Raw genomic sequence first — 144,179 nt, 5'->3', positions numbered from 1 at the left:
TTAACTCAAAGGAATTAATGATATCATATGATGGTAACACACACATGGCGAGGTCATTGGACAAAGCAGTCGGATAAGGTGTTTTCAATCATGGTACTTCTTGTGCACTGACTCCATAATTAAGTAAATTGTAAATTATTAAAATGATGCTTTTAGACATAACTGCAATTGCTCGAGCCTAATTGTATACGTATGATTGGTCCCTCGGTTAGCTTAACAAAAGCTCGATCGAACTACATTTGAATTAGAAGAAAATTCTACGACATAGGAAATAATTTAATTGAGTCGATTTATTCGATGTGAAATTAAATTAGGCGGTCGTGTGAATTATTAAATTAGAGAATTTGATTAAAAAATTTTCTTGAAAATTTAATTTGGAAAATCTTAGTGATTTTTTAGAAAATTAATTTTGATCAAGTAAAATTAAATTAATCAAATTAATTAAAATAAATATGATATTTTTAGAAATTAAAGTTTAAGTTAGACAATTGTCCCGATAGATAATTGAACTTGAAAATTGGATTCGTGATCAAAAATTGAACCCGAGAACCCAAACTCGAGACCCAAACCCCAAAACTAGTTAAATCAACCCTATGTATGAAACTGGGTCTAGTCCAACCGATGGCTGGATCAGATCGACTGGGCCGTCACTGGCCCGGACTGAACTAGTAGCAGTCGCACCAGCCAAGCCTATTCGGGAAAAACAACGGCAATTCAGGGTGTTAGGGAATTCATGCTGACAATAGCACCAATGAGCACAGCAGTTACGACGGTGGCGATTCGGTGGCTGACAAATGGTCGGCAGCAGTGATTCGACAGCCAACGAATGGTTGATGGTGGCAGTTTTTCGATGGTAGAACAATGGAAAAATTAAACTCCTAGTGGGACTCTATCGGGTAACTTGATTTCAAATTAAATTTTTCGAAGATAATATCGTTGTAATGAATTTAATTTAATATTTATCTAGATATTAATATGAGATGTTAAATTAAATTAAATATTTATTTAGATAATCTTTTATTAATTTAATATCAATGTGATTAATTCTAATCCTAGTTGAGCTCTCTCTAAACTCTTCCTATATAAAGAGGACATTGGTCATTATTCATATACACTTGAATTTAATAAAAGTTGTAGAGAAAAAAGTTCTCTAAAAAAATTATTTTAGAAAATTGCTAGAGATATTTTTTTATTTACAATTTGACCCCAGAAGTTTAGAGAAATTATAAAATTTTCCCACTAGTAATTTTGTGAAAAATTTTCTGATTCGGAACAAGCCCATACTCGGCAGACATGAGCTTGAGGATAGCGGAGAAAACTACTTGGTTGAAGCGTTCATCCTAGACGAATCATAAAGGTACGATTTTAATTAAGTATTTATTCTTTAAATATCACAACCAAGTTCTTGTTTTGGAAAAAAAATAAACTCTAGTTTTTCCTTAAACCTATTTCCCGCTAAGTTTTCCAAAATCAATTTTCCAACACATCATTGTTAGGAGTCATTAAATGGCTATTGTGTGTTAACATGTGGTGATTGATATATATAATTGTTTAAAACCATAACTCGATAATAGTGGAGCTAGTAGAGGAAAAGCAAAAAATATGGAATAGTCCCTAAAGAATCTATCAGTTTTGTGTTTTGAAAAGGTGAGTTCATATGGAACTTACTACCTTTCTTTGTGTTATATGTATGCTTGTGTTTATTTCATTATAATTATGCTTGAACATAATTTAATATGTTGGTGGTAATTGGCATACATGGCTATTAAATGAGATGAAATTTGAAATAAAATGAGATAAGTGACTGCTATATGATAGTACAGTGTATAGGGTATAAAATGCAAATGCGAATGATTACAAGGTATGAATATGCAAAAATGAATATTGATACCCATGTGAACTTAGTAGAATGTTAGGATACAATTGGCATACCAATGGATTCATATGTGCACTTGTGTACGGGATAGTTAATGATATGAAGATTATGACAGGTTATTTTTGGGATCTAGTATTTGTTGCGAATCATCGACTATTTATTATCTCTACGGAGACCTTGATGTGGTGGACAAATGTAATTGAAAATGTTTAAACATTTGATGCCTGCAAGATTTGCACTTTGGTGCCTTGGTGTGGTGTAGTTTAAACTTATATGAACTATCTTGGTGTGGTGTAGTTCACCCGTGTATCCGTGTTCGTTTTACTAGGTTTGCATTAGGCGAAACATTGAAATTCAATTATGAAATAAGGAAATGAAATTAATTGAATTTGGTAAGCTATTCTGATATTTGAATTAGATTGAAATGGTATGAACTTGTGAATTGATGATAGTATATGAAATTGTGATGATCTTGCATGAAATGGAAAGAATAGGTGGTGTTTTGGATATGTCAAAATGTCTAACTCATTTGTATGCACTTAGTTCTCGTTTAGTCATGAAAATGGTTGATTTGGTTATTATAGAAAATGTAAAATAACTCTTTTAGTTCTCGTTATTTACAGTTTTGTGTCAATTTAATCCTTACTCTTTAAAAGTATATAAACTATTACAAAAATTATATGTTTTAAAAGCTAAATATTTTTTTGTATTCTCAATAAAAATATAAAAGAATGTGAAAAAAAACTCTTTAAATTTTAAAAAATAAAAATAATTTTAATATATATGAAAAATATAAAATTTTTCAAAAATTAAAAAAATTGTGTTATTTCCTAAGACCTATCCATATGTCGAGCTATTGCCCGGGTCCAAAAAAATTTTCAAGTCCAAGCCTATTTCGGCTCAACCCAACCAAAAAACCTATTTCATTGTTCAAAAATAATAAAATATTAAAAATATATTTTTATTAACATTTTATGTATTTTATAATTTAATTTTAAAAATATTTTTATTATTTAATTAAATTCAGGCCAACTGGCTGGGACATAAAAATCTTGTCCAAGCTTAACCCAAGTTGAGCCGATTCAAAGTTTCTATCATATTTAAAATTTATTTCATACTAATATTTTATATACTTTATAATTAAATTTACATAAAAATTTATATATAATTAATTTGGTTGAAAATAATAAAAAATACTGTTCAAATTTGATTTAATATGGACCAAATGAATAGCTCAAAGTTTGGAGAGACTTTATTACCATTCATGGAGTAAATTAATAGACCTATCAATGGGTTGAGTAGCCAACTATTAGTGTGCTTGACAATAATTAACAATTATATGTGTTTGACGATCAAATTGATAAAATTTATAAATGTGGAGGGTTGAATTTAGTGAATTATTTAGAATTAGGATCAAATTGATAGAATGTGTAAATATTAAGGACTAAATGCATTATTATACTAGTTAGAAAAAGGTCACATCATACTTCCATTAACCATTTAACTAATAGTGACCAAAATAGAAATGATTTAAAACATGAGTGATCAAAATAGAAATGATCTAAAATGTTAGTGATTAAATTAAAAATTTCATAGTTGAGTGACCAAAACAGAAACATGCTAATAGTTGAGTGATTAATTCTAGAATTTATCCTAAAATTTAAGTCTACTTACAAACAAAAATCTTTCCTTTTTCTTAATAGTGAAACAACAGATGTTATGCTTTAAATTTATAATTATTGTTTATTTATTTACTCTAATGATTTATTTATTAGTATATTAATTTTATTTATGATTATAAATTATAATTACGGTTGGTGATGCAATTGATATATATATATATATATATATATTAATATCATATAAATACTTATTTTTAAAAAATCATATAATTACTTATTACTTATAAATAGTAATAAATAATTATAGTTATTATAATTATTATAATTTTATGGAATTTGAGACTAAAAATATTAAATAAATTAAACTTGTTAAAAGAAATAAATTCTATAATAATAAAGATAATTTCATAAAATATGCTTCTAAATAATTTTAGATTGATTTATTTGAACCAAACAAAATAATCTTGAACCAATCATACCTAACCGTATTAAATACTTTTATTTTATGATATAATTATTATTATATATATATATATATGATATCTATATTATCCAATAAACTAAACATGAAAGAAAGTGAATTCCTCAAAGAATTCACATCTTTGTTTAATTTATGGAGTAAATAACAAAGCTTGTAGTGAATTTTAAGAAGTTTATAGTTGGCGTAATAAAGAGATACAACATCCTTTTTATAAATTCATTCTCCTGTTGTTGGTACAAATAATAGTCTTCGGGAAACGGAAATTCAAACTCCAGATATATTGCGTACCTTTTTTTCATTTTTCTTTCTTGGCTTTGCCTATCACTAGTAGGTTTAATTTCAGTACAATAAAAGAAACATCTCCTCGAACAAAAACTGAGGATTAACAAATTCACATACATGTAAAGTACAACTCATCCCTTTCTTCCCCCACCCTTCTTTTATGAAACGTAATGACTCAGTGAATAATAAATTAATTCCACTCAAACAAAATGAATATCTTACAGGTTCAACAGGTGATCTTCGACCTCCTCTTTCCAAGCAAAGCTGCCTTCTTCAATACATAGAAAGAAACAAGATGATGAAACCAACAAAAATCATGGCAAAATATACCTCAGCCCTCAATAGCATTCTCCACAGAGGGTGGTCGTCGCTGTTGTGTCTGAGACTGAGACTCGGGCTGCTGTACTTCGGCCTCAGCTTGCACCTGTGCCAATTTTTGCTGCTCAACAAACCTGTTCATGCGCTCTAACAACTGAGCAGCCTTGCGCTTGCCCCTATCTGTACCATTTTGTGCCAAGTCCACCAAAGGACCCATCACTCCTAGTTCCTGGGCCTCTGCTAAATGTTGTTGATCTCCGGAACAAAGGTGAACCAAAACCGCAGCTCCATTCTCTCTGTTCCTTGGAGATCCATTTCCAATAACACCTACCAAAACCGGCACTGCCTCTGCTGCTCCAATGGCAGACTTCCCTTCAGGATGGCTTGCAAGTATTGCTAGTATGGCCAATGCCTCATCCACCATTCCACCACCCGGTTCTGTCAACAAACGCATTAATATAGGCACAACACCAGCCCTCACTGCTTTTCCCTTGTTCCCTTGGTAAATGCACAAGTTGAAGAGTGCTGTTGCTGCATCCTTTTTGCCCCTTTGTGTTCCTTCACTTAGCAGTACCACTAATGGAGGGATTGCTCCCGAGGCACCAATTGTCACCTTATTTTCATCCACTACTGAAAGGCTGAAAAGAGTGGCTGCTGCATTCTCTCTAGCTTCCATGCTCCCCTTCTTAAGCACCTGGACTATACCAGGAACTGCTCCAGAGGATATGATACTTCCTTTGTTATCTTCACAAATAGAAAGGTTAAGAAGTGCTGTAACAGCATGTTCTTGGATGCGTGAATCAGGTGTTGAAAGAAGGCTCACAAGGAGAGGTATGGCCCCAGCTTCAGCAATGGCCACACGGTTATCTGCATTGCGTTTGGCAAGAAGACGGATTTCACCTGCAGCCATTCTCTGGTCTTCAGGACTGCTGGATGCGAGCTTACGGAGGAGAATTTCAATCTTAGTACGTTCAGCTGGTGAGCAGGCAGATGTAGTTTTACTGGGACGAGTGCTGGGTCTTTTGGGTGGTTCAATACCATTTGCCTCACACCATTGAGCTATTAGACTACGCAATACATAATTAGGTGTAAGGGCAGGGCTACTGAGTGCCTGTTGCGTCTTTGGACATGTTCCATGCCCTTGCTCCAGCCATTTCTCAATGCAAGAACGTTCATAAGTCTACAGAAGAGAGTAATGAAACCTGTTATGGATATAGCACAAGGGTAATGGTAAACAAGACTTCAGCCTCTGCATACATGTGCGATTTCCAAAACATGTAGTATAAAACACAAGGTTCTTATAAACGTTTAGTTAGCATCCATTAGGGACAACATTAATTTATTTACTCATGCAAATGTATATTGAACATCACAATATGACTACGACCATGTCCCGAGCTAACTTTTGGCCCAATAAATTAATGGCACAACAATGTGAAATGATGCAACTAGCAGGTCAATAACCAAATAAGTTTATCGAGCAAAATTGAGCATTTACTGACATTTAGTAAATAAAGGATGAAGAGGTTGTTTTCAAGACTGAATGATTGAAAAGAAATTAAAACGAAAAATCTCATTATAACATGTACTAGAAATCTACAACAAATATACCTGCCCAGTCGACACAATGACAGGATCCTTCATCAACTCCAGGGATATTGGACAGCGGAAATCATCTGGTATAACTGGAGTCTTGTGATTTCCATTAGTAGTTGCTTGCCCACTGCTACTTGGAGGAAGATTCTTTTCTCTTGCAGGAGCATCCAAGTTAGGATTTTCTGTCTGTATAAAGTCTTTGATTTTCTTTAATAGGCTCAACATCTTCTCAAATGTTTCACCAGGATCTCCAACACTGGCAGAAACCATCTCATGTAGAGCTAATGATTCTTGCGTAAGTTCAGCTATGCCCACCAATTGTAACTTCTTAGCCAATCTCCTTAGTACATCTGGATTTAGTTCTGCATCATCGCTCTTGTTGTACAGTGATAATAGATCCTCATACAGCTCAACATCAGGCGCATCTACTCTTCCTTTAGCTCTCCTGAACTGAGCTAGTACAAGCTCCACCTAAACATGGAAATATCATACATGTAACTTTTTTATATATATAAAAAAAATGATATAATAAAGCAAGCTGAAGTTGCTTTAAGCCTCTCAAATTATAATTTAATAGTGTTCAGAGAGGAATTCTAGTTTTGGATGCTATCATCAAGTCTTTCAATGCTTATCATATGCAACTCCAAGAAAACACAATTAATGAAAGAATACTTCAATTGCTTGATGGCACTTTCTTCCATGTCTAAGATGCCTATGATTCAAGTAATCATCCTTAGATCATACAGGAAAGGACCTAATATGACAAAGCAAGAGGAGAAGAAAGTACTATGTAGTTCTTCCAAAGACTGCCAACTAACAGATCTATACCTGTTCCTTAACTTCATCTGATATGTCAAGATTCTCATAGGAAATTCCTCGCAAAGCTTGTTCCAATTGCGCTGTTACTTCAAGAAATTTATGCATGATCTGCTCCCTCTCTAGAACCTGTTAGCAGAACACAAATAGTTTATCAGTAAATAGTAAGATTCAGTGACAAACCAGTTCCGGCTAAAAATTATTCCAAAAAGAGAACTTGGCTTCTCAAGAAACGAGAAAAATAACCATGCCCATTCCTTTCCTCACAAACTATCTGTACCATAAAACTAGCACATCCATGAATTGCAGCCACTACCAATGTCCCCTATCTACTGCCTATCTAAAAGTACAGGCATGAGAAGAACCGTTATGGCAAACTTCTTTGTCAACCTCAAAAAATAACACCAAAAGAATTGAAAAAAGCACAAAAGCACGGAGCAATAACTATTGGTTCCAAGAAAGAACTCAAAACCAATGAATATGACAACCCGGTTAAGTATAATTGCTTGCGAAGAACTGCTTAGAATAGCATCAAGGCAGAAACGTAAAAAGACAGTATCATGGCCGCTAATAATCACCACCTCCCCTCCCCTTTTATCTCTCTCCCTCCTCCTCCATCCCTCAATCTAATTTTCACGACCTCAAATAACCTCCTGAGTCCAAGACCAGAAATAGCGCAACCCAAACTTAACAAACTACCATTGCAGAAACAGTGTCTCCATAATCATATGAAAGGGTCAAACTCATCTAGTACAGGCTTCCAGACATACCATGTCCGCCAATAACAAGTATAATGATGAAACTAGCGAGTTTCTACCTTATACTATATGCAATATGATATAGGGGCAGACTTGAGCAAAAGAGGACCAACAAGGTTATATCAAATGAACGATTCGGATTTGACAATAATCCAGACACAAATCGACAATCCTTAAATAAATCAACAAAGTTATATCATTTTCCCCCTCTACAGCCTCTACTTTAGCCCTTGCATATGTCGAATGTCGATCACTTGAAGCTTAGAAATCTTTGTCATAAGAATTACTCATAATAGTTATTTGAAGATGCAAAATAAATAGATAAAAATGAACAAGAAAATCGATTGAAATTGTGACTCAAATATCTACAAATATTTTATTAAAAAGGTAAAAATAGGAACTACATCAATTTCCTTTTTGAATTAATAAGGAATGTAGCACTAGAGATCATATTAGATTTTAATTCCATTATCTTCCACTAGACTAAGCTAAATTTTAGCATAAAATTGAACGCTTAGTTTTAGATAATGTTATTTCCAGAAAAAAAATAGGATCATCTCCACGCACTTCACAAGCTAATTTTCCTCCACTTTCTCAGCAGCCGAACAGATCCAAAAAAAAGAAGAAGAAAAGAACAGTAATACTCACACACCAGGTAAATCTTGCTGCCTTCACTGCCGAAACTGAGCAGTTCCTTAGCCGAAATGAGAGCTTCTTTCAACGAGAGCAAAGCTTTAACAGTTTCTTCGGGGATTTGCTCTTTGCTTTCTCTAATCTCCTCGAACATTGGCGTCAACAGCTTGAGCCTCCTAGCGAGATTGCAGTACTCCTTCTTAACGGAGCATCTGTAGTCGCTGATTGAAGCTATTTGGTTCACCGCATCGATCAAGCTCTGCACCAGCACTCCTTTCTCTTCTTCCATTCCGATTCCGGATCTTGTTTAAACGCTTTCAAACTAGAAGAGGATTTTGATTCTAATAGAGAGATTTAAGATAAGTTTTTGAAAGCTAAAAAGAGGAAAAACTCGTCTCCATTAGAGAGAAGACTTCAACAGTAGGGAGAAAGTATAATAAATAATACGCAAGTGAAAAAAGTTTTATTCGCAGACAGCTTAGAACTTTTCCTTCCCCGGCTCGGCTTCCTAAGCTGAACCGCACCGGACTGAAAGATGAGATGAGAGGGATTAGACTCGGGTGGTGTGTTGTGTTTTGGTCTATGACTCGGCTCGGCTTGGCACAGCTAGTGAGTCAGTCTCTTTGGTGCATAATTTCAATTATTTGTTGATTCCTTTTTATATATTAATTAATGGACAATTACGTTGTCCTTAGTGGAGTTTTTTTAAGTTGTCATGCGTCTTTGGGTGTTTTCTCTTTATATTTTAGATTTTATTATTTTAAGTTGTCATGCGTGGGAAAATTATACTTCAGTACCTACACTTATGGATCTCGAATTCAAATGCATGTCCATGCTTTGTTTTCCGCACATTCTTCGAATTAAGATAATTATTATGATATGATTATTATACCTCAACATTTGTATTTGTCGAGTCCATGGTAAAATATTTAAAATTAAATGATAGCACTTCTCCCATATTGGTACCTATAGTTTTTTTTTCAGATTGGTACTCAAACTTTTTTTCCGTCCACAAGTTTGGTACTTGAGTCTAACGGCATTAATTTTTTGCTGACATGGAGCGCTAGCCATTCACACACTGCCACGTGTCACCCTCTTTGGCTGCAAATTAGGCCCATTTATTAAATTTCCTTTCATTTTCTCTTTTAATTATTTTTCCTTTAAAAAAATAATAAAATATTGTTCCCTTTCATCCAAAACAAATCATGATTCTATTCCTTTGTTTTATTTTTTTTTTGTTCCTTTCTTCTCTTTTCTATCTCATTTTCTTCTTCTCCCTATTCATCTTCTTCTAACCCTAACCGCTGCCGCCATGAGTCACCACCATCCATGGCCTTCTCCGACCATCAAAACCCTTCTCTCTTCCTTGTCTTCTCCAATATTGTCTTGTATTTCCAAGAAAATATCTTTAAAGCTGAAAAAATCAAAGCTTGATCCTTGAGCTTTTGAAATTATACTCTCCATCTATTGATGAAAGGCTAAGGAGGCTTCTGGTGAAGCTTAGAGCGAGTTGAGGAGCCAAAGGTGGCAATAGTAGTGACGCTGCCATGGCAACAACAGAAAATCGATTTTCTTAAAACCTAGTAGAAGTTCTTCAAGTCATGGAGAAAAAAGAGTCAACAAATTCAAAGGAGGAATTGCCCCTGTTGTTCATTAGATCCATAAGATTTCTAGGGTTTTATAAATTTTAATAAAAATTCATTAGTTTACTTTTTTTTGGTTTGTTTGTTATAAAGAAAACAAGGGTTTTGACTATTAAGATTCTACCGAATTTTTTCTTTGTTTTGATGGAAGCATTGTTAGTTTTTTTTTTTTTTTGTATTTTCATTCTTTTCCAATGCACAAAAATCAATGGTTTCTTCATTGTTACCCTTCATGAATTATATATTCATATGTAAAAGATCTCTTCATATCTTTTATGTATTCTTTTGCTTATAACTTTTTTTTTAAGATTTTGGGTTGTTTGTTTGTTATTTATTGTTTGAATGTGTTGGGTTATTTGTTATTTGTTCTTTGATTGTGCTGAGTTATTTGTTTTTTTAATGGAGTTGCATCTCCCATTTTTTCTTATATTTTCTCATGAAACAAATAGAAAAAAATTCAACTACCCAACAACTGAAAAAAGAGAAAAAGAATTTAATGCAAAAATCTAAAAAAGAAAATGAACTCAAGACTCGAAATATAGAAAAGAGAGAAGAAAAAATGTGTTTAGCAAATGTGTTTAACAGAGAAAAGAAGAGAAAATGTGTTTAACAAATAGGGGAGGAATTGAAATCAGCCATCGAAAGCAAACATGTTTAGCAGAGAAAAGGAGAGAGAAGGAAATTGGGAAGAAGAAAGATCACGGGAAAATGAAAGAAAAAAAAAGAAATAATTTTAAATATAATTTTATTGATTTTTAATATTTTTTAGATTATGACATCATCATGACATCATTTATGTCACGTGTCGCAGTCTTATTCTACCACCTGTCCTGAAGTTAACGCCATTAGGCTCAGGTACCAAACTCATGGACGGAAATAAAGTTCGGGTACTAATCTGAGACAAAAAAAAATTATAGGTACCAATCTGGGAGAAGTGAACAAGTTCAGGTACTAATCATTTATTTTTCCCATTTAATTTTGAACGATAATGGATAACATGTAATCCTAAACTCACATTTTTAAGTGTCAACTTTTTGATTTTAAAATCTATAAATAGCCTTTTAAACTTGTTAGTTTTTCATAAAAAACTAAAACTAATCATCTTTTACATTTTACCCTAACCCTACATAGTTAAATAACTTGAAATTATAATTTCTAAGCATACCATAATGGCTGCCGAATTATTGAGATTCGAATGAGGACATATTGCCAAAAATACAATAACATTGGAGTATTCTCTTATGGCTCGACTTTGCAACAATATGAATATAGGTCTGCCTTATGAAAAAAAAATCATTCCTCGATTAACAGGCGTTGATTTCTATCACAAAAAGTTATATTAGGAAAGTTACTTATATAACGTCATTCCTATCCACTCTAATTGAATGATTGAGATGGAGACCTATACGTTTCATTTTCCATGCAACAAAGCGACAATAACACTAGAAGATGTAGTATTGTTGATGTGGCTTCCAGTGAATGTGTTATGTAATGCGAACTTTTGAGCACAATCTAGTATAGGTTTTTTATTGAATTGTTCAGAATAATTATCGACCTTTTGTTTGATTTTAAAGGGCTTTGAGTGAAGTTAGATTGGTTGAAAAGGTGATTTAAGCATCTCCCAGAGAATCCAACACCTGTTGATATTGATTATCATGCTCAAGCATACATTTTTCGCTTAACTGGAGGTGTGCCTATGCCAAGAAACTTAAGTTGTATCATGTACCTCCCACCGTTATCAAATTTTTAAATGATTAGTACATATAATTAGGGCTCTACCTTTTTAGCTTGCCTATGCAAGGTGTTGTAAAAAGGCCTTATGATTTTACAGTCGTAGGGTGGTATCAACTTTCATTCATTGTGCCAATTCCCTCTAAACATCTAGTTGCCCTTTAACTAAAAGGTAAAAGTAGAACTCTAATCCTTAAAATCCATTACTTTCTAAAAGTTTTATATTTTTACTAACATTTTGTAATTTAATAGGTGTTCTAGGCATCATGACCATACAATATATTAGAATAACGATTTGGTATCGATACAAAGAGTAATTGATAGAGAATACAATGATTTGGTAAAATGTGTTCTATGTGATCAATTTTGTTTACCTTAATTAATACTACATCATAAAGAAATTTAAATTCGATATCTTTATCAATGTTGAAAAAGTAATTGATCTTGATACCCATCAAGAATCTCAGTTAGGTAAAAAAAAGACTGAATTCAGCTCTCTTCAATATCAAATCACTTGCTCTTATTAAGGTTAGGGTTTCAGGAATCTTTAGCACTAAAAAGTACCATAAACACGACATCTATGGATGTCAAGTTTATTGTCTACTACATGTTGAAATGACAACTCAATGAACTTGACACCCATGGATGTTGAGTTCATTGTCTACTACATATTGAAATGAAACTCAATGAATTCGACATACATGGATGCTAAATTCACTATTTTTTTTTTGTAGATGACATCTAAGGTTTCTGATTTCTTTGATGCAAAGAGCTATAAATACAACCTAACCTAGTATAGGTTGTATTCAACATTCCTATATAACTCTAAACCCTTTTATAAAATCATATTGTTCAATAAATATTTTTTAATTCATGAATTACTTTTTGTTGGTTCATGATTTACTATTGGGATCTCTGCATCTACCATTTGTAAGGAATAGGAAAAGGGACTATTGTTTCATCTACAATTGACCTCAAGTGATACTAGTCTTAAATCATTCAGTTTGGTAGATTCCTTCATTATTAATATCAATACAAAATATGAGAAACGGGTGCTAAGCAAAATATATATCCGTCTATTTCTAATTCATCTCGTTATTGGTGTCGAGGTGCTCTCGCCAAAAGTCAAATGCCTTTTAGTTTGCAATCCATTCCCCATTTTCATCTCAATTAGGTTCAATTTTCCCAACCACAATCAGGCCCTCCAATTTCAGAAGAAAGCGTCACTTGATTACGATGTTATTGATATGCACACACGCGCACACACACATATATCATATTGATATTCATTTTTTTATAAATTTTTATATTTTCTCCCATATGCATTAATTATGATATTGCATTTAAATTTGAACTGTGTGGATTTACAATTTAACTATATATTTACATTTCAACCATTGTATTATTATTATTATTGTTATTATTATTATTATTATTATTATTATTATTATTATTATTATTATTATTATTATTATTATTAGTGTTAGAAAGCCTAGAATGTATCTTCCTTATTTACTTTGCAAATATTCTACCTTCTTTACTGTTGCATGCAAAAAACCTAACTCAACAATTTTAAAAGTCGCTAAGTAAATGCAAATACAAATAACAAGAATATAAATACAAAAAAGTGTTAAAATTTACAAAAATTTTGATAAATTGAATAAAAAAAGATTGCATTAGTAACGCCGACATGGTGGATGAGTTCCACAACTCGGTGGATGTCGATTTTGAGATAGAATTTCGTCATGGTAGATCCTAGATCGACAAATCATTGTCTCCCTCATCATTTGTTTCAAGTGACATTAGGAAGAACTTGAACCATGCACCCGACTACCATATCGAAGATAAATGATATAAGGGATGTAGGGGATGAGGTGTGTGGTTGAGCTCATTTGACTGAAGAGCTATGTAAACTTTGGATTCTTTTATGTCATTTTCATCACCAAAGTCACAAACAATGATAAAGGGAAATTGTGATGACCAGATCCCTCGCCAACATGGTACGAGGACCCACTTGGACAATAGGTTGTGTTCGAAAAATTTGACTTGGAAAATAATTTTGTTGCATAGCGGAAAATTTATTTATTTATTTTCTAAATATGAAGTGGTTGCGTTATTTATAGCAATAAATTCATTACTAAATTCGTGTCTTTGTTTTGGAATAGGCAATAAAGGATGTTTCCCGTCTTTTGTCTAACATAATCTTCTTCGTTATTCTCGAACATTTGCTTGCTTAGAGTGTGAGTTCTAATTCACGAACTAGTGAGCACAATGAAAACTTCCTATTAATACTGAATATCAATATCTCTTAAAGGCTAGAAACCAAAAGGCGAACTCTCTCTAAATTTGGAATTTATTTAAAAAAATAAATCTCATTGAATTTTGATAGAGTGTCAACGCTTAGTAATGTGTTAAGGTGTGTTTTTGCCTAGCCAATGGTCTCTATTTATAGAGAAAAACACAAGAGTCTTAATTGAACAAAATAAAATATATTTTAATAGAAAATATACAATCCCTTTAGGATTGACTAGGGTGGGCGGCACTTGGAACCCATCTAAATCATTATTTGGTTTCTCCTTTGACGACACGACACCCAACAATCAACCACACTCATACTCTAGATCGAAGCCACTAGTTGTGGCTATTGCCTCCCCATCTATTGGAAGATTGATTAGTAAAGTGACATATTCAAGTGTAATATATTTCCCTGCATGAAAGATGGAATATAAATGTTTTCTGCTTCCATCTTTCCACCTAGGCAACAATCATATTCGTAATGGTTTTCAACTTTGTCATCATATATGTCACATATAAATCAATCTCCTTTAAGAGTTCTTTGATATAATAATCGGACTTCAGGAAATGTAAATTATGTTGAATCCAAAAAACTCAATCTACTAAATGTTAATAAAATCACAAAGCAATTGCATTAAATTTAAAAAATCATAAAAATGTTTTTGCAAAAATAAAAAAAAAAATTAGAAAGAATTAAGTTAGAGATTGCACCATATTGACGGAGTGGTTGGCAATGTGTTCCACCATTCCCCCCCTAAAAATAAGAAAGAAATGGCAAGTTTTTTTGGAGTTGTGGAGAGTTCGAGAGCTTGAGAGAGTTGGAGAGTTTGGATAAGAAGAAAGGAGGAACGGGAGTAAGTATTTACAGAGTGAAAGTCAGCATCTATGGAGTTGATTTCTACTAGGTTTAACTGGGTTGGTAGGGCCAACAGCCAAATAAATACCCTCTAACCTTGAAATCAACTTTCACGGACTTTAAGAGTATTGCCTCTTGTTATTCACAACACGTTTTAGTGTAGTGATTTGATATGCATCAAACTCAACATTTGTGAGTATTGAGATATCCTTAAAAAAATGTATTATAGAAAATAACTTTAAAACATATAATAATAATTAATATTAGAATACACAATATAAAAGTAAAAAAAAAGAGCCTTCGTATTAGGTTAACAAAAAATAAAAATAATGAAACAAAATAAGATAATAATTAATTGAATTTGTGAAGTTTTTAATTAACTAAATTTTACTAGTAGTACCTCAAATGTATATTTAAAATCATCTTCAAATTTGAAAATAATAAATAAAATTTCTATTTGTAGATAATATTATATATATTATAATTAAATTTAAATAAATTTATTTTTTATTACGAAATATGAATTAGGCTAACTCGATTTTATGTAGTCTTTATTCATAGCATAATAATTTGGTTTAGACCAATGATTAATTTAACTCTTAAATAGATTTATTTTTATAACTTATATAATATTTCTATAAGCACTATATTAATTAATATTAATGGTGTATTTAAGCGAGGAATTTCACTACACCAGAACAGGTTTTTAGCGGCGTTTTTTTAGGCATTTAGCGGCGCTTCTTAACGCCACTAAAGGCATTTGTGGCGCTTGAGGAAGCGCCACAAAAAATGCCGCTAACGACAACGTCGCTTATAGAAAAAAACGCCGCTAAAGCTCATGTTCTTTAGCGGCGCTACCGAAAAAAACGCCGTTAAAGATCATGTTCTTTAGCGGCACTTAGGAAAAAAACGCCGCTAAAGATCATTATCTGTAGCGGCGCTTAGGGAAAAACGCCGTTAAAGATCATGTTCTTTAGCGGCGCTTAAGAAAAAACGCCTCTAAAGATCATGTTCTTTAGCGGCGCTTAGGAAGAAAACGCCGCTAAAAGTAATGTTCTATAGCAGCGCTTGGTAAAAAGCGCCGCTAAAAGTAGTGTTCTTTCGCGGCGCTTATTTCACAAACGCCACTATATGATATGACTTTTAGCGGCACTTTTTTAGAAAACGCCACTAAGTTTGGGATTTTTTAAAATAAAATTTTCTATTTTTTTCAGCCCTCCTGCAACAACAAATCAAAAGCAACCAGATCTAAACTAACCAAAAACAATAAATTTATATAATATTTCAAATTAAATGACTAAAATAATATTAATATCAATAAATAAAAGCCGAATTCATACTTTTTTTTACAAAAACGTTAAAAGTTAAAATGATAAAAATATTTATGTAATATACACTATGACGGCGGAAGTTGCGACTGTTGAAACATCTTCATCATAATCTGAAGCTGTTGTTGAAGTTCGTCGTACTTTTTGCTCTGCTCTGCTTCTCTCGATGCTGCATCTACTTGAAGTCGTAGCTGTAGTTCTTCATATTTCTTTTGAATCTCTGCTTCTCTCGATGCTTCTCTTGCTGCGGCCTCTGCTTCTCTCGCCGCACCTTCGCTTCCTCTCATTGCCGCTTTTTAAGTTGTTGCTGAAGTTCTTCATATTTCCTTTGAACCTCAAATGTGGTCGCTTGCATCTGAGCCGTCTGTTCTTTTAACCTCTGAACTTCAGCTTGAGATTGACTCCCCGAAGCCATGTATTGGTGCGAGCTGGATCTAAAATATTGGGTTGGGCTGATAAAAGATCCTTGAAATCGAACCCGACCATACCTTTCAGACCCAAAACTTCAGAATAATCCGGTTATCAATGTCTTCAAGATGAACAGAACTATCACTAGAAGCAATCGCTTCAGACAAATCTTTTATCCTTTAGTTTTTCCTAATAAATAAATCACATAGTTAGGAACACAATATATATTAAAAAAAACAAATGCAATATAACAATAGTCGCATTACAAGCAATGAATTAAACCATTAGAAAATAAACACTATAAATAACTAAAACAAGTCAAATCGTATTAAGTAAACGTACCATAATTTCACCAACTTCAAGAGTCATAGCAGATCCATCTTTCTTCTTATGTGTAATTTCAAAAAGTTGAAGGCGTCCAACTTTTTGACCGGACGACCGTTCCTACAATATAGTAGTAAAAATATTATTTAATAGAAAGTTATACATATTTGAGAATATTAAAAATTTAAAAATACCTCCGCCTCAGCTACACATGCAAAACTTCTCGACCCAGCTGTGTGAGTGAATTTTTGTTGCTGTCGGCTGCTTTTTCCAACTCATTCACGATCCTACGTTATAAAATTTTTAGTACGTAAATAGTAAATACTATAAACCAAAATAATTACAATAGTTTGGAAGTACGTCGTACCTCGTCTTTCTTCGAATGCCAAAATCTAACCGCATCTTCCCATTGGTACCTCAACATACCCGGCGGGACATTTTGCAATTTCTCATCGAGGGTTGTTTTTGTCTTATAATAATTTTTCTTCAAAGTACTTTTATTGTCTCTCCATCTTTTTCCCAATGCCTTCTTTACATAAGCATCCGAGACCTCTAAAGCAAACCTCGCCTACAAAAAACACAAGTTAATAAAGTAAATATAAACGAAACTATTTCCCAAGCATTACAGATGACATTAACATTTTGTTACCTTAATATTATCGAGGACTTGGTTTTTGTTGCTATCGGGCATTTGACGCCATGACTCGTAGTTGATAGGCAACATATTCGCCTTTCGTGCTAAAATGCCCATGTATCCTGCTAAAAGTCGAGCTTCTGATCCAACAGGCTGACCAAAACTGTTTCTGTATACCTTGACACGCTCGACTGGATCTAACTCGTATAACTCTCTAAGTAGCGTACGTATTTGTCATTTTTTTGAAGTTGGTACCAAATAAGTCATTAAACCCTAAATTGCCCAAACCCCAAAACCATGCATTGTAAACGTTAAATTATAAACTGCAAACCGTTAACCACAAGCATCAACCCCTAAAACAGTAATTAACCTCTTAACATGACTAAAGTAGCCTAAACCCCAAACCCCAAATCTTAAACCCCAAACTCATAAACCCTAAACCCAAAACACCATAACCCATATCATAAACCCTAAACTCAATACTCTAATATTCACAAAATATTAAACATTATGTAATGATTAACCCTAAAACCCTAAACTATATACGATAAACTTTTTAACTTATAATAATCACTAAACCTTAATCCCTAAACTCTCAAACCCTAAACCAAAAATAATATACCTACATAGTAAATCCTAAACTATAATCCAAAATAATAAACATTATATAATGATCCCTAATACCCTAAACATAACCCAAATACGATAAACTAAATATATAATAACCTACATTATATTAATGCATGGTTAAGACCAAAACTGTGCGTTTTGGTTAAGATTTTTGTTAACCGCCGCTAATAATATGCTTTAGCGGCGATTTATCGTGAACGCCACTAATTCCAGTATACATCAAGATTTAAACGCGGCGTTTCGGTTAATATATTTTGCGGCGCATTAGTATACTTTAGCGGCGTTTTCCAATCAGCGCCACTAATTCTAATATACCTCAAGACCAAACTCTGTGTTTTGGTGTGCATATATTGCGGCGCTTAACTCAAAGCACCGCTAATACTATTATTTAGCGGCGTTTTCTCGTAAGCGCCACTAATTATAGTATACATCAAGACCAAAACGTTGAGTTTTGGTTAAGAAATTTAGCGGCGCTTACGCTTTAGCGGCGTTTTACAGTAAGCGCCACTAATCCTAATATACCTCAAGACCAAACTCTACGTTTTGGTCTGCATATCTTGCGGCGATTCTAGAAAATCGCCGCTAATGTTATGCTTTAGCGGCGTTTTTCCCTAACGCCACTAATTGTATTATACATCGAGACCAAACCGCTGCGTTTTGGTTAACATTTTTTGCAGCGCTTTAATATACATCAAGATCAAAACTCTGCGTTTTGGTTATCATATTTTGCGGCGCTTTCCGTAAGCGCCGCTAAGACTTGTTTTACTGGCATTTTTTTGTAAACGCCACTAATTCTAATATACATCGATACCAAAACGATGCGTTTTCGTTAAGATTTTTGCGGCGCTTCCCGCAATGCGCCGCTAATACTTGCTTTAGCGGCGTTTTATCATAATCGCCACTAATTATTGTATACATCAAGACAAAAAAGATGCGTTTTGGTCTTGAGATTTTGCGGCGCAAAACCAAAAACGCCGCTACTGATGTTCTTTTACGGCGTTTTGATGGAAACGCCGCTAATGCCAGATATGTAGTGGCGTTTTATTTTTTGCGCCGCTAATGCTCGATTTTTAGCGGCGTTTTCCGTCCAAACGCCACAAAATATGCCACTAAAAGTCTGTTTTGGTGTAGTGTTTGTAGAACGGATTTATTTATATCAAGGTTTTCAAAATTTTAAAAATAAATTTATTTGTTTAGATAAATGTATTCGGGAATTACAAATTTTCTAGATAATATCACCTATCAATAGGGATGAACAAAATCCTATTCGATTCGAAAAAATTTAAAAAAATTCAAATTTCGAGTTAGTCGAATCGAATTATTCGAGTCAACTCGAAAAAGAAATTTTGGATTTCGAGTTCGAGTCAAGTTGAATTTTTACAATTCGAATAACTCGAATAATTCGAATAACAGATTAGTATAAATACCCTTTTGGTCCCTATCAATTTTGAAAATGAGCAAATTGGTCTCTCTTAACAAAAATTACAAAAAATCAAAATATTTTTCAAAATTGAAAAAAATTAAAATTCAAAATATTTATAAAATTCCAAAATTTTATTTTAAAAAATTATAAAATTTTAAAAAATCTAAAATATATATATAAAAACTTGAAATTTTAAAATGTAACAATTTTATAAAATAATAATTTTGGAATCTAAATAAGTGATTAATGATTCAAGTTTATCATATTAAAATATCTTATTATTATTGTTATTATTATGTTTTAAAAAGTTTTCAAATATATATGGTTTCAAATTTATGTGCTCTAACATGGAAATAGTTAGATTTTTAACAAGATTTTAATTTGACATTATTAATTTTTCTAATTTAACTCGAACAATTTCACTTGATTTAACCGAACGCTCACACTTAATTTGAATTATTCAAAAATCCAAATAAGAAAAGGCAAAACTACGTCGTTTTGATAAATGTTTAGTTTATCTATAAGTTAAAAGGCAAAACTACGTTCTTCTGATAAATGTTTATCCAGTAGTCTTACTTTCCTTCCCGAATCGCCCCACCTTCCCTTTTTACACAAAATTAATCTAAAAGCATGTACTTCGTCTACTAGTTAAATAACTGATCCATATAAATGCAACATTAGTATAAATAATAAGATTTGTTAACTCGACTCGACTCGAAATTTTTTGACTCGATTCAACTCGATTAAAAAAAATTCAAATTGAGTTCAGTTGCTAAGATAGGATTCATCAACTCGACTAACTTGAAATTTTTTAACTCGATTCGACTCGACTCGACCAAATACTCACCCTTACCTATCAAGAGGGTATTTTAGTAGCTCAAATTCTTTTTCTAAATTCCACCTAAATAGGTGGTTTTTCAAAATTCCTTCTAATTTTATTTGATTTAGTAGACATGATCTTATTATAAGATAAAAACTTAAACTTCAAAAATTATTTTTATTTAATTATAATATATATTTTAAATTTTATTTTATTAAAACTATTTATAATATCTTTTACAAATATAACTCGGTTTTGAATATTTTATTACAATTTAATTTTAATATATTTATTTTTAATTTATAAAATTCCATTAAGTTAATCTTTCTAAAATAATTATTTATCTAAACAAAGTAAGTGTAAATCCTAACATTTAAAATTTGTCGTCGAAACATACTCTTACTATAAAAAAAATCCTTTTACAAAACAAACGTAATTCAATTATAGGAAGCATGAAACATAATAGCAAGCGATCAAAAGCTTTAGAGGAAGGTGTACGGAGAAAATTTTGGTAATGATGAGCTTCCAAGAAGGAATGAAAGCTGAAAAAGAATCCAATCATAGTGGAAGAAAGTGCCTTGAAGGGATGGAAAAATGGGGACATTACCGCATGAGCTCTGAGTCTGGACAGTGCTAGACGATTTACGCGTAGAAACAGACTGTCTCTCCTACAGACACTTCTGGTTTTGTCTAATAATGGGAACTTTGATGGTGATGGGTGTCTCGTGTGAACGTTTGTGTTTCCAAATTTGTCAAAATGGCCTGTCCTTTCCTAATCAATTAATCTAATCACCAATGCCAATAAAAATAACCCAAATAGGATTAAGTTTGCTAAATTGTTTGGCAATCATTATTTGGGTGGTAAAATATGAAAATTTAATCTCGTAATTAAAAAATTAGAAATTAATTATTTCATCTGTTTTAATTTAAAAATCTCATTTTTATTAAAAATTTATTAATTTGTCATGTTAATTAAATTGTCTATCATGAAAATAAACATGATAAATTATTAAATTTTAATAGAAACTACTAATAAAGATAATAATTAAATTAAATTAAATTAAATTTTAGAATACGTGAACTAAATCAAAGGTAGTAAATGATGAAAAGGATTCTTCATCGCTAAATTTAGGGTTAAAGTCTGAAGAGTTTGATCTGGAATAATGTATACACAGTCAACACATCCAGCCTGGCAACCTTGAATTTGATACTAAAAGGTGCTAATTAGTGGCACAATTCCTCAATAATCAAATCATCCAATCACGCGGTTAAATAATTATGCTTTTAAAAAAGCATCATTAATATTAATTTAAGCAGTCCAAACAAAAATGAAGGTAACAACCTGCTTGACTATTTGGACAATAAGAATATTAAGGAACAATTAGATTCTTGATGAAGCAATGATATGATACTCACAGCTAAGCAATCAAAACCAGCAAGATCACAGGCGCCAAATGTGGGATCGGGATTAACCAACCTACTTCTGATTTGATTGTAGTCAATATAATATATGTGAGTAAGATGTCTTTAATGCTTTTATATGTATTTCTACAGAAATTGTTTATGTTATCACGTCTAACATATTAAAAGAATCCTAGGAAAGACACGTTTTTTATTTTTAAAAAAATTAAAATATGCTATTTGTCTTTGTATTTTTTATAAAATTTGAAATTTAATTTTATATTTAAAACTGTAATCTAATCATTAATATTGTAACATAATTTTCAAAATTTGTCAACCTGATATATTAATTAAGTTGTTTTCCTATAACTAATGAAAAATTGATAAATTTTAGGGTGTTAATGATTTAACTATCAAAAGTTAAAGGTAGAATTAGATCTCATATTTTACTAAAATACAAGGATAGATAGCAATTTTGAAGTTTGGAAAAATTAAGGAAATGATTAAATTCTTAACTTAAAAATGGGATGAATAAAAAAGTTGACATCTGATCACTTATAAGAATAAAACCCTATCAATCTGAATTAACTTATTTCGGTGGGTATTGGATTTTGATGGATTTGGTACAATATCTATCAAATAAATCATTGATTCATAAAAGAAAAGTCATGCACTCGAGATTTTAGAATTAGAGGCTCATTAGGGTGAAATCATAAATTTTACGGCTAGATTTAAATTATAAGTTATTTAACAGTTTAAATAAATTTTATTATATTAATTTATATTTTTATAAAACTGGGTTTGGCCCAAAAATAGACTTGTTTAAAATATGGGTTAAGCTCAGGCTTAAATATTCAATGTCCGTGTAACACTTTGTTACCCGACCCGATCGCCAAGTCCGAGTTACTAGGTACCACATTCATTGCTAAAGCAATTACGGTCAAATCATTCATTTACAATCGTTTAAACAAGCAAATGTACTAAAGCAAATAAAATTATCCATAACCATTTCTAGGATTTATATGATCTTATAGAAGCTCTTTTACTAATCCGAAATTGAATAGGACCAAATTGTAAAAAATTAAAATTTTTGGGTTGACATTGCGACACCGGGGGTTCCTCGTCATGACGCAACTCACTTCTTGTCTCATCCCGATGTCAAGGGTCCATCATTGCAACGTAACTCTCTATTTGGTGCTTCTTGTGACCTTGAGCAATGACATCGCCACCTAGAATTTTGCTTTGTTTCTCATCCTGACATTAGAGATTCCTCATCACGATGTGACTCACTGTTATCACAAGAATGAACCTAGTACAAATTTGATTGACTTGAAAATATGTTTAAACACCTTCCCTAAAACCAATTCAACCACCTACCAAAGCATATAACACAAAATGTGCAAAATTTGGCTCTTCCAAGTACTATCAAATGATTAAGTTCTAATTTCAACTAACCAATTTGGCTTATACCATTCGTGCTTCCAAAAACCAACCAAAACATATTCAAAACTATATCCACAACCTTAAGGCTTAAAGTTAACTAGATGAACACATCCAAAACACCATTTCAAAGCATTAGCATAAGATTATAACATATACAATTTGACCATTAAGCATTTAACCAAAATCCCTAGATACATGCTATAAGATCAAAATGAAATGAACTATATACAAGCTTTTTTGAATTGAAAACGATGGTCTAAATGTTGATTTCACTTCCTGGGGCTTTGAGAATTACCTACACCTGTGCACGGAACAAATAACCGTACACTAAGCGATAAAGCTCAGTGGTACTTTCATGATTCAAGACAATATACCATAAAGTAACATTTATAACATGCTATGATATTTATAATCTCAATGCCTACTAATACATATTTTATATGGTAACATAAGTATACAATCAATTACATATGAAGGTATACAATTATCAAGGCAAACTAATTCAACTATCATGGCAAAAGAATAATCAAATTCAATTACATATATCAAAACCTATCTTAAGGCCTCTAGTTATCAACACTAATTCACAATTTAAAACATTCAAAATCCGTTCATTATGACATTCAATATCAAATTCATTTCATATCAAAATTTGTTTAACTTATCGCCCAACCCTTTTTCTGGAGTCCATCAACTCATTCGTATTCATTTTGATACTATATTTATAACGTCTCAATTTTCTTAAGTTTGGAATGTTAAATTATAGTAAATAATTTAATTTGGTTTAATGGTTGAGTGTTGTGATAGTGTGTATGAGGTAGTTTGGGATATTATCAAAAATATCTTATTTTTATTTTTGATTTAGCAACTTCCCTAGTTTTTTCTCCAATTATAAGTCAATTTCCCCACTCCCTTTTTGCACGTTTTCTTTTCTTTCTTTTTCCTAGTCTTCTTCTTCCCTTCTTCTTTCTTTTCCAAATTCCTCTTTTGTTACATTAAAAGTTCTTTTTGCCATAGCGATTCTGCTGTTTAACCAATCTTCTTTTATTTTTCGTTGTGGATTTGTGATGGGGTCGGTTAGTGTGAAAATGGTTTTGAAGTTTTGTTAAGTTTGTTAGTTCTAGTTTTTAAAGTATTTTGATATAACAAAAAATATATTAAAAATTTTCTATTTAAATCTATAAAAATTATTTATAAGTCCTTAAAAATATTTTCAAAGTGTTGACAAAATAAATTGTTAAAAAACTTGAATTAACTTATTTTTTAACGATTTTTTTTTTTTTTTGAAGTCTTACCTATATTTAAGTGGATAAGTATCGGTAGAATTCAATATGAAAAGACCTTAAAAAATTTACAAAATCCTACCGATAGAACTTTATACAACTCTGGGTTCTAAAAAAAAAAAGTTTCCTCTCCAAAAAGTTCACATCATTAACCTAACTTTTTTCTTATACTTTTCGTTGCCACCATTACTAACCATGGATTCACCTTGGTTATTACCCGTAAATATGAGAAGAAGTTGCAAAAAGGAAAAGCTATCCAAAAAAGGTTTCTACTTTTGTGTTTTGCTTGGGGTTCACCATATTGGGTTTAATTTCAACAATTTTTCTATTGTCTCCTTTGATTCTGAATCATGTAAATTTATCAATTGTTTTACTCCATTGTCTCCTTAATTGTGGATCGTATAAAATCAGAACCCAAGTATCAATATATTAAGCTTGATTTTGCAAATATCCAACAACTAATTTTCTTCGATTGACTTTCATCGTGATTTGTTCTGGGTTTGATTTTATCATGTTTTCCTTTCATCGTCTTCTTTGAATATGGATCTATTCAAGTATCAAAGAATTATGCTAATTTTGCAAGCATCCAATTCTCATAAAAGTATGAATCCATGACAAGCATAGGAAAGGAATTAGGTTGATAACGTGAAATTTTCTGATATGAAACAGATTTTTTTTTTTTTTTGGTTTTACATTTAAGTATTTTGAATAAAAAAACAGTTGGAATTCTTGCTTATGTGTTTTTATGACATATGATGAATACTAAGTTACTTGATTAGGGCTATGATATAAGTAGTGAGAAGGAATTATCTAATATTTTTTCTTCGTATATATGGCGAAATGGTAAGTTATAAGAATTTTGAATCGACTCCTTACACGTGGTGAACTCTTAGGGTTTGATAAAAGTCAAGTCTAACCTGTAAAACAATGAAAATAGAATATATTAGGGGTGATCAAAATACGATTCGATTCGAAAATATCTAAAAAAAATTGAATTTCGAGTTACTTGAATCAAATAATTCAAGTTAAGTTGAATATTACAATTCGAATAACTCGAATAATTCGAATAACATATTGGTGTAAGTGTCCCTTTAATCCCTGTTAATATTGAAAATAAACAAATTGGTCTCTCTCTCATCAAAATTACAAAATAATTCAAAATCATTTTTAAAAATTAAAATATTTATAAAATTTATTTTTTAAATTAAAAAATTCTAAAATATATAAAGAAAATTAAAATTTTAAAAATTTCTAAAATAATAATTTTGAGACCTAAATAATTTAATTAATGATTCAAGTTCATCAATTTTTTTTTTTGCTTTGAAAAATTTTTCAAATATATATGGTTTCAAATTTATGTACTTTAACATGAAATTGGTGATAATGTAACATGATTTTAATTTAACACAAACAATTTCACTTAACTCGATTCAAAATTTTTTTAAATCGAGTTATAACGATAAAATATGACTTATTAACTCAATTAATTTAAAATATTTTCACTTGATTCGATTGAATACTTACCCTTAAAATATAGACCATGCAGGTGACCCGCGACCCCACATGTGGTGGAAATGGGTGGTGGTGGTGAGTTTATTAGGAAGATAGACCATCACATCCTTCTTACATGACAACGACTCGTGTCTTGATTCTAGTGGACACCCATCCGGTTAAGCTCAGCCCAGCTCTAACAACTGAGCCACTATATCAAATCAAATATATAGCTGATGGGCCAATAAAATATTTATCCATTTTATTAGTGGGTCCTAACGATGGAACGGACGCCCATATGTGGACATAATGATGGTGGTGCCTTACTTAATGTGGCACGATCTGGTCTCGAAAATGGTAACAAATCACAGCCGTTCATTTGAGAATCCATGATCCAATGTGAAATTCTACTTAAACCAAAAAAAAAGGAAAAAGAAGAAAATTATTTTTTATTCAATTTATTTAACCGTGGGGCCGAGACAGTTACGAAGTTGCACGTGAGGTGCCGAAAGGACAGCTCAAATACAACTACTCTACGAGTTCAATTTTTGCCAACGAGCTTTCCTTTGATCCGTGAGAAATAATCACGTCATAAGCGAGTTCAGAAATGATTCGTGATGTAGTGCACGTGAAATTACGTGTGCATATCCCGATTTCCTCCGTTATTTATTTACTCATAAACAAAAATATTTCTATTTATTTGTAAAATTAATTCAATTTTAAGTGATCACTATTTTAAAATTTATATTCCATAAACCGTTTAACACCTCAATTCGAGTTGATTTTTGATTTTTTTACTCAACCCTAATAATAGGGACTTGAGAAAAAGATAGTTGATAGTGCAAAAAGAGTATGTTTGATCTACATTTACTACACCAATTGTTGATGTAATGTTTGAATGTTGGCTTTTCTTAAGCTTTACTTGATAAGCTAAAAGCTTTAAATGATTAAAAATGGTCAGAATAGGGATTCCTCAAGAGGATTGGAGGTAAAGGAAGAGAGAGAGAGATGGATAAATCATTAAAAGATTATTTTATTGAAAGCAAAATTTTAACATTTAATTTTTTTCAGTGTATTTAATAACTATATTAACTTTTTTATGTAATATAAAATTTAACAAAAAAATTGAATATGGTAAATAAGTAAATACCTACTAATCACTTAAAGAAAAAAAATATTAAAGTTGACTTTATTTTTCAAAATCTTATTTTTGAAATAAATTATTTTCTCATTTTCTTAAAAGTTAAAATATTCAAATTTTATCTTTTTAACTTTTATTTAAAACCAATTAAAATAAAATAAATAATATCATATCAAAATAATTATATTTAATACTTAATTTTTACTAATATATCAAATAATTTTATAATACAAATTTAATATTAAAATTTATAACACTTAATTTTTAATTTATCAAACACCTCATAATTATTTATGCATGAATCTAAAGCGTGTATGATGGGACAATGCCAAACCTTTTGGTTTGTTCATTTTATAATAAAAAGAACTAATATGGTGGAATATGGATTTAATATGAAATGGACAATAATATTAATGTCTAAATATATTATTTGTGTACTTTAAGTTGGATATATATATTTTTACTATTGTATTTGTATTATTTTTAGTCAAATTTGGTACTTGTATTTGATAAAATTTATATATTTTAGTACCTAAAAGTAATGATGTTAATTTTTAGTGTTTAATTCGGGTTCTAGGGTTGATTTGATGAAAGTTAATTGATAATATTATTAGGTTCGAATTTTTCATGATTTTGTTAATAGAATAAAATTAATGTTAATTTTGAATTTGTTTAATTTTGTGTATAATTTGTCAAATACAATTTATAGATGTGATTTAATTCGAGTTTAAGGTTGATTTGATGAAATTTATTTATTAATATTATTAGCTAATTATGAATTTTCATCAAATCAACTCTAATACTCGCATTAAACATTAAAAAATAATATTGTTATCTTCAAAACTAAAATATTCAAATTTTGTCAAATACATGTACCACATTAAACCAAAAAAAATATACATAAATACCATATTAAAAAAAATCAAATTCAGGTAATTATGCATTAACCCCAGAAAGAGAAGAATCGAAGCTTCCATGTAACAAGCAGTAGGCAATCATTCAATTACCCAATAATTCAAATCATAAATAAATATGAAGGATAATTGTAATACCCAATTTTAGCCCGGGCCCAAAACAATAAATGAATACCAAATTTAAATAAATAAAAGTTACAAATAATCCAGCCCAATACCGATAGCCCAATACCTAGCCTAAGGGTTAGTTCTTCATTGTTTTTGGAAAGTGCTTTTAAAAAGTGCTGTGGAAAAGTGCTTTTTAGAAGTGATTTTGAAAAGTTTAATTTAAAATTTGAGTGTTTAGCATTGCTGTCAAAAAATATTTTTAGAAATAAAATGTCCATTTTAGACATGTTATTATCAATTAACAAATATACATTTAAATAATATTTAAATTAGTTAATATTATTATATTTTAGTAATAATATAAAAAATATTATAACTTGTTGTTAATATTTTAATATATGAAATATAAATTGTAAATATTTTAAGCAATAAATATTAATTATTTATAAAATTTAATTAGAATATATAAACTATGTTTTAAATATTTAAATATAACCATTAAATATTTGTAATTAGTATTTTAAAAAATATTTTTTTATTTTTAATTAATGATTTTAACACAATTGTAATTAAGCAACAAGAAAAAAAAAAGAAAAATACTATGTTATTGGAGGGGTGAAAAAGTAATTAAGCACCAAAAGTGCTTTTGGGAGAGGAAAAGCTAAAATTTTTAACTTCTCCTTTTCAGCCAAAAGCAGCTTGTTCTTTACAGCTTTTCTTTCAAAAATACTTTTGGAGTCAAAAGTGTTTTTTTTAAGAAATGAAGAACTGGCCCTAAAACACAAAAACCCTAGCTTCCCTTCCTCGGTGCTGTAGCAACTGCCCCATCACCCCCACGTTGCTGCTCCCACGCACAGTAGCCTCGCATGCACTCCGCACGCCGCGCATGTCTTCTCTCCAGTGCACTTGCCATGAAAAAACTGCAAGCACGACAGAATAACAGAAAAATAAAAATGATAAAAGGGGTTTCTTTTTTGTAAAGGGAAGTTTTTTGTCTGTTATTTTGGCCATAAAAAGGCCGTTCCAAATATGTAAAGGGGGTTACGCATATTGAAAAGAAATAAAAAAAAATTCAATTCGAAAAAAATCAAAATCGGAAAGAAGGTGTTTTTCCCTTTTTCTTCTGTATTTTTCTTTTTTCTTTTTATATTTTTAATTGTATAAAAAAAAGAAGTAGTTAAAAGATGTGGCTTACCTGGTGTTGTCCTCTCCATCGCAATCGGAGACTGAGGCGACGACGGAAGCTGAAGGGTGACCCTGTTGGAGAGCGGCGGCCTAGGGTTTATTTTTAAAGAAAACCTAGCAGAGGAAAGGGAACAAATGTTTTAAAATATAGGCTGCTAGTGTTTTTTTCAGAAATTATTTTTTGTTTAAATTCCATCACAAAACGGTGTCGTACAAGCCAGGACTGCACGTGTCGTGGGTTATTTATGAATTTGGTCCTCCTAATTTGTTCCATTGTTTTAATTCAGCTTTTTATTTTCTGAATTTGCCCCGCCTGTTTCCAATTTTATTGTTTTAATCCCTTTAAAACACAGCATTTCGAAAGGCAGAGGAATATTTCCTATTCTAGTCCCCCACGTTAGTCGCGATTTGTAATTTGGTCTTTTCTCCTTACTTATTTTAGATTTCTCCCCTGAATTACTGCTTTAATGCCAGTTTAGTCTTTTGCTTGTTATTATTGCTATAAATTATTAGTTTATTATTATTACCATGATTATTATTGGTATTATTATTATTAGTTTGTATATTTACTTATTTCTATATATGTACATTATTTTATTTTGTTTTATACTGATATTTTAAATTTTTTCTTATCTAATGCACTAATATATATTTTATGATCCAATATTATCTATACATTTTTAATGATTTTATTTTTTTACAATACATTTTTCTTAAAATTTTATTTATATATATATATATACTTTTTGCTTTAAAATTAATAATATTTTTATATATAATTTTATTATATATATATATATAATTTGTATTAAGTTTTATTATTTTATATGTACCTAATATATCATCAATTTTATATTTACGTTTTTTACTTATTTCACATATAATTTGTTTCGTTTAAAACTTTACTTTATTATATATTTGATTTATATCTACCTTTTATACACACTATTATACATATTTTATTATAAGAAATTTTCCAATTCATATGTGATATTTATTTAAACGTATATATTATTTCATGTGTTTTGGTTTTCTTCTTATACAATACTCATTTTAAAATTCATTTAAATCTTATTTCATATATATCTCAAATTCTATTTTTATGTTATTTCAAATCTTCCCATTAGTTATGACCTTTTAAAATTTTTTTATATATGTAATTTTGTGAATATACCTTGATAATTTCAAATTTTTTTCCATCATTTTTCTAGCTATTTTAAATTAGTCTCGTTGTATTAGTAATAGACTTTTAGATCATTAGTTTTTAAAAGTTAGTGCTAATATTTATATGTATGTGTGATTATGGCTATTATGTACATTATATTATTTGTTTGTATTGATAGATTATTCGAGTTCATTTGCATGTATTTTAGGCTTAGGAGTTGTTCTTTGGCATTATACGGGTTATTCCATTGCGTTTTATTTATCAAAAGGATTACATTTCATTTAAATATTGAAATTGTTTTATTCAAAAGTTTTCGAAATAAAGCAATACTCGATATCTTAGATTCTCAAAGAGGATTGTGCCCTAACTTACTGGGCTTCAATGTTCTTCATTGAATTTAAGTAACCAAGTGTACTCTTTCCAATTCCGGCATAAAAATTTCAAACCAAAGCTTATCTCGGGAATTTGAAATGTTATGTCCTAACTTACTGGATATGATATTTTATCTCGAGACGAGGTTTTTTAATTCGCGTGTTGTCATCAAAACTTCAAAGAATCGTACCTAACTTACTGGGTTTCGATTTCTTCATTGAAGCAAGATGACCAAATCTTATAGGTTTTGAAATAATGAATTTCAATAAAAATTTTTGAAAAGGGGAATTGCTTTCTAATCCTTTTATCGATATTCGACCTTAAGACATTAAATAATCAATTAGGTACCAATTTTGGGGGTATCGAGGGTGCTAATCCTTCCTCGTACGTAACCGACTCCCGAACCCATTGTTTTAATTCGTAGACCAAATTTATTTTTTTAGGTGATCCGATCACACCTTAATAAAGGATCGACGGCAACTCCATTTTCGTTTTCAAAGTCGACTCCCAATTTTTTTTTCAGAAAAATGGTTTCGACAATAATATTATTATAAAGTTAGGAAAATTATTTGGTGTTGTGTTAGTGGAGTTTAAAAATTTCACTAAATAGAATGAATTAGTGTCATATGTTTGAGAAAATATTAAAAATAAATTAAAACAAATATGTGTCATACACTAAATCTTATTTATGGAGTCAAAAAAGCTCCAATGACAATGAACAAAATACCATCCTATAAAGTTAATCTTCATACAAACACTTTTAAAATGTCCCACTCAGTTACTAGCCACACCATCACAATACAATAGAATAGAGGGCTTTACTTAGACCAAAGTTTTGGGTTACTGCGTAATCTTCAATATCTGATTTAGTGGGCTGATCATTTCATGTTTTTGATTATTGTCCATTTAAAAAGTGCTTAGTAAACATCAGTATATGATTTTTTTTACTCGTAATTTTAAGACTCTTTACATTAAGAATAGATTGTCAGGTTGCATTCGGATGTTGCAACGGCATCAGGCTGCTACCTCGCCTTTTTCTCTAGTTCGGGATATTAAGCAATTTTGTGCTCGAACTATGCAGGTGGAAATTCGCCATATACCTCGGGAAGCAAATCAGATAGCGAATATGATGGCTAAGTTAGCCGGAAACGGACAGCATGAATTGCTTGTTTATAATTCGGCGCCGCTGGCGGTGTTGCATTTGTTGGGGTCTCCAAGGTCTGATACTGATTCTAGTAGATAATTGATGTTTTCATAGGGCCTGTACCCTCTCTTCCCTTAAAAAATAAAAAAAAACTAATACATCTTTAGACACTAACTTGAATGATCTAAATAGAGATAAATAATCTGAGTTAAGTTTTTAAACGCTTGGATTAGAACATTACCCTTGAATATATTTTGGATTGATATTTAATTATGGTCGAATTTTGTTCTTGAGCAAATATCTCAGTCCACCAGACGATTTTAACCTTTTAAACTTATCTTTGTGAGGAAAAAAAAAGGAATCTTTTTCGAAGAACCATATTCGGAGAAGATCAATAGTTGTAGTGCTCGTGTATTATCGCAAGGGTAAGGAAGTTTTTATAAAGTTTATTTTATAGGTCATCCTTATTTATTTTGTTTTATTTTTTACTCCCAATTACTTTTTGTATGGAGTTGGAAGGTGTTATCAATTATTTTTTGTGGCAAAAAGCTCATAGTAGGCGAGGGATTCATTAGTGCAAATGATCGGATATTTGGAAGTTGAAAGAAAATGGTGGCATGAGTTTTTACGATTTGGGTAAATTCAATATTGCCCTCTTAGCCAAACAGCGATGGAGATTAATGTCAAATCTGTAGATGTTGGTAGCTTGTGTTTCAATGTCTAAGTATTACTCATCTAGTGATTTTCTTAATTCATAGTTAGGTATTTACCCCTTTTATACTTGGAAAAGTATTTGGAAGTCAAAGGCTTTGTTGGAATCGGGGCAAAATATCTCCATTTGGATGGACAACTGGCTTCCAGGATCGACTGATTGCAAAATATGAGGTACGGAGGTTAGTGGTAGTATTTCCATGGTGTTTTTGATCTTATTGATCATGAAAATAGGATTTGGAAAGCATATATCATCAATTACCTGCTTAGTAATATTGATGAGGAGAGAATTCTGAGTGTTCCACTTGCAAGATCAGTTCAGAATGATATGTTGATCTGGGAGGTTAAAAATATTGACGAATATACCGTGCATAGTGGTTACAAGCTCCTACTCGACATTTCTATGCCCCCTAATGACTCTACTGAATACAAGTCTCTTTACAAAAAATTATGGCGGATAAAAGTTCCTAGCAAAATTAAAATTACAAATTAGAGGTTCTTTCAAAATTTTGTGCTCACTTTTGAGAACTTGTACAATAAGAGGATTGCAGTTTCACCAATTTGCCCATGTTGTAGGATAGGTCAAGAATCAACGTTACATGCTATATTTGAATGTGAAATAGCCAGACGGGTATGACAAGTTTTGGGAATTTCTTGGCCTACATTGAACAATACAGACAAATTTAGGGATCTAATGGTCCATATTTTTAATAATGCTCATGATGAAGTTTGGTGTACAATTGTGGTAACTGTTTGGAGCATACGGTATTCTCGTAACAATTTGTTTCTTGAGAATCAATGAATTATTGTTACTGATATTTTAAGTAGAATAAAGTCTTTTGTAAGGGAATTAAAAATGCTAGATGGTAACATACCTTCCCAATCTTGTCGGTTGCATAGGCGTTGGTCTCCCCCCTCAACTTCGTTTGATAAAGTTAGCTTTGACGTGGGATTTAAAGACAATTTAAAACAATCAAGATCATGTATCGTTATTGGGAACAGTGATGGTTTAATATTAAGGTCAACAACATTGGTGAACAAGAACATACCTGAAGCTTTTTCAACTAAAGTCCTCACTTGCGTCTAGGCCATTCAGCTCGCTGAAGACATGGGTTTCCAATCGATGGAGGTTGAAGGAGATGCACACATGATTATTAGGAGACTCATAGATGCCCAGACGGACCGATCAAATATCGGCACTTATATTATTGATGGGAAGCAAGTTGTGGCTTGTTTTGGTGCTTTTCGGTTCAGATTTTGCAGCAAGAACATCAACCTTGTGGCGCATCAGCAGGCCACCAAAGGCTTCGATTTCAACGAGATTGGGTGGAGGAGCTACGAGAAATCGCCTAGGTTGCGGCAAGAAACGATCGCTAGTGGGTTGTAGTTCTTGAGGTGATCATCTCTTTTCAATTAAGGCCACTTTTTATTAAAAAAAAAACAATAATGTACAATTATATTTGATTCCTCTAAATGTTTTGAATTAAATCTTAGTTAAAAGATTAATTCAATGCAATAGATTTTGTAATACTTTTAATTTTATATTTTATTGCTTTTAGCTTAATTATTTACATTTTATTTAATCAAATGCATATATTTACATTAGTTATTTTATTAGCAATATTTTTCATTCTTTGCTCATAATGAAAAATAAAAGAAACTATAATAATATTTACAACAAGTTGGAAATTACTTATTTCACTTCTTCTAAATTAATGTAATATTATGTTTTTATTTTATAATATTAAACAATTTTGTGAATATTTAAATTATTTTATTAATTTTGTTATAATTTTTATATATTTAACCAAACATACATTCTAAAATTTTGATAGAGAAATGCAAGATCTAGACAAATAAACAAAAAAAATTAGAATTTAAGTGACGGAATAAATATTTCAAAAGAAAAAGAAAATAGAAAAGAAAGAAAGGGCTTAGAGTTGTATTAATCGACCACAAAATAGAATTGAATAAATCCCAAATCGAATGATTCAAATTTGGAAAAAAAAAAGAAAGTAAATTAATATTAAAGTAAAATTTGAACAATATAAAATAAAAAAGAATTAAACAAAAAATAAATAAAATTATCTTATGGATGCTTGCACCCAAAAACACCAATGATTAGATAAATCTTTCGTATGAAACCTCTAAGAGAAGGATTTTTAGAAAGATCAGTAATCGAGCTTTGAAGGTTAAAAAGTAGCAAGTATTAAAAGGAAACCAAGAGTTGAATCACTCAATCCCTTAAAACACTTATTGCATCTCACATCCTAAAATATATTTTATTCCATGAATAAAAAATTGGCTGAAAATACAAGTAATTAAAGTGAATAATAATCTAAATTAACTCCTAAGTAAATATTTCACTATCACTTAAAAACCAATAAAAAAGGAATACAAACACCACCTATGACTTGTTCCAACCAATGAAGTTCAAGATAAATAGATTAATTATAACATAGTTATGATTTATAAGAGATTAAAAACTAATAAAAATTAAACAATCTTGGTTGATTATGAAGAGGTCGATTTCTATCAAACGGCACCTCAAACTCTTCTAATGTTTTCGTCACTAAGTAACAATCTATGGTAAATCACATGTGTTTTACTTAGCCAAAATTCTCATGCTATTTTAGGCTTCCATTTGCCCGCGGGTTGATTTTTCATAATATCTCTCAATGTCCTATAAAAAAAAACATAAGTCCATTAAGCATAAGAATTTTTACTTTCAAAATTGCTATAATAAAGTAAAAGTTTCTAAAAAAACAAAATAATAAAATATATGACAAAATTACTAAACTACAAAGAAGGGAAAATTCCAAAAATGAAAAGTTTACCAAAAATGACAATTTCCTAAAATGAAAAGTTATCAAGAATAATCAAATACATCCAACAAATTTCTTTCTTGTATATTTTGACCTCACAACCGGAAAAGGTTAAAAATAAAATTTTGGATGAAAATATTAAACTTCGATTTCATTTGATGCGTTTTGCTTCTAGTGATTGGACCGCTAGATAAAACAAACTTTTGAGAAATCACTCATTGAATTCCTACTACTCTTTATCAATTCTTAAATTTGGAAAAAAACAATTGTAAGACTTTTATATATTATTGATAATTTAAAAATTATATAAGATTTAAATATGACACTTTTTTATGAAATTGTTCGCTAAACAAGCAAGAACAATTTTTTCTTGCATACCCTAGTTTAGCCCATCTGACATTTAAAAATATTTTAATTAAAATTAAAAAATAGATCCAACTTTATTTAAATTATTAGTGAAATTATTTAGACTGAGCAATCCATCAAATTATACAAATACTATAACTTAACAACTTATTTTTGTTTAAATATTTAGATACAGAATGGATATATATCGATTCTACAATATTGTTTAACTTTTCTCTTAATTTGGTCTCACTAAATAAAATCTCTAGCCTTTCCCCTCGTTAGAGAGTTCAGATCAAGATTTATTACACCTTCACAGAAATTACTATCCAAGCCATTTTCCCAAGAAACACTACACCAAAACAGCTTTTTAGCGGCGCTTCAACAAACGCTGCAAAAAACGGCGCTATTAACTACGTCGCTAACATTTGCGGCGTTTTTTACACAAACGCCGCTATAGGCCATGACCTTTAGCGGCGCTTTTCCCATAAACGCCGCTATAGAACACGACCTTTAGCGGCGCTTTTTCCACAAAAGCTACTATAGACCACGACCTTTAGCGGCGCTTTTCCCACAAACGCCGCTATAGACCATGAACTTTAGCGGCGCTTTTCCCACAAACGCCGCTAAAGAACAAACCTTTAGCGACGCTTCTCTTAAAAACGCCGCTAAAAACATAACATTTAAAAAAAATTATTTTAATCAAATAATATTTATTTTATACCTTTAGCGGCACTTCTCGCAAAAACACCGCTAAAAACATAACCTTTAAAAAATTATTTTAGTTAAATAATATTTATTTTATGATAAATATTATATTATGTTTTATTTTTAAATTTGAACTTTAAATATACCTTTTAAGAATAAATAAAAATTTATTTAAATTAAATTTTCTATGAAAATTTAAACTTTAAAACTAAATATAAAAATTAATTAATTTAATTTTAGAATTTAAAATAATAAACTAATAACACAATTAAAATCTAAAAATTAGAACTCAAGTTGTCGTAAATATTAAAGTAAAAATAAAATTTAAAATCAAAACTAAAATAAATAATACATATAAAAAATAAACTGACTAGTTGAATCTACCTATGATTATACACATTGCAAGGTAATAAAAAATACAATGCATTAAATTGTTGAACCTGCCAGGTACTATCTGACAGCAGAATAACACATTAAATTGTTGGATTGAACATGTAGATTACATACTAATGTAGACCAAAATATTTTCCTTTTCCTTCTACCCTTAAATCTAGAGATAGCAAAAACCAGGGACCTAACCCTAACAAGTTCAAATATATCGCTAAAAGAAACACAGCTTTAGCTCCATCCAAATGTACTTTCAATTCTCATTTCAAATTCTGCTTCAATATATTGGATGAATTTCCCCACCGCATGATGTTAGGTGAGCAAACAGAGTACTTTAAAACTGCAAAAGTAAGAAGCAAGCATCCTCACTTGATAATCTGAAGGGTTGTCTTCCTCACCACTTTGTCCACTAAAAGGAAGCAGCTTAGCTTTAGGTTTCTCTAAAGATAAAACAACAGGAATTCCACCCTCAATCCCATGATCTTTCCTTAAACGGTGTCTCACCTGGAAGCAAAAATTTGAGAAAGAGTAAAGTGAATGATAGCAGGAAATAAACCCCTAAACAATGTCTTCTTAATGCAATAGATAAACAAGAGTAAAATTGGATATCCAAAATAACAAATACAAGCATAAGATATTAAAGTTTTTCCAAACCAAATAAAATCTAATTGGACAAAGCCCCAAAGTAAACACCAATCATAAGATCAGCAACCACCAGAAAACTGCAGTAGCAAGTGTAGATTCAAAAGCCACAGACGCAAAGAGCCCCCATTTTAGAATGATTGACAACTCCAAAACAACTTCACCGTATTCAGAATCAATAATATAAAATGCCAGAAGCTCAAATGACAATAAATAATAAAAATACAAAAACATAAATATTTCATAACCCAAAGCTACTGATACTAAAATAAAATACGTATCTAGAAGCAAAACCTAACCTTCGTACATACCAAGTAGCAAAGCTGATCCTAATCCTCTATTACTGAATAAAGTAACCAAAGAATCTTAAACATCTTAAATATATATAAAAAGTACTGCCAAACCCCTAAATTATTGGAAAGAAGCAAAAACTTTAGATAATTAAATTCCTTGAGCAATTTTTTTACACCCTACATAAAACACAATGCTGGACTCAACAATAAGCACCAAATCTTCCTAGTATTTTCCATCATTCTGCCATTAAAAAAAATCCTAGTATTTTCCAGAAATTTCAGAAATTCAAGAACATGACAATGAATACAAGAAACGAAGGACCTATGGAAAATAACATATTGACATATGATTTGTGATCGACCAGTAATTGTAGCTTAAAACAACTTGCAACAGAGAAGCAAAATTGCAAATACAAAGTTCAGATGAATATGCAACATTATACATGCCATATACCAAGCCTAATAAGTTAGCACTGGATTAATTATAAAACAAAAAAGTAATAATGTCACATCAAAATGTAACAACTTTTGAATAAAAAGATAATTAAGCACGTTTAAATTGGAGCAAAAATAAATAAATAAATACATGCCTTCAATAAGACGCAATGAAATGATATATTTTAGGTTTATGTCAATCTGTGACTATGACCTTTTTATCAATCCAACCACATATGAAAAAAAAATCTAGCCTGAAGAAATACAACAAGTAAGCACTAAAATAAATTTTGTTTCCAAAAAAAATAGTGGGAATGAAAAGAATAAAAATAGAAACAGAAAAAGAACCTCATTTTCACTGAATCTACCAGCACTGCAAATCCGATCAAAGAGCTCACCACCAGCAGCATACTCCATCACAATTGCTAAATGGGTAGGCGTCAAAACCACCTACAGCATTTATATCCCATCAAAAATATAAACATCCCAAATTTTTTAAAAGGGAAATGAAGCAAGAGACGATACTTGCCTCCTTGAACCGGATTATATTAGGGTGTCTAAGAGATTTGTGATTGATAATCTCTCTTGCCACATTCTCATCTATCTGCAAACAAACACAGCTAAGCTAAGCTTTCAATCAACCGGTTTGGCACTCAAAAGAAAGAGACAGAAAGAAGAACGTGATTTGAAGTGATTAAGTCAATTCAAGCTTAGTAATACCCAAAAAATGCAAGAACAAGTGAGAGAGGAGAGATAATAGACATTAAAGAAACAAACCTTGTGACCTCTCTCAATATATTTCATAGCAACAAGCTCCTTGGTATCCTTGTGTCTGAGAAGTTGAGCAACCCCAAAATTGCCGGCTCCCAAATCTTTGACCACCTCATATTTCTCCATTTTACCTCAATAACTACTACTACTACTACTACTACTAGTAGAATGATATTGCTTCCATTTTTGTCATTACATATTAAGCAATATTGCTTAAAGATAAATATGGACAGATCCATCTGCAGCTAGGTATCCATTACTCCAGCTTAGGCAATAAAGAAGGGCAAGTGAATAATAAATTCACATATCTACCATTTTTTTTTTAAATTCACGTCAATGTTATAAAATTAAAGAAACCAAATTATACTAAATTAAAATCAAATGATAACAGAGGGACTAAAACCATAATCAGACCGTAATAAAATCAATCATTCTTGCCTGAAATGATGAAAATATCCAGAGTCAAACACATTTCTATCCAGTAGGAAATGAGAAAATCATATCAATTAAAAAAACAAATATCCAGAGTCAAACACATTGGTTGAGGCTTTTTTTTTATGTTTTCTTACTAAAATCCTCGATTTTTTATAATAATAATAATAATAATAATAATAGCAAAATCATATCAATTAAAAAAAAACAAATAGCTTTAAAATATAACATAAAATGAACATAGTCATAAACTCATGCTGAAGTAAAAAGCTAGCAATAAGAATATTTTCCATACACACTTCTTCTCTTTGCTTCAGTGAGCAAAAAAACCAGTTAGCAAAAGTAGCAACCAAATGCTACCTGATGAACTAATCTCAGCTTAACGAAGCTCAATAGTTTCAAATTCTTAGCTAATTAAAATTCGAAGCTAAAAACAACATGAAAAAAATGATAAAAGAAGGCAAATAAAGGAAGCTTAAATAATAATAAAAATTAATAAAAGTGAGAAAGAAGAGATGAACCTAAAATCCGAAAGGCTAACTTGAAGGATTTTAATAGCTTGTGACCTCGTCACATATCTCGCAGCAATTCCTTCCTTTTTCTTTCCCTGTAAAATTTCACCATAAATTATGAGAAAAATAATCCTTACAATAAGTCAAATTTGAAAATTTAAATCGCCAATTAGAAAGCAATAAAGTTCGAAAGAACTTGCCGGAGGTCGGTACATGCTGAATGGTGAGCCAATAGGGGGGTGACTTCACCAGATGGTAGATTGTCCTGCCAAATATAAGAAGAATATAAAATCAATCCAATAAAAGTCTATAACAAAAGATCAATAAAACATATTCTGAGGTGATCCAGAAGAGTTGCAGATTATACGCCTCATGTCTATGCATAATATGTACCTAAAACATACAAAATAATGTAACATGAAACCCAAATCCGTTAACTACAAAATTGCAGGAAAAGAGAGAACAGCTTAATATTTTGGTTAATTTGGTTGGTTTTCGTTAACGAAACAAAATTAACCTTCAACATTTTTTCAATGGATAATTCTACATATCCAACCAAAATATCAGAACAAATCCAAATCTAGAAGCACAATACAATGAAGATATTAATCACCATCAGATGTTAAATTAACACATACTAAAAGTTCAAAACAAATAAAATGAAGGTATAAAAACTTAACAGGACTAATCGTAACTGATAACCAAAATAACATTCAAATATCAAATTTTCTTAAAATCTCTTCTGTTAACCGAACTGAATTTTTTATGGTTAACCAACAAACCGAATTTGGTAGTAATCTAAGATAATGTTTCCTTCCATAAACACTGTCATTCAAGAAACAGAATATTGACTTCTACCATACCAAAGAAAAGGCCATTCAAGACTTGGAAAAGTCATTAAACATAGCCGAAACCCCCTCCGGAAATGTAGTTCTCTATGTGTTTGTCAATTGGTGTAAAAACATACAAGTAAAGAAAATAAACCTAGCAAATCAAATCCACAGAAAAACTTCTTTAAAAAAAAACTTACTAGAAGATAAAGCAAATTTCATAACATAAGACTCTGGATCTAAAAACTTTGAAAATTTTCAGTATTAACAAAAACAAAACCAACGCTCTGAAAAAAGAAGAGAAAAACCCAAAGGAGATAGAAGCAAAAAATGGATACCCATTATAGCTTTGTTTGAGAAATTTGTGATGTGGGACTAACCAAACTTCGTCTCTCTCACTTTTTATTCTCTGTTTAACAAACAAGGCTTTTTGTTTTTCTGCAACAGAATATGAAAAATAGATTGATAAAAGGGAAAAAAAACCCTCTATTAAACCCTCTATGAAGAAGGAGAAGGGGCAACGATTGTTCCTCAACGAGAATAGGCCCACTTCAGAGTTCACCGATGGCGAGTTTCTTTCCGGCTAGGGTTTCGACGGACACGCGGCTGCCGACGGGATCTAGCAGTTCCCATAGACCGTGAACTCCCATTTTGGCTTGCTCAGTAAGAATTAGGTGTTTTGAGGATACCGATTTTAGGGGGAAATTTTAGGGGTTTCAGGGGGAAAAGTTTGGGATAAAACCGCGTCAAATCTTTTAAAATAAAGTGATTTATCTAAAAATAGAGCATTAGTGGCGCTTTTTTAAAAACGCCGCTAAAGACTCAAGCATTAGTGGCGCTACTCCAAAAACGCCGCTAAAGACCCGAGCATTAGAAGCGCCGCTAAAGACCAGAGTATTAGCGGTGCTTCCCCAGAAGCGTCGCTAAAGACCCGGGCATTAGCGGCGCTTCTCCAAAAACGCCGCTAAAGCCCAGAGCATTAGCGGCGCTTTTCTAAAAACGCCGCTAAAGCCCCGAAAACTCAAAAAACGACATCGTTGTGCTTAGGTTGTTTGCGGCGCTTTTTGGAAAACGCCGCTAATTCTTAGCGGCGTTTTTTATAAGCGCCGCTAATGTTTGATTTTTAGCGGCGTTTTTTGTCCAAACGCCACTAAAAATGCCGTTAAAAGTCTGTTTTGGTGTAGTGAAAGTGGCATGACTATATATAATTTCGTCATTATATTATATGAAATATAATAGGGCCATAGTTTTTTTGTGTTCAAACATAATTCCATTCATGCATTCTAACAACAACAATGTTATAGGAAGTTCTTAAGTTCATTTGGGATATAGTTGGCCAAGTTGAGGGGTAAAAGCTATTAATTGTTCTCTTTGCTATCTAATCTACCATCTTATTTCGGCGAATCTAGGGGGTTGGCAGGGACCCGGCTCCCCTAAACTGGAAAATTTTCTATTTAAGTCCTTTAAGATTTTTAAAATTTTAAATTAGTAAAGGTAAGATTTCACGTTAGCTCCCTAAAAATAATAAAAAATTGATTTGATTTTTTAAAAATTATAAAGATATAGACTATTAAAATTGTGAAATTGCATTTTTACTATCGTAAAAAATTACAATTTAATTCCAATCCCCTTAAACAAATTTTCTGGCTTCTCCCCTAATTGTGTCCGCGTATGGATGCATGCATGCTACTATATACAAGGCAATGTAGAGTGTTGAAATTTTGTTAAGTTAAATTTGATGAAAGCTTGGCTGAATCTTGTGATGGGCGTTCTTCTTCAATTATTGGTGACTTCGCTGGTGGAGATACCACTAGAGACGTATGTCTGGTTGTCGTTCAAAGCTTGCAGCTATAGGTGATTCCAATGACGACACAAGTTGGATCTGGCACGTGGATATGGGTATTAAATGGCTTTTTTTTTAACAATATAGATTTTTTTTGGTGAATAAAGAAGAATTACAAAAAAACTAGAAAGTAACAAGAGGAGAGTTAACATATAACTGTAAGCCTTCCTCTCTATCAAATGCCAACTTAGTAATTTGATCAGCTTCCATATTATCTTCTCTAGGAACATAATCAATAGACCAGAATGCTTCCTTTCGTAAGAGATAAGTAATGCGCCTTATTAAAACAAAATTTGACCCTTTAAAAAAAGCTTCCTTAATGTCCCCAGTAACTTCCATATTATCGGTTTTAATCGGTAATATTTCATGAAAACTTTCTTGTGCCAATGTCACACCATCAAGAATGCCTCACAATTCAGCTTCATAAACAGAATAGATCCCCACTCCGTGATTAAAACCAAGGATCCAATCACCATTTTGGTCTCTCAAAACTCCACCCGCCAAAGCGGATCTTGTATTAACTTTAACAGCTCCATCAGACCTAATGCAAATCCATTTTCCTGTTCCCACAAAGTCCTCCCTTGAAGTATGTCTACCAATTCTCTCTCTTACGAATAGAACCGTAATGTTTAGCCCAACTGTAAGCGCCTTTGATAATCTCCTCTATACTCCATGACACTCCTTGAAAGGTATGGATATTTCGATTTTTCCAAATTCGCTAAGCGAAAAGGCAAAAAAAAAACAAGGCTAAACAGCCTCCCCCCCAATCAATATAATAATTTAGCTCTCCAGACTCAAGCCACTCTTGCAAATTACCTAAAAAGAAAGCAATTAATTTATTGGAAGGAATGATTCGGTACTATACCTTCTTTACTGAGTTGCAATCCCTTATAGTGTGAAGCACATCTTCAACTCCATGACCACAAATTGTGCATCTTGCATCATTACTAACACCACGCCTAAGCCTTTCTACTTGAGTAAGCAGCCTCTATTTGAGGACCAACCAAAGGAAAACCCGGACCCTTTGAGGTCCCTCAACCTTCCAAGGCAATTTCCAAACCTCCTCCTAAGGATTCCACAAACACTCCTTAACCTTACGATAAGCGCTTTTAATAGATAAACATCTTGATGAGGTTCTTTTCCAAACGGTTCTATCCGGACCTGCTGAAGGATGTGGAGGAGGGAAATAATATGCGATTTCAAACCATGTAAAACTGCACTATCTTTAAGGTTAAATATTATTATTAATTGAATAAAAAACATGTAAAGTACAAAACATATATATTACTTGAATCAATTCTATTTATCTATCAGCACATTGGTTTATTACATAACCCCTTATCATTTACTATTCCCAAAACAACATAATATCAAATACAACCCCATTAACTACTTGCTAACTTCATCTCTACATGTTATTAATTTCTTTGCCTGACTCAAAATTCAGGGTTTCTAAAGTGCAAAGCATAAAGGTGAATTGACTCAGAACGACCATAGTTGCACAATGTTATCAACCTCAAGTGGTTGTTTTTCACTATAGAATTCTAAGAAGTTGTAATGACGTACATTGAACTATTGCCCATAACCCACTTATTAAAGTTGATTTCAATTTCCTCCATTGATGGTTCCTACAAACGAGCTTTAATGGCATCTTTTTTGGTCTTCAAATGCTTAACCTCAGATTCGTTGAGGAACTCATGGGATTTGAGCTATGAAAACGGTATCAAGAATTGACTTGCTTGAGGGTTTACGTTGGAGAAGAATAGTTTCTTTTGGATCACCAAAACACAATTCGATCCACCCACAACGATATGTTGTTTCAAGCTTTGGGGCAACAAAGGCGGTCGATAAGAGACAGTGGGCCTTTTGTTCTTGTTATTCTCTTCCTTGAATTTATGCTTCCTTTTCAATCCTTTCTTCTTTTGAATGGAGCCTAAACACCAAAAACCAAGACTTATGTTTCTAACTTTTCTGATTTTGAAGCTTCGTTGTTGTGATTTCTCTTGATCGACTATCGTAACCTCTAACAAATAATTGAAAACACTCCATTTAGGATCGATGTTTGTGTCCTTGAAATCTTTAAACCGAAGGAATTCCATCATCTTTTTTTCTTAGATAATCAAGCAACTGATATGCTACAAGTATAAAGAGAGTTGAGTTTGGTGAAAAGTATGGATTAATCCTACAAAAATATGAATATATAGAGAGTGTGAGCTTCTTTACTTTCAAGTTAAGTAATTCAAACGATATCTTTGAAAGGTATATTATCACCAACAGTAACTAAGCCTCTCTCTTTCATATTTCGATTTTCTCCGACAGATTGCCTGTTTGAATTTTTTTCCTCTCTCTAAATCTTTCAAAGAGCATATTGAAATTTCCCGGGTATCTATTGTATATAAACTTCAAGAAATCGGAACCATATATATATTTGTAATTCTTTGTTTGGATTTCCTGTTTGGTTCTGATTCTGTCAATCTCCGTAGAAAAATTGAGTTTGTCAGGTTTCTGGATACATATTTGCAGGTTTTTGGGAAAATGGGTTAAAGCATTCTCCAGTGGTTCTTTTGATTGTAATAGTTTCTTGGATTTGTGTTGAGAAATACCTGAATCAGACATTGTATTTCTATTTTCTTTCTTAAAACCAATCGTAAAGTTTTTTTTTGGATAAAATGTTTTCCATATTTTCGGTGGGTGATGCAACTTGTAAGAGGTGAAGTGGGAACAAAATTTAAGCTTTTTAAAAGAGGTTTACTTGATCTTAAATCTAACTCTATTCAAGTTAGAACATGAGGGTGAATTCTCAGATCCTTATATTTCAACTTGGCTGCATCATTCCCAGCGTGTATAATGACATTGCCGATAGTTTGGAGAAACCTATTGTGTGTCAAGAATCAGCAGCCTGTGGCCAATTGTAGCAACCTTTACTTGGCTCTGAGTGTGGTAACTTCCTGTTTCAAATTGGTGCTTATTTCTCCTTGTAGTTGCTATTTTTCGTTTTCAATGTTGGTGTTTCTCTGATTTCTGTTGAACTATCAATCAATGACTGTCACTGGAGTCCCTCAATACTCCCCCATTACTTGCAGGGATTGATTTGGCTTTAGCAGTTCCATCGCATGATGTATTCGAATGCGGCTGAGCATTAGGGCTATTAGGATTGTTCTATGGATAAGGATTTGATTTGAATTAATTCAAATCCTATTTCTATTTAAATTCAATAATCCTATTCGGATTAATTTAATATTTTTCAAAAAAAAAAAATCTAACTCTACACGAACTGTTCGGCTTTCATGTCTATATATTTATACTTCCACCCTAATAGCTATATGATTATTTAAAACAAAAATGAAGCTTCTTAGTTCTAAAGATTTCAAGAACATAAGGATTGAACAGGAATGGACAATTATAGATGTGAGAGTCGAGTAGGAAAAAATGCAAGAGCGAATCTTCATGAAGGAGAAGAAGAATAGCCGATTGAAAAGGAAACGCCGCACCCAAGAAAAAAAAAAACAAGAACAAGAGACCCATTACCTCTTATCCACCTAAGCCACTGTTGCTTGAAGGCTTGAAATGACATATTGTTGAAAACATGGGCGGATCAAATAGCGTTTTGGTGATTCAAAAACAATTGTTTTTCTCTGATATGAACCCTCAAGCGAGTCGATTGTTGATATCATTTTTGCAAGTCGAATCCTATGAATTCCTTAACGAATTCGAGGTTGATTCATTAAAGCTTGCTTGGTGGAACCGTCGATGGAGGAAACTGAAATAAGCTTTAAATGATGGGATATGCGCAAAAATTCAATGTATGTCTGTTACGACATTTGTGTTCCCAAAATCTTCACTACTAAGAAAATCTTAGAAAATTATCCAACTATTAGGGTGAAAGTATAAATATATATACACACATGAGAGCTGAACTGCTCTTAGATAATTCCAAAGCACGTATTATTAAAATTAGCGATAATTAATTGCAAGTAATTTCAGTAAATTATTTTAATATGGTTAAAATATGCCATAAATTCTTCTACTTTTCTTAAATTTGTAATTTAGTCCTTATAGTTTTATTTCTAACACTACACCAGAATAGGCCTTTAGTGGCACTTTTAGCGGCGTTTGGAACAAAAGCGCCACAACAAATCGAGCATTAGCGGCGATTTAGTCAAAGCGCCGCTAAAGGTAGACCATCAGCGGCGATTTCCAAGAAGCGCCGCTAAAAATAGGAATTAGCGGCGTTTTATATAAAGCGCCACAAAAAACCTAAGACCAACGACGTCGTTTTTTGCGATTTTTAAACCTTTAGCGCCGCTAATGGTCCGATCTTTAGCGGCGTTTTTATCTGAGTGCCACTAATGCTCTGGCCTTTAGCGGCGTTTTTCTCTAAGCGCCGCTAATGCTCGTATCTTTAATGGCGTTTTTATCTGAGCGCCACTAATTCTCTGGCCTTTAGCGGCGTTTTTTCTAAGCGCCGCAAATGTTAGTATCTTTAGTGGCGTTTTTATCTGAGCGCCACTAATGCTCTGGCTTTTAGCGGCGTTTTATAGGTAAGCGCCGCGAATGCATTTACCTTTAGCGGCGTTTTTGCCGAAGCGCCTCTAATAGTAACAAAAATCTTATAAGTTGAAATAATTAATATTTTGTTCTATTTATTATATAGTGGTACAATTTACATTTAAATTATAATTAACAAATAATATTGATTAATACAAAAGTTTTTATTAAAGAGAAGTCGTATATATATATAACACTAACTATTTATTACTAATTTTCAATCACGTTGATTTAAACTACTTTACGAGAGAAAATATATTAAATTATGAATAAAATAAAATATAATAAAACTTAAATTTTTGTATTGCAAAGAATAAATTAAAAATAGAATTAACTTTTATAAGAGTAATAAATTATGGTAGTCCTGTTCGACTAAATAAATCAAAGGAATTATAAAACACCAATTTATACAAAATATATTTTAACAATTAATTATTGTTTAATCGATTTTGACTATATTTTATGATTATATATATTAAATATTTAGGGAATTTTTTATGGACGGTATTTTAAGGAGTACGGGGTATAGATTTAAGGTTTGGGATTTAAGGTTAATTTAGGGGTTAGAGGTTTAGGGGTTTGAGATTTAGGGTTTCAACGGTCATGTTAGGGTTTAATTTAGATTAATATTAGTTTTTGATTATTTTTTATGGTAAATATATATGTTCTTATATATTTGTAAAATATGGATCCAGAATAAATTAAATATATTGAATATTAATATAATAGGTAGATCATCATGATGGATTTATGCATGTCTATTGATTGGTTAATTTATAATTTGAGACTTGTTAAATGATACAATTAATTATCTTGTATATTTAAAAACATTTAACCCTAACCATTTGATTTTTTGATATATATGGCTATAGCAATAGCAGATGCAAAAATATCGATACTTAAGTTCAAACATGATAAAACTTATATTTAGATCGATCCATACAAAATTATTGTCATAAAGATAATTTGCTACCATATTTCAACTTTGTACAACATTTTTAACTATATATATATAACTTGTTGTTTAATAGATTTTCACTATATTTTGTGATTATTAAAGAATATTAATTTAGGAAATTTTTGGGTTTGGTCGGGGTTTAGAGCGGTCATGATAGGGTTTCTTAATAAGAGGTTAATATTAGATTGATTAATTTTTACGGTAAATATATATATGTTCTTATATATTTGTAAAATAAATCCATTAGAGGAAATTTAATATATTGAAGTTTAGTATAGTTTATATTATAATTAATAGATATATATATATATAATAGCCTTTACTAGGCGTTTTAGTCAAAAACATACAAATATTGCAATATACGACGTCGTTCCGTGTTAGGGAATCAGTTTCTATTGTGGCGTTTTATAGGGAAGCGCCGCTAATATTCTTGAAACTCTGTCAGAATGGCGTCATTTCAGTTGAATGATGTACTCTATTAGTGGCGTTTTAGGAAAACACATAAAGATGTCTACAATTTTGTGAAAACGTCACCGTTTTCTTTCTGTAATTGAAAATTTAGTGGCGTTTTTCCCATAGCGCCATAAAAGCACATGCAATAGCGGCGTTTTACATAAAAGCATAAATGTGACTTAAAATTAATTTAAGCAGCCGTTTCTTTAAAGGTCATTTAACCCGTGTCCTCATCCTTTACGAACTTATTATCGAAAAAATGCATTTTCTATACCAAATTTTATAATAAAAAATTGTTTTTTATATAACGAGACAAAATTTGTTGTACCAAGTTTATTATAACAAATTTCATCTATTTGTTAAGAGGACATTCAAGCTTCATACGAAAATTTGTCATAAAGATAATATTGCTTCCTTATTTCAACTTTATACAACATTTTTAACTATATATATATATAAGTTGTTGTTTAATAGATTTTCACCATATTTTATTATTATTAAAGAATATTTAGGGAATATTTTGGTCAATGCATGGTATTTTAAGGAGTACGGGCCGATATATATGAATTTAAGGTTTGGTATTTATGGTTTAGGAGTTAGGGGCTAGGTTATGCTTTAGGGGTTACAGACGTGAATTTAGGGGTTAGGGACAGGGTTAATTAGGGTTTAGGGGGATTTAAGGGTTACAGAGGTTTTAGGGGTTTTGCCGGGGTTTAAGGTTTCTTAAGAGGTTAATATTAGATTGATTAATTTTGGAGGTATGACTCTTATATGTTATTAAATATTTGTAAAATATAGATCCAGAATAAATTTAATATTAAGATAAGTTTTGAGTATAATAGGTAGATGATCACTTTATGCATGTACGTGCGTAGCTACATAAATGGAATGGTTAATATGAAGATTACAAGGTTAATTTATAATTTGAGACTTGTTAAATGATACAATATAACTAATAATAATAGTTATAATGACAAAACATTTAACCCAAATTAACGGCCATTTGATATATTTTTACTTATATATGGATATATATGAATATATATGGATATATATATATAGTTATTAATTATTTAATTTGTAAATATAGGACCAAAATAAAATTGGTATAAATAAATAAACAAATAATTAAGTTAGTAATTATTTATTTGTTAAATAAATTGGTAATTAATTAATTAAAAGTAAGACAAAAAAAGAGTTTTAGCGGCGTTTCTATATAAAAGCATACAATTATTGCAATATCTGACGTCGTTCGTGTTAGGGAATCGGTTTCTATTGTGGCGTTTTATAGGAAGCGCCGCTAATATTCTTGAAACTCTGTCGAGCAGGCGTCTTTTCAGGTTGAATGACGTACTCTATTAGTGGCGTTTTTGGGAAAACGCCGCAAAGATGTCTACAATTTCGTGAAAACGTCACCGTTTGTTTCTGTAATTGAAAATTTAGTGGCGTTTTTTCGCATAGCGCCGCAAAAGGACATGCAATAGTGGCGTTTTTATGCAAAAAGCCGCAAATGTGACTTAAAATTAATTTAAACGGCGCCGTTTCTTTAAAGGCCATTTAACCCGTGTCCTCATCCTTTACGAACTTATTATCGAAAAAATGCATTTTCTATACCAAATTTTATAATAAAAAATTGTTTTATAACTAATAATAGTTATAACTGGCAAAACATTTAACCCAAATTAACGGCCATTTGATATATTTTTACTTATATATGAATATATATATGAATATATATGGATATATATATATAGTTATTAATTATTTAATTTGTAAATATAGGACCAAAATAAAATTGGTATAAATAAATAAACAAATAAATAAGTTAGTAATTATTTATTTGTTAAATAAATTGGTAATTAATTATTTAAAAGTAAGACAAAAAAAAGTTGTCTTATTTTAGCGGCGTTTCTATATAAAAACGCCGCAAAAGGTATCCTTTACCGGCGTTTTAGTAAAAAACACCACAATTATTGCAATATACGACGTCGTTCCGTGTTAGGGAATCAGTTTCTATTGTGGCGTTTTATAGGGAAGCGCCGCAAAACTTACATAACTTTACTTAAACGGCGCCGTTTCTTCAGAGGACAAATTAACTTACATCTGCCTCCGTCCTCCAATTACAGCAAGAGGTAAATTGTAGAGAAATTAGGTTTCAAAAATTTTTAAGTGTCGAAAGGGGAGAAAACTTATCACGGAAAATACAAAGGAAAGAAAGGTGGTCGGAGTCGATCTTGAAACAAGGTGGGCACAGCAGCGAGATTTGTCAATTGAATAGGTAAGCCGTTTCTATTCTTTTTCGATTAAATTTTGCCATTTTTTGGTCAGTCTAAGTTATTTAGGGTTTTAGGGTTTCGATTAAACAACATAATTTGTGGGGAATCATTAGATGATGGGGAATAGGTAAGCCGTCTCTCGTCTTGGAACTGTGTTTGAATTTTCCTCAATTTTACTCATGTCTTCGCCATCCCTTCTTTTTCTTTTAGGGAAGAAAAAAGGGGAATTTGTTTGATGGCTGAGTGGGTGGGTGGATGATGGGATAAAGTTAAGCCGCTACTCTGATTAATTTATTTAATATCTAAAAAATTTAAAATTTTAATTAACAAATAAATACTAATTGAAACCAGATGAATCTGAAATCATGCTGTTGGACATGTTTATAAAAAAATCAACTGGTTGGTTCAAATTCGCATGATTTTATCACTTAAAAACAAAGAAAACTGGTTCCCTTTAAACTGGGAACCTTATCTCCACTTTGCCCGTGTATGAAATTTAAAATTGTTGTATGCAATGTTAATTTAAACATCATTAAACTGGTTCCCTTACAACGTTAATATAAAAATGACATAAATTTATTCTTCAGAAAATGGTAATTCTTTTTATGAAAGGTCTTGATACTATGCCAATTTTTATGGATTCCATCCCTTCATTATAATTTGATCTTTTCCACTTTTCAAGTGTGTATTTTAGATTTCTATGCCAATTTTTCACCAATTACGCCAAATAATTTCTGTGACTTATTTCTTTTTAAAGATGGGGTGATGTGATATAAATACATTGACTTTTCTAATTTGATTATAATTTGATTATAATTCATTATAATGTAGTATCAATGTAGGAATCATTAGATGATGGGGAATCATTACACAAGTAGGTAGACTATTGCTTGAGGTTGAATGAATATGAATAGAGATAGGTCAGATTTGATTTCACAAAACCACGATTGTAGATAGTTGTGAGTTAAGCCAGTGGCGTATGTTTCGGTCCATAAATAGCTTTGCATAACTTGCAAATATGACAAATGTGAGGTTAAGACATATATACCTCTTTTTTCTAGCTGTCTTGCAATTGATGAGTTCATCTACTATTTTTTCTTTTTCTAAACAATCATTTATTCCGTAGAATATTCTTCATAGGGTCATTAGAAACTAATCCCCAAGTCTAGTTCTGTTGCAATGCATCAAACTCAACTTTCATTGCATTTTGTCACTTAGAGTGTTTGTTGGCTTGGGCAAAGGCTTGAGGAGTGTTGTTTGGATGAAGAAGAGCCATGAGATCCTTACAAAATGTCTTCTGAATGTTATTTTGGGAACAGGTTATCATTCGATTTAATGGATTTAATTACTGTCATGTTATTTTGGGAGAGGAATATATATGTTCAATTTTGGGAACATGTTATTTTGGGTACAGTTATATATGTTCAATTTTAAACCTCTAATATCATCTAATTCATTGTCATGTTTCAACATATATTCATATATATTTTCATATATATGTTCAATTTTAGTTTTTTAGTTTAGCTAATTTTGTGAGTATAAACTCCTGTTTTTTTTTAGTTTTTGGCTTTAATTACTTACATTTTTTCGGTACTAATGTATTTACATCTTTTTTTGCGTGATTTGCTTGAATTGAGGCAATTTAAGGTATTTATTCCTATTTTTCTCTATTTAGGTTTCTTATAAAAAAATTCAAATTGTTAAATTTTTTTCTTATATTTTAGTTGTATAGTTTAATTATTATTTTTCATTTTTAGATGGGAGTTTTAATTACCATTTTAGCTAAATTTGCATTTTACTTTGCGACTTATTACATTATTTGATGTTTAAATTTTCTGCTCAAGATATTCGCCAAAGGCAATTGTTTTAAACTATTAAAATTGAATACAACTCTTAAACAACTTTATATATTTGAGTAATTGAATAAATTATGGGCTAATCGTTTTATCGGTTTAGCATTTATAAATCATCGATTTCGATATTATGTGTTGCCATTATAAATTTTACTTCAAATTAATGATTAATTATCGATCTTAACTTACATAATGGGAATTCGTTAATGATTAATAATCTTTTACATACAAATAAATTTGTATATTTATTTATATTTTCTATTAAAATAAAATATACTTTTTCGAAATATATTTATTTTGTAATGGCAATTCAAAGTATTATTTCTTTAATAACAAAATTGTTTTCATAAATATAAACAAATTAATTATATCTTGTAATTCAAGTCAATTTTTTTTACTAACATAATTTGTTGTTTGAATTAATAAAAGCTACAAAATATACATCATATCGTAACGATCTTTGAATTATCCGAGATTAAAGCTACAAAATTATATTTTAAATGAAATGTATTCAAAGTTATATTTTAAAACATCTTTGATATATATATTTATATACAGTTTTAATATATTAATTAAAATTATATTGATATATTTGAAAAATTTAAAGCGTTTATAAATCATAATTTACATACATAACACATAGCCTACATGACTTAAATAATACACAACTTAAATAATTTAAATAACTTACATAATACATAACTTACATTCATAACTTGCATAAACTTATATGTTACCTTACATAATTTCTTTGTGACTTATTTCTTTTTAAAGATGGGGTGATGTGATATAAATACATTGACTTTTCTAATTTGATTATAATTTGATTATAATTTCATTATAATGTAGTATCAATGTAGGAATCATTAGATGATGGGGAATCATTACACAAGTAGGTAGACTATTGCTTGAGGTTGAATGAATATGAATAGAGATAGGTCGATCGATTTCACAAAACCACGATTGTAGATATATCAAGACATTATAAAACTAAAAGAACTATAGTAAGAATAAGAGAGAAGAGGAGACACAAAAGTGAAAGGATAATTCTACTTTTTCTTAGCTTCAATAAGCTTGTACATATCATTTTTTTAATTTACATTTAATTTACATGTGTGTTGACTTCTTGTTTATAGAAGTTCAAAGTAATTTAACATTTAATTTACATGTGTGTTGACTTCTTGTTTATTTTTTTTAAAATTTCGTATATTACAGTACTTTTATTTTTCAGATGAAACTGGTGGGACGCGGAGAGTTCGCAGACGTACGATACTGAGCGATTTATACGAGCTAGATCCAGTCGAGCGTGTCCAAGTATCCAGTAATAGCTTTGGTCAGCTTGTTGGATCAGAAGCTCGCCTTTTAGCAGGATACATGGGCATTCTAGCACGGAATGCAAATATGTTGCCACTTAACTTCGAGTCATGGCATAAAGTGCCCGAGAGTAACAAGAACCAAGCTCTCGATAACATTAAGGTAACAAAACGTGTATGTCATTTATAATACTTGGGTTTAAGTTTCGTTTACATTTACTTTCTTAAGTTGTGTTTTTTGTAGGCGAGATTTGCTCTAGAGGTCTCCGATGCTTATGTAAAGAAGGCATTGGGAAAAAGATGGAGAGACGATAAGAGCACTTTAAAGAAAGACTATTTTAAGACAAAAACAACACTCGACGAGAGATTACAAAATGTCCCGCCGGGAATGCTGAGGTACCAGTGGGAAGAGGTCGTTAGATTTTGGACTTCGAAGAAAGGAGAGGTATGTGTAACTTACATTTACTGTAATTATTTTGGAAATTAACGTACTAATAATTTCATAATGTAGGATCGTGAACGAGTTGGAAAAAATAGTAGGCAGCAACAAAAATTCACTCACACAGCTGGGTCGAAAAGTTTTGCGTGTGTAGCTCATGCAGAGTATTTTGAATTTTTAATATTGGCGATATTTATTACTTTCTATCAATTAATATTTTTACTATTGTATTGTAGGAATCGTCGTCCGATCAAAAGTTGGGCGCCTTCAATTTTTGACATTACACATAGGAAGAAAGATGGAAACCCTATGACTCTCAAGTCTGCAGAAATTATGGTACGTTTGCTTAATACAATTTCACTTGTTTTAATTATTTATAATGTTTATTTTCTAATGATTTATTTCATTTATTGTAATGCAAATATTTTTAAGTTATGTTGCATTGGGTTTTAATATATATTATGCTCCTAACTATGTGATTTATTTTTAGGAAAAATTAAAGGATAAAAAGCGAGTCTGAAGCGATTGCTTCTAGTGATAGTTCTGTTCATATTGACGACATTGATAACCGGATTATCACTGAAGTTTTGGGTCCTGAAAGGTATGGTCGGGTTCGATTTCAAGGATCTTTTGTTAACCCATCCCAATATTTTGGATCTAGCTCGCAACAATATATGCCTTTGGGGGGTTGAGCCGAAGCTGAAGTTCAGAGGTTAAGAAACCAGATGGCTCAGATGCAAGCGACAACAATTGAGCAAATTACACAACTTAAAGCGGAGGCAACATCGAGAGAAGCTGAGGTTCAAAAAAGATATGAAGAACTCCAGATACAACTGAAAGCGAGATCAAAGAAGAGAGAAGCGAGGTTCAACGAAAGTATGAAGAGCTCTAACAAGAGCTTAAAGCGAATCTGGACAAGAGAAGTAGAGGCGGCAATGAGAGAAGCAAGTGCAATGAGGAAGCGAGGCTAAAGCGAGGAAGCAGAGGTGAACGAGGGAAGCAGAGCAGCATCAAAAGTTCGATGAACTCTAGCAGCAGCTTCAGAGTATGATGAAGATGTTTCAGTAGTCGCAACAACCGCCGTCTTAGACTATCGTGTAAATATACTTCGATTTTGACTTTTAATTTATCATTTTAACTTTTAGCATTTTTGTAAGAATAATACGAATTTTATTTTATTTATTGATATTTATTATATTATTTGTTTAATATATAGATTTATTACTTTTGGCTGGTTTAGATATGATTTCTTCTGATTTGTTTTTACAGGAGGGTTGAAAATATAAAAAAAATTATTTTACAAATCTGCCAAATTTAGTGGCGTTTTCCAAAAAAAATGCCACTAAAGGTGTTAACCTTTAGTGGCGTTTTTGGTAAAGCCGCTAAAAGATAAGGTTCTTTAGCGGCGTTTGTGGAAAAAGCGCCTAAAGATTATGGTCTTCATGGCGTTTGTGGGAAAGTGCCGCTAAAGATTAGGTTCTTTAGTGGCGTTTGTGGTCGAGCCTTGCTATAATCGAGGTCTTTTATGGCGTTTTAGGAGAAACGCCACTAAAGACCCTAATCTTCAGCGGCTTGCTTGCAAAAATGCCGCTAAAGACCCTGATCTATAGTGGCGCTTTGACCACAAACGCCACTAAAGAATCTAATCTTTAGCGGAGCTTTCCCCACAAACGCCGCAAAAGACCCTGATCTATAGCGGCGCTTCGACCACAAACGCCACTAAAGGTCTTAGTATTCAGCGGCGTTTGTGCTAGAAGCGCCGCTATAGACCAACACCTTTAGCGGCGTTTTTTCGAAAAACGCCGCTAAAGATAGTGGCGCAGTCATTAGCGGCTTCTGTTGCGGCGCTTTTCAAAGCGCCGCTAAAAGTATTTACGGTGCTAAAAAGCGCCACTAAAGGCCTAAAAAAGCGCCGCTAAAAGCCTGTTTTGGTGTAGTGTAAGAATTCGCCTTTCTACTTTTAGATTTCAAATTTTAAGTCTAACTGTTAATATTATTAAAATTATTTTCTTAAATTCAAGTTCATTATAAGGTCGTTTTCAGCTACATGATTATCAAGTGTGTATTTTTATTTCAGAATGTCATGTCAAAAAATTTAACAAAACAATAATAATTTTTTAACAATTGGACTGAAATTTGAAGTTTGTAAAATAAAAGGACTAAAATTATAAAAATATAAAATATAAAACTAAATTATATATTTTTTAAAAAATACAAAGCCTTATATCATATTTTAACTTTTTAGAAATTATACAAATTTTATTTATTTTTGGAGTTAAGTTACTCGTTCGAAAGTGGAGAGAAAATCTTAATGATATAAAAGATTTCCATAACTAAGATTATAAGATTTAGTAATATTAAAACATCTTAGGGAAAGTGGCGGAGCTAAGGGGCTGGCCAGCCCCCTAAAATGGAAAATTTTCTATTTAGGCCCTTTTATAATTTATAAAATTTTAAATTAATAATGATAAAATTATACTTTGGCCCCCAAAAATAATAAAAATTTGATTTAATCTTTTTAAAAGTATAAAAATATAGATTACAAAAATAGTGAAATTGCAATTAATTCCACCTCTAAAAATTTTTCTAGCTCTGCCACTGCGTCTTAAGTACATTATTAAAGCAAATGGAACCAATATTAGTAGTGTGCAAAACAATATCCCTGTCAATCGTGGCCATGTCGCATGTCCAACTAGGGTTTTCTCAAAGCATTTGGATAACCTTGAAGCAATTTGATTCAACAATAACAAATTTCTAGCCGTTGTGATTAATAAAAAAGGAACCTAACCCTATCATCAAGGTTTGAATCACAAATGCATTAGAAGACTTTGCTTGAGCGTTAGTTCCATCAAAAACATCTCTATTGCTATTTCTAATAAGACTTGCAAGTTTAGTTGTGTTCGAGCTTCCAATGAAAGAAGTGTTGATCTTTATGACATTTTAGGGTGGAGGAGGCCATAAGGATTTGGTGTTGATGATTCTTATCCCATTTTGAATTAGACTCATTGTGACTTTAATGTATTCAAAGAATCTTTCTGCAGTAGAGTTCCAAACCTTAACAAGATCCTCTCTGCTTTCACAAAATATCCAATTATTTTGAAAGATCCATAAACTCTAACATAGCTAAGCGATCAAGTTAGTTCTTGAGCAAGATCCAAATTCAAGTAGTTCATGATTAATCTTCATCCGCCACTTTGTAAAGGATCCAAATCCTTCAAGTGCTAGGATGTAATGAAACGTTAAGGCTCTCTATATGGCTTGGGCTATCGAGCAAAAGGAAAATGTATTCAATTGATTCAAGTTCCCCTCCACATTGTGCACATCCCGAAGATCATGAGTTATGCCTCTTAGTATGATTTTCATTCAAAGCAAGTATGCTTTCCATATGAAAATTTAAATCTTCTATGGTGCTTTAAGACTCATTGCTGATGACCAATCTATTTGTTGCCACTACGGTTGATACAAAGTGCTCGGCTCAATTTCAAGCCCATGATAGCAATGGGCTCAGTTTCCCTTAAAGCCTAATCATGAGATCCAAATCCAAACAATTTAAATAAAAACTAACCTATTTGTACAAGACTTTGTGACAAAATGATTTCAAGAAAAAGGAGTTGAAACTTCAAGATGATGGCCTTTGGAGTTCAGTAAAGATCGAAGATGAATTAGAAGGTTGCAGTACTGCTCGTGGCCTTAAAAGTTCAATCCATAAAGAGAAGCTCATGTGGAAGATGTTAACAAGTTTAGGCGGTACACTTCAATAGTCCCAATCAAGCCTACACACCTAGCCTATGTTATTTAGCTCATTTGGAGCGTTTTTGTCATCTTTAGGACTTAGTTAATTTATTTTGTTAAATGGGTTTTATGAATAGCTTTTATTTAAGCCCAATAAGGTTATTTTATTTGTTAAATTCGGTCCATGGTTGAACATCATTTAGTCTTTATACTTAATTTATTTTTCATGTTAGTTAAGTAGGATTTTTATCTGCTACTTGTGAAACAGGTAACTTATGTTTAGTTTCACTCTAGTTTTCCTTATAAGTAGCCTATGGCTCCCCTTATTGTACACATCTTTCATTCTTTGAATAATACAACTCTTTGAGTTTTCCTTATAAGTAGCCTATGGCTCCCCCAATAATACAACTTTATTGAAATGTTGAAATTTTTGGGGAAAAGGGCATATTTCACGTTAATCGAGAAAGAGAATTATATCCAGTAAGTTAGGACACAATGTCTTGAATTCCCGATGCGTGAATGAATGCCAAAAATTTACCTATTTAAAAGATATTTAGCTATCTCGGATTTAAAAAGGGGATCATGCCCAGTAAGTTAGGACACGATCTTTTCTTAATTCCCGAGATCATTTAAAATTTGAGAAAAAAAAGGGATCATGCCTAGTAAGTTAGGACACGATCTCTTCTTAATTCCCGAGATCGTTTAAAACTTGAGTTTGAAGAGATTCGTGTATTTAGATTTATTGTGAAAATCGAAACCCCGTAAGTTAGGGTACGACCTTCTCGAATCTAAACACGAGATGCTATTTATTAGATACAGATTTTGATATACAGAGTGAAATAAAGCACGAAGTCGTAAATAAAATACGAAAATAGATTATATTGTTGGTATGCGTGGCAAGGCAAATGATAAATACGATGATGCAAACATGAATAGCACGAGCAACAGCAAATAAAAGATAAAATAAAAGACGAACTAATCATGCAAGATAATAAGCAGATAAACTATTCGAATAAAATTGGAAAAAAATAAAAAGTAAACACCGTGTGAAACAACGAAATCGTAAAAGAAATAAATAAAAAATAGAATATATAAAATATATATATATGTATGTGTATAGACATAAAATTACAAAATACTGAAGAATATATGTATGTACATATATTTTAAAATTATGAAATATAAAAATATATTTAAGTATGTATATGTACACATATATGTATATGCGAATTATGAAATAAAAATATAAAAGTAAGTGTAGATACACGTTTATAAAAATTAGAAATATGTACGTATGTATATATCGTAAAAATGTAAGCATATATATATATTTTTGAAGTTATAAAATATAAAAGACTTATATACGTGTGTGTACGTATGAGTTATAAAATGTATACAAATAAAAAATAATATGGGGTAACTTTTAAGTAATAATACATGATAATTTTAGAATAATAATACATATTAAAATAATACATGATAATTTTAGAATAATAATACATATTAAAATAATATATACATATATAAAGATAAAAGAAATAAAATAATCTATAATAACAGGAGTAATAAAAATTAATAGCAAACTAAAAACGCAAAAGGGATTAAATCGATGTCTAACCTAAATTTAAGGGAAAGAAACGAAATTAAATATCGTTTGGGGGCCAGGTCAAAACACGCACAAAAACAAGGATCTAAACAATAAATATCCCAATCCACCCTATGCGCGGCGTTTCAATAGGGACTAAAGTGAAGCAATTATAAAAGTACGGGGCGTGATTCATTAATAAAAAAGGGCGAATTGCAATATGCACGAGAACTGGAGGGACCAAAGTTGAAAATAGTCCATTGCGACAAAACACGCGGATCCTTCCCCTGGGTCGGGTCACCGCGCGGATCTCGGCCCTATACGACGCCGTTTTGAAACCACTGAAATGGCATCAAACGACGTCGTTTCACGCCACATATATGATTCAACATAAACCCTAAACATCAGCAGACACTCCTTTTTTTTTAAAAAAAAAAACATAACAGCCCTAAAGTCTATCCTCTACGCCGCTCTGCTGCTTTCGGACTCACCAAGGCTCTGATTACGACGGAGTTTGGCGGCTCCGACGACAAGGTACACTCCCCTCCCTCTCTTTATTTTATCTTATGCATAAAAACATAAAAAAAAGTGAAGAACACCCACAAGAAATCAAAAATCGCTTCTGTTTTTCTTGTTTTTTATTTTCGAATATATATCAAAAAAATAAGAAGAATAGACCCAAAAAAAAAATAAGAATAGAAAGGAAAATGAAAAATCTTTTAGAATCACCTCTGTTTTTGTATTCTATTTTTTTAACCTTTTTTAGAATCACCTCTGTTTTTGTATTCTATTTTTTAAACCTTTTTTCATACAATATCTCCCCCCCTTACATCGTTTTTTTTTTGGCTTATAAAGCCGAAATATCAATGCTCTTTTTCCTATTTTTTCACTGTTTATTCTCTTTTGATGCTGCTCCTATTTCTTTTTCATGCTGTTTGCAGGTCTATGGAGTCCATTGGTAGAAGGCTTTGCCATTTTGGTGCAAAAATGGGTGGAGGCGTCGTCATCGGGCGTAGTGCGCGCTGAAGGCGCACATGGGCCAGCAGCGGCGCGAGGGAAGGCAAGGAACCCTAGGGTTCCTTGACGCTATTTAACTTTGGGCCCCATTGGGTCGGTTAGGGTTTGAAAAATTGGGCCGTTTTGACCCAATGTACATAGATTGTTATTTTTATAGATTTTGGGTCTTTAGACCGAGGTCAAAATTGACCTGTTACAAATGAATTTATTTTATTATGCCTATTATCATCGTGATTTATTTTTTACAACAAATTGGTGTTACATTAATCTTTTACTCGACACATACAATTGCGTTTTTTAAAATAAGCATTGTTCGTATTTTGAGATTCGAAAAGTCGTACCCTAACTTACGGGGTTTCGATTTTCTCGATAAATCTGAATACACGAACTCCTTTTTAAACATAAGTTTTTATTCTCGAGAATTAAGAAAAATTGTGTTCTAACTTACGGAATATGATTTCTTTCTAAAAATCGAGATAATTGAATCTTTTTTTAAAAATAAATATTTTAGTGATACTTCTTGTTTCGGGAATTTAAGGCATTGTGTCCTAACTTACGGGACGTGATCTTTTTTCTCGATTAACTCAAAAATAAAGTTGTTTTCATGTCAATAATGTTTTAACAAAAGAATTGTATTTTTAAAATTTCCTCAAATTTTCAATTTTCGACATTAAGACATTAATTAATCAATTAGGTACCAATTTTGGGCGTTACGAGTGTGCTAATCCTTCCTCGTACGTAACCGACTCCCGGACCCATTTTTCTGAATTTCGTAAACCAAAATTGTTATTTTAATAAATTAAATCATTACGTGGTGACCCGATCACACCTCATAAAAATGATCGATGGCGACTCCCTTTTTTGTTTTTAAATAAAAAGTCGACCTTATCAAAAAAATGGTTTCGACAAACATCTTCAGCTGGAAGAAGATCGTATTGAGGAAATTAAGCCTAATATAGATGTATATATGGTAGGAACAAGTTTAAGTGCAGATTATGGCTTAAAGAAGCACAAACTATATAGTGGGTACAAGGAAAAAGCTTTTAAGAAGCAAAAGTCTAACTCCCAAGGCAAAGGAAAGGCCCTCCAAACAATTAAGAAGAAGAAGAAAAATAAAGCTCAAATTAAGTGTTTCAATTGTGGCAAAAAAAGTCACTTTGCTTGTGAATGCACTAAGCCAAAGAAGGTAGCACTTTAAAGTGCAATAAATAATTTGAAAGTACTACATTTTTCTAGTATTGTATTACTAATTGAATCTCATCCTTTGTGGATTTTAGACTCAAGGGCCACAAACCATGTAACTAAAGACCGGAATGTGTTCGTGGATTTCCATTGGTTAATGGGTATTGTTTCTACCCATTTCAACAATCAAGTGCAAGAAGGTGTTCTGTGCTCTTTGGGTCATCTAGAATGCAAGGAATAAATAGGTACATGAAGGGATTAAAAAAATATTCCTATGAATCAGATTATTTCATATGGGCATATATCAGGGAAATAGAGGACATTGATAGACATTTACCCGGTCAAAAGATTGTGGCAAAAAGATGATGCCCACCAGATCCAGATTTTATTAAAATAAAATTTGATGCAACTTTCCGGAATCACACAAAAGAATCATGTCCGGTTTGGTATGTAGGAATACAGATGGGTAGGTTCTGGGTTCAAGAATCATACTTAATAGATACATACCTTCTCATTTTGTGGCTGAAGTACTGACCTGTCTCTAGGCTGTGCAAAGGACTCGATCTAGGATTTCAAAGAGTGGTAATTGTAGGGGATGCCCATTTGGTTATCCGAAAATTGCAAATAGAACAAGAGGATAGACCTGCTATAAGTGCCTTCATCAAGGATTCAAAGGAACTGAGTAAGAGGTTCGATAGATGTAATTTTGAACATGCATCAAGGCAAGCAAATGGTTTTGCACATCTCCGTGCTACAGAAGGAATAAGAAGAGGCGAGAATTGTAACACCCCTTACCCGTATTTGATGCCGGAATAGGGTACGAGGTATTACCAGAACATATACACTTTTAACCGTAGTAAACCAAGTTGTAAAATTTCATCTAAATTAAAACTTTCAAGTTGTTATTCTCGAGTCGTTAATTAGGGTTTTCTTGACTAAATATACTCACAATCTTTCACTTCCTCGTCATATAAATTTATAAATTTTCACTTACTTGTTGAATTCGTCCTGAGTACCTGAATTTATACGTATCATTACATATTCTCATATCGTCAAATTTTCCTTTTTAACTAATGTAATATATCCATTACTCACTATCTAGTAAGCTAATTGTCACATATATATACATTATTCATTCATCTCCCACAAAGCTAACAAAATTAGCCACAAAGATAGTACAAATTTCTCTATTCGATATAAACGAAAACTTGTTATTTCTTTTCCAACAAACCTTACTAAATATACACTTTATACTAACCCAAGTGTTTAACCATTCACCCATGACATAAATATATTTTATCCATTATTGTCGAATATAGATATGTTTCACAAATCATAATTCACCTCACATAGTAACCAATTAATTTTTATCATTTGTCAAATAGATTACAAAATAAGTTATATAACAAAATATAGATACATTTTAAACCACACAAATAAACAAATTTTCATGGCATTACATGATCATCACATATCAAAGACAAATGTTCTTGACATTTCTATCACGTGAAACCTAATTAATCAATGCAACCTCAATGATATAATCATCCATATATCATTATTTTCACACATATAAATATCATGACTAAATTTCTTAAACATTTGATCAATTGCTTTTCAATACCGCAATAGTCCTTCAAGATCAATACATATTTACCATTCAATTTAACATTTACCAATTATAATCGGGCATATGACCATTTATACACAATTCATTCATACATTTTATTATCCTCCTCCTCCTCTCCATTCCACATCCTTTATGTATAAAACATGCTTAATTAGCATTATACATAATTTCACTATTCACTTATATTTAAATTCAAAACTGTCTATTTGAGTCAGAGTCACTAAATCATTTTTATCTGAAGCTACAGAGCTCCACATTAAGTTCTGTTAATTTTCCCTGAAACTAGACTCACATGTCTTCTTACCATAAAATGTAACACCCCGACCCGAGTCCGTCGCCGGATTAGAGTTACGAGGCATTACCAATCAAAATCCGACCCAAAATTATTATTACCAAAATTAGTCAACAATTTATTTACAAAATTGGACCAGATATTAAAACATTAATAGACACAACAATGCCACTTTTGGACAGCAATAATCCTCCTCCTAACGGCAACATTTAACAACTAAAATACAATAAGTGTCTTAAATCGGACAACCAATGATTCACATCACAACCTTAGCATATTAATTATCTAAATACCATAATTATGCCCTAATTTGGACAATCAATGCTTCATAATATAACAGAGATATTAATTAGCTAATAACTTGTCTTAAGTTCAACTTTAACTCCTCATGCAAGACAAACCTAACAGATGTAAGTTAACTTCAATTTCTATATATATATATACATCGAAAGCAATAATGAATGAACATCAAACTAAATAAAATTTTAAAGTATGGAGTTCAGAGATTAAATAACACTTACTTATCTATCATAGCTTATACTATAATCAAATATGTATAATTAAAATCTCCATTTTAATGACCTTTAAAACTATATGCATAGACACCAAATAGGTCAAAACAAAGTAAGCCATTTTCGCATGGCTCATATTCACATATCCCAAAATTAAACATATTAACTAGACTATACATGCCATAGGTTCAATTCAAAATATATAAAATACCAAAGACGGTCGATAGTGTGATAGACTATCTTGACGATCCCCGAGCTCAGAACGTGACTTCAAAATCTATAAAAGAGGTAAACAAATACAACACACGTTAAGCTATTTAAGCTTAGTAAAGCATGAGCAAAAATTCATATATATATATACTTATCGTATTCCATCATTAAGTTAAAATAAACCAAAATCATTTATATATTTATATATATATCAAATGCATATAATCACTTAATTTAACATATTAGGATCACCAGCACTTAGCCTGCTAGGTTTATAACTTTGATTCATATCACCAAGCATTTAGCCTACTAGGCTTATAGCTTGATTCGGATCACCCAAGACTTAGCACTGCTAGGCTTATAGCTCGATTCAGATCACCAAGCACTTAGCACTGCTAGGCTTATAGCCTGATTCAGATCACCAATTCCAAACTTGATAATTCAATGACTCAACCGAATACATTTATATATATATATATCTTTATATTATAGATTCAACTACTACCATCATAATATTTAACTTCCATTATACTTAAATAATATATATTTCACATTCGAACATATTAAAATAATCTAAGCTAATAACTTGTTCCTTTGGTTCGGATCATCGGCACTTAGCCTGCTAGGCTTATAGCCTGATTCAGATCACCTAAGACTTAGCCTGCTAGGCTTATAGCCCGATTCAGATCACAAATTTCAATTTCACATATACAAAATATTTCCTCAAATAATTCTTTATAACAAACACATGTTCATTGTAGTTCATGTCCAATCAATTAAAAGTTTATAAATCATGTCTTCAATTCAATTCAAACACTTATAAATTTATAAACACACATATATATTTATATATTATTACTTAACTAAATTCAATACAAGAACTTAACATATATATATATCCACCTATTCGAAAATAACTTTTACATGTATATCCGTACATATGCAAAGACTACCCATATATATATTTAACATTCACACCTTGAAATATGTTCAAAACCTATTCAAACATATATACGTATATGTTTCAACTCACACATATATATATATACTTATTCGAAATTATCTATGCAAATGCAATATACATACTTTTAATCAAACTCAAAGATTATACATGAATGTACATATATATTCAATTTTGTGTTTACATTTATAATCCTCATATCATCAAATATTTTCAATAACATAAACATATTGATACATGTTTAATATTCAAACAATGTATATATATTTTCTATATACCATTCGTACTTACAATTAATTCAAAGACTTATATAGGCATATATTCATATATTCAAATATGGTATATACATATATACCATTTATATTTCAAACTTATTCAATCAAATTATTATTAATTATAGATCAACAAAAATAAAATAGATATACATACATAAATACTGATTTAAATACGTTAAATAACTAGTAGACTTACCTCGGACGATGGAAAATCGAAGTCGGACGATTATTCGACTAATTTGGCTTTTCCACGATCTAACTCCGATTTCTTTGGTTCTCGATCTGAAAATATATTCAAAATAAGATAATTTATTTATTAACACATTGAATTTAGTCCAAAAACACATAATTTGGCAAATTACTATTTTGCCCCTAATATTTACACTTTTTGCAATTTACTCCCTATTGCATAAAACACAATTTACACAAAATTTGCCCATACCACACAAGGGCCGAATATTCATGGTTCTCATACAAGTCCACACATTGCATTTATTTCACATTTTAGTCCCCCAAAAATTTAATTTCACAATTTAGCCCTATTTACTCAATTTCACTAAAAATTCCAATACAAAACATATTAATCTATCACATATCTTTCATTTTTCATCATCAACTATCACAAAGTCCAAGCATTCATCAATGGCACATTTCAAAATCATCAACAATTCACAAAATTAAAACATGGGTTTTGAAGAACACAAAGCAACGATCTCAAAAACGTAAAAATTATTAAAAACCGAACAAAGAACTAACCTCAATCAAGCTTTTATATGACCGAATGTAGCTAGGTTTTCTTTCTTTTTCTTTTGTTTACTTTCGGCTAGTGAAGAAGATGATAACCTTGAATTTTTATTTGTTTTTAATTAACATATATTAGTTTGTTTTATTTATTTACCTTATTAACCTTTAATAAATAATTTATATTTCATATAATATAAGGATATAATTGTCCATAGCCACCCACTATCATTTCAAATGGTCTAATTGACATTTAAGACCCCATTTTAAAAGACAACATCAATTAGGTATTTTAGATTTAACCCTAAATTTTCATTTTACGTAATTAAACCCTTTTATCAAATTGAACATTCAAACGATTAAATTTCCACACTAATTTTTCACACATATAACTTAACATATAATAGACACTAAATATAATATTAAAATATTTTTCTGATTCAAATTTGTGGTCCCGAAACCACTATTTCGATTAGGGTCAAAACCGGGTTGTTACAATAAAATTTTCAGAATTTTTGACTTGGCCAATTAGTACATTTTATTCTTTAAAAATTCTCATGTTTCACTGCTCAACATCTCTGACCTCTCTTCACTAAAAATAAATTATCTCATTGTACAGATTTCGGATGATATTTCTGTTTTTTTTTTTTGAAAATAGACTCATTAATAATTCTAAGCATATAAATTATAACTCATAATTATTTTTGTACAATTTTTAATTATTTTCCAAATTCAGAACAGGGGATTCCAAAATCAATCCGACCCTGCCCCACTAAAATTCAAATATCTCAAAATGTATAACTCTTTTGCTTGCTCTGTTTCTTTTATGTAAAAATAGACTCATTAAGCTTTAATTCCATATCTCAGTCAACCACTAAATCAATTCCTATAATTTTTGGAGATTTTTCAAACTAATGTCACTGTCACTGTCCAAATCTGTTCTGTTTCAAATTCACTCATTCACATAACACTATAACAATTTATTTTGTAAGCAGGGTACAAAACTTCATCACTCCAGTGACTCATTTGCAACTCATCGTATTTCAATCACATATTCTTATTGGTTTGCAATTTCTCATATCCCGTTAAACATGTCAGTATAATAGCGAACATTTGGTGGTTTGCACATAGTACCACTCATTTAACTATTATCATTCGATACATGTAGTAGCCTTCACATAGTACTACACATGTGATCAAACTTTCCGGTTCACGTAGTAGCCTGCATATAGTACTACACACGTGACCATTAATATCTGATACACGTAATAGCCTACACATAATACTACACACGTGATCGAAGCTATCTGGTATGCATAGTAGCCTGCACATAGTACTACACATACGACCTTTCATTCTAGGACACGTATTAGCCTACACATAGTACTACACACGTGACCATCACTTTCACTTTCACTTTCACATAGTGACCTACATACAGTCCATTTCACACAAGTGATCATTTCTGTCACTTTATTCGTATCCCTTTTTATTCCGAATATTCAATCGGAAAATTTCTCACTTTTTCTCATTTTTTTCTTTTTCACTAATCAAAGTCAATTCTTTGTCTTTCTTGACTTATTATAACACATTTAACTTATTTTACACTCACATTATTCAATCTAGTCCAAAAATCACATTTTTGAAAAATTACATTTTCACCCCTAAAGTATCACAAAATTATGATTTTTCCCCTAGGCTCGGAAATTAAATTTTATTCCTTTTTCTTATGTTTTATGACATGCTGAAAAAATTTTCCTTCTATAGCAACATCAAATTCTTGCTCTAAAGTGCACTTATGAACAATAATAATTTTTAACAATTATACCGTTTCACTCGTTTTCGCTAAAAACCATTTAGCAAAAATCGTTTAACATAATTCTAAGCTTCATATTCTATCATGAAACATCAAAATTCACACTTTTCATCTATGAGTAATTTTTCAAACATAATTTCTAGCTCGAATTAATGATAGAAATAGCTTAAGCAAGTTACCGGGATTCTAAAAATATAAAGAACAAGAAAAACGGGGCTAGAACGGACTTACCATGGAGCTTGAAAGAATGAACAAACCCTAGCCATGGAGTCCACATGATATTAGGCCAGCACTCAAGGAGAAGATGATGATTTTGGCCTTATTTTGTCTTTTTAATTTGTTTTAATTATTAAATTACCAAAATGCCCTTAACTTAAAAATATCCTATTTCACCTATTTCATGTCCATTTTCGTCCATAACATAACCAATGGTCTAATTACCATTTAAGGACCTCCAATTTAAAATTTCATAGCAATTTGACACCTCTAGCTTTTAGAACTCAACTTTTGCACTTTTTTATAATTTAGCCCTTTTGATTAAATTGAGTGCTCAAACGTCGAAATTTTTGAACGAAATTTTCACGAAATCTTTCCGTGAAATTGTAGACAATAAAAATATAATAAGAAATAATTTTTTCCTCATCTGATTTGTGGTCCCAAAACACTGTTCCGACTAGGCTTAAAATCGGGCTGTTACAAGAATACTTATCTGAAGGAAGGGATTCCTGGTTTTGCGGCCGACGAAGTGGAGTGCGATAGAAAGTGGTAAGGAGAGTCAGCTTAAAGAAGGAGAGGTGCTGGAAAAGTTATGATGAAAATTTTCGGAGTCTTGTTTTGGTCACCTCTGATATATATTTTCTTTAGAAGAGGTGATTTGGTTCCCAAATGGATTTTCTGTTTCTGAAATGTTTCTTTGCAAAATGTATCATCTATGGAAAATAGTGGAATATATTCAACCATTAATTTTTTTGTTATACATACATCTCCGTGCTACAGAAGGAATAAGAAGAGGCGAGAATACCTATCTGGAGGGAGGGATTCATGGTTTTGCGGCCGACGAAGTAGAGTGCGATAGAAAGTGGTAAGGAGAGTCAGCTTAAAGAAGGAGAGGTGCTGGAAAAGCTATATGAAAATTGTCGAAGTCTTGTTTTGGTCACCTCTGATCTATATTTTCTTTAGAAAAGATGATTTGGTTCCCAAATGGGTTTTCTATTTCTGAAATGTTTCTTTGCAAAATGGGGATGAAAACTCATTCTTTAGGCTGAACGGTTTGGCTTTCCAAGGAGCCATCTGTTTGTGTCAGACATTTATTACTTGTACATTTCTTTAGGTTTAATAAATGAGTTTAGCTATGAATATATGTATAACAAAAAAATGAACAGTTGAATATATTCCACTATGGCTATGAATTATTATCTGTATAGGTTTACGTCGGGTTACCCAATGATTGCACAACAGGTAAATGTATCATCCATGGAAAATAAACTTAATGATAATGCTAATATTTTTTATCGTATTGGCATAGGAAATACAACACTAGTCATAGTGTGTGGTACATGTATTGCACCGAGTCATGCAACAGCTGTGACTCCTGTCTGGGAAGACGACTATCCAATACAATTTAGCAATGTTGGAGGTTTCTATAGACCACCTCAAAGACGATACGATTCATTCTTCGACACATACAATCATGGGTGGAGAGATTACCCCGGTTCAGGCTATAGAATGAGACACCAGTCCAATCCATATTATAAATCTAGTTTACCCATGCGACAACCACAACCCTTAGGTATATCTTTAGAAGACCTCGTAAACAGATTTTTGATAAGCTATAAAAGTAACATATTTTAATCCCATTCTTAATGCGTTTTTGGATGATTAATTGTATAAATTAGTGAATTTGATGCTCCTAATCATTTAAATTCATGTTTTTATACTTAGAAGAGCACTAGGGAGTGAAAAGAGCAAAAAACGAGCCAAAATCGGGCAAAAAGAGCTATTTTCAGGATCCACATGGTCTGGCATTTCCACACGGGCTGGCCATACACCCATGTGAGCCACACGCCCATATTCAGAAAAAAAGCAGGAGCACGCAACAGATAGTGCAAGACAGCAAAATACAATACAATGGAAAAGGCTATAAAAGCCAAACAATATCTCTGTACATTTTTTTTACACAGCGTTTTGAATTCAAAAAAGGAAAAACAGATCAAAAAGGTTGACTCCAGTTTATTCTTCTCTGTTCTTGTTTCTTATTTACTTTACTCTTTATTTATTGTTTATTTTTTTCCGCAATCGTTCAACAAAGAAAAAGGAACTGAAAGGGAAATGAGTAAATACCTTACCGCTTCGACGGGCTGGTGTCGGAACCCCACCCTTGCCGTCGTCGGAGTCGAGCCAAAAGGGGCGTTTCATCCCTTTTCCTTTTGATCTCGCGGTTGAGAAGGCTTAGCCTTCGGGGACGCCGCAAAAGGGGGAGGCCTAGGTGTCACAGCCTGATTTCGACCCTAATCGGACATAGTGGTTTCGGGACCACGAATCCGAGTCTAAAAAATATTTTAATATTATTTTTTTGTGTTTATTATGTGTTAATTTACATGTGTGAAAGTTTCGTGAATTAATTTTATTGTTTGTGTGCTTAATTTAATAAAAGGACTTAATCGCGTAAAATGTAAAATTGACTAATTAATGTGTAAAGTGCTAACTTGCTAATGTCTTTATAATGTGAAGTCCTTAATAGGAAATTTGGCCATTAATCATGATAGTGGACGGCATTATGCTTATAATTTATAGTTTTTATTATGTATAAAGGTTATAATAATATATTATATTATAAAGTTAATATATATTAAAAGACAAACAAATTAAAAGCCACATTTTCATCTTATTTTGACCGAAACTAGAGAAAAGGGAAAGAAAGAAACCTAAGCTAGGTTCGGCCATCTTTTGAAGCTTAATTCAAGGTTAGTTTTTGTTCGGTTTTTGATAATTTTTATGTTTTTTATATCGTTGCTTTGAATTCTTCAAAACCCATGTCTTAATTTTGTGAATTGTTGATGATTTTGAAATGTGCCATTAATTTTGTGAATTGTTGATGATTTTGAAATGTGCCATTGATGAATGCTTGAGTTTTGTGATAGTTGAAGATGAAAAATGAAAGATATGTGAAAGATTAACATGTTTTGTCTTTGAAATTTTGGTGAAATTGAGTAATTAGGGCTAAATTGTGAAAATAAATTTTTGAGAGACTAAAATGTGAAATAAATGAAATTTTTGGACTTGTATGAACACTAGGAACATTTGGCCCTAGTACGGTGTGATTAAATTTTGTGTATTTTGTGTTTTGTGCAAAAAGGACTTTAAAAAAAAGTGTAAAATGTTAGGGGCAAAATGGTAATTTTCCTATTTATGTATTTTTGGATTTAATTGAATGATTTGATGGATAAAAAGGCTAAATTTGAATATGTTTAGATCAAGAAACGAAGAAAATGAAATTGGATTGGGGAAAAACAAAAGTAGTCGAATAGTCGAACGCCTTCGCTTATATCCGAGGTAAGTCTATTAGCTATTTAATGATATTAAATTAGTATATATGTATGTATATCGATTGTAGTTGTTGTTGAGCTTTAATTTGAAGTAATTTGATTGAATAAATTAGAATTATAAATGGTATATATATGTGTATAAAGTGTTCAATATATATATATATATATATATATATATATATATATATATATGCTTATATAAATTTTGAATTAAGTTAAAGTGGGAATGCTATAAAGCATATATATATAAATATATAATGTATTAATATTTATATATGTATCTATATGAATATGTTCTGAATTTAATTGATTGTATGAAGGTTATATATATATATATACACATAAGATTCAATATGAGAAAATAAATACATGTATAAATTCTTGCTTTGATTAAAGGTATGTATTATACTCATATATACATGGGTTTTCGAATATACATATATATATATGTAAAAGCTTTGGGTTTGATTAGTAATATGTATATTGTAATTGTATAGGTAATTTTGTTAAATAAGGTGATTATATGTGAGATGGAACATTTATATATATAATTAAGTATTGATTATATTATAAGATATGAATGTTAAGCATGTATGTATAGTTTTGAATATGTATGGATGTACATAAATATGTTTTCATATTGAGCTTAGATACATATATATATGTTATGCTCGAATAGGTGTGTATACATAAGTACATGTAAATTATTTGTATTAAATTTATTTAAGTATATTTATATATACATGAATAAGTTGTGAACTTAGGTAAAGGCAAGAATGTGTATATATATAAATTCATATAGGTTCGAATATAAATAAACATACTTGTATGGGCTTTTAATTTTATTTAAAAGGTATAAATGTTAAATATGTATACGGAGTTTGAATATATCTATATGTACATTTGTGTACAAGTTTTAGATTGAATTAAAGCATAAAAGTTTATGTTTTTATAAATGAGGTTGGAATATATTTATATGATTATAAGTTATTAGTACTTGAATTGGATTGAAAATATGATTTGCAAACTCATTTATGTTTGAGCATGGACTACGGTGAATATGTGTTTGTTTGTTAATAAATATTTGAGGAATTATTCAGATATGAGAAATTGAAATTTTCGTGTTTTAAAACCTAGCGTGCTAAGTGCTTGGTCAACCTGAATCGGCTATAAGCCTAGCGTGCTAAGTGCTTGATCTGAATAAGGCTATAAGCCTAGCAGTGCTAAGTGTTGGTGATCTGAATCGGGCTATAAGCCTAGCAGTGCTAAGTGCTTGGTGAACTGAATCGAGGCTATAAGCCTAGCAGTGCTAAGTGCCGTGATCTGAATCAGGTTATAAGCCTAGCGTGCTAAGTGTCGGTGATCCGAATCAAGCTTTAAGCCTAGCAGGCTAAGTGCCGTGAATCTGTAAATTAAGTGATTATTTGCATTGGGTATATATATGATTTTGGTTATATGTAATGGATAAATATATGAACATTTGTTTCTAAGTATTTGATAAGCATATAAACGTTCAATCTTTGTGTTTAGTGAGTATATATATATGTTGGTTATCATGAAATTGTTGGATACATATATGTGTATGCACTCGACATATGTGGATTATAGTAAATATATATGTGCATTCAGACATGTGGTTGATAAGTATAAGTATATGCTTTTGGCATATGTATTTGAACAATATATATATGCATTCGATGAAGTGCAAGCGATAAGCACATATATGCATTTAGATATATGCAGTGATAAATACATATATACATTTAGTTATAATAACTGTATATACATTTGGAGCTAATATTTGTTAAGCATATATGTATATAAGCATTCGGCTATTCATGTTTATGGTGAATTTACATTCGGTTTTAAGAGTTGATAATTTAATATGCTTTTGACTATATGTAATAGTTACCATATATAGTATTTATGAATTCATTAAGTGTATCAAGAAATTACATAATTATTTTTATAATTTATGTTATGCTATAGACTTACTAAGCTATAAAAGCTTACTTTGTTTGTTTATGTCTTTCGATTTTTAGACTTAAGATCAAGCTTCAAGCTCGTGGATCGTCGACAAGTTCATCACTCTATCTCTTGTCTCGGTATTAAACCTGCTTTAAATTTTAACTTTGGCATGTACAAAGCTAGATAAATGTTTTGGAAAGTCGTACTTTGATATATTGTATATGAAATTAATAGCCATACGAAAATAGCTTATTTTCTTATGGTTTAACGGGATCAAAATGTTATGTTTTGTTTTAAAAAGGTTAAAGTAGAATTTATAATTATACTTACTTAAAATTTGGCTAAGCTTAATATATTTCAATTTATATATATATACAATGCTTATATTTTGAATTAGAAATAGTTGATTTAAACCTGTATTCAAACGAATTGCATATCAATGTTAAATTCTTGAATTCTATTGAACATTTGTATCAAGGTGTGTTTTGTTCAATAATGCCTCGTAACCCTAGTCCGGTGACGGATACGGGTTAGGGGGTGTTACACTAGGGGCCGTTCTCACGCAACTCCGGCCATTGGCCATGGAGGCGGAGATGGCGGCCTGAGCTTAAGGGCAGAGAGAGGCGTGGGGAGGAGAGCATTCGGGCTCTCAGTTTTCCTTTTTTGTTTTTTTATTTTCTTTTTCTTTGTTTGTTTAAAAAATGAATGGAGGCTATCAGATTAAGGTATTTATTGGGTCTTATGTGTTGTGCAAACGCACGCCTGCTTGAGTCGATCAATGGCTCCAAAACGGCGCCGTATTGAGCGCGACCCGCTCGTTGACCCGATGGATCCCAAGGATCCGCGTGTTTTGGACTTAGGGTCTATTTACCCTTTCAGTCCTTCTGCTTCTGGGCTTCCCTCCAATCTGGTCCTTGTTTTAGTTTTTTTTCTTTTTTACTTTTCTCCCCTGGAATTTTGCATTTTTTTTATTTAGTCCCGTTTTTTATTGTTTTTTTTAAAGTAATTAGTTTTATTACCATTATTATTATTATTATTATCATTATTGCTTTTATTTTTATTATTTGCCTTTATTGTTTACCCATTTATACTGTTTTTTGATTATGATATATGTGTACATACCTATATACATACTTACACTTTAATACATTCTATAATTTATACATATACATTCATATTGTCATAGTATGTGTACGCATAACTTTCCAAGTTTACTTACATATGTATATCTCGCTTAGATATATATTATTTATACTTTATACTTTAATATACTGAATACACATATTTTATTTTTATGAATACCTATACATATTTATCTTTTATTATTTTATGTATATAGCATGTCTATATATATATATTTTTAATTTTCATAAATACATACCTATATACTTTATATCTTATTTATTTATATATCCTTGTATATATATACTTTCATATATTTTATAATGCATACATGCACATAATATATATATGTTTTATTTTTATAAAAATATATACATATACCTACCTTTATATTTTATATATTTCATAACTTTGTACATACACATAAATGTACACATACATATTTACACATATTTTTACGTGCATGATTTTTACATTCTCATAATTTTATGCACACATATATCTTTTTACTTTTTATATTCAGTATTCATTTAGTTATTTATTTCATTTGCGTTATTGATCCTAATGAATGCTTTAATTTTATTTGCTTGTAGACATTGCTATTTCAGTATGTTATTGATTCATACTTTGTATTTATCTTATTTACGTTGCAATTGTTCTTATTATTTTGCACTATTGTATTCAATATCGTCTTGTTATGAGTATTAACATCGTGTTTTATTATTTCATGTTAGATTAATTCATTTCAATACATAAATTACAATTTTGAATAAGCAAAATCTCGTGTTTAGATTTGAGAATGTCGTACCCTAACTTACTGGGTTTCGATTTTCACAATAAATCTAAATACACGAATCTTTCAAACTCAAGTTTTAAATGATCTCGGGATTTAAAAAGAATCGCATCCTAACTTCTTGGTTGTGACCTCACTTTCAAATCGAGATAGCTAAAATACTTTTAAATAAGCATTTTTTGTATATTGGGAATTCGAGATATTGTGTCCTAACTTACTGGATATGATTCTCTTTCTCGATTAACATAAAATATGCTTCTTTTGCCAAATTTTTAATGTTTAATACAAGGGATCATATTTTTTAAAATTTTTCAAGTTTTCAATTCTCGACATCAAGACATTAGATAATTAACTAGGTACCAATTTCTGGGCGTTACGAGGGTGCTAACCCTTCCTCGTACGTAACCGACTCCCGAACCCGTTTTCTAGATTCCGTTGACCAAAACTGTTATTTTAATAAAATCAAATTATTTATTAGAAACAACCTCTTTCCAAGGTGACCCAATCACACCTCAAAAAAGGATTGGTGGCGACTCCCTTTTTCGTTTTCAAAACCCAATTGGACCCCGTTTTTCATCTAAAAAAATGGTGTCAACAGCTTGGCGACTCCACTGGGGAATATAAATAAGAGAGTCAAGCCACGAGTTGATTATCTCTTGTCTTTTTGTCGAAAGTTGAAAATTTGATTTAAATATACGATCCTCTCATTGCATTTTATTTTGAGTTATAGTTTATCATGTTTTGTATTTTAAATTTTTTATATACCTCTGCACATTGCATTGCATGACCGTTGGTCACACCTCTTAAGTGGGAGTGAGAAGCTACGCCTTCGTGAGGTTTTCACCTCCGCATGGGATAGTGAATCGCTTCCGGGATACATCCGTACCTATGTCTTCGTGAGATTTTCATCTCCGCATGGCCATAGGGAAATGTATTCCCCTGAACTGAACTCAGTCCGTATGAGCCTATAATGGGTGATGATTGAGGAATCTGCTGGTTCAGGTACCCTACTTAGAACCAAACCACATGTAATGAGCCATAAGAACCGACCTAGGTAGAGCTACGCCAAACCTTAGTGCTCACCTAAATGGATGTTATGTTTATCGTCATTTACGTTAAATATTGTTCTGCGTAATACTATTTTTGCTTTATTTGTGATTGTATGGCATTGTCATTCTAAAATAGGTGTCGATTCATGTTCAGTGTCTAAAACGAAAGCTTATCATGGAAAAGGGATTTCTTGATAAAGTAGAAGATAATGCGGCTGTGCGAGTATGGGCTGAGACGACACAACGGGAGAAAGGCGATAGTCTTATTGAGGGGCGCATGTCAAAATTGTGGGATTTCACCCGTATCAGTGTAATCCATAATGACCTTCGAGAAATGAAAGAAGTCTGGAATCAGTGGGATGTCGAGACCAAGCAGCTGTTCTATTGTAACTACGGTGACCTACCTTATCTGCTCAGTGTCAAAGTGGACTAGTATTTATTCCGAGCCCTTGCTCAGTTTTGGAATCCTGCTTACAGTTGTTTCACTTTTGGGAAAGTAGATTTGACGCCTACTGTGGAGGAGTATACGACCTTGCTTCGGTGCCCAAAGTTTCAAGTCGACAGGGTTTATTCTAGAGCTGCTTGTGTCCCTCCGTTGTTAAGGAAATTAATGAACATCACTGGGTTGAGCGAGCAGTGGGTCGCTGCCCGAATCCAACAGAAGGGCGACAGTAAATGTGTCCCTTGGAAAAGCTTACGAGATTTGGTGCTTGTACATCCTGACGTAAAGAAAAGGGTCGATGTCTTCGCTTTAGGTATCTACGGGCTAGTGGTCTTCCCTAAAGCTTTAGGGCACATAGACGAGGCTGTATCTGATTTGTTTGATCGGCTTAGTAAAGGGGTTACACCGGTTCCGGCAATACTGGCTGAAACTTTCAGATCCATGTGTGCATGTCAGAAAACAGGTGAGGGAAGGTTTATTGGATGCGCACAGCTTTTATTGGCATGGTTTCATAGCCATTTCTGGAAAGTGGAAAAGGTCTCTTATCGAGTATTCTCTAACAGCTACTCCCCTCTAGAGAAATTGGTGGCCACGCCAAGACGGGATGATATTTCAGAAGAAAGATGGATGGAGATACTCCAGAATCTCCAGGATGAAGATATTGAATGGAGGGCTCCTTGGTTAATTCCTGATGAGATATTGTACCGATGTGGAGATTTCGACCGGGTTCCTCTGCTTCGGGATATAGGGAGCTATCGGATATGCTCCCTACCGTATCCGACAAAGATAGATCACGACAATTGCATCAAAGAATGCGGGGTTGGCCTATTGTGATTTTTCCTATAGGGAGGACAATTACAATAAAAAGGTTCGAGAAGTGTCTAATGCCTGGAACCAAACTCGCCGAATGAAGATTTTAGCCGTGGGTCCGACAATGACCCCCGAGTATAGCCAGTGGCGTGATCAAAGGGTCAACGATAATATCCCGGCGTCAAATCCAGAAACTGCTCGATCTTTAGAGGAACACCTACAAGTATTGCCCTCTGAGATAGAAATTATCAAGCAAGAATTTGAAAAGAGGAGTTTGGAGATAGGGAAGAAAGTAGAGCAGTTAGAGGAAGAGAAAATGCAGTTAGGACTGGATTTGGACATTCAAAGATTAGAGGCCGACAAATTAAGAAAAGGAAAGAACAAGGCAGAAGAAGATTTAGACAGCCTGAAGACGGATTACAAGAAGTTGCGTAGGTCGATAAGAACTGCTGGCTTGGGTAAAACGCCAGAACAATGGCGACAGGAAATTCAGGAGGAAAAAACGAAAGCTAATCAGTGGGAAAAGAAATTTCAGGATACTCAAACTCGAGAAGTTACTTTGGGAGAGAGTTTACTAGTCTGCCAAAACGAGAAGACGAAGTTGAATGCCCGAGTAACTGAACTGGAAAGGCTACTTCACCAATACTGTTGTCGTCATTCTGTGGTTGAATTAAAGGCAAGCTTGGACAAAATTGAAGAATTAAAGGGACAAGTAAGAGAGCTCGAGGACGCATTGCAAAACAGCGAATTCCGAATAGAGCTTCTGGAAAGAAGTAGTGAGCAGTGGCAAGGGCAATTCCAGCGGTCTCAAGATCAGATTAGAGACAGAGATTATGTTATGGGTGAGGCAGTGGTTCAAGTACGCGAGGTAGCTGATCACCTGCAAACCCTAGCGGTTCAAGCTGATCTATTAAGTTTGAAGTATGAGTTGGAATCGTACCGGGGCCGAGAATTAGCTTGGCTTCTTAAAAAGGTTAAGGCTTTGGGTATAAGGGCAAAGCCGTATATGTAATCTATTTTATGTAAAGAAATTTCTTCTCTAGTAAAGTTTTCTAATGAAGTTGAATTCGAATCAGTGCCTCTTTTTGCATTCATGCATCAACATATCATCATATGCATCAAGTTTTAAAAAGGGAGCCTAATTAATTTAAAATTATGACACAACTACCTTGGAAACTAACAAAATTTCGCCAACCGTTTATCACTACGGTACCCGTCGCAAAACAAAAGCCATGGATCAAAGACTCGAAAGACTCGAACAACTCCAAAAGGAGATGCAAGAACAAATGCAAGAGCGGTTAGAGAAGATTCAACAAGATATGAAGAACGAAATGATAGAGTCTCAAAAAAGCATGATAGCTGAATTAACGCAGTTGTTCAAAGGGGGAAGCGACAAAGGAAAAGACCCCGTTGTTAATACAAAAGAAGAAAATAATGATAGCCCTTTCTATCCTCCAGGTTTCACTCCTCCTCATGCGCAAACCCAAGCTGAGGTGCAACCACGCAGATCATCTGTTACTATCAGGCCTCAGCAGTTTCAAACTAGTGCCTCAATGCCAGTAAATTTCCAAACTGGAATAGGTTCTTATCTCGGAGAAGCCCCTACTAATCCCATAGTACCCGATTTTGACGAAATGATAGGAAAAGAGAAAACAAAGGAAGAACTGCCGAGCCGATTGGAGGAAAGATGTAAATGGCTCGAAGAGAAATTCAAAGCCATGGAAACTAGCGAGAATTATCATGGGATGGACGCCAAAGATCTAAGCTTGGTACCAGATTTGGTCCTCCCTCCTAAATTTAAGATGCCGGAGTTTGAAAAATATGACGGGACAAGTTGTCCCGAAGCTCATATCACTATGTTTTGCCGAAGGATGACCAGGTACATCAACAATGAGCAACTATTGGTTCACTATTTTCAGGACAGTTTGATCGGGTCAGCGGTTAGATGGTACAATCAATTGAGTCGAACCGAAATCCACTCCTGGAAAGATTTGGCGCAGGCCTTTATAAAGCAATACAGACATGTGATGGATATAGCACCCGATCGAATTGTATTACAAAACATGGAAAAGAAAACTAATGAGAGCTTTCGCCAGTATGCTCGGAGATGGAGAGAGGTAGCAGCACAAGTTCAACCACCACTTTTAGAGAATAAGATAACCATGCTTTTTATCAATACCTTGAAAGCTCCATTTCTCAATCACATGTTGGGCAGTGCCACTAAAAGCTTTTCAGACATAGTGATGTCTGGAGAAATGATAGAGAACGCCATAAGATGTGGCAAGATAGAAGCAGGAGAAAGTACTAAAAGGTCGGCTCCAAGGAAGAAGGAGCACAAGATAAACAATACAAGCATGTTTAACAAGGACCATTCTAAAACAATCACGGTCGGACAAGCCAGAGCAGTAACCGCTAATCGGCAAGGTTCTTCGAAACAGGAATCTAATCCAAGGCCAAATGTAGAGAGACTTCAATTCACACCCATCCCAATGACGTATAGGGAATTGTACCAGAACTTATTCGATGCACATATGGTATCTCCATATTACCTGAAACCAATGCAACCCCCATACCCTAAGTGGTATGACGCAAACGCCCAATGCGAGTATCACGTGGGGACCAAGGGCCATTCGATTGAAAACTGCACTGCATTCAAGAAGTTAGTTGAAAAACTTATCAATTTGGGGATCGTAAAGATTGGTGACTCATCAGGACCAAATGTAGCAGAGAATCCGTTGCCCAATCATGACAATAAAGGGGTGAACGCGATAATTGAGAACGGAAGAAAGAGAGTCAAAGTCAACATAGCCGAGATAAGGACCCCCCTTGAATGGGTTTGGAAACAAATGGTGAAAAAATGTCTCATCAGGCAAAATTCAATAAAAAGGCCTGAAGGAGCAATGAAGTTTTGTGAGTTCCACGCAGAAGAAGGCCATGACATCCAAAAGTGTACCGAGTTCAGAACCATGGTGCAAAGCTTAATGGATAGCAAAGAGTTAGAGTTTTATGAAGAGATTAATGAACTAGCAGAAGGAGAGGTCTATGCTACAGAAGAAGGATCTACGGGGAAAGCCCAAAAGGCTAATTACCCGGTGGTAATTATTTCAAAACCAAGGAGCAGAGAATCTGGAATACAAATAGCACCAAAGGTCATAATCCAAAAACCTGTATCCTTTCCCTACAAGGATAGCAAAAAGGTTCCTTGGAATTACAACTGCAATGTAACAATCCCAGGAGAAGAGAGCTTGGTAAATGCTTTAGGAGAGGATAAAGGATTCTATACACGAAGTGGAAAACGCTATGATCCGGCAAACGCAAGAGTGGAGTCTGGAAAAGGAAAAGCCTTAGCGGTTGAATTGGGAAAAGCAAAGACAGACAAAATTGAGCCGCGTATCAATCAGCCGGTAACTAAAAATGAGGCTAATGAATTTCTAAAATTCTTAAAACATAGCGAGTACAGCGTGGTAGAGTAATTACATAAGCAACCGGCTCGTATCTCGATGCTTGAATTGCTTCTAAGTTCAGAGATACATCGTAATGCGCTGATTAAGGTGCTAAATGAAACTTACGTCGCTGATGATATCTCAGTGAATAAGTTGGACCATTTGGTTAATAATATCAGTGCCGACAATTTTATTTTCTTTAATGATGATGAAATACCGCCCGGGGGAAGAGGAGCCATCAAAGCCTTACATATTTCTACTTACTGCGGGAAATATATGTTATCAAGAGTGTTAATTGATAATGGATCAGCCTTGAATGTTTTACCCCAATCCACCTTAAATAGGTTACCGGTGGACAGCTCTCACATGAAATCATGCCAGAACATAGTGAGAGCATTTGATGGTACCGAAAGAAAGGTGATTGGAAGAATAGAAGCACCTCTCTTGATTGGCCCAAATACGTACGAAGTGGATTTCTTAGTGATGGATATCAAGCCTTCATATAATTGCTTACTCGGGAGACCATGGATTCATTCAGCAGGGGCGGTGCCTTCATCATTGCACCAGAAGTTGAAATTAGTGACAGAAGGCCGGTTAATTATGGTTGACGCTGAGGAAGACATCATTGCATCGATAACCAGTGACGCACCATATTTGGGAGTGGATGATGATGCGGTCGAATGTTCTTTTCGATCCTTAGAGTTCGTAAATGTAACTTTTGTCACTAAGGGAAAGAAAATCCCAATGCCCAGCATATCTAGAGCCACAAGGATGGGACTACAAATGACAGTTGGGAAAGGAGCTGTGCATGGAAGAGGACTGGGAAGATGCCTTCAAGGAAGGATAGAGGCACCAGTGGTGAAAGACAAACAAGACCGTTTTGGTTTAGGATTTAAACCAAATGCCAAGCAGAGAAGGAAATAGTTAGAGAAAAGACAAGACAGAAGGAAGACGCGTTTGAACGGAAAAGAAGTTGATTGGGAACCTATGGCTTTCCCCCACATATCCAGGACATTCATATCGGGAGGAACCATGTATTCTGGACTGAGGACTCCAAGAAAGAAGACCGCAGAGGAAATGTTAGGAAACTTGAGCATCAATGCCATATTTGAAGAAGAATCTGAAGAAGGAAGTACATCAGGCATCTATCCCGTTGAACCTGGGAGTGTTTTAAACAATTGGACTGCAGAAGAAATGCCTGAAGTTTTTAGAGCTTTTCTAGAGTAATATTCAAAACATATTAATTATTCTAAGCCTAGAGAAAATGAAAACTTTTGTGAACTGAAATGGGCTTATATGTGGACATTGTGATTTCAATGAAATATATCTTCGCATTTTGAGTATATATTCTTTTAAAATTCTTTTCATTCTTTCATACGAATAGTCATCTTGAATGCTTTTATTCCGAATCATTCTTTTATTCATGGTCATACTAAATAAGAATCCTTAAATTCATACATTCCCTGTACATTCTTTGATACCTATAACAGGTCCCAAGATATCAATGATATGAGTGACTCTACTATGGACTTAGGAAATCCTTTTGAACGAGATATGTGTTTAGAGGAATCTCAAGATTTTGAAGATAACACAGATTGCAACCTATCTCCGGACTTGTTGAGGATGGTAGAGCAGGAAGAGAAACAGATTCTACCTCACGAGGAGATGATAGAGACAGTGATCCTGGAAGAGGGAAAGGTGGTAAAGATTGGCACGTGCATAGCTGAAGAAGTGAAACAAGACCTCGTTAAATTGCTTCAAAAGTTTAAAGATGTCTTCGCATGGTCATATCAAGATATGCCGGGGTTAATTATTGACATCGTAGTTCACCGACTTCCTACAAAGGAAGATTGCAAACCAGTTCAGCAAAAACTCCGAAGAATGAGGCCTGATGTTGTGTTAAAAACAAAAGAGGAGGTACAAAAACAATTCGATGCTGGATTTCTGCAAGTGGTCAAATACTCCGAGTGGGTAGCTAATATCGTTCCTATCCCTAAAAAGATGGAAAGGTACGACTGTGTGTAGATTATAGAGATTTAAATAAGGCTAGCCCAAAAGATAACTTTCCCTTGCCGCACATCGACGCCTTGGTGGTCAACACAGCAGGGCATTCGCTGTTTTCTTTCATGGATGATTTCTCTGGATACAACCAAATTAAGATGCATCCTGAGGATATGAAGAAAACTACATTCATAACCCTATGGGGAACCTTTTGTTATAAGGTGATGCCATTTGGGTTGAAAAATGCAGGGGCAACGTATCAGAGGGCCATGGTAACATTGTTCCATGATGTGATGCATAATGAGTTAGAAGTCTATGTTGATGACATGATTGCAAAATCTAAAACAAAAAAGGAACATGTGCAGGTCCTTAAGAAATTATTTATGAGGTTGAGAAAATTTCAGCTAAAGCTAAATCCAGCAAAATACACATTTGGGGTCAGATCAGGAAAATTGCTTGGGTTCGTGGTCAGTGAGAGAGGAATTGAGATTGATCCTGACAAAGTAAGAGCAATACAAGAATTACCACCGCCGCGTACTCAAAAGGAGGTTCGAGGTTTTCTAGGAAGGCTGAACTATATTGCTCGGTTCATCTCACGACTAATCGAGAAATGCGACCCCATATTTCGCCTCCTCAAGAAACATAATCTGGTGTATGGGATGAGGAATGTCAAAAACTTTTGAAAAGTCAAACATTACTTATCCAACGCCCAAAGGTCTTGATGCCACCGCCTGCACAAACCGCTCATCATCAGTATTTGGCGATTTGAAAATTCCATGGGATGCGTGCTTGGTCAACATGATGAATCGGACGAAAGGAAAGAGCAATCTACTATCTCGAGAAGAAGTTCACTGAATGCGAAACAAGATATTCGCTAATCGAGAAATTATGTTGTGCCCTAATCTGGACAACTCGGAGATCGAGACAAGACATGTTGTACTATACGACCTGGTTAATCTCCAAATTGGACCCTCTGAAATACTTAATAGAGTCAATCGCTCTGAATGGAAGAATGGCCCGATGGCAAATTCTTCTATCTGAATTTGACATAGTCTATGTAAACCAGAAGGCGGTCAAAGGGAGTGCAATAGCGGAATTCCTAGCAAGTAGGGCTCTGGATGATTATGAGCCATTGAACTTCGATTTCCCAAATGAAGATTTGATGTATATCGCAACTATAGAGAAAGATTTCCAAGAAGGTGGTCCTTGGAAGTTGAAATTTGACGAAGCTTCAAATGCTATAGGCAACGGAATTGGGGCAGTACTCGTGTCTCCTAGTGGAGATTATTATCCTTTCACTAGCAAATTGGACTTTGACTGCACAAATAATATGGCTGAGTATGAAGCTTGCATTATGGGCATCCGGCACCATAGAGCGGAAAATTAAGGTGCTAGAGGTATACTGGGATTCTGCATTAGTAATTTATCACCAAAGGGAATGGGAAACAAGAGACCAAGTTGGTCCGCTATCGAAAATTGGTTATGGAATTGATTGAGGAATTTGATAGTGTCACCTTTAGTTACCTCCCGCGAGATGAAAACCAGATGGCAGATGCTTTGGCCACTTTAGCCTCCATGTTTAAAGTGAACAAATTAGAAGATATGAAGCCTATCCAGATCAGCATCTATGAGGCTCCAGCCCATTGTTGCAACATTGACAATGAAGAGGGAAAAGATGATCACCCTTGGTACCATGACATATTACGATATGTGAAGAGTCGTGAGTATCCTGACCATGCGACAGAAAATGATAAGAAGACATTAAGGAGATTAGCCATTGACTATGTCCTAGATGGGGAAATTTTGTATAAAAAGGGAAAAGATCAAGTATTGTTGAGGTGTGTGGATGTCCGAGGCAAAGGAAATTTTGGAAGAAGTGCATGAAGGTATCTGCGGAACGCATGCCAACGGCTTCACGATGGCCAGACAAATTATGAGATTTGGGTACTATTAGTCCACCATGGAAGGGGATTGCATTACTTATGCCAAAAGGTGCCATACATGTCAAATTTATAGTGACAAAATGCACGCACCACCTTCACCCCTTCATGTTATGGTTTCTCCATGGCCTTTCTCCATGTGGGGAATGGACGTTATCGGGCCAATATCTCTAAAATCTTCTAATGGGCATCGTTTTATCTTTGTGGTTATTGATTACTTCACTAAATGGGTGGAGGCTGCTTCATATGCAAATGTCATGAAGTCGGCAGTTAGCAAGTTTCTGAAAAAAGAGATCATATGTCGATATGGGATGCCTGAAAGGATCATATCTGATAATGCGATGAACTTAAACAACAACTTAATAGCGGAAGTTTGTAGTCAGTTCAAGATCAGACACCACAATTCGTCACCGTATCGTCCAAAAATGAATGGTGTCGTGGAAGCAGCTAACAAAAACATCTAGAAAATTGTAGGAAAAATGACTGAAACCTACAAAGACTGGCACGAAAAATTACCTTTTGCTCTCCTGGCATATCGTACTTCTGTTAAGACCTCTAGTGGGGCAACACCATTTTCTTTAGTCTATGGGATGGAAGCAGTTTTACCCATAGAAGTTGAAATTCCTTCCCTCCGAGTATTAGCTGAACTAAAGTTGGATGAGGCTGAATGGATTCAATCTCGATATGACCAGCTAAACTTGGTAGAAGAAAAGAGGTTAAAAGCTATTCGTCATGGTCAGATGTATCAGAAACGAATGATGCGAGCCTATAACAAAAAAGTTCGTCCCAGAGAATTTTACGAGGGGGACCTGGTTTTGAAAAAGATTCTTCCTCTACAAAAGGATTTTAGAGGAAAATGGATGCCAAATTGGGAAGGTCCTTATGTGGTAAAAAAGGCCTTTTCAGGAGGAGCTTTAATCCTGAGCGAGATGGATGGTAAAAGCCTGCCAAATCCTATAAATTCAAACTCAGTCAAGAAATATTTCACTTGAAAAAAAGGGACATTCAAAAAAAAAGGGGGGGAGAGGCCAAGGTGAAAACCCGCAAAGGGCGCCTTGAGACCAAAGGGGATTTGAGTTGAAAACCTGAAAAAGGCGGCTCAAATTTTGAAGAAGCGTGAGGTGAACGGAACAGCTCAAATTTTAATCAGGATCTGAGGCATGTGGTGGTCTTACTATACCTGAATCACAAGGAGTAGGTGACATCTTAGGGTATCGACAAAATACTGTAGATTCCCTAAACACATATTAAATGGTCTTTAGAAAACTTATACAGGGAAGCTCGTGCTGCGATATCTGGGGCACCTGTTGTCATCTTATATTTTGAATCTTGGCAAAATTTGTTGTCTTGATTAATGTATTCATTTCAAGCTTTGCTCCCCAATAAATTTTCATTTTATCTATTGTCTTATTTCATTTTATCTTAGCAAAATTTGCTATCTCGATTAACTCATTCATTTTGAGATTTGTTCTTAATAACACTTGTTTGTTCGTTGTGGTAATCTTTTCGAAAAACATTTAGAATAACTATTAATGAACTGAATGTTCAAGCAAATGGAGTTTTGCATATTACTCTAGAAATTTCTAAATAATGAAGGAACTTGAAACAGGACTGTTGTTTAGAGCACACCAAATTCAAAGTGTCTAAAAGGGAAAAGTCCAAGTCAGGACTATCCTTTCAAATTCTGTTGTCCAAACATTGAACAAAATGACAAGATGTCGTGTTGGTGGCAAAGCTTCAATGAACAAACAAGCGATGTTCACCAAGCAATAAGAAAAGATCTTCTGGGAGAAGAAAACTCTTCATTAAGCATAAACATTTGGTATAACACCTTGGGAACGGAGTAAAGGACCAAAGAGCTTCACATTCTGTATCATTGAATTGTGATAGCAGAGGATCGAGAAAAGGCCAGATCTTTCTACCTTTGGGTTACAGATGGGAGAAAGATGGTTCAAATTTTGCATCCAGTGGATTGAACTTGGAGGTTTACAGTGGGGGCAATCTGATTAAGTGTTTCTTTGGATTTGCCAGTCGAGCAAGAAGGCGTTGTAGCACGTCAGCGATAAACCTTAATAAGCTTTTGCGTGATGATAACCTTAGCATTAAGGAATCACTTTCATGACATTCGGCATTCATTCAAATGTCATTCATACACGTCTAGTTAGGAGCATTTGATTCATTCTGGTCATCCTAATCACTAGGCACAAATAGGTTCATAAAATAGAATATACAGGTCATGTTCCCCAGAGAACAGATCAATAAAGATAGTAAATCTTGCCTTCCTGCACTGACAGCGAAGCAGATCGAAGAAACCATAGTTTGCAATTTAAAAGATCGAAGCCACAGAGGCGAATCTTACTTACAGCGATCAATGAGCGATTGAAGCTACAACAATAATCTCACTTCCCCGACATTGCAATTTAAAATATCGAAGCCACAGCGGCGAATCTTACTTCTGGCGATGCAGTGGAGCAGATTGAAGCTACAACAGCGAATCTCACTTCCCCGACATTGCAATTTAAAAGGTCGAAGCCACAGCGGTGAATCTTACTTCTGGCGGTGCAGCGGAGTAGATTGAAGCTACAACAGCGAATCTCACTTCCCTGACATTGCAATTTAAAAGATCGAAGCCACAGCGGCAAATCTTACTTCTAGCAATGCAGCGGAGCAGATTGAAGCTACAACAGCGAGTCTCACTTCCCCGACATTGCAATTTAAAGGATCGAAGCCACAGTGGCGAATCTTACTTCTGGCGGTGCAGCGGAGCAGATTGAAGCTACAACAGCGAATCTCACTTCCCTGACATTGCAATTTAAAATATCGAAGCCACAATGGCGAATCTTACTTCTGGCGATGCAGCGGAGCAGATTGAAGCTACAACAGCGAATCTCACTTCCCCGACATTGCAATTTAAAGGATCGAAGCCACAACGGCGAATCTTACTTCCAGGCGACGCAGCAGAACAGATTGAAGCCGCAACGGAGAATCTTTTCCTCAGCAAGACTGGGCAAAAATTGGTCTTTCTTAGTCTTTGCTCTGTTATCGTTACACGACAACGAGCAAAGAGGGGCAGCTGTACAGCCCAATTATTGCCCAGGCCCAATTAACAGAGCCCAAACGGCCCAATAAGCCCAATAGGCCCAGAACCCAGTTAAGGGTTTCAGAAAACGGAAACCCTAGCCAAGCCTAGCACCGCGCCCCTCCCTCTGCCATCATCATTCGTTTTGTCCCATCGCCACCGCCGCTACTAGCTTCATCAACGCCGCAAAAAATGATAGAAAAAAGCGAGCACGCAATGATAGTGCAAGACAAAAAAATACAATCAAAATACATGGGAAAAGGCTATAAAAGCCAAACAATATCTCTGTACATTTTTTTTTACACAGCGCTTTGAATTCAAAAAGGAAAACAGATCAAAAGGTTGACTCAGTTTATTCTTCTCTGTTCTTGTTTCTTATTTACTTTACTCTTTAGTTATTGTTTATTTTTTTCCGCAATCGTTCAACAAAGAAAAAGGAACTGAAAGGGAAAGGAGTAAATACCTTACCGCTTCGACGGGCTGGTGTCGGAACCCCACCCTTGCCGTCGTCGGAGTCGAGCCAAAAGGGGCGTTTCATCCCTTTTCCTTTTGATCTCACGGTTGAGAAGGCTTAGCCTTCGGGGACGCCGCAAAGGGGGGAGGCCTAGGGGCCGTTCTCGCGCAACTCCGGCCATTGGCCATGGAGGCGGAGATGGCGGCCTGAGCTTAAGGGCCGAGAGAGGCGTGGGGAGGAGAGCATTCGGGCTCTCAGTTTTCCTTTTTTGTTTTTTTATTTTCTTTTTCTTTGTTTGTTTAAAAAATGAATGGAGGCTATCAGATTAAGGTATTTCTTGGGCCTTATGTGTTGTCTGAAACGACGCCGTTTGGAGTCTAATCAATGGCTCCAAAACGGCGCCGTATTGAGCGCGACCCGCTCGTTGACCCGATGGATCCCAAGGATCCGCGTGTTTTGGACTGAGGGTCTATTTACCCTTTCAGTCCTTCTGCTTCTGGGCTTCCCTCCAATCTGGTCCCTATTTTAGTTTTTTTTTCTTTTTTACTTTTCTCCCCTGGGATTTTGCATTTTTTTTATTTAGTCCCATTTTTTATTGTTTTTTTTAAAAGTAATTAGTTTTATTACCATTATTATTATTATCATTATTGCTTTTATTTTATTATTTGCCTTTATTGTTTACCCATTTATACTGTTTTTGATTATGATATATGTGTACATACCTATATACATACTTACACTTTAATACATTCTATAATTTATACATATACATTCATATTGTCATAGTATGTGTACGCATAACTTTCCAAGTTTACTTACATATGTATATCTACTTAGATATATATTATTTATACTTTATACTTTAATATACGAATACACATATTTTATTTTTATGAATACCTATACATATTTATCTTTTATTATTTTATGTATATAGCCGCATGTCTATATATATATATATATATATATATATATTTTAATTTTCATAAATACATACCTATATACTTTATATCTTATTTATTTATATATCCTTGTATATATATACTTTCATATATTTTATAATGCATACATGCACATAATATATATACGTTTTTATTTTTATAAAAATATATACATATACCTACCTTTATATTTTATATATTTCATAACTTTGTACATACACATAAATGTACACATACATATTTACACATATTTTTACGTACATAGATTTTTACATTCTCATAATTTTATGCACACACATATATCTTTTTACTTTTTATATTCGTATTCATTTAGTTATTTATTTCATTTATGTTATTGATCTGAATGAATGCTTTAATTTTATTTGCTTGTAGACATTGCTATTTCGTATGTTATTGATTCATACTTTGTATTTATCTTATTTACGTTGCAATTGTTCGTATTATTTTGCACTATTGTATTCAATATCGTCTTGTTATGAGTATTAACATCGTGTTTTATTATTTCATGTTAGATTAATTCATTTCAATACATAAATTACAATTTTTGAATAAGCAAAATCTCGTGTTTAGATTTGAGAATGTCGTACCCTAACTTACTGGGTTTCGATTTTCACAATAAATCTAAATAAACGAATCTTTCAAACTCAAGTTTTAAATGATCTCGGGATTTAAAAAGAATCGCATCCTAACTTACTGGTTGTGACCTCACTTTCAAATCCGAGATAGCTAAAAATACTTTTTAAATAAGCATTTTTTTGTATATTGGGAATTCGAGATATTGTGTCCTAACTTACTGGATACGATTCTCTTTCTCGATTAACATAAAATATGCTTCTTTTCCCAAATTTTTAATGTTTAATACAAGGGATCGTATTTTTTAAAATTTTTCAAGTTTTCAATTCTCGACATCAAGACATTAGATAATTAACTAGGTACCAATTTCTGGGCGTTACGAAATTTCTGGGCGTTACGAGGGTGCTAACCCTTCCTCGAACGTAACCGACTCCCGAACCCGTTTTCTAGATTCCGTTGACCAAAACCGTTGTTTTAATAAAATCAAATTATTTATTAGAAACAACCTCTTTCCAAGGTGACCCAATCACACCTCAAAATAGGATTGGTGGCGACTCCCTTTTTCGTTTTCAAAACCCAATTGGACCCCGTTTTTCATCCAAAAAAATGGTGTCAACATGTTGATTTGAGGATGTTGGATTGATTACATAAGATTTTAATGGCAGAGCTAAGATATTTCATTTGGAATTGTAACTTGTGTGTGTGTGACAAAAGTAGTGTGCTTTTGTTATTTGCCAGAAGAAAAGGTAATTTTACTGCTGTGGTGAAAGGTTGTGATAATTTCTGATTTGATTGAAGAACAAGAGCTTGATTTGGTATTACATGGGTTGCAAATTGGGGAGGAGATATTAGAATTTGTGCTCTAGATTTTAGCTCTTAATCACTTCCTTATTTGGGTTGTTGGTATAATTATAAATTAATTGTGTTGATTTAATATTTTGTATATTTGTTAAGATATATTGTGTTTGAATGGTATTTAATGTATAAAATTATAAATTAATATATATTATTTCCAATTATGATTAAGTTTGAGTTTTATTAATGATGTTTGAGGATATGAGATCTTTAAGATCCCTTGTTCGAATCTCATTTTATGTAAAATTTCGGTTTAGTTGTTGAATTTAAACAAACATAATTCAGCAGCTCCAATACAACTTGAATTTGTAAATTCAATTAATTTTTATTACAAACGAATGTAATCCAAATATATTTCCAATCTGTTGGACGAATAATTAGCTTATCCACATCATGCATTTCTAGCTTAGATAACACATTATTTCCATGACTAGACAAACAGCAAAAATATGATTCATTAGGTAAAAGAAAATTCCAATAAATCACCTTATTTTTCCTCAGCTACTAAAATTAATACATTGCTATATATATACAATAGAGGTATAAATAAGCTCTACATATTTCCACCAGCTTAATTTCAATTAATTAGATATAAGAGATGTCATGGAATTTGGTTATATTTGCAGTAATCTTAATGTTTACAACTCGTTAGTTTCTAACTCAGTGTTGTGCCTGAACCTTAACTCATATGTTTGTTTAATGTGATAAAAGTAGATGTGTGGTTGCAGATACAGAGATGGTGGCGGAGGCAAGGGGACCTATCATTTCGTTTAGATGCCATAGAAGTGAAGACTGTGGAAGTGTCTGCGCCAAATGCCCCACCTGCACTTGCCTCTTTCACCTTTGTACTTGCCCTACCGACCCTCCATGGCCATTATCATAATCTCATTTACTTCTCAGCAATAAATCACTCTGATCCTTTGTCTTTGCAACAAGCTTTCAGATCTTATAATAATAACAACTCATGGGTATTGTTTCTGTTCTTTTTCTTTTTCTTCTTTTAATTTTCCTTTTACCCTACATGTTTCTTATTTTCTGTTTAATCAGTTGTTGAGAATGGCAGGCAGCATGGAGGTCATGAAACAATTAGTGTGTGGTGAGGTTGTGGACATTCAAGACTAAACTTGGATACAACCTCATACTATAATTGTTTAAAGAACACTATGCTAAGAAGTTAGATTTTAGCTTTAGGCAGCATACAAACTCTCATCTCCTACTGAAACGCATTACTCCGTTCTAGCAAACTACGAAAGGTTACGATTTTGATTTCTTATTTATTATACAACAGAATATTATAAAATAAAATAAAAACAGTGTGCGGAAAAGGAAGGAAAATCCCACTTAAATGTTAAAATAAACTTCTTCAAAGGGCATATTGCTCACCTCTAAAGGCATCAACAATCGTCATTCCATAAAAAAGTAGTAATTATTGCTTTAGCTGTTAAAACATTTGTTGTCCAAGTACCTGAATGACACTTTGAGATACAATTATTATCAGCAAAGACGCATGGAAGGTTTAAGCATTCCCCATTGTTTAAAAGTTTAACATATATTACTGAAAATTTAATCTGCATTACGGTAATCATAAGCAGTGTACTCAACTATTAATGAGATAACTAATTTCATCGTAAGAGATAGAACTAGATGTAAACCCGATTATTATAATTATCAAGCTAACATCATGTGACGGAGTTATCCTACAATTTATTATTATCAACCAACTTATTTATTTGTAGGTACGTTCATAGTTGCACTTTATCTCAATTTGATATCCTTATGATCGCGTGCAATGTCCAAAATGTCGGTATAAGTTCAAAAGCTTGCGAATTACTGTAATTTTTTGTAGAAAAAAATACAAGTAAATTTTCGTTTCAGGTAAATGTCATTTTATAACCTTTCTTTCAATCGGGAGACAATTGTTTTACATAAATATCATAACCACAACGGGAATCCATACCAAAGTCCCTTTACATGCATTTCTCGGTATCACTAACAACTCTCCGTCCTATAAGGATCTAAACCGCACCATCTTTTCCTCCCTAATTCTCCATTGATGATCTCTTAATAATAACATTAATAAGTAATCACTTTAGCATGATGTAAAAGTATCAAACTTAAACAGAATATATAAGAATTTTTTCATTATATTTAAATTTTGAAATAATTTAAGTTTGAAATTTATAATTGCTCTGTGTTTTCTGTGTGGGTTTTATTTGTTCAGACTTTAAATACAATTTGGTATACTTGTACTTTTAATATTGACATACAATGCTGGTTTGGAAAATATATACATAAAAATATTTATATTACTAATAGTAAAAGTGATTAGATGAGATCAAATAACCCATAAATTTTTATAGCTTTTATATTTTTTCTATAATTTTTATAATTCTTTGCAAATTTTCTATAATCTTTTATAAGCATTAACATATTCTATTTTTTAGATTTTTATATATTTTTAACAAAATTTAAGTGATGATATAGCAAAATCGTAAATTGTCATGATGTTTAAAAAAGACTAAATTATTAAGATAAAATCCAATTTGAGGATTAATATGGACCAAAAAGAAGTTTTAGAGTAAATTAAAAAAATATTCAAATTTAGGAATTAAATGTTCTTTGTCCCTTTTTGAAGATATAAATTTTTAATTTCAATTTTATTTTTAATGCAAATAGTAAAGTCAAATTAAAGAAATATTACAAACATTGAGAGCTAAAAAGATAGTTTCTATTACTATTAAAATATTTTACATCATTTTGGTGTATTTCATCAAGGTTAAAACTTAAAATGGGACATCTTTCGTGTCAAATTAATTCCAAAATTCTTACAACACATTTGGTTCATTATAACGGAATAAGACTATAATGAAATAAGGTTGTAATAGAGTTGTAATTGAATGAAATAGGATTCAAATATTACATTGTTTGGTTGAATAGAATAGGTAGGAATAGATAAAAAAAAAACAACTTTAATCTTTAAAAATAAAAATAAAAATTTATTTAAATTATAAATAGATAATAAAAGTATTTAAATAAAATATATTATTAATATATAATAAATATTTTTTTAAGCTGTTGTTGCAAATTTTGAGGTTTTTCCTCTTTTTTCTTGTAAAAAAAAAATCTAACCACATTGTTCTTGGAACCATTGGAGATCATCTGCATGACACAAAATTGATGAAGAAGAATAACAGTAAAAAAAACGGACATGATTGGGAATAAAAAAAATCGCTATTACTGCTGAATTGTCTATTCTTACCACTAACCACCAAATATGGATTCAGCAAATTTGTTGAATAAACAAGGAATGGCATTCCATGGAATGGCTCATTCAGTTAACACTGTTCATTAAAGAATAAGGAGGGAGTGGAATAGCAATTCCCTCCAACCAAACGCGCTGTTACTGCTTAAACTCGTCGGGATTACACCCGTAGCTCCAGCACAAGCACCCAAGCTATTTTGCTGATGCATATTTTTATTCTATTCATTTCAGCACATAATACAACTTCAATTTTATATCTTAGGAAACATTTATTTTTATCCTTTTGCAACATCTATGATATAGCAAAATACATATATCATAATATGTTGCGAACAGAAAAATTACAGATAATGGGCCAAAAAGAAAATGTTGTGGATGCTATGAGAAACAAAACAAGTACCCCCCCCGGCCAGACATTAGAGACGTTCATTATTTTCTAAAACAGTGAAATGTTGTTAACACAACAGCTTAGCAGAAACCAAATAGAACACTACCAGACCACCAGGTTCCTGAGTAACCTATCCTCCAAGTTTCGAGTACTTCCAATTTTACTCCATAATATCCACTTTTGCATGTGTAATTCCCCCACATTGCATGACACAACTTGTCAAGGAGAAAACTTCAGATGGTAGCCTGCTAGAACTGATTTATATGCGCTGTAAGAACATGCATAGGATAGGAAAACAGGTAATAGGTACGCTATCCTACTCATTTCCATGGCTTAAAAAGGGGAGCTAAATGTTATGCACATAGGACTAAGGATGCACTGCCTAATTAAAATTGTTTCCTATATGCCATTTTCCACTTGGAAATAACTAAACTTGATATGGATATATCTTATGCCTCCTTCCGTTGCTTTTCTTCCTACTTATTCTTTCAAATTCTTCTAACAAAATCATTGTCTAGCAACCAGAAAAACAGATACTAATTAATAAAGAGAATATGTACAGTTCTTTTGACCTTTTTTAAGTGACCAGGCAACCATTGTTAGGTTGCCACTGCCAGATGATAAGGAAAAACTAAAATGAAATCCTTAAGGACATTAAAAGAAATAAGTTAATTCATCTACAGGCGTTGTACAAACCAGCACCTTATTTTTTCTTCTCATGAAATTATTCATGAGTGTACCAGGGTACAGTTTGTTGTGAAAGCATGCACCCATAAAAACGAGCATTTTCACATAACGAAAAGGAAATTGATAACTAAAATGCCAAATCAAGCAAGTTGAGAGTACTTCATATATTGGAAGAAAAAGATGCACCAAAAACTGAAAGTCAAAAAGATGCCAGAAGCAACCTGAGCAGAAATTACGCAGAAGCCTCGAGCAACTCCCTTTCTGCACGCTCCCTAATCCTTCTCTCGAGCTCTGGCCTAAAATGCCGTATTAGACCCTGCACAGGCCAAGCTGCTGCATCACCTAAAGCGCAAATTGTGTGCCCTTCAATCTGCTTGGTCACCTCCTGAAGCATGTCAATCTCTTCCAACTTTGCATTTCCAACTTTCAATCTTTCCATGATCATCCATAGCCATCCAGTCCCTTCTCTGCAGGGCGTGCACTGTCCACAACTCTCGTGCTTGTAGAAGTACGAAAGCCTCGCAATTGCATCTACAACATCAGTTGATTTATCCATCACAATTACTGCAGCGGTTCCCAGTCCTGACTGGACAGCCTTGAGTGCATCATAATCCATCAGGACATCATCACATATGTGCTTGGGTAAAAGTGGAACAGATGAACCTCCTGGTATTACTGCAAGTAAATTGTCCCATCCACCTCTGATGCCTCCGCAGTGCCTCTCTATCAACTCCTTAAGTGGTATACTCATCTCCTCCTCAACTGTGCAAGGCTTGTTGACGTGACCTGAGACACAAAACAATTTTGTCCCAGAATTGTTCTTCCTGCCAAAACTGGCAAACCACTCAGGACCACGTCTCAATATTGTGGGAGAAACAGCCACCGTCTCCACATTTGTGACAGTGGTGGGACAGCCATATAACCCAGCATTAGCAGGGAAAGGAGGCTTCAATCTAGGTTTTCCTTGTTTTCCTTCAAGGCTCTCTAGAAGTGCTGTTTCTTCACCACAAATATAAGCACCAGCACCAAAATGTATGTGAACGTCAAAATCATAACCAGAACCACATGCATTTTTGCCCAACAGTCCAGCTTCATATGCTTCTTTTCTAGCTCTTTCAAGGTTTTTACGTTCATTCACATATTCACCCCTAATGTAGATATAAGCAGCTGTAGCTCTCATCCCAACCCCAGCAATCAAGCAGCCCTCCAATAGTTTGTGTGGATCATGCCGCATGATTTCCCTGTCTTTACAGGTTCCGGGTTCACTTTCATCAGCATTGACAACAAGATAAGAAGGACGGCCATCAGATACTTTTGGCATAAAAGACCATTTGAGGCCTGATGGAAATCCAGCACCACCACGTCCTCGGAGTCCAGATTTCTTCATTTCATTGACAATCCAATCAGCACCCTTGAGTACTAAATCCTTGGTTCTATACCAGTCACCACGTTTCATGGCACCTTTGAGAAAAGGATCATGCAACCCATATAAGTTGGTGAAAATACGATCTTCATCTTTTAAACCACCAAAATGGGTTTTTTCAGGTGGTGGTGGAGGAGGGGGTGCCTGTGGAGCACCAGCAGTTGTTGCTCCTTGAGTACTAAATGATCTAATGCCTAGTTTCCACCTCTCACTGCTGGCTCTGAACATTGCTGCCCTTTGCAACGAAAGGATGCCCTTTATGGGTGCCTATGCAAAGAAAAAACAACCAATAATAACGTCTTCGTTCTTTTCATTAAACGTTTTCCCAAAGACTTTAGGACATAAGAAATCAATTTCTTAGCTTCCATGAACTGATACAATTATCAGAAATAAATCTAACAAATACTCAAAAACACTCGAGAAGAAAACAATAGCAAATTTGAAGTAAGAAACATGTTTGAATGAAACACCTGAAACTGGAAACGCCTATGAAAACGGTCCTAGAGGAATAATGAAGGGACAATCGGATGCTAATAATGCACTCGGTGCAGCTAGTGCAACCAAAAATAAAGGAAAGAAAATAACATAAGACCCATCAACTTCGATACAAATTAATAAGACCATGAAATCTTGACAGAACTCTCTGAAAAATTACTTCCTTGATGCCAAAATACGAGCCACATCCAATTTTGAAGCAATTAAAAAAATTCCTATTTCCTCGATAATCGCCTCAACTGCGTTTCACTGAGGCATGTAAATGAACAATGAGATAATAAAATCTAGACCAACCAAAATTAATTTCATAACCTTACAACAACAATCCAGCTTCATTAAGCTTAGTTTCTAGCAAATCAGGACTAAAATTTTCTCTTATGTGCATTCATTTTCCACCAGCATAATCGCATCCAAACAGAAGATGAAGAAAGGAAAAAAAACAGATTGGATCTAGAAGTAAACGCGAACCATCATTTCACGATCGAAAAATAGATGAATAGACGATAAAGGCGACACAAGTGAAAACCGAAAAGAGAGAGTTTGGAAATGAAGCGTACCATAGCGTAAAATGTTGCAGATGTTCGTTGACACTGCGCGATTCGACTCGACTGCAAAATCAGAAACAATGGGGGAGGGAAAAAAAAGGAACAAATAGGGAGTTCAATAGTTGGGTATGGTATTCAGTAACGGAGAAATCAAAATGTTTATTTTATCAAGGGACTGGCAATTTAAATCCCGGATTCGGATTCGGATTCGGATTTGGATATAAAAATTAGCAAATGGAAATTCCAAAGGAGGACCCGGATGTAAAACTAAATCATTTTGTATATTTTTATACTATGAATATTTTAACAATTTAATAATCATATTTAATATTCCAATCATGCATGTTAAATTACCGATATTCTCTTGACAAAAGCATTATGTTATGAGAAAGAGAGTTTGGGTTAATAAATATATATATAGTATATGATAGAGATATTAAATTCATTCAAAATTTATATACATATCAAGTACAATTATACCGATAAATTTAATAGTTAAATTGTTAAAATATTAATCATATAAAAATATATAAACTGGGTGTAAAATGACTTTAGTTTTATATGTGGATCCCTCCCCAATTCCTAATTCTTTATCTAAATTTGGGGTTAAGTAGATTGCCTTGAGTTTATTTAAAAGTACTTGATTATCTAAAATATTTTTTTATCTAATTACTATGGAGCTTGTATTTTATCACTAATACTGTTAGTTTATACTTGCGTGGCACTCTGAATAATCATACGGTGGCACCTGAGAAGGTCTTATTATAAAAGGGTGGACATAAATAAAAATATTAAAATACATAAATTAATAAAAATATAATTTTTCCCATAAGTAATAAACCTGGACAAATGGTTGTCTAAGTTCATTTGAATCTAGACAAGTATTTATCCAAATTCATTTGATATATGTTTTTTTAGTAATTTTATATATTTTATTTTTAATAAAACATCAAGTTATTTATATTATTATGAATTTAGACAAATGATTATTCAAAGTTATTTTAAATGTGACTTTGCATAGAATAATTAATATTGGATAAACTTCTACGATAAAAAAAAAGCAGATAAAGCATAAAATCTAGATACCGACGAAAAAGCTTAATGGAAGAAAAATGAGAAAGTATTGCAAAGAAAAATTAGGTCAATTAGAAAATCATTAAAAGAAGAAAAGAATAGTGGTGATAGAGAGAATGTAAAAGAAAATAAAAATGCAATTTAATTTAATTTGATATTTATAATTTAATTTAATTCTTAATTAATTTAAAAATGTCAAATTAAAATGATCGACTAAAAAATTTTATTTTAAGAAACGAAGTAATTTGAAATAATGGATTATAATTTAAATACCACGAAGTTTAGGTATCCACTTGAAAATAATATATAATCTAAGGATTATTTTGTAGTTTAACCCTAATTAAAAAAGGAACGGCTGCCATTCGTGCGTTCGGATACATTGGTCAATATTTAAAAAAAGACAGTATACACAGGTAACAGCGGTAGCAAGTAAAAGCCTAAATCCTCCTTTGTTCTAACGCAAATTTGAATCATGACAGACACCTCCTCCGATCTCCAAAAATACGGCGTGCCGTTTTACGGAGCCGGATGGATTCCTTACAACCACATCAAATCCAAGCTCGCCTCACAAGAAAAGATTGAAGAGGATAAGAAAGAAGAAAAAGATCCAACTCCATCCAACGATGACGAGATCACTACACCCCTAAACTACGTCGTTCTCGCTGGCGGTGGCGGTGAAGGCCGTAGTGGCATTCCCAATGCAATCGTTGTTTCCCACGTTAATTTCACCTCCAATTCTCTCTCCGATCAACCTGTAAGTAGATTTCGAGGATTTCAATTTAGAAATTATTGGAATATTTTTAGATCTTTGGTTGACGATTCTAGAAGTATGAAATCTAGATCTTGTAGTTCATTTATTTTGAATTAAGGAAATGTCCTTAAATTCTGATTGTAAGCAACTATTTCTTTTTTCTTCTTTCGCACAAGGATTATACTAATGTAATATATTTTTAGATAAATTTTTTAATAGGTGTGTCTGTGTGTTTTCTTGTTTTTTTTTTTTTTTGTTAAGGTGGTTAAGCATGAAACTGGTTCTGATTTGCCTTATCGAATGACTGTTCATCCGCATGGAGATGGCATTATCTGTGCCTTTCAACAGAGCTGCAGGTTTTTTCTTTTATTCTTTTCTTTGTTGACTCATTTTTTCTTCTTTCTGTTAATTTGCTTTTCAAATTAGGCATCTATGACATAATATAGCTCAGGTCACTTAGTTTGTTAAGGAAAATATGAACTTGAGAATCCTTGGAGGATTTTAAAGCGTCGTGCTTTAGTTTTCTGAATGATTGATAGACGTAAAGCATTCTCCTACATTTTAACCAAATATTTTTCCCTATTGACAAGAGGTGCTATTCTTTCTTCACGTTGCTTTGTCTAAATTACCTCAAAGCCGGAGCGTCACAAGTGTTTCTAAATATCGGGGATTTTGGAAGAAGAGAATGAATTTTTCTTGTTCTAAGCAGGAAAAAATGCCTGAAATAGTTTGTTCTTCAGAATGTGCCCAAAAAAGTTTTGTTTTTTATTTTCAAATCAGTTTCTTCATCATATTTTCAACCATTATATATTGCCTGAAATAGTTTGTTCTTCAGAATGAGCCAAAAAAAAATAAAAGATTAAAATCAGTTTCCTCATCATATTTCCAACCATTCTATTTAATGCACAACTTCTCATCTCTTTTTCTATAAAGTTCTAATGTTATTATATTTAACTCTGGTACATAGTTCTTGAGAGAAACCTCAAATCTTTTAGTTATGTTTATTAACAATTTTGACACGTGAGGGAATGGAATCACCTCTTTGTTAAGAGGTGGAAGCAGATTGCTCTCAGAATACGACTGTCTCGGAGGTAACATTATTACTCTGCCTTTATTGCATACTAGAAACGGAGAAGGAAGACTAGTAACATAGAAGTGGAACCATATTATAAAGGTGTACCTGAAGTTATGCTAGCTTATAATCAAGGAGTTTATAGTTAGTTTTGATGATCAGATAGGAATTTCTTGTGTGAATTGTGCTGCAAAACCTTGGTTGTGGTTATTTGTGTGCTCCTTTTTTATTGACTGACTTCTAATATATATCCTTGTTATTATTGTGTTCTATAGTTAGTTTTGTCATTGCTAGTAGTTTAAGGAATATCACGCATCATTTTTTTTTGTCTTCAGGTTGTTTGAGTGGAAAGAATCTGAGGGAAATGAAGTCCACAAACTGGGTGTCAAGGTATCAGAGAAAGTTCTGATCCAGTTAGAGGATGTTGGGCAACAGTTGGCACTGACATTTAATAGTGAGGGTTCCGTACTGGCTGTTGGTGGCGAGGTAGAGTGTCCCTCCCATTTTTCAATTTGTTGGATTAAGTTTGTTGCATTATACATCACTAACCAAAGGGGGAAACCTGTTGCACTTGCTATTGCACAAATCATCTGAAAATGATGCAAAAGTCGAGCTGCACATTTTCCTATAAATTTAAAGAGCATATGCATATTGGCATATGATGAATCACATTCGGCAACAGGCAGCAAGGTTATCTTCATGGTTAGGCTTGGGTTTTGAAAAGATATATTGACACCAGAGCTATTACTTTATGGTATTTTTTTATTTCAGTTTTATTTACTAATTATTAGGCATATGAGTGGATAGCTAGGATTATAAGTTATCTCTAGAGCTTTAATCTAGGCTATGATTAAATTATTTTTTATAAACCCTCTTATAAATAAGCTGTAAAGTAGACTTATGGCCACCTTATGATTTTCTTTAATTAATAGACTTTATAAACTAGAGTTTTTTTTTATAACCCTACATTTTTCTAGAGTTCTGACTTCTACCTTACTCATTTTCATCCTTTAGTTCTATTGGTTTGCTGTTCTTTTCTTCCTAAACCACACCATTATGATGATGGAATATCAAAATAAGTTTAACTTGACAATTAGGGGCGAGGGGAATAGTGAGAGAAACAAAGATATTAACGGCACCAGAATGTATGACAATTTATTGACCTTTATTTTGTACCTTTTCCAGTAGCGTCCTTGTTTTTCTTTTTGGTGCCATGGTGGAAGTGATAGGTTATACTGGGGATTTCATACTTCAGACTTGCCTACCCATTAAAAGGCAGATAATAGCAAGTTATAGGATCTTACTTTTTGGTCAACTATTGGATTGAAGGGCCAACTGTTTCCATATCTGTGTCTTAGTTTCACTTTCTCAATTCACCATTTTGTGCCTAATGCATTATACCTTTCTTTTAAAAGGAAATTAAAATTGTGCAGCAATATGCCATATGATGCTCTGATTTTGCTGCAGTACAGGATGGCAGTTTAAGGGTTTTCAAGTGGCCTAGCATGAAAATAGTTCTCAATGAAGCCCAGGCTCATTCTTCTGTTAAGAACTTGGATTTTAGGTTTGTGCCTGTTATATTAACAAATATATATATATATATATATATTTCTGAACCTGCAAACTTTGTTTGCCATGCTTAAGCTTTAAAGGGAAGGGTTGTCAAAGCAGAGGAAACTTCATCTCCTTAGTAATCAACTTGTTGCTGACATCTTGACTGTTTGTATTGCAGCTGTGATGGAAAATTTCTTGTCTCACTGGGAAGTGGCCTTTGTAGGATTTGGGATGTAACTTCGTCAAAAGTTGTTGCTTCTCTGGCAAAGGGAAATGTGAGTGAATGAATCAAAGTTTTTTAATAAGTGAAGCTTTTCTTTAGTTATTACGAGTTTTGTCGCTGTTAGCACTAGCTTTTCTCGCTATTGTCCATATTATTAGCTTTATGTGCATACCTCTCTGCCTTTGATGTTGTAAAAAGAAGCGTTATGCAACCATCTAATAATTTAGTGAAATAGCTGAAGCCTTTTGTCAGATTTCTTGCAGACATTAAATGATAAGGGAATTTTCAATATTTTCTGATGATTAAAGTTGATGATTCTTCTCTGTATTGGGTTACAACTGGTTTATTTTGTTCACATGAACTACAGGATGAGGTTTTTGCCTTCTGCAGATTTTCTCAAATTAATGATAAGAATCCACATCTGTATATTGCTGCAGTCACAGGTAAATATTTAGCATTTGACTCTGCTTTTCTGTGTCGTAAAAGAAACCCTGCTTTTAGTTTAAAATTTTAACATCATTACTTCATCTTGTCAGACTATGGTGGAAGTATTTTAACATATAACACAACCACATGGAAAAGAATTCGCACAAGCCGAGTAGTCCGGGAAGCTATCTCTGCGTTCAATGTCTCGTCTGATGGGAAGTTCCTTGCAGTGTAAGAATTATTACTCTCTTATCTTCTAGTTATAACATACTCAAAAAGTTCTAAGTACAAGTATTAGTAAGACCCATTATGAGCTCTCCTCCTAAGACCTCTCTGGTGCTGACTGTTTTAGATGATTATCCTGCCTGTTTCCCCTTCCAACTTTTCTATTTTGTTCTAGATTGTTTATGGCCTTATGGCTTATTGCATGGGGTTTCAACTTTAGACTTCTATATCCGTATTGTCAATAAATACCTCTATTGCAGTCTTGAAACTCCGCAAGCCTTTGCATTTCGGAAAATTAATAATTTTTCTTTATCTGGTTTACATGCAGTGGAACAGTCGGAGGAGACCTTTTTATCATAAATTCTGCCAATATGCGGGTTCAGATGATGGTTAAAAAAGCTCACCTTGGTTTGGTTACAGCATTGACGTTCTCCCCTGATTCAAGGTTGTACACAATATATCTGTTTTATAATTTATTCTCTGCAGTACCCCTTGTTAGAATAAGAATGATATTGAGGAATGCAATTTTGAATATAGGGCTTTGGTTTCTGCATCACTGGACTCAAGTGCTAGGTTGACCCTAATCAAGGACAAGACGAGTAGTGGTACGTGCCTTTTCCTGATTTTCTGGTTTTGTTGACTCAAAAGATGCATATTCACTTTGTTGGACTGAAAGTGGCTGCCACACTGCAGCCTCATGCCCATACCATCTATAAACTGATTTGCCCTCTTGGGGGACCTATCTTTTCCAAATCCATATCATATGAGCATCCTAATTTAAGTTTGACTTCTATTAACTCAAAGGGACATTTGAAAACCATTGAACTTTGTGCTCGTTATTCTCCCAGTTTCAAACATTCTTTGAGACCCATGGATGACTCAGTTCATATGAATGAAATGAAATGAAATATAATGCAAACTTTGATATAATCAAGAAGGCAAGTCAAACTACTGCCTTAGGTAATGTCCTGACCTAACCACCGATGCAATTGATTCAGTGGTAAATGCACTTATGTCTCCTGCTTATGAGATTTGGGTTTCAAGCAAGCAGCACCATGGATGCTTGAGGCTAAACCTGTTTCTCTCTGCCATGTCGCCAAAGGGTTGTGACATTGACATGACTATCTATATACCTATTTTCCAACTGAAAAAAGGCCCTGATCTAGCTTGGAATGACATAAATCTAGTATACATTTTTGTTTATTTTTTAAACTAGTTATTGTTTTGTTTAGATAAATAAAAATCTTGTTTAATATAGGATGTAAAATTTGGTTGGTTGTGGGAAACAAGAAAACACAATGTCTGTTTCTCATACATGGCAGGAAAACAACCAAAATATGATCTAAATAAACTATCAAAGAGAATAATTTCCTGTCCAAGCTTAGATGTGCAGTGCTGGCTTAGCCAATTTTGTTATACTATATTTTAGACTTGGGAAATTCATTTCCCGCATAAAAAGCTCTAATTGCTTTATATTTTATTTAATTTTACAGGCGGGATGACATGGATGATCATATTAATGGTACTACTTGCTATTGCTGTGTATTTTATGAAGGAGAAAGGAATTATACCCTAATGCAGGCCTGCTAAAATTGCAATCGAAGATTTGACCATTGTGTTAAAACTTTTGAAATTGCTTGTGGCAAACTTTACAAAGATTCTTATCACTGTTCAGTCAACTTAAAAATGTGATATGGATTTCTGATTTAAATAGTCTAATCAGCTGACTGCTTCATTCCCACTTCCTGCCTAATCAGTATCCTCTGTCATAGCTCATGCTATCTTGCAATTTTTGTTTCACTTCGATCCATTGGTACTGACTTCTAGAGTCTGTAAAAGAAATTTGACGGGTTGAAAATAGTGCGAATATTTGTATACTCAATTTACGTCTAATGCGTATTCGTGATTTTTAGTGTTTATTGTCAAGTTGCTTATGCTTTTAAAACTGGTATTGATATCCAATGTTACGGTACACAACAATCCAATGGAGGTTGGGGAACATTAACATAGTGGGAAATGGAGATTGGACACATTGGCTCCTAGAAATCTCCACTCGAGCATGGTTTCCTAAGCCATCACTCCCATGGAGTCTTGTGCTTGCACATTTTTTATGGGAATTACGGGTTGTTCAAAATAACATTATTTTTCACACCAGATATTATCCACGCACATTCGAATTTCGAAGATGCTAGCGTGTTCCTGTTCCATGCGTTTTTGGCTGAGACAAGAAAAACCTCTGCATGAATCTTGCTGAAATTACGCTAGGAAGCCCCAATGAAAGGATGGCTCAGCCTTAACCAACGGCGGAGCCGGTGCTCTCATTAGATATAAAAATGGTTGATGGCTCATAGGGTTAAGAGTCTTACCAACATATCCCTCATGCTTAAAACCGGAACTTTGGCGATTTAGAGAATGAACTTGATAAATTTTGAAGATGAGATTGATGCTACTATTGTTATCAGTCCATTATGTATCAATTCATAATAATGTTATCTTCTATTGCAGGACACTACCATCGAGATTGGGAGAGAAAACGTTTTAAGTACATTTTCGAGAGAAGAATAGATGTGCAAATGCTGTTTGCATTTCCTTATGTTGTTTGTTGGATGTAAACTCCGAACATGATCTTTTGTGCATTGGTAATGTGCCACCATCGGACCTTTCCCCTCTTTGGTTGGCTGATGCTTACCGGATATTCTATATTTTACTGTTGGTTAGTTTTCTCCGTCATATTGTGAGAAAAGCTTGCTCTGTCGATAACCTTCAAGTCAACAATGAAACATATGTTTCTTTCAGTCAGCCAATATCAGATTTAGAGTTGATTGCTAGCCCCCCTCATTCCTCTTTCACTCACCGTCTCTTCTTCTTACTTACCCCTCCAACCACCCCATCTCCTTTTCTTGGGGTCTGCTCCCTCTTTTGTTGGCCTTCCACCGTATCTTTTTGGAATGAGGAGGTCCTCACTTTGGGAATAATAAATTTTTTCTCAAGTCAGTGGTGACCCGTTTTGTCAAGTTCGTGATGATCGTTTTTGTTTACGCATGATCTGACGATTTTTATTGATCTAAGAGGTCCAGATTCCGGTGGAAAGAATAAGACTATTGTAAGTCGATAAAATACGCTAATTCCCGAAGTTTTGATCTGATGGCTGAATCCTGCTGAAGAAATTTGTGTTCATGATGTTGGTGTTTTCATAGGTGCTTTCCTTCGTTACGGTGTATTGAGAAAATTAAAGAGAATTTGAGAGTGGTTGAACTCAAGTTAAAGAGAAAACTAAACTTCGTTACTTTTTTGTGCTAAAGAAGAAGAAAAGCAAATTATTTTACTTCTCTTTTAGTTGGCAGACGAAAATGTATGAACATCAAACAAGCACAATATTCGCAGAACCGAAGTGAATCCTAACAGTTTATTTGGATACATCATTATGAAGAAAACAACCCACTTTAACTACTCAATTAATTAGCTGGTGGAGTAAAACTTGGTCTCTGCAACTCTGTTCATACTTTAATATAATTCCTTAAGAAAACATTTGTGAGGACTGTTTCTGATTCAAATGTGGCTTTCAGTTATCAACAGAGAAACTCACTTCTATTATTAATACCACAACAAAAGAGATGGTAGACATTGGTTTCACCATCAGATTATAAAGTCTGTGTAGCTTTAACATATATACCCCACTTGCTTGCTTGGACTTGGCGTGTGATATTTATAATTTTAGAGGGTGAACCAAACAAGGTGTAACTGGAGAATCCAGGACACCCTTGAGAATCTGTCTGAAGCTGTAAAATTGAAATATTCAGCTTTTCTGATTCTGGTTTTCCAGCTTTCTCTTCTTGATACACTAGCAAAGCTTTTTGATACACGTTGTAGCAAGGGAGCCATTTTGGAGCAGATATCTTAGTCCTCAAGAGAGAGTTGTTGTGCTAAGTTGGTTGCAGATAGTGCGGATCAAGGTATAATTACACATTAATCTACACTGCCAAAGCATTCTGAACCAGCCACACCATTTTCCCCGAAGAAGCCCCATGATCGAACCCAGCGGTAGCTCAAAGACCCCATAGAGGAAATCAACCAAATCCATTCCATCCTCACCCAACCCAACCTTCCTAGTGGTTGTTTCCACATCAAGATTCACAATAATAATATATTTGTTTGTTGTAGCCATTTCAGCCTCAAGCAAGCAATTATTATGTGGAGAAAGAGGGTTTGGACTAGGAGTGTAAGAGAGAAAATTGCATATCCTGAGGAAATTTTCACATGGTGCCTGGTAAATAAATCATTCCCCACCGTCCATTTTACTTCTTTTCTTTTTTCTGGTAAAAAAATAAAAGCTGCAATTTGCCTTGGAAGTGCGATTGCTTTCTTTGTAAATACATAATTCTTCCACGTCGCAAGAGGAGTGGTTACTGGTATGCTGCTAGGAAAACCAACTCAAAGTAGACAAAAGTTGGATCTTTTGTTGGCTTCTCTTTGTTACTTGTCAAAAAAGCAATTGAATTATTGTACCATATAGTATTTATTTATTGCAGAGACGTCACATTTCTTTGTCAAGATTCATGTTTGATTCTTTTTTTTGACAGGAAAAAAAAAAAGATTTTGAAGCCAATTTTCATCTGCTTCAACTTCGAAAACTAATAAGCAAAACATTATTGGAAAAGATCTTGGCACACACAAACAGAAATAAACCAACACTATGGACTTATTGTTTTTTCATAATTGAGGTCCATGTAGTTTAGCCTGAAATCTCAATGGCCTTAACCTCAGGTTTCTTGTCTTCAACCTTGGGGACAGTCACAGTGAGGACACCATTTTCCATGCTAGCCTTAACTTGATCCATCTTAGCAGTCTCAGGCAACGTAAACCTCCTCAAGAACTTCCCACTGCTCCTCTCAACGCGGTGCCACTTATCGTTCTTCTCTTCTTGCTCTTTGCTTCTCTCCCCACTTATCTGAAGAACCCTCCCTTCTTCAACCTCCACTTTAACCTCCTCTTTCTTCAGCCCTGGAAGGTCTGCTTTGAACACGTGAGCTTCCGGTGTTTCCTTCCAATCTACCCTTGCGTTGGCAATGGCTGAAGCTTCGCGTACTGAAGATGATGATGACATAGTGTTTGCCAATGCAGAGTTGAAGAATTCATCTGAAAGATCCCATACTGAAAATGGATCGAAGACGTCGGTTCTTGGGCCACCGAGAAGGCTAGGAATTGTGAGCGACATGTTGCCTGCTGCAAAAAACTATGAACAAATAAGATTTTAACACCACAAAATCTGAAAAGAAAGATTCCAAGCTTCTATTATATATATATCCACGGTGGGATTTGGTGTGTGATTTGAATGCATTATATAGAAGTGAACTGATACAAAGTGAAAGAGGGTTCTAGTTCTGATGTATTCGAGTGAAAATAATAGTAGCTTAGTATAGTGGAAAGAGTTTTCTGGTAGTTTCAGGGATTTTCTCCATTTATGTATTCATTCACTCTATTTTAGCAAAAATAATAATGTTTTGATATACTATTTTTGGTGAGAGTGATTTTTTTGTGATATAATTGGTTTGATGATGTTTTGAGACTTATAGCTTAGTACTTTTTTTTTGGCATGTACCTAAAATTGTCTTTGAATATTGCTATATTACTATGATTGTCGTCTATTGTTAGTACTTCTTAACTCTTTTGCATTAATAGTTCGTGTTGACACCATTTTTTTCAAGAGTGGGGTCAACTTGGATTTTGAAAATGAAAACGAATATTGGAGTCGCCACCAATCCTTTTTGAAGAGGTGTGATCGGGCCACCTCGAAAAATGACTGTTTTTAATAAACGATTTGATTTTATCAAAACAACGATTTTGGTCCACGAAATTTAGAAAACGGGTTCGGGAGTCGGTTACGTACGAGGAAGGATTAGCACCCTCGTAACGCCCAAAATTGGTACCTAGTTGATTAGTTAGTGTCTTAGAGTCGAAGATTGAAAACTTTGAAGAGTTTTAAAATACAATCCTTTGTTTTAAAAAAAACTTGTATAAATCAAATTACATGTTAAAACCCTCTCATTTCGGAGAGAGAAAATGTCATACCCCGTGAGTTAGGACATGATATTTCACATCCTCAAACGTGAGCTTGTCTTTAAAAAACTCATGCAATAAAATTCAAAAGGATATTCAATTGTTTAAGTCGAATAAAGAAATCGTAGTCCAATACATTAGGGCACAATTTCTCAAAATTCCAAACATTGAATATTGCATTTATTATTTTTTAGAAAAATCCTCATATCAAGAAAACAACATGTCATATCCAATGCGTTGAACACAACATATCGAATTCCCGATATGTGAATAAATGTCAAAAAATTATTTATTTAAAAAGATATTGAACTATCTCGGGTTTAGAAAAGGGATCATGTCCCGTAAGTTAGAACACGATCTTTTGTTGATTCCCGAGATCGTTTAAAAAACTTAAGTTTGAAAAAATTTCGTGTATTTAGATTTATTACGAAAATCGAAACCCCGTAAGTTAGGGTACGACCTTCTCGAATCTAAACACGAAATTTTGCTTATTCAAAAGTCATAATTTAAAAGGGTATCTTGCTATTTAGGTTTAACGAGAAAATTGAAACCCCGTAAGTTAGGTACGATTTCTCGAATTTCCAAAACGTGAAATATTGCCTTATTTTAAAATTTTCTTTTTTGAATAATGATGAGTACAACACTTAAACGATGTGCATTTGTTTTATTAGTGATAAAATAGGAAGGTTTATTGTGGATATATATACAAATCGAACGCAACTTTTGAAGTGATAAAATGAAATGGAATGATAATAGAACATTAAATAACAATTTATAAATAAAATGATACGTTCTTGAATGACAATAATATGGAAATACGAACAAGCTAGTTATAGTTCACATGATGGCAATAATCACACAATGTACATCATTTTAATACAAATTAACAATCAAGGACAAACGATATAAAATAATATACAAGAACAATTTAAAGTACATAAAATAAAATAAAAAGTTTAAAATAAATCCTATATAAAAAAAGGTTTCAAAATAAACAAAAATTTGACATAAATAAAATATAAAACAGTTTGAAATAAATAATTTAAAGCAATTTAAAATAAACAATACATAAAACAATTTAAAAGAATAATATATGAAAAATCTAATATAAATAATTTATAAGACATTTTAAGATAAAATGTTATATATATATATATATATAGCAATTCATAATAAATAATATATCAAATAAATTAAATAATTCCCAAAATAATATAAAAACAGTTTAAGATAAATAATATAAAAACAGTTTAAGATAAATAATATATAAAATTTAAAATAAGAAAGAAAAATAAAAGCTGCTAAAAATGAGAATATATGAAGAAAAATAAGGATTAAAATTAGGCAGATTAGGGATTAAATCGTGATAAAATGAAATTTAAAAGTGAAATTATAATAAAATAAATAAATAAGAACTAAAGGTAAAAAAAACCAAAAGCCCGAGGACCAAATGGGCAAAAAAACAAATCCGGACACATGTCCATTTTTCAGTGCATTGGTGGGTCAGGGACCTGATCGAGAACCAAACAAAATTTTGGGGCCAAATTTTAAAAAAAATGAACAAAAATGGAGTAAGCTAAAAGAAGTATAAACACGAAAAGACCATGGTTGCAAATAACCCATTCAACGAAAACGCGCAGATCCTCCTTGGAACGGGTCGAGTCGCGCGCGGGTTGTATTAAAACGACACCGTTTTGGCGCCTGAAGCTTAGGCCCAAAACGACGTCGTATTGGTCCTATTATAAATAATAAAAACATAACAAAAAAATCATTTGAATAGCTTTTTTTTTAAAAAAAATCTTCCTTTTTTCTCTGTTCTCTCTCTGGAATAGACCCAGAATTCGGCCGTTGGGGTCGTCTGACCACCGTGACGGCCGCCGGTTGCTGACGACAGCGTCGCCGTCCACGGTGGCCGGAGATCATAAAAATTGGCCATTTTTGGCCTTTTCGACTCTCGATCCCAAAAATGCCGTATTTCATCGGAGACGACAACCTCGGCCCCCCCACGACGGCGTAAACACTGGGAAAGGTAATATCTGCTTCTCCTTTTTCAATTTTTTATTTATTTTCTTTTTGAAATGCAAGTAAAAAATAAATAATAAATAAGGCAGAAAAATAAAAGCATAAAATACACATTTTTGAATCTGTCAACTATTTTTTGTTTTGTATTTGATTTTTTGTGTCCGAAAAAGAAGAAGAAGAAGAGATACATTGATATTTCATGGCTTTTATAGCCGATTTACAAAACTGTTAATTTCTATTTTTTTTCTTTTTGCTATTTATTTCTTCTGTGGTCTTGTAATTGATTTCTCTCTGCAGGTGTCAGAGGCGTGCGATGCGCGTGGAGGTGGCGGTGGCTGGCGTGCGGTTGCAGTGTCAAAGGTGGCAGAGGCTTGCGGCGCACCTAGGGTTTCTGTCTTTCTTTTGCCTAAAATTTATTTTAAGTTTGTGGGTTAGGGTTATGTTTAGTTTTGGGCTGGTCTGATTTGGGCTTGTTTTATTTATTTGGTTTGTTTTATTTATTGGGCCCCGGGCAAAATTGGGTTATTGCAGTTGCCCCTCTTTGCTCGTTGTTGTGTAACGAGAACAGAGCAAAGACTTTTAAGAAAGACAAGTTTTGCCCGGTCTTGCCGAGTCTTAACTTCTTGGTACTGCTCCAGTCTATTACATCTTGTTGCTTTGATCCACTCCACTGCATCTTTAGAGAGATATGACTTCAATCTACTCTGCTGCAACTTCAGGGGATGAGATTTGTGTTTTTAGTCTGCTCCACTGCAACTTCAGGGAGATAAGACTTGTATCTTCAATCTGCCCCACTGTTACTTCAGGGGGATAAGACTGGTGGCTTAAATCTGCTTCCCTACTAACTTGGGAAGATAAGATTTGTAGTCTTCGATCTGCTCCACTACTGCTTAGGGAGACAGGACCAACTTTTTATCTGTTTCACTGCCAATACAGGAAGACAATATCTACAATCTTTAACCTACTCCACTGCTGCTCAGGGAGATAGGACCAGTGGCTTAAATCTGATTCCTTACTACCTTGGGAAGATAAGATTCGTCGTCTTCGATCTGCTCCACTACTGCTTAAAGAGACAGGACCAGCTTTCGATCTGTTTCACTGCCAATACAGGAAGACAATATATACAATCTTCAACCTACTCCACTGCTGCTCAGGGAGATAGGACTAGTTTTCGATCTGCTTCACTGCTAGTACAGGAAGACAAGATATGCTATCTTCGATCTACTTTGCTGCTAATACAAGAAGACAAGATCTACAATCTTCGATCTACTTCGCTGCCAATACAGGAAGACAAGATCTGCTATCTTTGACCTACTTCGCTACCAATACAGGAAGACAAGATCTACAATCTTCGACCTACTTCACTGCCAATACAAGAAGATAAGATCTGCTATCTTCGACCTACTTTGCTGCCAATACAGGAAAACAAGATATGTTATCTTTAGTCTACTTTGCTGCCAATACAAGAAGACAAGACTTGCTATCTTCGATCTACTTCGCTACCAATATAGGAAAACAAGATCTACAATCTTCGATCTACTTCTCTGTCAATACAGGAAGACAAGATCTGCTATCTTTAACCTGTTTCGCTACCAATACAGGAAGACAAGATCTGCTATCTTTAGTCTACTTCGCTGCCAATACAGGAAGACAAGACTTGTTATCTTCGATCTACTTTGCTGCCAATACAGGAAGATAAGGTCTACAATCTTCGATCTACTTCGCTGTCAATACAGGAAGACAAGATCTGCTATCTTAGACCTACTTCGCTGCCAATACAGGAAGACAAGATCTACTATCTTCAGTCTATTTCGCTGCCAATACAGGAAGACAAGACTTGCTATCTTCGATCTACTTTGCTGCCAATATAGGAAGACGAAATCTACAATCTTCGATCTACTTCGCTGCCAATACAGGAAGACAAGATCTACAATCTTTGATCTACTTTGCTGCCAATACAGGAAGACAATATCTACTATCTTCGACCTACTTCACTGCCAATACAAGAAGACAAGACTTGCTATCTTCGATCTACTTCGCTGTCAATATAGGAAGATAAGATCTGCTATCTTCGATCCACTTCGCTGCCAATACAGGAAGATAAGATCTGCTATCTTCAATCTGCACCACTGCAAACTTAGGGAGGTTAGGCTGGTGTCTTCGATCTGCTTCGCTGCCGGTACAGGAAGACAAGATCTTCTATCTTCTTTAATCTATTCTACTGTAACTTTAGTGGTATAGGATTTGTGGTTTCGCTGATCTGTTCTCTAGGGAACATGACCTGTAGAATCCATTTTATGGACCTATTTATGCCTAGTGATTAGGATGTCATGATCATAATGAATCAAATTCTCCTAACTAGATTTGAATGAATACATATTTGCATAAATGCAGAATGTCATTTTTCGTGAATGATCCCTCTTTATCGCTTAGGTTGTCATTGCTCGAAATTTATTAAGGTTCTATAACCGATGCCTTCTTGTTCAGCTAGTATCTTTAACAGAAAAACCAAAGAAATAGACGTAATTTAGACTATTCTTTCTCCAATGCTTCTAACCCTTAAGTTGGTTAGTTCTAAACAATAGCCCTATTTCAAGTCCTCGTACTATTTAGAAGCTTTCAGAGTAATATACAGAACTCCTTCTGCTTGAATTTTGTCAGTCCATTAATCGTTACTTCAATGAAAAATGCTTGAAAAAGATTATCAAAACGAATAAGATAAAGTTTATTGAGAGTAAAGCTCGAAATGAATGAATTAATTAAGATAGAAAATTTTACTAGAATACAAAATGAGAATAAATTAATCAAAATGGCGTATTTTGCCAAAATACAAAAATGAATAAAATGGAAATAGGTGCCCCAAATAGCACAGCATGAGCTTTTCTGCCCCCAACATCTTGAGGACCCTTTTGAACTTGATATGTGTTTAGAAGTCCTAGAAGACTTTGTTGATGCCCCAAGATGTAGCATCTCTCCTTATTATTAATTCGGAGAGGACAAGACTACCACATGCCCCACCTTTGATCAAAAAATTTGAATTGCTCATTCCTGAGTTTTCAATTTAAAACCCATTTGGTCTTAAGGCACCCTTTACGGGTTTTCACCTTGGCCTCTCCTTTTTCTTTTTTCTTTTTTCGTTCTTCTTTCTTTTTTTCTTTTCTTTTTTTCTTTTCTTTTCATGAAACATTCTTTGATTGAATCTGAACCCATAGGATTAGGCCAGTCCTTGTTATCCCTTCCGATCAAAATCACCGCTTCTTCAGATAAGGCTTTCCACATAATGTCCTTTCCAGTTTGGCATCCACTTTCTTCTAAAGTCCTTTTGTAAAGGGAATGATATTCTTCGATATCAGGTCCCCCTCATCGAATTCTCTAGGGCAAACTTTTTTGGTGAGCTCGCATCATTCGCTTTTGGTACATTTGACCATGATGGATAGCTTTCAACCTTTTCTCTTTAATCAAATTTAACTGATCATATCGGGCCTGGATCCATTCTGCTTCATCCAACTTCAGCTCTGACAAGACTCGAAAGGAAGGAATATCAACTTCGATGGGTAAAACTGCCTCTATTCCATATGACAATGAGAAATGAGTTGCCCCGGTAGAGTTTTTTTTGTTTTTTATTTTCTTGTTTTTTTGTTTTACTTTTTTACTTTTTTTCTTTTTTGCTCTCTCTCTCTTTTCACTGTACTGTTCATTTTGGGGTGATATGGTGTTAATCTTGAACAGACTGTAAACTTCTGATATCGTGCTGTTGTTCAAATTTAGTGCATTGTCAGATATGATCCTTTTTGGCATTTCATACCGACATATGATTTCTTTTTTCAAGAATTTACTGACTGTTAACTTTGTGATATTGGCATATGAAACAACCTCTACCCATTTGATGAAGTAATCGACGACCACAAAGATGAATCGATGACCGCCAGAAGCTTTTGGCGAGGTCGGCCCAATGACATTCATGCCTCTCATAGAGAAAGTCTATGAAAAAGTCATAACATGAAGAGATGAATGAGGCACATGAATCTTGTCTCCATAAATTTGGTACTTATGACATTTCTTGGTATAACTGATGCAATCCTCTCTCATGGTAGACCAACAGTACCCGAATCTCATGATTTGCTTGGCCATTGCAAAATTATTAGCATGTGTTCCTCAGACACCCTTATTGACCTCTTTCAAGATCTTCTTAGCCTCAAAAGTGTCCCCACGTCTTAGTAGCTCAAGCATATCTTGGTACGATCATACAAAAACATCTTTGAATTCTTGAAGTAACTCAATGACATCTCGCTTTATCTCTATAGTGACACAGGCTCCGATTTTCACCTCTTTCTCTTCTCCTAAACTCACGATTTCCAACTGATTTTTTTAAGGTAGGATATGTTTTTCGACTTGCTCTACCATCCTTAACAAATCAAGAGATCAGCTACAGTCTCGATCATCTTCGAAGTCTTGAGGTTCCTCTAGACACATATCTTACTCAAAAGAAAGTTCAGAGTCAATAGTAGTGTCGCTCATATCATTGATATCTAGAAACCTGTTATAGGAACGAAAGAAGACTCAAAGAACCAATGAATCAAAGGATAATTATTTGTGTGGTATGGGTATGAATGAAATGGAAGGAACAAGAGAACATTTGCCAAAATAAGACACAAAGATGCATTTCGTTGAAATAAAAATAGTGGACATGTGTCTTTTTCACAAAAGGGTTTTCTATTGCTCCCAAGCTTAGAGCAATAAGAGTGTTCTGAATATTACTCTGAACTGGTCCTAAAAAACACAAGAATTTCCTCCACAGTCCAGTTGTTTAGAACGCCTCTAGGGATGTAGAAACAAATTCCTGATAGTTTTTTTAGTTCCTTCTTCAAAGGCACAAACATCTTTACCTTCTGAACCATCGATACATTCAAAGAATTCTAATTCTTTATCATCCATCAGGCTCTATACTAGAGTTCTAAACTCGACGTACTTTTGGATTTTAGGAAATTTATTGTATGCAATGAAATGTAATGTTGATGCATGAATGCAAAAAGAGGCGTTGATCTTGATTCAATTCTATTAGAACAACTTTTCTAGAAAACAAATCTCTTTACATAAAACAGATATTTACATATACGACCTTATCCTAATACTCGAAGTAAAGACATCGATCCTTTTCCTCAAATCCATATGTTAAAATTGAATCTCGAAAACTCTTCAAAGGGGCACCTCCTCTATCTCCTTTTTGCTTGATCCAAGTCGCGACCAATTGTTCACTCATCCTCGTAATGCTCATTGGCTTCTTTAAGAAAGTTGGCGTTAGCGACTCTCGAATAGTCTTCGTTAGCTTGAGTCTTCGGGCAATGAGGTAAAGTTGTGTACTCATTCACCAGACTATCACCCTTCCCTCGTTATGTTTTCTCGGACCATATTCGAACAACCGCATTGTCTTCTATTTTATCAAGAAACTCATTTTCTTATGACAAGCTCTCTATTTAGATACTTGAACGTGAATCAACATATCTTTTCTATTTGATGAAAAATGCAATGTAATACAATGCAATCATAACCGAAACAAAACGAAACGGGTTAGTACAAAACAAAAGTAAGTAAGAAAGAAACAAATAAAGCACCTATTCGGGTGATTACTAGGGTTTGGCGTGGTTTTACCTAGGGTAGGCTCCTAAGGTCTTCTACATGTGGTTTGGTTCTAAAGTTGAAGTACCCGAATAGACAGATTCCTCGATCCTCACTCATTATAGACTCATACGAACCGAGTTTGATTCAGGGGAATACATTTCTCTATGGCTGCACGGAGATGAAAATCTCACGAAGACATAGGTACGAATGTATCCTGAAAGCGATCCACTATCCTGCACGGAGGTGAAAACCTCACGAAGGACTAGTTTCTCGCTCTCACTTAAAAGGGTGTGACCAACGGTCATGCAATGCAATGTGCAGAAAGATACCACAACTTAAACTAACATAGCAATTATAAACCACAATGATGAATTCCATAATAAAGACGGATGAAATGCAACGAAAGGATCGTATATTTAAATCAAGTTTTCATTTTTTTACAAAAAGACAAAAAATAATCAACTTGTGGCTTAACTCTCTTATTTTGGTCCGCAACGGAGTCGCCAAGTTGTTGACACCATTTTTTTCAAAAACGGGGTCAACTTGGATTTTGAAAATGAAAACGAATATGGGAGCCGCTACCAATCCTTTTTGATGAGGTGTGATCGGGCCACCTCGAAAAATGATTGTTTTTAATAAACGATTTGATTTTACCAAAACAACGATTTTGGCCCACAAAATTTAGAAAACGGGTTCGGGAGTCGGTTACGTACGAGGAAGGATTAGCACCCTCGTAACGCCCAAAATTGGTACCTAGTTAATTAGTTAGTGTCTTAGAGTTGAAGATTGAAAACTTTGAAGAGTTTTAAAATACAATCCTTTGTTTTAAAAAAAAACTTGTATAAATCAAATTACATGTTAAGACCCTCTCATTTCAGAGAGAGAAAATGTCATATCCCATGAGTTAGGACATGATATTTCACATCCTATAAAGTGAGCTTGTCCTTAAAAAACTCATGCAATAAAATTCAAAAGGATATTCAATTGTTTAAGTCAGATGAAGAAATCGTAGTCCAATACATTAGGGCACAATTTCTCAAAATTCCAAACATTGAATATTGCATTTATTATTTTTTAGAAAAATCCTCATATCAAGAAAACAACATGTCATATCCAATGCGTTGAACACAACATATCGAATTCCCGATATGTGAATAAATGTCAAAAAATTATTTATTTAAAAAGATATTGAACTATCTCGGGTTTAGAAAAGGGATCATGTCCCGTAAGTTAGAACACGATCTTTTGTTGATTCCCGAGATCGTTTAAAAAATTAAAGTTTGAAAAAATTTCGTGTATTTAGATTTATTGCGAAAATTGAAACCCCGTAAGTTAGGGTACGACCTTCTCGAATCTAAACACGAAATTTTGCTTATTCAAAAGTCATAATTTAAAAGGGTATCTTGCTATTTAGGTTTAACGAGAAAATTGAAACCCCGTAAGTTAGGTACGATTTCTCGAATTTCCAAAACGCGAAATATTGTCTTATTTTAAAATTTTCTTTTTTGAATAATGACGAGTACAACACTTAAACAATGTGCATTTGTTTTATTAGTGATAAAATAGGAAGGTTTATTGTGGATATATATACAAATCGAACGCAACTTTTGAAGTGATAAAATGAAATGGAATGATAATAGAACATTAAATAACAATTTATAAATAAAATGATACGTTAATGAATGACAATAATATGGAAATATGAACAAGCTAGTTATAGTTCACATGATAGCAATAATCACACAATGTACATCATTTTAATACAAATTAACAATCAAGGACAAACGGTATAAAATAATATACAAGAATAGTTTAAAGTACATAAAATAAAATAAAAAGTTTAAAATAAATCCTATATAAAAAAAGTTTCAAAATAAACAAAAATTTTGACATAAATAAAATATAAAAAAGTTTGAAATAAATAATTTAAAGCAATTTAAAATAAACAATACATAAAACAATTTAAAAGAATAATATATGAAAAATCTAATATAAATAATTTATAAGACATTTTAAGATAAAATGTTATATATATATATATATATATATATAGCACTTCATAATAAATAATATATCAAATAAATTAAATAATTCCCAAAATAATATAAAAACAGTTTAAGATAAATAATATATAAAATTTAAAATAAGTAAGAAAAATGAGAATATATGAAGAAGAAAAAGGATTAAAATTAGGCAGATTAGGGATTAAATAGTGATAAAATAAAATTTAAAAGTGAAATTATAATAAAATAAATAAATAAGGACTAAAGGTAAAAAACGCCAAAAGCTCGAGGACCAAATGGACAAAAAAATAAATCCGGACACGTGTCTATTTTTTAGCGCATTGGTGGGTCAGGGACTTGATCGAGAACCAAACAAAATTCTGTGGCCAAATTTAAAAAAAAATGAACAAAATGGGAGTAAGTTAAAAGAAGCATAAACACGAAATGACCATGGTTGCAAATAACCCATTCAACGTAAACGCGCGGATCCCCCTTGGAACGGGTCGAGTCGTGCGCGGGTTTATTAAAACGACGCCGTTTTGGCGCCTGAAGCTTAGGCCCAAATCGACGTCGTATTGGTCCTATTGTAAATAATAAAAACATAACAAAAAAATCATTTGAATAGCTTTTTAAAAAAAATCTTCCTTTTTTCTCTGTTCTCTCTTTGGAATAGACCCAGAATCCGGCCGTTGGGGTCGTCTGACCACCGTGACGACCGCCGGTCGCCGGCGACGGCGTCGCCGTCTACGGTGGCCGGAGATTATAAAAATTGGTCATTTTTGGCCTTTTCGACTCCCGATCCCAAAAATGTCGTCTTTCATCAGCTACGACGACGTCGGCCCCCCCCCCCACGACGGCGTAAACACCAGGAAAGGTAAGATCTGCTTCTCCTTTTTTGATTTTGTATTTATTTTCTTTTTGAAACGCAAGTAAAAAATAAATAATAAAAAAGGCAGAAAAATAAAAGCATAAAAAACACATTTTTGAATCTGTCAACTATTTGTTGTTTTGTATTCAATTTTTTGTGTCCGAAAAAGAATAAGAAGAGATACATTGATATTTCATGGCTTTTATAGCCGATTTACAAAACTGGTAATTTCTATTTTTTTTTCTTTTTGCTATTTGTTTCTTCTGTGGTCTTGTAATTGATTTTTCTCTGCAAGTGTCAGAGGGGTGCAATGCGCGTGGAGGTGGCGGTGGCTGGCGTGCAGCGACAGTGTCAGAGGTGGCAGAGGCGTGCGGCGCACCTAGGGTTTCTGTCTTTCTTTTGGCTAAAATTTTTTTTTAAGTTTGTGGGTTAGGGTTATGTTTAGTTTTGGGCTGGTCTGATTTGGGCTTGTTTTATTTATTTGGTTTGTTTTATTTGTTGGGCCCCGGGCAAAAATGGGCTATTACAGTTCGTTTTGTAGTTGTTTTATATAGTTTGATAGTTGAATTAATGGGGAGTATTATGTTGAAGATGATCATTTATCTTTTTTAAATGTGTTGCTGTTTTTTTTTATCAAAATGCAAAAAGGGGAAATTGTTATTGCTAGTTACATAGACCAGATGCAATCCTAGTTGGCAAGTCAATGTAGCTTGTCATATTTGGTTGGCATTTTTTGACCAAAATTGTTTGACTTTTTAAAAGAACATTTTTGAGGATTTTTAGCAATACTCTAATGAAGTTAATATATGGAGAAAATCAAGTCAAGCAAGGAGTTTTGAAGTCTTTCAATGTGATTGAGTTTCCTTGTTTGAAGAGATTTGATTTGCAAAGAAGATTGCACCAAAAAGTCTTTGTTGATTCATTATATGTTAAAGATGTTATCGATCTTGATGGGTGTCAAATCCACCAATATAAACCTACACCTAATTTTGCAAATTTAAGCAGTATAGGGAGTAGGGTCGATCCCTCAGAGACTGGGTTTACTGAAATTGTTGCTCTATTGACCAGATTTATGTCGGGGCAGTTGTCGTGCCCAAGATATTAGGGGGGAGGATAAAATCAAAAACCTGAAATAAATAAATAAAACGCGTAAAAAAGTAAAAGTTGAAAATGAAATAATAAAAAGCAGTTAAATAAATTTGAAGAAAAATTAATTAGAATAAGCTCAGCTTTAGGCACGGATTTTTCCTCGTCTTTAAACCGATCCTCGAAATTAGATGAACTCCTCTTCTCCAATAAGCTAGTTATAGCTACCAAGGACGCATCGGACACCAACTCTTCCTTGTGTAAATTAGTTATGGAACGTCCAATAACTAACCCTTACCGATCGAACAACCACGAAACGTTCATGATTTAGAACTCCGGCAGCTTTGCGTTCTAGAAGAGCCTATCTCGAACCAATGCCTTCAACCGCGTGGGACATTTAAATCCAGTTACTACTTCCCTTGACAGAACCAAACAGCAATCTCCACTTGGCACGCCAATGTGTTCACAGAAAACCGATTAGAAACATTTCTTTCGGAATTCCAACTGTACGTCTAACCACACTAAATCAAACGACGTCTTTTTTGACTTAATGTTGATCTGACTTTGTGAGTTGACAAAATCATACTCTTAATTCGGAGAAGTAATAAGTACTGGAACTTTATGAGTTAAATTGCTCGGGTTCGTAACTCACGGGTTTTGACGAGACTAATTCCAGCCTAAAGCTGAAAATGAGTTTAGTTGGCTAAGGTTTGGGGCATATTGGTATTGGAATAATTAAATAAGGTAAAATGGGTGGAAAGCTACTGAAAATAAAAAGGGAATTTAAAAAGGAATTGCAAATGGCTTAATTTGGTGGCTACTAAGAATTTATAAATTGAAGGAAAAGAAACTAAAGGCAGCAAATGAATTCGTGACAAGAAGAGAGAAAATGTATTGAAAGGTGAAAGCTTAATATTTTGATTGATGAATAAATGAACAATGTAGCCTCTATTTATACTAGTGGCTTTACTAAATTAGGAGCCAACTAGTCATAGAAAATTAAGGAAAAAATATTCCATGATATAAAATAAATCCCAAAATAATCTCCCACTAAGTCAACAAAATTTTCAGCTAATTAATATTGGAAAAATTCTACTTTGGCCCTCCTTCTTTGCTTCTTTCTTCAATTTGGCCCAATTGTTTCATTTTTCTTCTATTTAGCCTCAAATTGCATTCCTGCACAAAATTCAATATAAACATGGGAAAATTAGTGGTGCACTCTCATAAATTAACCAATTTAATTACATAAAATATGTAACTTTAGCATTTAATCAGATCTAAATTCAGGGAGTTAGAGATTCACATTGGTTGTAATTAAAGCAAGCCATTATACGCTTATTTAAAAAGAAGACTTGTTTTAGTTCTAGGAATGAGATTAACGGAGCACATTCCTTATTCGGCGAGAACTTATTTTAATGCAAATTTGTTGTGAGCAAATTGTTCTTGTTATTCATTCTGTAACTAAGCATTTAATGGGAAAATCTTAATTAAAATGGCAAAGGTTTGAGTCTTACCATACGGTTACGACGTGTTACGATATGTGGATCTTCAATTTCAACATCGGCATATGTCATGGCTAAATTTTTTTTTCAATTCTTTCCAGTTCTTCATCCTTTGTACTTTATACCTTCATCCTTTGTACTTTATACCGGTTTGACTCTAGAATGCTAAGGTTTCAATGCTAAGATGGTTTACCAACGTGAACTAAGCCTCTACTGGTGGCAGTTGGATGCTGGCTTGGTGATTCTCTTAATTTGAAAAAAAAAAAAAGGGGGGGTTCACATTTATTAATTAGTTGTCTTCCAAAAGCGAGTAATGGGATACAAAGAGCCTTATTTTATAGATTTGGATGACTGAGCATTTTTCCAATATTAAATTCATTAATTGGAGTGTTTTAATTTAAAGATAAACGATATTTTTGGGATCATGAGCTTTTTTTTTTTTCATTTTGGTACAAGGACCATGAATTTCTAGATCTCTGCAAAAATATTTTGTTATTTTATTTAAATTTTAAATTTATATTAATATAATGTAATGAAATCATTTTAATTTTAATTTTAGAAATATTAAATTAATTTATCATATTAATAATATCTTGTGGATGATATTTGAATTTAACACTACTTTTACTTTACCATTTTAATTAAGAATTCATATTGTTGTTGTTATTTTTGGTCCAAAGAGAAAAGAAAGAATGGGTGTAATTGGTTAGAACTAGAGTGAATTATGGAAAACTTAGCCCAATATCATTACTACTTGAGTCATAAGATGAAGAAAAACGTGCATAAGTTGGCAGAAGTCATAAAGCCTAACAGTAATGTGAAAATCATAAAATTCAGCCTAAGGATGCTTAATCTTTAGTGAAACAAATTTATGAAAAGATGGCTAATCAACTAACAAATTACCCTTCAAAATTTGGAATCCTATTGATGATTTTATGATATCCATGTGCATAAATTAAAAGAGAATAAAAGTGAGAATTCAACACATTTTTATTATTGTAATAATTAGGATGATATATGTTTTTCTCAGAAATTATAGGTAAATTAAACATTAATAAAGAAAAGGAGTGTTTGGTATGCAGAGCAGCGATCCTTTGTGAACCATGAGTTATCTATCTATATAGCATAGCATAGCACAGCATTCATTCTTTGTAGATATTAAGCTACTCCTACCTTTGCATATTCTTATTCCCTTGTGGGATGACCCATAGTCACGGTAATTAGCCGTTTGCAGAGATCTAGAAATTCATCGTCCTCTGTACCAAAATGAAAAAAGAAAAAAGGTTCATGGTCCCAAACATATCGTTTATCTCTTTACAAAAAAAACTTCAACTCCAATTATAGCATTTAATATTGTAAAAGCACTCCGTCACCAAAATCTATAAAATAAGGCTCTCTATATCCCATCAGTCGCTTTCAGAAGGCAACTACTTAATAAATGTGAACTCTTTTTTTTTTGCCAAATTAAGACAAAGGCCAGGCCACCATACAATTGCCACCACCGGGAGGCCTAGCTGACGTCCGGTGGGGAAAGTGAAAACCTTTTGCTCTTTTGAAAGATGGGTCAGGGGCTGAGTTGTGTAGCGAGTCAAGAGAATGAATTGTTTACTGCAGTTCAAGTTGGAGACTTTGAAACTGTGGAAACTTTGTTAGAGAGAGAACCCAATCTTTCGCATCACACAACTGTTTATGATCGCCACTCTGCTCTTCATATAGCAGCTGCTAATGGTCAGATCGAGGTGGGTTGTCCCTTTGGAGGTTTTTGAAGATAAACTTTTTTTTGGTTAAGTTTTATTCTAACTTCTTTTACCATGGTTTTGGCTTTTTGGTTTGTTGAATCCATATATGGTTTCATTCCCTTGATGTAAAGATGGTTTTTTTTGGTAGATTTTGGCCATGTTTTTGGAGAAATCCGTGAATCCGGATGTAGTGAATCGTCACAAGCAGGTAGTTTTATTTTTGGAAAGTGCTTACTTACTTTTCTTTCTTTTTTTTTGGTTATCTATCTATTCTCTATAATTAGTTTTCTATTTTGTTTCCTTTTCAATGTTTATAGACTCCACTTATGTTGGCTGCAATGCATGGGAAGACCTCCTGTGTGAAGAGGCTCATTGAAGCTAGGGCAAATGTAAGTGATTTTTCTTCTTTGTCTTTTCCCTGAATTTTGCAAAATAATCCATTTATATGTGTTTGAAATTCTTTTGATTACAATGATACTATGTTTGATTTTCAGATATTAATGTTTGATTCCCTTCATGGAAGAACTTGCTTACACTATGCAGCCTATTATGGTCACTCTGACTGCCTTCAAGCCATCCTCTCTGCTGCTCAATCTAGCCCTGTTGCTGTTTCATGGTGGTCTTTTGTTTCTTTCAAGATTGCTTGACTTTTTTTTGATTCATGTGGATAGAAATCTCTGTTTTCATTTGATCTTATATGTATATCTTTTGTTGGATTTGATATCAGGGGATATGCACGGTTTGTGAATATAAGAGATGGTAGGGGAGCCACTCCCTTGCACTTAGCAGCACGCCGGAAGCAGCCTGAATGCGTACATATCCTGTTATACAATGGTGCTCTTGTTTGTGCATCAACTGGTCGATATGGGTAATAATAATTCATGTTAAGTTGATAATTCATGAGTATCTGTATTTATTTTGTTTTTTTTTTTTTTGGTCAGATGGATAGAATGATTGCTTGGAAAAATGACTGAAAATTTGTTGCTTTTTTCAGTTTCCCAGGAAGCACTCCTCTTCATTTGGCTGCTAGAGGGGGCTCTCTTGATTGCATTCGTATGTTGTTGGCTTGGGGTGCAGATCGTCTTCAAAGAGATGCATCTGGGTACAGTTTAATTTTATTATTTACATGTATGGATATCTACATGCTTTTTTATTCCCAGGCCTTGATCCTTTGTTTCATTCATTTTCTCTTACCAAGATAATTATTTCGGCTATAGATTTTGATCTTGTTCTTGTATCTATCTTTTGGTGTATAATCGTTTTTGCTATGTTCATATCTTTACAGGAGAATATCATTTGTCGTTGCGCTAAAACACAAACATGGAGCTTGTGCAGCTCTTCTAAATCCTTCATCAGCAGAACCTCTTGTCTGGCCAGCAACTTTAAAGTTCATTACCGAGCTTAATGAAGAGGCAAAATCACTATTAGAACAGGCCTTAATGGAGGCAAACCGGGAAAGGGAAAAGAACATCTTAAAGGGAACAGCTTACTCACTTCCATCACCCTCACATTCTGACTCAGGGTTAGATGACAGTGTTTCTGAGGTATTCCTTAAAATGTATAGACTAGCCCTTCAAGCTAGGTTTTCAATGGTGCTCCTCTTGGCATCATATTAGTTCAGTCCATTACGAAATTGAGATGTAATACAAAGTCTTGAGGCTATACCAATTTACAGCATAAACTTCATACTTTAGGATATCCGTTTTTGCATTGACCCTACTCTTTAGCAATCGACTGCTAGGTTTCTGTTATGCTAGTAAAATTTGAACATAGTTTCCATTTGGCAATAATGGAGTTGATATATTCACTGTGGAATTATTTGGTGCAGGCTAGCGATACTGAAGTATGCTGTATATGCTTTGAGCAGCTCTGCACTATTGAAGTTCAAGACTGTGGCCACCAGATGTGTGCACAATGCACAGTTGCCTTGTGCTGTCACAACAAGCCAAACCCTGTGACTGCAAGCCTAACAACCCTGGTATGCCCCTTTTGCCGGTGCACCATTGTCCGACTGGTGGTAGCCAAGATGAAATGTTATGACAATACCAATCGCTTTACTGGAGAAGATAGTACTTCAAAGCCAAGAAAATCAAGAAAGCCAAGGAATTTCAGTGAGGGAAGCAGCAGCTTTAAAAGTTTATCCGCAATAGGTTCATTCAGCAAGATTGGTGGCCGTAGCTCAGGAAGGATTGCTGCAGAAAATGAATGGATTGATAAGACTTGAAACTTGGCACTTTGTCAGCCATTGCTTATTGAAAGTTTCAGATTGTCACATTCCTTTTCACACAACGAAGGAAAATAAAAAAGGGCAGAGAGAAAAAATCAAGCAATCATGGTTAGGACTGGACTCATTTGGTCTATGTACATGTGAAATAGGTGAGGTCCATCTGCTACATAAGCAAAGAAGTGAGTTTGCTTAGGGTTATTTTGTTAGGGTTTGTAAGTTTGGTTTATTTTGTTGTAATCTTTGTTTACTTGAGACTGAGATGAACAATGCTACTAAAGATTCAATTTTTATACTTGAATGTTTTAATTTACAAATGATTAATTAGTGTGAAAAGTATACTTAAGAAAAGGGGGAAAAAAGGTGAGAATGACGTGGAAGAAGATTTGAAGTAGATAGTTGGAGTATAGTAGGGCCAATGAGTGAAAGGAAAGGCAAATCAATGGGGGGAGGGGGGGCGGGACATCAAAACTTAGAGCAAGGGCCAAAGGCTCCATTTTTAGCTGGCCTTTGCCTTTTTAGCTTTTTATATAATAACAAATGCTTTTGTTTTTTGTTTTGTTCTTTTTAATATATAGGACACGAACCATGTACCTACTTGTTTGTTATGCTTGATGGTGATGGCCCATGGTTACATTCAAGCATCGAAAAAGTATTTAATATTACTATATAAAAAACCTAAAGAGTTTGTAGGAAAAGGAGCTTCATGAAAAGATTGATTCAGTTTAGCTTTAAAAACCGAAGAAAAAGGAAAAACAAACAGTAATATATGACAAAGAGAATAAAGCTTAGTCCTCCCTAACCCCTAAAGCATACCAAATTGAATCATCAGAAATAATGAGATGCAAATGCATAAATAGAGGGAAGGGTTCAGGGTTGTCCACACATGCATGAAAGCAGAATTGGAACTCCATTACTGTTACCATCATTATCTAGTCGGCCCTTCTTTTGAGTCTCAGCATCTGCAACATGGCATGAACTTGTTCGAGGAGGAGCGATGCAGCCATTAATGAATAGGGAGTTTGATTCTATATTGGGTTGAGCCTGCAGGGCAAGTTCGTCAGGTCCATTGACTGTAGGACCGTGGTTCCTTCTATATCCACTGGCTGCTCTTCTTTCCACCGCGAGGAAGTGGCCGAGTGATGGAGCATTGTTTGCATTATTAACATTCTCAGCATCGGTATTATCCCTTGAACATAGTGAAAACAGCCAAACTTTTGATCTGTTGTTTCGTTTTTCTCTTGTTGCTTCAGCTTTCCTTCCTCTTATGGATCTTTTCGAGAGTTCCCAGATGCTAGAAACCCCGATTAGGCTCCCAAGCGTAATGCTCTTATCATGGAAAAAGGAACCAGTTGACTGACAATCAAGCAAACAAGAGATATTGGTAAAACAATGTACAAATCAACTTACAAATCCACCTGCAGAAATCACTAGAAGCAAGTTGCTTTATACGCGGTATTCTTAGGACCCTTCTTCAAATAATTACACCAAATATCATGAAATAAACAACTAGCCAAATGTATCATTACCATAAATTTTCACTTCTTTACATAAAATCTCATCACATTTTGGTCAAATTATGTGCTTCATCAGATAAATGATTAATGTGTAATCACCAGCAGCAGCAGTATAAATGAGTGAGTTGACATGATTAATGTGTAATCACCAGCACCAGCACATTACAGATAAAGTCAATGCCGGCTACTGCTGATTGCAATTATTAAGTGCCGGTAGCTTAAGACCTCACCTATGAAACAAAAACACCTAATAGCAGCACTTCAATCTTAAAACTATGACAGAAAGCACCAAATCAGGCTCCACATGACAACCCCAACCGCAGAGCTCGGATAGAGAAAAGGGGTACTACCAATGCTAGGACTTGAATCCCAAACTTGTTTGATGCTACCTCTTAAGAACCCACTCCGTTTACTTTTAGCAAATTTGTCAAAAACAGTTTGTTCAATGAAGCAAGAGAAAGGGGAGATTTTACTGCCCTACCAAATAAAGAAATCATCTAATAGCACTACTCAATGTTGTTGCAAATTGGGTATTAGTTTACTACCCTACAACAGAAGACAAGAAAAATCAACAAAAAGAAATGCATTTCTCCGGTAAAACTAGCAAGCATGTTTGTGCAAGAAAAAACCAAAAAGGCTACAGTGGTAAAGCAAAAACAAAAACCCAAGACAAGACCACTGAAATTGTACCAATCTAAGCAAAATTACAACCAAAATATGTCTAGTTTTTCCAGTGAGACTGAGTCACTCACTGACCTCTGTGTCTAAATCTGAAGAGGAAGCTGTGGAGGAAGTTGGGGAACCAGTGAGTATAGTGTTGAATGATATTGATCCTGAGTAATCATGGTTTCTTCCAGGCAACCCAACTCTCACATTCAGGGGCTGCAATCCCAGGGGCCAACCTTCTTCCTGCTATCAAATAAAAAACCAACTTATCATATAACTGTACTAACATCAACAATATGACAAACAGCAAGTAGACACACACACATTAATATGATAGAGGAATTTAAAGAAGAAAAATAGACACCCCACAACTATAAGAGACAACCCATGAGAGAATAACCAGAGAGAAGACAAGCATTACCTGATGAGCCATGTCTCTGCTGAAGTACTTTGTGAGTGTGACTTGATTGATCTTTACTAAAAGTAGATATGAGATAACTGAACCAAGAAAAGAAAAACCCTAAAAACTATAGATTAATAACCAAATTAAAGCAAGTAAAGTGAACTGGTTATAGATGTTCATATATATGGACTTTGAAAAACAACATTCGTTACATGTCAGAGAGAGAGATAGGGTGAAAGGACAAGAGTAAAAACAAGCTGAAGATAGTCAAAGAAAGGAAATAAAATGAGTAAAAGAGTCTTGTCATTTGGAAGCATTCTTTCACTTTGCTTTGCAAAAGAAAACAAAAACAAAATCATTATGTACTTTGAATAAAATAAAAATTGTAATCAGAAGATAAAGGCTCCACGGGCAGTTCAGATGTTTGTCCTTGAAATTTTACTTAATATACCCAACTTGCATTTAACTATGTTCTTCATCACTGTAAGATGCTTGCCATTGATTATAAATGTTGTAAACTTGAAACTTTGTGACCAGCAAACAGAGCAAAATTTATCGGTATACGTTAAAATCACGAATTCACATAAGTTTTATTTGTCAATTGGGTGCAAAAATATTAAGACTAATTTGGTCATACAAGGAATTCATACAAAGGAGGATCCAAGGAAGTGGAAGGGTAAGGGGCCAAGTGGTCAACTTTTGCCTTGGTGGATGGCAATAACAAAGCACATACTTAAAGTCTTTGATCGTCCAAATCTCAATCAGGTATGTACCTTTTTCCCCTTGGTCCACAAAAACAGTAGTGTCAGCCCAAGTTTTCAAGTTTTAAGACCCCACAATATATGGGTCTCAAGGAACCCAATTAAGTGCTGTTTTCATTGTATCTGCAATGTCATCAGACCATATCATTAATATGCAAGGGTCCCAAACTCAATTTCGGCTTTTATCATTGGGGCAAACCCACAAGTTGGCTAACCATTGTGAGAATCAACTAGGGATGGGTTACATGGGCTAGCCATGAAGTATTTAGCTGATGATCTTGCTTTGGTTAGCTATTGTCCTTCTGTTTTGGGCTAAGTTTTGAGCTAATTAGACAATATTCCAAGGTCCATCCATTCATAGCTTGCAGGGGACACAATTTCTGACAGATTATCTGTCAGGAATTGAAAACCCTACGACAAAAAAGCTAGCAGTAGCACGCAGTAATATACTATCCCTTTTAATCATTATTATCAGGTTGTTTCCAGGAAGGTGATGAGTATGGCTGGCTATTTTTTACTTTGTATTCATTTTTCTAATACTCCAGTGGGGTAATATACATAGCTTCGTATGTCCTGTAAGAATGTTATTGTATTAACAACACCTTAGCTTGCAGGCTTTGCTTGTACCAAATCTCACAGAACGGTACCCTCTTCATCTTTTCCTTTTTTTTTTCTGAAGAATGTAGTACTGATACATTTTGAAAAACTAAAGAAAACCCAAATGCCCCATTTTATAAATTCTTATGTGTATCGAATACCAACATGTATATATGAAGTCCAAAATGTCAAATATATAGTAATAATATAGCATGAATCATTAAGCTCAATAAAATTAACATGAAAGTAGATCTGTTGCAATTCCAAGAAATTACTTCCTTTCGGGAATGTACCTTTTATTGTTGAAAACGAGATGGTGATCATGTATTGTCATAAAGCAAAACATGAACTATCATTTTCAGTTCTTTATTAACTAAGAGCGAACATATATTTATATCAATTTTAATATTTTCTTTATTATTTAAATATATTTATATTATTCTTTGGATCACAATGTATACTGTGTTTTATTTATTTTTATACTTAGAAGGGAAAAAAACTTCCTTGAATTTAGGGAAAGCATCTATTATTTACTGCCAGGATAATTTGTGATCAGAGAGAATATCCCACTTGGGTTTGCTCACCCAACTGGTAAAAACAAGAGTATGTTTGCTTCTCTTGGGAAAGTCAATGGCAACCCCATTTTCTCAACTCAAAATAAAGTCAATGCCACATTCTATCACAAAAGAAGACTCCATTTTCACTCCATTCAAAAGCTTTGACATAGAGAACCCAAAGTCTATGGGGAAAGCAGACAAAAAAGGAACCCCCAAGAATCCAAAGCTCAAACCCATGATGATTTTCTACTTCAACTTGATGAATCTTTATGTTTTTTAGATCAGGGTTCTGTTAAAAACACCCAAAAACATGGGGGGGGGGGGAGGAACATAAATTAACAGAAGCTAATTCGTTGAAATATTGAAGCTGAATATAGCATTGATGAAGAGAGAAAAAGAAACATGATTCTAAATTCTTCACAGAAATACATGATATCTATATATATATTATAACATCAGTTGAAGTCACTTCCTTGTCTGACTTTCTTAATCTTGTTCCCTAGATCTGCAAGAAGAGCCGGAGGAAATAAAGACTCCATCTCTTTAGTAAAATCAAGCAGGATTCGACGGCCAAAGGCTTTTCGTTTGGGTAAAATGGGGAGAGATTTTGGTTTTCTTGGTGCAGGTGGGCACTTGAGGATGACAGGAATTTTATGGTCCGAAGAAGTTGGAGTCTTGAACCCATTGTTGTTTCCATCTTCCTCATCATCAACCTTTGGAGATGGCAATTTTAACTCCAAAGGAGCCATCTTCAACGTCTTGCATTTGTCTTGTTGTTGATCTTGTCCTAGTCTTTCTTCTTTTTGCTGCTGAGGCTTATCGTCATCGTCTTGGAAAGTCGTAATTTGACATTCATCTCCTTGTTGTAACACTAAAGGAGGGCGTCGTCTAACCAAGAAACCGATTTCCATGCTACTGCTTAGATCTTTCTCAGTGAGAAACATCTCTGAATTCGACACACCCATGAATTTAGCTCCCGTACATGAAGAAACCAAGCCCCCCCCCCCTCTCCCAAAAAAAAAAAATCTTCAAGTCTAATCAAGAAAAATGAGCTCTAGGATCGAGATCAGAAAGAGAGATGATCATCTGCATTGAAAAAGACAAGAAGTACTTGGTAGTTACCCTAAAACCCAAGGCATGAAAAGCCTGGAAGAGAAGGAAGAAAGAAAAGATGGGAAGGGGCGCTACTTCATCACATCACCATCTTTCTTGATTGTTTCTTTGGAATTTAGCTCTTTCTCTCTCTCTCTCAAGATGTTTGTGATGAAGAAAGCAAAACAGATATAGGCTTTGAAAACACTCTTTGGTGAAGGATCCAATGCAGCACCATATAATCACACCCACACAAATCTTTCTCTTTCACATCCTATCTCTATATCTCTATATATAATAAATAAAAAGTCTCTTTCTAGCTTACCTGTTAGTATTATTATTTATTTTTCTTGAGAGGGTGAAGTCACTTTTACTCTTACTAAAAGCTAGCGTCACCCATTAACTAACTATATACAAAACAAATCTCGTTTACTCGATCGCTTTTTTCCTCTTTGATGCATCAAACCACGTGGTTTACTACATGGACTCAAAGGAGGGATATGCCATTTGATATCAGTATCCAAATGTGTTTTTATTATTATATTTCCATGAATTTTCGTTGTTGTTTGTTTTATAAGTAAAAGAAAATGTTATAATAATAATTTTTCATGTCCGAAAGGAGACATTGTTGGGGTGTCTGGTTTTAAGCCATGTACCCCATGTTGTGCTCCACTCCTTGGACATTGGTTGCTGGTTTTTTGGATCTCTTACAAGAAGGGTTGCCAGGGATCAATGGGGGTTCTAAATGATTGTCAAAGCAAACCTGGAAAATATATATATATATTTCTCGAGCAATATCATTGCCATTCATTTTTTTTTTTTTTACTTTGCTTTCTTAATGGCCTGGCCTCATATCACGATTCATAATTGAACTATTGAAGCTCATAATTATAAGATACAGCAAGAGCATGATACTATGTACATATGTAGGAGATCCCAATTACAACATAAATCTGTTTCACAATATTATATATAGATCAGAGATACAAATGGAGAAACCCAAAGTCAAACACACGCACACACATATATATGGGATATTATGAGGATATAAGTTAGGGTCACATACAAACCAGAGTTTTAGCATCGCCTCTCCAAAGAGGACTAGATATGGTAAAATATGGTAGAGAAGTGAAACAATATTCAAGAATGTGAAATGATACTGCAAAAGCATAGAGACCCAGATCCAGGTATGGTATTTAATAAATTCAAGGCCTTTTTTGTTTCCCCCACATATTTTCCAATAGAACAGAAAGCTGCAGTGCATGTTTTCACATGGGTCCCATTGCAATACATTGGAAGGAATGCTTTTGATTTTAGGCTTAGGATTCCTGCACTGGAAACTGGATATGCTACGCACTAAGATTTGATTTATATTTTGATTTTTCAACTAATATATACTAGAATTCTATAACCACGCATGTATACATTAATAAACAAATGTAAAATTTGAAATTAATAATAATACTAATGCAATATTTTGAAATTAAAATAAAAATATAGATTAAATAGTAAGTAAAAAATTTAAATAAATAAATGCATTTCAATTGTTTATTATGGCATTGCTATTTTTCTTGAATTGATTATGACACTAAATTAATCGATGACATTATTAATAAGATTATGACATAGCCATAATATGGGTAAAAATTATTATATACTATATTTATTAAGCATTGATGTAAAACCAAATATTACTTTAGTTGAAATGGTCAAATTAGGAGATTATATGTCTAATGTTTTAGGTTTAAATCCTATCATAAGCATGATTTTTTTTCTAGATTTTATATAAAAGACAAGGCTATCCTTAAATTAATACTTATTGATTTGTTAAAATAAGGGTTTTTGGTAATTTAAAATTTGAGTTGGGACCCAACAGATAACAAAGTATGCATAATGTAAATAATCCGGTTTAAATCCTATCACATGTAAATTTTAGTAGTTTTCTTAAAACAAAAGACTAAAAAATCCTCAAATAATATGGTTTATTTTAATTACGAAAGAATATTTTTAAAATTTTCTTAATTGAATTGATACCTGTGATATCAATAAATAGTATAGATATTTATACAATATTATCACAAAAATCAATATTTATAGAAGAGATTAATTATGGAGTAGTATTGTAGTAGTGGTAAGCATTGCCATTTTGGCAATGTTATGATATCATCATGTTATATATTTTGTTGAAATGAAAAATACAAAAGTGAATGTAATTTTTTAAAGTGCAATTCAAATATTTAAACTTCATAATATCAATATCACATTTATTTAAACTTTACGTACAATAAATATATTTACTAATTTCTCGTCTAAGAAATGATAAAATCACGACGGCAGTGGGGACCAGATTGGATTGCTTGGATTTCACCGCATCACGAAAAGATAGAAAAGGGCCCCCAGACTTCCCACATCTATTTATTTATTTATTTTCACCTTTTGATTTACTACATTCCTTTTCCATATTTCGTGAATTTATTTTCTTTTTTTAATGTGAAAACAATTTAAAATATGGCATTTATCGATTTACAGCAAAGCATTAATATAATTAATTAACCATCCAAAATACAATTAAACAACATTGTAAATAAAGCATATGGCATTTTTTTCCCTCAATTTAAAAATTTTATCTATTTTTATTGTTAAAAATTAGTGATGAAATAGTCAAACAGTGGTACATGGCATGTCATGTATATCTCATATTGGTGTACAATAACAAGTTTTTTAACAATAGAAATTGATAAAATTTTTAATAGAAGGACCATACAAAGATTAGTTTGCCCGTTCTTTTTAGTAGAGGGGTAAAATGCAATTAAATTTTTATTATAGGGCCTCCATGATACTTTTACCATAATTAGGGATTGATCTTAAAATGCGTGTTAATTGATTATTAATTGTCATTTATCCAAAAAAATTATATTAATTATCATTTACTACATTAATTATTATAAATAAGAAACTAATTTTAGCAAGTATCCTTAAATAAAATAAATAAAAACAGGGGAAAAGATTATAAAGTAATTATAGAAAAAGAGAGTTTGATAATAAAATAAAAATAGAAAATTAAAGTGAGGTAATATAGGGAAAAGTGAAAATAGTAATTAAAAAAAAGGGTGTGATGGCACATAATTGCAAATCTCATGCTCTCCATAGTCCATAGAGTCATGCTTAATGATTTTGCTTCCCATCTTCGACCATCATGTCCCCCATCATCTTCCTTCTCTTTGTTTATTTTCTCCCCATCAATTCATGTTTTTCTCCAACACCCAATCGGCGTTGGTAGGGCTTTGTTTCATGAGATAAGTATTAAAAGGAAATACTATATCAATAACTGGGGTTTTTATGTCTACCAAGGACGAGTTAGTTGTATTGTATATATTGATTAAATTACTTTCAATTTTCATGAGATTTCTGAATTTTTTTCAACATTTTGATTAAGAAATTAAAACACAAATGTACCTTTTGGGATTTGAGTTTAGCTTTAATATTTAATTTGATATTTTAGTGTTTTTATCTTAATTTGGTACCTAAACCAAATGACACTATGTGACTTTTGGCACATGTATTTTAATAAAAAAACATAGATACTTAATTGAGATAAATGAAAAAATTAGATACTAAATTAGACCAAAAAACCTTAAAATTCAAGTACCATAGTACCAAAACAATTATTTAAGCCAAACTGAAGTATCAAATTAGAATAGAAAAAATCAAATATTAAGTTGAACATTGAAATTAAACTTAGATACCAATAATATATTAATTCATATATAGAGTTGATATTAGAATGGTTTTCATTCTGTGAGAATTCAAAATTTTATAAAAATAACAAAAAGATAACATAAGAAAAAAATAAAACGCGACACCAAATAATAAAACCTACAAAATAAAATGATATATTTATTTATAATAATGTAAAAGGAAAAATAATATAACTAATATAATTTATTTGAAACTTAAATGGTGGATCTTAATTAATATTTTAGTATTATAAATGGTTGACATTTCAATTAATAAGACCTGCCACTTGTCACGCAATGAGCTCTCCCACTTAAGATTTGTTTCTATTTTACATGAAAATCTCACTCCACATCGTCTAACCTAATCTCTCTCTCTCTATATATATATTTACAAGATCTTAAATCTCATTGTGACATAGAGGTTTAATTTACTGACAATGACATAATGATTGTGATGACATATGACAGTTGTGTTATTTACCTCTATCTTTTATATTTAAAAATATGATATAATTTTAAAATAATAATATATTATTTGAATAATATTAATAATTCATAAATTTAAATTTAAAATACTTAATTTTCACACTCTGCTATGCACGAGTTTTAAAAATTAATAAAATTTTAACAATTAAAAACAATGGATATTAATGGATCAAAAATTAATTTTATAAAATTATTAAATATTTGAATTTTTAAATAATATTATTCAAAGATATATTATTTATAAATTTAGACAAACAGGTAGTTGAAGGCTTGAAGTTGGTTTGGTCAAAGGGATTCACCTAGGTAGGGGTTAATTATGATAATGCAATGTTAATGGATACTATTTAAAGAATCAAAATTGATTCGTATCAATTAATAACATTGCAAAAATCCAATTAATACATGAATGGTTCACTAAGAGTTGGAAAGTGAAGTTTAGACATGGTCTGAGAAAAAATAATAAAATAATTGATTGTTTGGCTAAGACAACAATAAAGAAGTTAAATCAATTAGTTACTCTCACAGGTCCACAATATGTTACAAAACTGCTAGAAAAAGATGTTCATAATTTACTGCATGAGTAGGCCTCCATCCCCATACATCAGTTTTTTAGGCACGTATTTTCGATTTACTATAAAGAAAACACATATTGTCATCATTACATGACTATTTCTTAAATTAATGGCTATATATAAATTATTTATTTTAGTCACAAGATTCATATTCACTTATTTAAATAAATATGCTTGATTCTAATTTTTTGTCAAATTGAAATAATACAAAAACAGTGGTGTATACAAATTGTATACAACTCTCCCCTTATTTAAATAATTTTTAGTATACAAATTTATTAAAATAATTTTAAGTATACCAATTATTTTTGAAGCAAAATGTATACAAATTTTATTAAAACCAATAATTTTACGGTAATTTAAGACAATATTTGAATATATATATATATATATATATATATATTTATATAATAGATTTGCAAACTTATTTAAAATATTTTATAAAAATAATTTTAAAAATTATTATTACAAAATTTATAAACATTTTTTCATAAACATTTTCTAATACCATATTTTAACAACTGATTTATATAATGAGTTAAATTTTTGTTAAATAGATTTTACACAAATAATTATAATTCTTCAAATAATGATTTTAAAATTTAAAAATACTGTTAAAATATTCCAATGTTTAAGAACAGTTTTATTTTTAAAATATATTAATAAATATTGTCAACAGATTATAAAAATAAAATATTGAAACATACATACAAATTAATAACATATTCTAAAACTTTAATTAATATTTTCCAAAATTGTAAAAAAATACTGTTTAATTTTTAAAAATATCTACTGAATTTTTAAAAGAATTCAACACATAACGTTTTCAAAAGTACTTAATAATTTTTTAAAATTTTATTTTATATTCTTATTAATGTGTTATCTTTAAGTATTGAATTCAAACCCTTTGTTTAAAAATATATATTATTAAATCACATTTTAAATTAAAAATATTGTTTAATGAAAAATAAAACAATATATAAATATTGTCTAATATAATTATTTACTTTAAATAAAATTTAAACTTTTAATAAAATTTAAATATTATATTAATAAATTATTCACTTTAAAAAATGGTAAAATTACTGTTCAATTTTTTAAAAAAGATCTACTAAAATTAAAAAAAAAATCAACCCAATTAACATTTTTTTGGGCATCGATGTGCAAACTTCTCACCACTTCTTCATACATTGCAGTCCCTCCATCCTCAATCATGATTGGGTAGCGGATTTCCTGCACTAGGCGAGTCACCAAACTTGACAATACCCATGTTGATAAGTCTTTCAACTTGCTTCTTGAAGGCAGTGCAATTCTCAATTGAGTGTCCCGTAATTCCCGCGTGGTATTCACATTGTGTGTTCGCATCATACCATTTGGGATACGGAGGTTGTAGAGGCTTCACATGAAAAGGGGAAACAACATGTGCATCAAACAAATTTTGATCTGATTCCTATCTCGGTATTGGGATTGGTGTAAACTGGAACTTCTCGGTTTTCATGCTGGAACCACCTTGATGAATTTTGTTGGTTACCAACCACCTTCCTTGGCTGACTCACTGTAACTGATTTAGAGTAACCCATACTGTTCACATCATTTTCTCTTCTGCTTGAGACTAACCTCTTATTACTCTCTCCAACATCGATCTTTCCACTTTTTATGGCATTTTCGATCATCTCGCCATTCATGATTATGTCGGGAAAGCTTCTTGTAGCACTCCCCAACATATGTGTAATGAACGGTGCCTTGAGGTGTTAATGAACAACATGGTCATTTCTTTTTCCAGGAGCGGTGGTGAACTTGGTGCGACCTCCTCCATCTCTGTGCGTCTTGCTGAAGCTTTCACTCGGCTTTTCTCCATGTTCGAAGGGTGATTCATCAGAGCCATGTCGATCCACATGACTATATTGTTTCATGAACGATTGTGCCAAGTCCCTCCATGATCCAATCGTGGCACGACTCAACTGATTGTACCACTTGGATCTTTGTCCCGATAAAGGCATCCCGAAGCAGTGTATCGGGAGTTGGTCGTTGTTAACATAACCCGTCATTCGCCTGCAGAACATGGTGATGTGAGCTGCTGGGCAGCTTGTCCCATTGTACTTTTCAAACTCAGGCATCTTAAATTTATGAGGGAGTACTAAATCTGGCACTAAACTCAGCTCTTTCGCGTCAATGCCTCGATAACTCTCAGCAACCTCCATCGCCTTGAACTTCTCTTCGAGCCACCTGTATCTTTCTTCCAACTGCTTCGGTAACTCTTCCTTCACTCTTTCCTTCTCAACCACTTCATCAAAGTCAGGAATGGCAGAGTTAATAGGATTATTTTCAGGATTAAAGCCTGGCCCAGTTTGGTGGTTCGAAATACCAGCTCGAAATTGCTGAGGCGTGATGGTGACAGTAGATTTGTGCGGGTATTCAGCTTGAGTTCGCTCATGTGGAGGGGTGAAACCTGGAGGATAGAAAAGTTCATCATCATTTCCCTCATCGATATCTGCCATGGGGCCCTTCCCTTTGTCACCTCCCTTAGTTATCAGTCAGGTTAACCTTGCAACTATATCCTCTTGAGATTCCCGCATCTTCTCAGTCATTTCTTGCTTCATCTTGTCTAGCCGCTCCTGCATCTGTAGCTGAAGTCGGTCCTGTATCTCCTTTTGACATTGCTCTAGTTTTTCTAATCTCTGATCCATATCTTTTGTCCTTGCTCGAGTCTTAGTATTGGTGCTTGGTAGGTTGGTTGGTTTCCAGGTTAACTGAGCAATGATTTTAATCAATTAGGATCATTTAGAGGTGTTTAATGCATATGATGCAATGAAATGCAAATGCATGAAATGAATGTAAAAGAGACGTTGATTCTTGGTTCAATTCTATTAGAACAACTTTACTAGAAAACAAATCTCTTTACATAAAGCGATATATATATACGACTTTGCCCTCATATTCCGATCGAAGACATCTTCTCCTTCTCCATCCGGATGCTAGGATAAACCTTGCGAACTCTTCAAAAGGAGCGTCTCTTCTATCTCTTTTTGCTTGATCCCGGTTGATATCCATCATCTGCCCATCTTCGTAATGCTCATCGACTTCTTTAAGAAAGTTAGATTATCGAAAACTCTTGAATAATCGACTTGAATCCTCGGGCCATGAAGTAAAGTCACGAACATACATCGCCGCCTTCTCGTGTTTCTTGGAATATATTCAGTCATTAGTACTATTTTCCATTTTATCAAGAAACCCGTTTTCTTATGATAGGCTTTCTAAACTAGTAATCAAACTTGAATCAACATCTCTTTTCTACAATGCAAATGCGATGCAATCATAAACAAAACAAAACGAGTTAGTATCGGGCATAAACATTAAATCCAATACAATCAAGAAATAATAAAAACTCCTAGTCAGGTATCTACTAAGGTTTAGAGTAATTCTACCTAGGGTAAGTTCCTAAGGTTCACTATATGCGGTTTGGCTACTAAGGTAAAGGTACCCGAACCGGCAGATTCCTCGATCTTCACCCATTATAGGCTCATGTGGATCGAGTTCAGTTCAGGGGGATACATTTCCCTATGGCTGCACGGAGATGAAAATCTCACGAAGACATAGGTACAGATGTATCCCGGAAGCGATCCACTACCCTGCACGGAGGTGAAGACCTCACGAAGGACTAGTTTCTCACTCCCACTTAAAGGGGTAAAACGAACCATGTAATGCAAAATGCAAATATAGATCAACCAGCTTGGTTCAACCATAGGAATGAACCACGATGAAAACCAAAGAAATGAGAAAGGAAATCATGATTTAAAAAAAAACTTTTAATTTTCGACACAAAGGCAAAACATAACCAATTCATGGCTCGACTCTCTAAATTTCCCCAGCGGAGTCGCCAAGCTGTCGAAACCGTTTTTTGAAAACAAAAATTTAGTTGTCGACTTTAAAAAACAAAACTGGAGTCGCCACCGATCCTTTATTAAGGTGTGACCGGCCCACCTTAAAAATTATTTTGGTCTGCGAATTTTGAAAACAGGCTCGGGAGTCAGTTACGCACGAGGAAGGATTAGCACCCTCGTAACGCCCAAAATCGGTACCAAATTGATTATTTGATGTCTTAGTGTCGAAAGTTAAAAAGATTTTAAAACAAGCTTGAATGATGAAATTTGCAAAAGGATATCCAATTGTTCAAGTCATGTACAGAAATCGAGTCCCAATACGTTAGGGTACAATTCCTCATAATTCCCCAAACTTGAATATCACTTTTATTTTATCGAAAATCTTCATTTCGAGAAAATAACATGCCACACCAATACATTAGGGCACAACAAGTTAAGTTCCCAAAATGATTTTATGCATTTTGAATAAAAATATTCTCGGTCATTTAGGATTGACAAAGAAAACCAGAACCCAATACGTTAGGGCTCAATTCCCCTCGAAAATCCCAAATTTCCAAAAATGCTTTCATTCAAAAACCTTTAAATCATGAAATAACTTTGATGAATGGTTAAAACCAAAATATATTTTCAAAAGGGTATGTTAAAAGTTCATATACAATATGATCTGAGATCCTTTAATTTAAAGCATATATACATAAATATTTACAAATAATATATACATGTACAATATACAAGTAAATTTATAAACAAAAAGGTACATCAAATAAAAAACAATAAAAATGCATGTACATATGTGTACAAAAATAAAAAATAAAAAATGTATATGTGTATATATTTACAAAATAAAGTATATAAAAGTTTTAAAAGATATGAAAATATACATAAAACGTATGAATAAAAGACATGCATGTATTCATAAAAGCTTTAAAAAATGTATATATATTAAAAAATGTGTATATATTATATATAAAAATATGTGTTTAATACATAAAAATGCATATATATATATATATATATTGTAAAAAACATGCGTATTTAAAACACGTATGTGTACATAATTTAAAAAAAGAAATATATAAGTATATATATAAAAATATGTGTATTTTGAAAAAAAACTGTGAATATAAACACAAATGTGTGCACAAAAGTCACGAAAATAAAATATAAAATATGAAAAGAGGAAAAAAATAATACATTAATAAATTTTGGGTATATATATATAATATAAAGTATGTATATAAAAAAATAAAAGCAAAAATAAAGAAAAACAACAAAGCGCATGTATAAAATACATGCATGTATTTATAAAAGCTAAATAACACATAAAATGCACATATGTATATTATATAAAAAACTATGCGTATATATATATAGCAATGGTAATAGCAATAACTATAATAATGATAATAATAATAATGATAATAATAATAATAATAATAATAATAATAATAATAATAATAATAATAATAGTATAACATGATATTTTAAAACAAAAATGAACAAAATAAAAAAAGGTTAAATTGAACTGAAAAAAAAGAAAAAAAACTAATATTAAAAATAAATCTAAGAACAGGACCACATTGAATGCGCGTGCAAGTGTGGAGGACCAAAAAGAAATTTTCCCAAGTTGCTGAAGCACTGTGCAGTAACATGGATTAAATCGTCACGCGAGCAAAATATTTGGGCCGAATTTAAAAGGAAAAAAACTTGATTGAAACACGTAGCAAAAGAGGAAGGGCTAGGCGCGCAATTTCCCCATTCAGGGTGGAGACGCGCGGACCCCCTTTGCGTGTCGGGTCAACGCGCGGATCCACCCCCTAAACGGCGCCGTTTCAATTTTGTTATAAAATTAAAAATTTTCTTAAAAAATATCACTTTCTGCTTCCTTTTTAAAAAACAAACTAACCCTAACTAGGGTTTTCTTAGTTTTCTCTGCCGCCGCCGCTAACATTCTAGGCCGATCCACGCCTCCGTCGACGCTCCGTCCTCCGATTGCGGCGGAGAGGGAGCCAGCTCGGCGATTCCGGCGAAAAGGTAAGTTCTTTCTTCTTTTTTTATTTAGGCAAAGATAAATAGAAAAATAGAGAAAATATAAAAATATAATATATATAAATGAAAAATAAAAGAACAAACAGAGAAAAACCTTTCTAAAAAAAAGAATTTGTATATCTTTAGTCTTTCTTTCTCGGTCACTTTTCACTTTTCATCCTCCCATTCACTTTACAAATCGATTTATATATAACCGAAAAATAAAAAATAAAGATACCAAATAATAAAAAAGATATTTTCTATTATTCCTATTATTTCGTTGTTGCTTGTTTCCGTTTGTTGCTGCAGGTATGGCTAGAGGCGTGCGGAGCAGCATTTGCGGAGGGGTGGTGCGCAGAAGGAGGCACGCAAAGAGACAACAGTTGCGGCACTAGACTACTGGTAGTTGCTTTAGGCTAGGGTTTTGGTGATTAGGGATATTTGGGGTTTTGGGCTTAGGTTGTTGGGTCATTAACTTAGGTATTAGTTTTCAAAAAAACAACTGGGCTGCCCCATTATTTGTTTTACATGGGCCTGATGTATATTTATTTGGGCCGGGCACATTTGGGCTTGTACAGTATATAATAGAGAAATTAATCATAGTACATTTAGTAGATTGACTTCATGACTAAATAATTTTGTAATTAATAAACAAAGAGTTAGAACTTAATTACAAATTATTTAAATTCTAATTATATATGTCAGATCGATCCTCTACTAGTTCAACATAACATTGTAAAGATTGCAAATTAGAATTGTTGTGATACTTGAATGAAGATTGCAAATTAGAATTGTTGTGATACTTGAATGAAAATGATGAATGAGAAATAAATTGCAAGAATTACTATTCGCAGTAAATGTATTTTCTCGAAAGGAACAAGAGATGACTTAGAAAGTAATTTAATTTCTTTGGATTATTATTTGATTAAATGTAATTAAATAATTGAGTACAA

At 33.1% G+C, this 144,179-nt stretch overlaps 10 protein-coding genes and 2 long non-coding RNA genes across 17 annotated transcripts; 4 read left to right on the top strand and 8 right to left on the bottom strand.

Annotated features, from left to right (window-relative positions):
* Window positions 1-4,257: 4,257 nt before the first annotated feature.
* Window positions 4,258-8,814, bottom strand: LOC105791232 (U-box domain-containing protein 13). 2 transcript variants are annotated; one of them, XM_012619215.2, is made up of 4 exons: window positions 8,402-8,814; window positions 7,004-7,120; window positions 6,191-6,646; window positions 4,258-5,759 (listed from the first exon to the last, which is right to left on the bottom strand). In XM_012619215.2, exons 1-4 carry the CDS (start codon window positions 8,669-8,671, stop codon window positions 4,593-4,595), a joined length of 2,010 nt encoding a protein of 669 aa, XP_012474669.1. In that variant the 5' UTR covers window positions 8,672-8,814; the 3' UTR covers window positions 4,258-4,592. The 2 variants fall into 2 exon arrangements, with proteins under 2 accessions (XP_012474669.1, XP_052489507.1); XM_052633547.1 differs by having other exon boundaries at window positions 8,398-8,546.
* A 20,027-nt stretch (window positions 8,815-28,841) lies between these two features.
* On the bottom strand, window positions 28,842-29,688 carry LOC128042379 (uncharacterized). The gene is made up of 2 exons (XR_008197702.1): window positions 29,451-29,688; window positions 28,842-29,175 (listed from the first exon to the last, which is right to left on the bottom strand). It is a non-coding gene; the product is annotated as an uncharacterized LOC128042379 (long non-coding RNA).
* A 7,429-nt stretch (window positions 29,689-37,117) lies between these two features.
* LOC105791238 (serine/threonine-protein kinase SRK2G) lies at window positions 37,118-40,278 on the bottom strand. Its single transcript, XM_052633560.1, has 5 exons — window positions 40,192-40,278; window positions 39,245-39,503; window positions 38,997-39,071; window positions 38,816-38,917; window positions 37,118-37,601 (listed from the first exon to the last, which is right to left on the bottom strand). Exons 2-5 carry the CDS (start codon window positions 39,362-39,364, stop codon window positions 37,410-37,412), a joined length of 489 nt encoding a protein of 162 aa, XP_052489520.1. The 5' UTR covers window positions 39,365-39,503; window positions 40,192-40,278; the 3' UTR covers window positions 37,118-37,409.
* A 100-nt stretch (window positions 40,279-40,378) lies between these two features.
* LOC128042440 (uncharacterized) lies at window positions 40,379-41,762 on the bottom strand. Its single transcript, XR_008197868.1, has 2 exons — window positions 41,351-41,762; window positions 40,379-40,447 (listed from the first exon to the last, which is right to left on the bottom strand). It is a non-coding gene; the product is annotated as an uncharacterized LOC128042440 (long non-coding RNA).
* A 36,739-nt stretch (window positions 41,763-78,501) lies between these two features.
* On the top strand, window positions 78,502-79,389 carry LOC128042554 (uncharacterized). The gene has a single exon (XM_052633938.1). It carries the CDS (start codon window positions 78,502-78,504, stop codon window positions 79,387-79,389), a length of 888 nt encoding a protein of 295 aa, XP_052489898.1.
* Window positions 79,390-79,708: 319 nt separating this feature from the next.
* On the top strand, window positions 79,709-81,850 carry LOC105767205 (uncharacterized). Its single transcript, XM_052633937.1, has one exon. It carries the CDS (start codon window positions 79,709-79,711, stop codon window positions 81,848-81,850), a length of 2,142 nt encoding a protein of 713 aa, XP_052489897.1.
* A 13,321-nt stretch (window positions 81,851-95,171) lies between these two features.
* LOC105791265 (NADH dehydrogenase [ubiquinone] flavoprotein 1, mitochondrial) lies at window positions 95,172-98,655 on the bottom strand. 3 transcript variants are annotated; one of them, XM_012619278.2, is made up of 3 exons: window positions 98,497-98,655; window positions 96,243-97,711; window positions 95,172-95,602 (listed from the first exon to the last, which is right to left on the bottom strand). In XM_012619278.2, the coding sequence occupies exons 1-2, from the start codon at window positions 98,497-98,499 to the stop codon at window positions 96,254-96,256; spliced, it is 1,461 nt and encodes a 486-aa protein (XP_012474732.1). In that variant the 5' UTR covers window positions 98,500-98,655; the 3' UTR covers window positions 95,172-95,602; window positions 96,243-96,253. The 3 variants fall into 3 exon arrangements, with proteins under 3 accessions (XP_012474732.1, XP_012474727.1, XP_012474742.1); XM_012619273.2 differs by having other exon boundaries at window positions 95,172-95,588; XM_012619288.2 differs by having other exon boundaries at window positions 95,172-95,579.
* A 1,304-nt stretch (window positions 98,656-99,959) lies between these two features.
* On the top strand, window positions 99,960-105,728 carry LOC105791288 (SEC12-like protein 2). Its single transcript, XM_012619303.2, has 10 exons — window positions 99,960-100,312; window positions 100,571-100,665; window positions 101,717-101,867; window positions 102,854-102,945; window positions 103,114-103,210; window positions 103,526-103,601; window positions 103,695-103,815; window positions 104,138-104,254; window positions 104,347-104,414; window positions 105,303-105,728. Exons 1-10 carry the CDS (start codon window positions 100,031-100,033, stop codon window positions 105,383-105,385), a joined length of 1,182 nt encoding a protein of 393 aa, XP_012474757.1. The 5' UTR covers window positions 99,960-100,030; the 3' UTR covers window positions 105,386-105,728.
* A 2,573-nt stretch (window positions 105,729-108,301) lies between these two features.
* On the bottom strand, window positions 108,302-109,370 carry LOC105791296 (16.9 kDa class I heat shock protein 3). Its single transcript, XM_012619316.2, has one exon. The coding sequence runs from the start codon at window positions 109,022-109,024 to the stop codon at window positions 108,542-108,544; it is 483 nt and encodes a 160-aa protein (XP_012474770.1). The 5' UTR covers window positions 109,025-109,370; the 3' UTR covers window positions 108,302-108,541.
* A 15,008-nt stretch (window positions 109,371-124,378) lies between these two features.
* LOC105791306 (putative E3 ubiquitin-protein ligase XBAT31) lies at window positions 124,379-127,224 on the top strand. 2 transcript variants are annotated; one of them, XM_012619324.2, is made up of 8 exons: window positions 124,379-124,705; window positions 124,854-124,913; window positions 125,023-125,094; window positions 125,200-125,321; window positions 125,433-125,573; window positions 125,700-125,807; window positions 125,991-126,249; window positions 126,534-127,224. In XM_012619324.2, the coding sequence occupies exons 1-8, from the start codon at window positions 124,526-124,528 to the stop codon at window positions 126,927-126,929; spliced, it is 1,338 nt and encodes a 445-aa protein (XP_012474778.1). In that variant the 5' UTR covers window positions 124,379-124,525; the 3' UTR covers window positions 126,930-127,224. The 2 variants fall into 2 exon arrangements, with proteins under 2 accessions (XP_012474778.1, XP_052489501.1); XM_052633541.1 differs by having other exon boundaries at window positions 124,603-124,749.
* Window positions 127,225-127,560: 336 nt separating this feature from the next.
* On the bottom strand, window positions 127,561-129,932 carry LOC105791316 (uncharacterized protein At3g17950). Of its 2 annotated transcripts, none has more exons than XM_012619349.2 (3): window positions 129,534-129,932; window positions 129,203-129,358; window positions 127,561-128,285 (listed from the first exon to the last, which is right to left on the bottom strand). In XM_012619349.2, exons 1-3 carry the CDS (start codon window positions 129,543-129,545, stop codon window positions 127,800-127,802), a joined length of 654 nt encoding a protein of 217 aa, XP_012474803.1. In that variant the 5' UTR covers window positions 129,546-129,932; the 3' UTR covers window positions 127,561-127,799. The 2 variants fall into 2 exon arrangements, with proteins under 2 accessions (XP_012474803.1, XP_012474806.1); XM_012619352.2 differs by having other exon boundaries at window positions 129,203-129,355; window positions 129,534-129,922.
* A 1,847-nt stretch (window positions 129,933-131,779) lies between these two features.
* On the bottom strand, window positions 131,780-132,792 carry LOC105791330 (cyclin-dependent protein kinase inhibitor SMR3). Its single transcript, XM_012619361.2, has one exon. It carries the CDS (start codon window positions 132,393-132,395, stop codon window positions 131,886-131,888), a length of 510 nt encoding a protein of 169 aa, XP_012474815.1. The 5' UTR covers window positions 132,396-132,792; the 3' UTR covers window positions 131,780-131,885.
* Window positions 132,793-144,179: the final 11,387 nt, after the last annotated feature.

Source organism: Gossypium raimondii, chromosome 7 (genome assembly GCF_025698545.1).
Source record: "Gossypium raimondii isolate GPD5lz chromosome 7, ASM2569854v1, whole genome shotgun sequence".
Taxonomy (NCBI): Eukaryota; Viridiplantae; Streptophyta; class Magnoliopsida; order Malvales; family Malvaceae; genus Gossypium; species Gossypium raimondii.
Note: the sequence above shows the minus strand (reverse complement) of the source record. Positions and strands in the feature narration are given on the sequence as shown.

What these genes read in the sequence shown, in the direction of transcription:
- LOC105791232 (XM_012619215.2), bottom strand. Translation starts at nt 8,671, where the DNA reads ATGGAAGAAGAGAAAGGAGTGCTGGTGCAGAGCTTGATCGATGCGGTG. An exon ending in CAGATGAAGTTAAGGAACAG is followed by an intron (nt 6,647 to 7,003) that starts GTATAGATCTGT and finishes TTCCATGTTTAG; the next exon opens with GTGGAGCTTGTACTAGCTCA. An exon ending in TCATTGTGTCGACTGGGCAG is followed by an intron (nt 5,760 to 6,190) that starts GTATATTTGTTG and finishes TCTCTTCTGTAG; the next exon opens with ACTTATGAACGTTCTTGCAT.
- LOC105791238 (XM_052633560.1), bottom strand. Translation starts at nt 39,364, where the DNA reads ATGGAGAAATATGAGGTGGTCAAAGATTTGGGAGCCGGCAATTTTGGG. An exon ending in ATATAATCCGGTTCAAGGAG is followed by an intron (nt 38,918 to 38,996) that starts GCAAGTATCGTC and finishes TAAATGCTGTAG; the next exon opens with GTGGTTTTGACGCCTACCCA. An exon ending in GTAGATTCAGTGAAAATGAG is followed by an intron (nt 37,602 to 38,815) that starts GTTCTTTTTCTG and finishes TTTTGCTTCCAG; the next exon opens with GTGAGACACCGTTTAAGGAA.
- LOC128042554 (XM_052633938.1), top strand. Translation starts at nt 78,502, where the DNA reads ATGACCCCCGAGTATAGCCAGTGGCGTGATCAAAGGGTCAACGATAAT.
- LOC105767205 (XM_052633937.1), top strand. Translation starts at nt 79,709, where the DNA reads ATGATAGAGTCTCAAAAAAGCATGATAGCTGAATTAACGCAGTTGTTC.
- LOC105791288 (XM_012619303.2), top strand. Translation starts at nt 100,031, where the DNA reads ATGACAGACACCTCCTCCGATCTCCAAAAATACGGCGTGCCGTTTTAC. An exon ending in ACGTTCTCCCCTGATTCAAG is followed by an intron (nt 104,255 to 104,346) that starts GTTGTACACAAT and finishes TTTTGAATATAG; the next exon opens with GGCTTTGGTTTCTGCATCAC. An exon ending in CAAGGACAAGACGAGTAGTG is followed by an intron (nt 104,415 to 105,302) that starts GTACGTGCCTTT and finishes TTAATTTTACAG; the next exon opens with GCGGGATGACATGGATGATC.
- LOC105791296 (XM_012619316.2), bottom strand. Translation starts at nt 109,024, where the DNA reads ATGTCGCTCACAATTCCTAGCCTTCTCGGTGGCCCAAGAACCGACGTC.
- LOC105791306 (XM_012619324.2), top strand. Translation starts at nt 124,526, where the DNA reads ATGGGTCAGGGGCTGAGTTGTGTAGCGAGTCAAGAGAATGAATTGTTT. An exon ending in TCATTGAAGCTAGGGCAAAT is followed by an intron (nt 125,095 to 125,199) that starts GTAAGTGATTTT and finishes TTTGATTTTCAG; the next exon opens with ATATTAATGTTTGATTCCCT. An exon ending in GCATCAACTGGTCGATATGG is followed by an intron (nt 125,574 to 125,699) that starts GTAATAATAATT and finishes TGCTTTTTTCAG; the next exon opens with TTTCCCAGGAAGCACTCCTC.
- LOC105791316 (XM_012619349.2), bottom strand. An exon ending in CTTCAGATTTAGACACAGAG is followed by an intron (nt 128,286 to 129,202) that starts GTCAGTGAGTGA and finishes CTTGATTGTCAG; the next exon opens with TCAACTGGTTCCTTTTTCCA.
- LOC105791330 (XM_012619361.2), bottom strand. Translation starts at nt 132,395, where the DNA reads ATGGGTGTGTCGAATTCAGAGATGTTTCTCACTGAGAAAGATCTAAGC.